Source organism: Leuresthes tenuis, unplaced genomic scaffold (genome assembly GCF_036924035.1).
Source record: "Leuresthes tenuis unplaced genomic scaffold, fLeuTen1.0.hap1 SCAF_18, whole genome shotgun sequence".
Lineage (NCBI taxonomy): Eukaryota > Metazoa > Chordata > Actinopteri > Atheriniformes > Atherinopsidae > Leuresthes > Leuresthes tenuis.
In genome coordinates this window covers 19,330,584-19,473,473 of record NW_027325372.1, presented here as the reverse complement: position 1 = coordinate 19,473,473, position 142,890 = coordinate 19,330,584, and the positions used below count along the sequence as shown (strand labels likewise).

At 40.8% G+C, this 142,890-nt stretch overlaps 8 protein-coding genes across 11 annotated transcripts in view; 5 read left to right on the top strand and 3 right to left on the bottom strand.

Annotated features, from left to right (window-relative positions):
- Nucleotides 1-13,783, bottom strand: part of LOC140275352 (trafficking kinesin-binding protein 1-like) — a 14,001-nt gene extending 218 nt beyond the window's left edge. Inside the window, exons 1-18 of one of the 2 annotated variants that reach the window (XM_072370796.1) lie at nt 13,611-13,783; nt 12,577-12,771; nt 8,732-8,808; nt 8,422-8,538; nt 8,231-8,331; nt 7,968-8,073; nt 7,813-7,891; nt 7,160-7,290; nt 6,985-7,059; nt 6,763-6,900; nt 6,606-6,682; nt 6,275-6,523; nt 5,907-6,187; nt 4,314-4,432; nt 3,770-3,977; nt 2,857-2,962; nt 2,192-2,317; nt 1-1,999 (exon numbers count right to left, since the gene is read on the bottom strand). The exon at nt 1-1,999 is cut by the window's left edge and continues 218 nt beyond it. In XM_072370796.1, coding sequence (XP_072226897.1) covers nt 1,408-1,999; nt 2,192-2,317; nt 2,857-2,962; nt 3,770-3,977; nt 4,314-4,432; nt 5,907-6,187; nt 6,275-6,523; nt 6,606-6,682; nt 6,763-6,900; nt 6,985-7,059; nt 7,160-7,290; nt 7,813-7,891; nt 7,968-8,073; nt 8,231-8,331; nt 8,422-8,538; nt 8,732-8,782 — 2,556 coding nt within the window. In that variant the 5' untranslated portion in view covers nt 8,783-8,808; nt 12,577-12,771; nt 13,611-13,783 and the 3' untranslated portion in view covers nt 1-1,407. Of the gene's footprint in view, nt 2,000-2,191; nt 2,318-2,856; nt 2,963-3,769; nt 3,978-4,313; nt 4,433-5,906; nt 6,188-6,274; nt 6,524-6,605; nt 6,683-6,762; nt 6,901-6,984; nt 7,060-7,159; nt 7,291-7,812; nt 7,892-7,967; nt 8,074-8,230; nt 8,332-8,421; nt 8,539-8,731; nt 8,809-9,541; nt 9,797-12,576; nt 12,772-13,610 lie in introns of those variants that run through there. The other variant, XM_072370797.1, reaches the window with a different exon arrangement.
- A 7,017-nt stretch (nt 13,784-20,800) lies between these two features.
- LOC140274677 (solute carrier family 22 member 13) lies at nt 20,801-31,551 on the top strand. Its single transcript, XM_072370051.1, has 9 exons — nt 20,801-21,520; nt 22,467-22,570; nt 25,025-25,179; nt 27,318-27,486; nt 27,720-27,834; nt 29,360-29,774; nt 29,858-29,966; nt 30,051-30,263; nt 30,579-31,551. Exons 1-9 carry the CDS (start codon nt 21,182-21,184, stop codon nt 30,679-30,681), a joined length of 1,722 nt encoding a protein of 573 aa, XP_072226152.1. The 5' UTR covers nt 20,801-21,181; the 3' UTR covers nt 30,682-31,551.
- A 68-nt stretch (nt 31,552-31,619) lies between these two features.
- LOC140274678 (digestive cysteine proteinase 1) lies at nt 31,620-39,624 on the bottom strand. Its single transcript, XM_072370052.1, has 11 exons — nt 39,408-39,624; nt 38,704-38,763; nt 38,536-38,628; nt 37,495-37,667; nt 36,119-36,380; nt 35,842-36,037; nt 35,521-35,714; nt 35,347-35,438; nt 33,453-33,614; nt 32,913-33,102; nt 31,620-32,832 (listed from the first exon to the last, which is right to left on the bottom strand). The coding sequence occupies exons 1-11, from the start codon at nt 39,451-39,453 to the stop codon at nt 32,645-32,647; spliced, it is 1,656 nt and encodes a 551-aa protein (XP_072226153.1). The 5' UTR covers nt 39,454-39,624; the 3' UTR covers nt 31,620-32,644.
- A 9,841-nt stretch (nt 39,625-49,465) lies between these two features.
- On the bottom strand, nt 49,466-63,249 carry LOC140274943 (SH3 domain-binding protein 5-like). Its single transcript, XM_072370329.1, has 9 exons — nt 62,903-63,249; nt 62,469-62,531; nt 60,458-60,586; nt 54,396-54,560; nt 54,127-54,257; nt 53,826-53,868; nt 52,748-52,964; nt 52,215-52,595; nt 49,466-50,715 (listed from the first exon to the last, which is right to left on the bottom strand). Exons 1-9 carry the CDS (start codon nt 62,978-62,980, stop codon nt 50,543-50,545), a joined length of 1,380 nt encoding a protein of 459 aa, XP_072226430.1. The 5' UTR covers nt 62,981-63,249; the 3' UTR covers nt 49,466-50,542.
- Nucleotides 63,250-64,618: 1,369 nt separating this feature from the next.
- mturn (maturin, neural progenitor differentiation regulator homolog (Xenopus)) lies at nt 64,619-73,451 on the top strand. Its single transcript, XM_072370331.1, has 3 exons — nt 64,619-65,130; nt 70,664-70,786; nt 71,989-73,451. Exons 1-3 carry the CDS (start codon nt 64,972-64,974, stop codon nt 72,094-72,096), a joined length of 390 nt encoding a protein of 129 aa, XP_072226432.1. The 5' UTR covers nt 64,619-64,971; the 3' UTR covers nt 72,097-73,451.
- An 870-nt stretch (nt 73,452-74,321) lies between these two features.
- Nucleotides 74,322-81,024, top strand: LOC140274944 (E3 ubiquitin-protein ligase znrf2-like). The gene is made up of 4 exons (XM_072370330.1): nt 74,322-75,220; nt 76,812-76,907; nt 79,444-79,549; nt 80,132-81,024. The coding sequence occupies exons 1-4, from the start codon at nt 74,902-74,904 to the stop codon at nt 80,187-80,189; spliced, it is 579 nt and encodes a 192-aa protein (XP_072226431.1). The 5' UTR covers nt 74,322-74,901; the 3' UTR covers nt 80,190-81,024.
- Nucleotides 81,025-82,017: 993 nt separating this feature from the next.
- On the top strand, nt 82,018-85,313 carry txnl4a (thioredoxin-like 4A). Its single transcript, XM_072370213.1, has 4 exons — nt 82,018-82,161; nt 82,378-82,557; nt 84,677-84,780; nt 85,135-85,313. The coding sequence occupies exons 2-4, from the start codon at nt 82,405-82,407 to the stop codon at nt 85,304-85,306; spliced, it is 429 nt and encodes a 142-aa protein (XP_072226314.1). The 5' UTR covers nt 82,018-82,161; nt 82,378-82,404; the 3' UTR covers nt 85,307-85,313.
- Nucleotides 85,314-99,622: 14,309 nt separating this feature from the next.
- fam49al (family with sequence similarity 49 member A, like) lies at nt 99,623-133,032 on the top strand. 3 transcript variants are annotated; one of them, XM_072369944.1, is made up of 12 exons: nt 99,623-99,960; nt 115,551-115,644; nt 121,328-121,407; nt 124,621-124,742; nt 125,876-125,981; nt 127,733-127,869; nt 127,988-128,065; nt 128,293-128,409; nt 129,952-130,031; nt 130,357-130,483; nt 132,610-132,680; nt 132,798-133,032. In XM_072369944.1, the coding sequence occupies exons 3-12, from the start codon at nt 121,335-121,337 to the stop codon at nt 132,859-132,861; spliced, it is 975 nt and encodes a 324-aa protein (XP_072226045.1). In that variant the 5' UTR covers nt 99,623-99,960; nt 115,551-115,644; nt 121,328-121,334; the 3' UTR covers nt 132,862-133,032. The 3 variants fall into 3 exon arrangements, with proteins under 3 accessions (XP_072226045.1, XP_072226047.1, XP_072226046.1); XM_072369946.1 differs by lacking the exon at nt 121,328-121,407 and adding an exon at nt 120,372-120,451; XM_072369945.1 differs by lacking the exons at nt 99,623-99,960; nt 115,551-115,644 and adding an exon at nt 116,228-117,148.
- The last annotated feature ends 9,858 nt before the right edge of the window (nt 133,033-142,890 follow it).

Genomic DNA, 142,890 nt, shown 5'->3' with positions numbered 1-142,890 from the left:
CAAGCCCAACTATAGCTGTGAGCTACTTCACACCAACATGAGAAACACAAATTTGTAATGACAAAAAGGCCGAGGCACTATATTGCTTCCTTTCGATTAACATAAACCTTCAGGAAAACGTCCAAAACACACCAACCACAACGATGTTTTAGCCCCCAATCACTTCCCCCATCCTGCTCTTCGCTGTCCTCGTGAGCTGTGGCTTCAGTGCATTGATCTGTCCAGTTCAGTGAAAGCTCCATCCACCCCCATCTAATGGCCAATTAGGAAATGAAGAAAAAGCATCTTTAATACTGCCATAAAATCTATTCAGCAATTTGTTGACAGGGAATTGTCAGACTTATACTTATTTGCCTCAAGAAGGATGATGGTGAGGTCATGATGAGGCGATGAGGTTGACATATTTTATATATTAAACATAAAAGAAATTTGCTTTTCAAAACCTCTGCATCTTAATCCACTAGTGTTGAAGAAGAAAGGCATGGTTTAAGTGCTACAGTGACTACAAATAGCCAAACAGTGCAATGACAGATTAACCAGAGTGCACCTGTGTTTGTCTGGATGGGTGCAGGGCTTTGTGGATGTGTTTCAGAAAAGGCAAGAGTGGGAGTACTACATCTAGCCAGCAGAGTCAGTCTCCAAAGCTGCGGTGGGAGTGGATGTCTCAATAGCTCTATTTTAGTTTAGTCTGTTTTCAAAGGTCAGTTCACCCATTTATGTAAAAGGAAATTACATAAAAACATTTTTGTGTGTCCATAGTTTTAAATAAAAATTTGTTTTAAAAACTGTCTGCCAGAGTCTGCAGCAGCTCTGCGAGCTACCGTTGGGCTAGATCCAAAGGGTTAGAATGCTAACATGCCCAGAATAGCACCTTAGGTTGCACCTTAGCATGCCAAATGTTGCTGATGATCAACGTGCAGTTGAGTTCTAAGAGGATGTTTTAATTTTGGCTAATATTTGGGCTAAAACAAATCCAAAGTAGAGATCAGACCTACGAGTGCATGTTTGTGCCAAAATTGGGATCTGTTGAACAGAATGTGGATGTGATTTCTGAAAGTTTGAACTGAGAAAACCCAAATTCATCTCAGAGATTTCTTAGAATCTGGACACATACAAGCAAAACGTTTGAGTATATGCGTTGTACAGCTAGACATTAGAAGAAATATGTTAGACTATACCCTTTTTTGAGTAAACTAACCATTTATGTTTTTTTTTTCAATTCAAGCATTTGAGTGGATATTGTTCAGGTAGAACTGTAGTAATGATTGGAAGCTAGTAGGGCCATATTAGTGTTGATGAGTACAAACATTGTCAATCCATGTTTGGGCTTCCGGTGACCGCTCAGCAGTCCATCCACTCTGTCCCGCATGTCTCCTTGGCTACCCTCATGGCCAGTGGTAGTCCAGACTACTCCTGGGGCCCTGGGGCTTTCATGGCCATGCTGGCTCCAACAACAGCTGGATAACTCCGGTTCCTCCTCATTCCATCTGGTCCAAAAGGGGAGCCAGCCCTACGCAGCCCACCCAGAGGCCCCAGGATGGGAGCTGGACTCACTGCCCTGCCACCTCGAGCTCCAGCCACACCCAGCCTCTTCACCTTGTCCAGCAGGTTGAGGTTGTGAACAGTCACACTAACGTCCGTTTGGCTTTCACAGTCTCTCCCTCTTTGTCTGCCTCTCATCCCACCTGTCACTTCCTTTAGAATTGAACGTGCTGGTTTGGAGGCCAGGAAGTTGTCATAGGATGGGCTCTTGAAGTCGAAGCCTGCGGAACTTGGCACAGCTGAGGCACCTAGCCTTGTGGGGGAGTTTGGGGGGGTAGATGGGCGCATAGGATCAGAATTGGATGCTCGGTTTTGGGCGATGGAAGTGCTGAGCAGGACTCCTCCGCTGCCCTGGCTCTGCAGGCTCTGGTTCTGGTGATACATGGCTGCTGAGATGCCTCTCTCCTGGAGAAGGCGCACTAACCCAAGGGAGGTGCTGGTGGTGCGTGTGCCATCTCTGCACAGATATTAAAGACATTTACTTCTTATCCTGCAATCTGCATTATTTTGTAATATTGCAAACTAACTTTACTGAATCCAAGTGAATAAATAATTAGTAGCTAATTTAACTAATTCATTCATTTAGCAAGAATAAGATATAACTGGAAATAGATAATCGACAATAATGCTTGCATATGTGGTGCCTTACCTGAGGTTAGTTGAGGACTCAGAGGGCCTGAGGCTGAGCCTGCGGGGTGTGCAGGGAGTTGCAGCCGGAGTACCCAACAGAGTGCTGGTCATCACACAGGAAGACGACGCAGGCACAGGGTTTAGACTGGAAAGAAATTAAAATGAAAGAAATTACAAAACGTTTGGATGATTTCACCAACTTAAATCACAGTTTCATGAGCATCATAAAATAGGTAAATGGCAGTTTAAGTGCCCAGAGGCTGTATGAGCCATGTATTATTTAACAACTTCACTTAGCAGCAAACAGGCTTAATGTTGTTGTCTGGATGTGTTCTTAGTTAGCCCTGTTATGTTATTGACACTGAGTGCTCAATTAGCACACTATAGGCCTATGTAAGTATAACAAATATCAGCTATATAATAACAGTAGGCTGCAGATGTGTTTGTGTTTTTTAATGACTATAATTTAGTAGATTTTTAAAAAGCGTCCACCATTCAATGCAGAAGACAATGACCATTCTCCATATAGGTAAATACTGTGTCATCGTTGTTATTGTTGTAAGAAATACACAGGTTTTAGTAGAAAAGTTTTGCAATAGTTAGATTTGAATTAATTCTAGTGGAAAAGACTCAGAAAAGTGGTTTTCACACCTTATCATGCAGCAGTAAAGGGCAGTGTCTTACCTTGGTGTGACCTGCGTCTGCTCATCTGTTGGGTGGAGGATCCTGCAGGTTGTAAAGGTGTATGTAGAGCTAGTGTGGGCCATGCATTTACCTGGGTAGTATGCAGCTGAAATCCCCACAAAAAGAAGCAGCCAGTCACTGTCAAGCTCCATGACATGCCTCAGGTGTTTAAAACAGTTAAAACGATGTGAAAGTTTCCAACAGTACAGTTACAGCTCAGGAAATATTTGGGAACTAACACAGTTTTTGTACATTGTACATTTACCTGTTTACCAAAACTATATTTGAGTAGCATTTATATAATGACGGTGGGCTTAAAGGCCTTCCAACTTCCAGATTCACATGCAGGAAGAATTGGAGGTCTCAGCAATATGGAGAACCCCTCTTTCATTGGCTTGAATGTGATTTGACAAATTAGCCAACAATAAATCATCCACTTTTTCCTCCTTTACAAAGCTCTGCCAAGTCTTTACTGCTGCTGTGCTTGGCTGCTGTTGGTGGATCTCTGCCTTCAGTTTTGTCGTCATCAAGTGAAACGCTCCACAATGAGGTTGGGATCAGGTAATTGACATGACTAGCTTTATTAGAATATTCCACTTATCTATCTTCAAAAGTTCCTGGGTACTTACATGGTTGTCTTCGGTAGAAATTGTATAAATCCAGGCTATGTTACGTTGCTGAGCTGATGGCCTGTTTCATCTGTACTGATGGATACTTCAACTACGTATATGTAGTATATGTGTATATACAGTATATATATGCATACATATATTCATATGTAGCTTGCAAGTGAATACTTTACACCCATATTTATTATATAACTGTAACTTTTAAATGTTTTGGAATAAAGATCATTAGAAAAAAAACACCAAATATGTCCAAACCTATCTGTAAATGTGCTTTACATCCTTACCCAGTGCATCAGTGTTGCTGAGATGCGGTGATGGGGATGGAGAGGGCGGAGAGGGTAGACCAAGGCTAGTTGGAGGATGACCGAGGTTGGCTTCACCTGTGCTGGAGGTAGAGGGCACGGCTGGTGAGGCAGAAGCCGAGGAGGTGGGCAGGTTCTGGAAGTATTGCTCTCCTGGTTCATCCTCCTCAAAACCACCCCAAGGGTATACCTGCAGGCTCAGCAGCAGAGAGAAGAAGTCAAAATCTGCACTTTTAAAAGGTTAAACTAACAGGTTCTGGAGTTAAGTGTCTACCAGGTAATATCAATCCCTAATCGCTAACTATTTTTAACATACTGTAGATATATGATGTCTATATAAATTAATCAATTTTTCCACTTTGTTCTCCAAACTTTCCTATCCTCCATTAAAATGAACATACTTGATGGACAGCTCTTTTAAAACATCTAAACATTGTGGCATTCACAGCAGTGAAATGTCAATCCCCAACATAGCTGAAAATATGCTGAGCTGCATTTTTTTACAAACTTTTTCTGTCACACAGACCTGCTCCAGCTCTAGTTCAAGGGGCCTGTAGCCCTTTGGCACGACTCCCGGTCTGGCATCCAGAATCACACCGAGGTGAGGCTGTGCTAACTGCTGCCAGTGGTGCAGGGTGGCAGAGCCTTCAAACACACACACAACAAATTGGTGGAATACTTTTCATTCCCCTGAAAACACTTGCAGTGTCCCATGGTCTCAATTAAAAAGCTTTTTTTCTTCACATGGTATCTCTCACCTACAATAAAGGCATACTAAATTGTTTTGCAGTGTTATTGTTGATACAAACTGACAGCTAGTCTAAAGTAATAAAATTCACATACGCACAATGGAAAGCATTTGGCTACTTTAACACTGCAAATGATCTGATGTCAGCATCACAAATGACCAGGAAAGAATATATTTATTTATTGGTTATTTGGTTGTTAAGGAGACATTTTTAATGTCCGCATTGATTTAAAGAAAAAAGAAAAAGAAAATTGGAGAAGATAACGGCGTCAGTCCAAGCGATTGGGACGACCAGCCAAGATAATTAGAGGTAATGACAAGTGATGGAAAGCAGGGGAATAATGTGAAAATGAAATGAAATAGAGAAATAAAGAGTGAATGAGAAAATGTTTTTATTAGTCAGCTACATGTGTTATTAACAGATAATAAACAGAGACAGCAAGAAATGACAGTGACAATGGAAAAATGAAAAAGAATAAGTAACAAAGGAAAACATATAAATAATAATAATAGTGACAGAAAATAATGCCACTATTCATGCATATATATAAGAAGAATGCACCAACAAAACACAACACCAAGGCTGATGTGTGTTATGTGGGTGTTGTTTGTAAGCTTTTAGGTGAAATCTGAGTTATTACCAGCAGAGGGCAGCACAGGCCAAGAGCAGATGCCCTCAAGGGTAAATCATCACTGAACCACGAGGGCAATGATAAAATGCTGCCATGAATCTGTCTGAGGTCAAACTTTACAACATCAACTGTTAAATAAAAACAGCAGCGCAAGAGTAAACCCACATTTAAAGGATAGCTGTAGTGCACGGCTGCTGAACCTTATGCACATTCTACATTTAGTTTAGCTTCTCCTACGTGACTAAATTAGTTAAAGAACAGCAGCAAATGATCTGGCAGCTTTGGCTGAACAGAATGCCATCTCCCCTTTCTTCTTCCTCTGTTTAACTGCACTTGTGTGTGTGTGTGTGTGTTTACAACCACTCTCTGGGCTGTGTGTCTTTGTAATAGCTGGCTGACTTGTGATGGTGCATTAGAGACCAGAAGGAGTTGAAGAGCATCAGCGAAAGAGGCCTCTCCTTTCTTTCCCTTGTGCTCCTCCTCTTCCTGCCACTGGCCCGGTCTCTGGCCCACCTCTTTCCTCTCTCTCTCTCTATCCCAGCTCCAGTCTTCCTGCCCCATCCCCATCCTTTCTCTTTGTCCCCCTCGAGCATTCGCCCGTGCCAGCTCTCCCGCCTCCGCTCCCCCTCAATGCCCCAACCCCACTTGTTCCCTTTCTTTGTCCCGACCCCTCTGTGTCGCTCGCCTTCCCAGCTCCTCCCTGCCTTGCAGCCGGCTCCACACTCTCGCTCTCCCTCACCTTCAAGTGGCTTGACGATCTGGAGTTTGTCAGGAAGATAGGGCCCTCGTGAGGCCCATAGGTGGAGGTTCCCGAGGGACATGATACTGTCGGAGGGAGTTAACAAGCTCTCCTGGCCGAGGGTGTCCTGCAGCCCAGAGTGTCCTCCCCGCCGCCGCTCTCTCTCGTCTTCAAAGAAGCGCCTCTCGCTCAGGTTGTTTTGCCGACGCAGAGACAGGCGGCGCAGGGCCAGCCGCAGGTCCTCGGCCCCACTCACCTTCTTCTCTCCACAGTCTGAGCTGCTGAAGGAATGAAGTGGAGATGAGACCAAATGGTCAACCTCGACTTCTTCTCTAATGAATAACTGACATTAACCAGCTCCTCCTCACCTGTCCTGATTGGATGCCGTCTCCATGAGGATGCTCTGTGTTCGGTTGTCAAGGGCAACACTGCTCCCGCTGATGTCACCTCCGTACATGGATGGATGGGGTGTGGAGAGGCCGCTGGACTGGGGCGAAGTCCGAGCCGACAGGGACTGGTTGGAGCCTGGGATATTGGCGCTGGTTGGAGTCAGTGAGCGCTGACGGACTGTCTGGTTAACATTCTTCACCGTGTCAAACACGCGCTTCCGATGGATCCTGCAAACACAACAGTCTCAGTCTGTACTGTATATACTGTTTGCTGACACTTTGCTACCAACTCACAAAAAAACAAACATACTTCTGTTCTTCGCACTCCGGTTCATCCAGACTCAACTCCTTCCTCATCGTTCCCTCAATCTCAGCTGCCAGAGAATCCTGCAAAACCAAAGCTTATGAAGGAGGGGAAAACTGCAATGTGCACACATCCAGAGACACACACACATGCACTCTCTTACCATTGGGTACAGTCCCAGGGGGTGATAGCGGCGGGGGGTTCCTGCAGGGTAGTTTCTGTTCCTCAGGTTCTTCAGCTCCTCTTGAGCTTCGTGCAGCATCTCAATACACTCTAAGTACTTCTCCTCCAGCTCCTGCAGCTGTTGGATTGTAGACGATGACAGTTACATTTCAGAAACAGCTCTAAAATGAACATACTGTGATTAGCAAGTCTGGAAACTTACCTCTGCTGTTAGCTGCCTTTGGGCATCTTTGGCTGCAATAAGGTGTTGCGAAAGCTCCTCATTTTCTACTGCAAACTGGACACACGTTTACAGCACATTTGACTCAGCAGACTTAGCAGCAATAGATAATGTCACAAATGATGAACCTGAAACATGACTGCTCATGCGCACTTACAGACTTGGCCTTTTTTTGCAGATCTACTATCTGAGAGAGGAGGTGTGTGATCTCCTCTTGCTGCCGGGAGGCATCCTCAGTCTTCCGAGCCAGCTCCTCCGCTATGGTAGAGATCTGCAGACTGGACAACCCTAAAAGAGCCGGTGAAGAAAAAGTTCCACTCAGTAAGAAAAGAGAAGAATGTGAGTATAACATGTTGACCCAGAGCTGTGAAACACACCAACAGAAGACAAATCAAAGTGTCAGATAAAGCAAGAAGGAAACAAAAAAGTATAGAACAGAACGCAACAACAAAGCAAAAACAACCAAAAGAAGTGAAAACACATTATCTCAAGATTTCAGAGAGAACAGCTAAAAGTAAGAGGTCAAAAGTTGTGCTTTCCTAAATGTTGCTGGGATTTTACTTTCACGATTTGGTTTCCTGAAATGTGTTGTTGTGCTTTCTGAAATAATGTTGTGTTTCTGTTTGTGTTGGTGCGTTTTGTGAAATTGAGTTTTTTTTGTTCCACAATGTAAGGTTTTTGTTGTTGTGTTTGCCCCTCAGGGCAAAGCAAATGAAACAAAAATGAGACAAATTCCAATCCAAGTTGAATTCAGAAAAACTGTAAATAAGAGAAAGGTGGCAGTTGTCCATAACATGGAACAAAACTTACTGAGTTCTTTCACACAGTCACTGACGAGCTGCTGCTCCTTTTCTTCATAAGTTTCAGTCTCCGACTTCAGGTGGTTAGCCTGCGCACACAACCACGATTAAACAAAATTTCCTGAGAGTTCGTTAATCACATTTGCATTTGCGCATCTGTTTTACCTCAGAGCGGAGTGACAGGTTCTCCTCTTCCAGCTCTTTGAGTTTCCTCTGGAGTGTGTCACTCACAAAGAATCCTGAAGCTGCTTCTGCTTTACTCTTTTTACCCCTGATAGAAAGATATACACAGAGTGAGCATGAAACTCAGCCTGGGGCCAACTCACTGCACTGATTTAGCTTATTTTATTATCTTACTACCTTAAAATAACTCATATAAGTGTTTATATGTTTGAGAAATAACATTAAAAAGCCAAAAAAAAGCTGACATTGGGGAGCTGGTGGAGTCATCCTCACTCTCCTCAGCTGCGCTGGTGTAAAACTGCAGCAGCTCATCCTTCAGGTTGAGCTCATGGTGAAGCTGGGCCACCTGGAAGAGTAGAATACTTTCATTCTGGCACCACAACACTTGTCACAAGTCAATAACTAATGGTCAAGGTCAATGTGTGAATGTGCAGACCTCCTCTGTGATTTGTCCCACTTGTTCTTCCAAATAGTAATTCTGTTCAGACAGAGTTCGGTTCTTCTTAAGAAGTGATTGGCCGATCTTTGCAGCCAACTCCAGATCTCTCTCTTTCTGTTGGAAAGAAGAGAGAGGTTACACCTTAATACTGTACATGAGACATTGGGTAAATCTACAGCGCTGTGTCCTCTCTGGTGCAGCTTCATGTTGGGGTTTCATTTGATTTATAAAGAAATAAAGAAAAAAACAACTTCTGAGCGCCGCTTTGAATAACGCCGCCTGAACAGACAAAAATAGAGTATCTCACCTCCTCCAACAAACGTGTGACAGCATCAATGTCATTGTAGGTCTTCGTCATCTGGCCCACTCTGTCTGCACATAGCACTGTGGAAATGTGAAACATGCCAACACAGAGTGAACATTTTTGCACACACAGCTGCTTTATGTAACACACAAAGGCTGCATGGGTCATGTATAGCGTCCAACACCTCTATCAGCAGTGATATAATGCCAAAGCTTTGGAGAGCAGTGCAGGGTTAGGGGGAAAGGGTTGTTTTCCATGGTGCACAGCAGTTGACTCTGTTGCCCTAGGGTGGCAGCTGTTATTGACTTCAGAGGCCTGATCGATAACATGGTGTACAAGTTATTGAATGCATTATGGTAAGCCTCTGTAATACTCTCAGTGTTAAATGCAGAGCAAAATCACTAAATGAAAGCACCCAGGAAGGCCATTTAAAAAAAAAAAATAAAGATAAGCTAAAATGTTGATCCATCTCTGTCTCGCAATGAACCATGAGAATAAGAGTATGTTGGTGTGTGTGTTAACTGAGAGCCACAACAAAGCAATTCCAAGGCAATAAGATGAAAAAATTCATCTTAGTAAGAACAAAGCCTGAGACAATCTCCCTTGCTCAACTTTTCGCTTGAAGAACCTACAAAAACATACAACAATCGTTTCAAATGGCCACATTGCATCTCTAAGGAACAATAAACAATAAATGGAATATTATCATAGGAAGCCTGCAGTTATAAAAGTCTGCCTGCATATCAGCTAGCCTGCACAAAAATCAAACCCCAGTATTAGGAAGATACTCCTTCTTTCGGACATGTACCTCACCTTTACTGTCTTCCCCACAGTACCAGTCCTCCAGTTCACATTCATCCCTCACCAGTCCCTCCATCCTGGTCTTGCTGTCCATGTTTTCCTTCTGCTTCACGATGATTGCCATGCACAGATGTCCATCTGCCCGACGCTGATCCATTCACTTTCTATCTCTCTCAGTGCCACTGCTCAACTACAGTATAACAGGCTCAGAGACTGAATTACCCTCCTCCCACATGGACGCAGCTGAGAGTGAACATGGGGGAGGTGAGGACATGGCAGAGAGCGTGTATCTGTTTTAGAAATGCTCTCCAGCTACAGAGGAGAAGCAGAAGTGGAAGTTGCATCATGACTGGAGACGACAGGATGGAGGGTGGAGGAAAGATTCGCTCACAAAAGGTGGGCTGCAGGCTGAACTCCCATCTGACACCTTTTTGCCTTACTCTCATCACCTCACTTGCTCTCTTTTTCACTCTACAAGGCTGCTGTACACAGATCTGCTTCTAGCAGTTGTCACCATGACAACTTCCATTTCCAAACAAAACCCTAATACATGCTAGGCACATAGTCTCACTTTTTACCATTGATGGTGCTGCAAATATACATATTTGGCCTTACCTGTAACATAGAATGTAAACAAATATTATAACTTCCTCCTCCATGAAATAGGTTCCTCGAGTTACTGTAAGTGCAGCGTTTAAGCACAAACTAAACCAGGGCCACCAAGTTTTATAAAACTACAAAAGTTAGGACATGGACATCATGTCAGACTGGAAAAAGAATGGCAACAGTCACAGTGTTTTACCAGTAAAATTTCACACAATTAGTGGATCAAAGCATCAAATGATTAACAGAATCTGTCATGAAAAACTTCTGCATGCAAGGGCTGAAAACTAATATCGACTGGCTTCACGCTCTTAGGCCGCATTGAAAAACAGACACAACGCTGCAGCTGAAATCACTGCACATTCTTTGGAAATGATCTGAGAACCACTGTCAGTGAACACAGTTGTCGCTGTATCCACAAATGCAAGTTAAAATTCCACTATGCAAGAACATTCTTTCTGGAAATCTTTCCTTTTATAAATCATAGAGATAGCATGCTCCAGCCTAAAGAGGAGAGGAACCGTGCAGCTCATCATCAGCCCACAGTTAAAAAAACATCACTAGTGATAGTATGCTGGTGCATTAGTGCACATGAAGTGAGTAAACTACACATCTGTGAAGGCACCACTGATGCATGTTTACCGCTGTGCAGTATTTGTTCTTTTTTATCAACAGTCTTTAAATGTCTGGGGGCACTGAGGAGGCCAGTTGCAGGGATTTTGCCAGAGGAATGTTGCCCATTCTTGTCTGATATGTCATTATTTCTGCTAAATAGTACAGAGTCTTCTTTGTTGTATTTTGTGTTTTATGAAGTGTCAAATGTTTTCAGTTGGTGAAAGGTCTGGACTGCAGGCAGGCCACTCCAGCACGTGGACTCTTCTACTATGAAGGGATACTGTTGTAATGGAAACAATAAGTACTTAAGCATCATCTTGCTAAAATATGTAAGGTTTCCCCTGAAAAGGGCTTTGTCTGGATTGGACATACGTTGCTTTAAAAGCTGTTTACAGTAAAACTTTCAGCATTCATGGTGCCTTTTCAGATGTGCGAGTTGTCGGTTTCATCGGAACTAATGCACCCCCATAACAAGTTGGATGGTACTCATTTATAATACTAATTTTCAGCCGTGACCCGTGCTCAGAGAGACATCTCTGAATTTTCTGAATCTTTTGATGACATTATGTACTATAGATAACGTAGATGTAGAAAATTTAACATTGAGGAATATTGTTCCACAGTTTGCCGACACAGTATTTTGCTGATTAGAGAAGCTCCATCTATCTCGGCTGTAGCTCAAGGGTCCGCTTAGTGTTTGTTTTCTTTTCCTGGTTTTCCATCTACCAGCAGGAGGAAGGATGCCATGCAGCCCTGACACACCAGGTTTCTGTTTTCTCCTAATTACCTTCCATGTATATATACCTGGTCTTCTTTCCTATTCTTTGCCAGATAGTCTGCATTTTCAGTGGTTAATCAGGTATCAAGGTTAAGCCACAGTCTTGTGATTTTGGATTTACTATTATGTGTAAATTTGGATTATCTGTGTTGTGTCTGCTGCCTACCTGCTTCTGTCTGCTCCCCAGGTGATGCTTGTGTGTGCAAGTCCTCAATAAAGTGAACTTTTTGGAATATCATCTACTTCAACTGTTTCTGTGTCTCCACACTTCAACAAATCGTGACACTATCTTCACGTCTGAGAAACTCTGCCTCTCTAAGGTGCTCATTCTATACCCCTGAAGGCATTTAACCTTGTTAGTTACAGCACGTTCCTCCAGATATTTCTTTTTAGTACTATATTTACTTTTCCAGCCTTAAGTTTACTTCCCTCCCAACTTTCTTGAGATGTGTTGCTGCCATCAAATTCAAGATAAACTATAAAATGTTTTCTATATTTTGTTGTGAATAAAATATTGGTTAATAAGGTTTGTAAATCATTGCATTCACTTTGCTTATTTACATTTTACACTGCAACAAAACTTTTTTTGCAACTGGGGTCATAAGTGTGTAAAAGGGCTCGGACTAAGTTATGATCTAAAAGACAAAAATGCACTCAGTTCAAGAAAAAAAAAAGTCATTCCTCTAAATGTAATCACAGGGATTAGGTGACCTTATGTGTTTACTGGACGTTTCTCAAGTTATCCATATAGCAGTTTATTTAACTGAAGATGAAATTTAGCAGTTTAACTTGAAATAGCAGCAATTGCAAAAAAAGTATATTATCAATAAGTCAAGACAACTTCTATGTAGCTCAGTCAGGATTCTTTCCTCCTCTCTAAATGCTCTTTAGAAACACACTGTTTCATTACTGCATTGAATCGTTTTATAATAAAGTCCCAGCGAAGCCAAGGAGAGAAAATATTATCTCCAGTCCCCCCTTCTTCCATATTGCTGCATAGGAAACTACATCAACATACCACTGTGGTCAGGTGTGCATCTGCCAAACTTACAGAAATATTTTAGAGTCTCTTCGATCTGCTCGGTGGTCAGGTCGAGTCTGGCATCCGGTGCGACGAGGGGAGTGTGGAGCCAGTCATCGTTGTCGTAGCCGTAGACGGTATCAGCCCGCAGCCGGTACACCGGCAGCTGCTCCTCCAGAAGACTGATGATCTCAAACTCCGGCAGGTCAGTGCTGTTGCACACATCTGAACGTCACCGAACAGAAGAGAGATGAAAGTGGTAGATAAAAAGAAATAATATGCCAAAATAAATAAAAAATGGATTTAAAACTTACAATTATTTGCTACTTTTTGACATTTACAAATCAAATAAAGCAATATCATATATTTTTGCATGCTTCGCTTTAATGCTCTGGTGTGAACATCTGGGCTTGGTGCTTAAGTTGAGATTCACTTCCCAGTCGGTGGTTCAGACAGTTTCCTTTAGAATATGTTGGTTTAAGTCAGAACTCACTGTACCACTGGGGATGGCAGGCTATATAAAGATAGACAGGCTCAAACCATGATACTACCACCACCATGTTTCGCAGATGTGTAAAGGTTTTTGTGCTGGAATGCAATTCTCATTTAAACCAAAATAATCCACTTCAGTCTCATTAGTCCATAAAACACTTTTCAAAAAAGCCATATGGCTCGTTCTCATGATCTTTAGCAGATGGGCAGAAATATTCTTGACTTTTTTCCTCACAGCCCTGCTGAGCACTCCATTGTTGTCCAATGTTCTTCTGATAGTGAAATCATGACTATTAACACTAGCCAGTGTGAGTAATGGCTTTGGTTGTTTAGTAGCTGCCTCGCAAACCACTCCATGTGCGACTGATGATGGTCTTGAATTTCGACCTTGATAAAAATCTGACTGATGGAGTCAAAACTCTTTCAAGATAGTTTTGCAGCCTTTGCCATACTGATGGTCTAAATCAGCTCTTTTTTTGTACAACAGTACTTTCTACTGTTGTATACTGTGTCAAATGAACTCTGAAACACAAGTTGTGTTTTCCTTTTTCCTTAAACCACCTGTGATTTACCTGTGATTGTCTCGGCGTCCCTGCTGTGGGGTGGCACCGGGTCCGTGTTAAGCTGACTGTACTCGCCCTCGCTCACATACTGCTCCTCGTGGGTAAAACTCTGACTGGGCTCAGGGTCCGGGTCCGGGTCCGGATCCAGGTCTGGGGCCGGGGGCGGGGAGGGGGCTTGGGAAGCCAGCTTGGCTCACCTCTCACTGGTGGAGAGAAGCAGGGGCCATGGGCCACTGGTTAGCAGGTCCACTAAAGAGACAAAAGACAGCAGAAAAGGACACCTGGTGGGGACAGAAAATAAGGGGGATTAGGATCAGTTACTTTGCTGTAACTCAAAGTCCACACCGATCGATATGTCTCTCTTTTTACAGAGTCTTTAACTTCAAGTGGCGCTGCTGACTCTGCAGTGTACTGCCTGCCTGCAAGCTGCGGGAATCATAGCCTGTCTTCAGCAGATAACACTTTGCTTCCGTCTGGAAACTAATATGAAGGCAGGTGGGGGTAAAGTTGAGCGATCCTTGGTGACAACATTGAAATAATTATACTTAATGAAGTAAACTTGTTCATTTAGGTGTACGAGCAGGGCCCAGCATTATACCTGATTCATCCATTCAGTCCCATTCTAAATCCCACCCTTTCTTTTCTTCACTCAATATAGATTTATCTCCTTATCCATTCACCCACTCTTCCCTCTTTCTACTGTCCTCAGCCAAATCTAATGACAATCTAAAACAGTTCCCTTTTTCTCAAGCCACCAACTCCTAGATGAGCCAAGCGGAGGGGCCTTTGCTTCCAATTCTTTAATCTTACACATCCCAGGCATTGTCCTCAGCTAGATACAGGTATGGGATAAACTAAGGGATATGAATAAGAACAAACTTTTTACCTGCTTAAACCCAAACATCCTGACCTCCCCAGTCACCCAACAATGCCTCACACCGTCACAGATTGTACTGAAATGCTCAAGCATGGTGACCATGTATTCTGTCTGTACACTGCAGGAACCAGCGTTTGGCTGCAGATGCACAGAGTGATACAACAAGTGAACACAGTGCAGGTAGAGATCATGACATCAATGGTGGGCCAGATCAAACAGCAAGCGCAGCGGCTTCCAGGGCAGAGGCAGACAAAGGGGCCTGTGCATTTGCGTGAGTGTTTGTAGGAGCTAAATGAATGAAGAGGTGGTTTCCTATGTAGTTCCATAAGAGAGACCGACATGTGGTGAGGAATGAGTGCATGCAGTCTTTTATGTTTCTGTCATAGACAAGCCACTGCAAGAAATGTGCACAGAAACGCTGGCAAATGCTCTGTTTATGGCACATCTCTCCCACTGCAGCAGTTTGAAAGCTGAACACTCTGGTGGGCTTTGTGTCTTTAAATCCCTTTTCTATGGGCATAGACAAAATGTACATCATCTGTGGGGGAGCTGTAAACTGCCATCATGCAAGTGCAGATATATGATTGAAAGCTGTGCATTATAACACATTACACAAATCCAAATAACCTTCACCAACCAAATCAGCCTAACATATGTCAAGTTGCCAGTATTTGATCAGATAAGAATTGGACACTGTATTGTTTAAAGAGGTGGGAACTTAAATAAAATCAAAGTCGTTTGTATTTTCAAAGTATTCAAAAGAAAAGCAGAGATGAAAATCATTTATAAGGAAGCACTTGCACTTGCTTTTTACTGGTTGTCCTTCAATCACGCATTTTACTACTGTCCTGCAGTGAATGCTGGTCGCTGACGGTGCTGCTGGCAGTAAATAGGTCAGGGTTCATTCATGCATACCACATCAACAATGCCATTTGAATGCTGTCTGAGGATGTGGCTTCGTCTACATCAGCAGGTCGAATTACGCATGTGAATCTGGGCTTTCATAAATCGCGTCCTAGCACACACACATAGGACACACACACAAAAAAAGAGCCCGAACGTGATCAGCTGACTGTGTGATGCAAGGCATCGCCATTAAAACCATACAATCATGGCAGCGGCATTCAAACCCAGCCGGCGCAGAGCATCTACTCACATCCACAGAGGCTGATCCAAGCGTGTTGTCTCTGTGAGGTGGAGTCAGGTTGGAATGAAATCTACAGATGCTGGATAATGACGCGAGGATGGGCAAGTAGAGACGGGCTGTTCCGCAGGCCGGGTGGAGCGATGGTACAGCTGAGCGGTGTGGAGTCTGTTTACAGCGCTGCCTGCTCCAGATGATCAAGGGCACCTTAGGCTGATTTCACAACTCGCTCCTGACCCGGGCCACTCTTATGTCCCCTCAGCCATCTCCTTCTGTCTCTCCTCTCTGTCCCCGAATGAAGCGGCCGCACAGCGTCAAACTCCAGGGAGGCAGGAACAGGGTAGTTCCGGGCTTGACCTTCAGAATAAAATCCATTTTCCACGAGAGGATTGTAACAGAAGAACCTAAGTCTGAATATTAAAACAAACAAACAAGCTAACAAAAAAAAACCAACCAAACAAAAAACAATATTCGCTGTCATAATCATCTGAAAAACATTTATATACGTATATGTTGATTGGGTGTTTCCATGCTTTTACTTTTACGGCGGTAGTATATTTTAAACAACTGTCACTTGACTGTTATCTCATTCCCGACATTCAAAGACCCACATCAGGACCAAGGCCGTTCAGGGCAGAGCTTTGCTGACGTCACAGGCACCCAGAACATGAAGAGAATAGGCTGGACGAAAGACACTGTAGTTTATAACTAACATGAGATAGGAAGTTTGTTTCTAAGTCATCCCAGAATGAACAGCAGTAGGATACAGTACCCTGTTATGAGCTACCCCTAATTTTTTTTATAGCTAGATAGCTTTTTTTGAACATCATGGAAATAAAATAAAATAAAATAAATGATTTGTGGTTAATTACAAAATAACTGAACCACTCTAGCTCCAGGTTGGAAAAAGAGTAGGAAAAAATATATAAACATTTCATATCCTACCCCTTCTTCCAGATTTAATGATCATTTTTATGGAGCTTCCGGAGATCAGCAGGGAGACTGTGCCAACGTTTCACCCCACAAATGGAAACACAAAATGTTTTTCCATTGTTTTCCAATGTCTGAGCTTTACTTGCCCTTTTCTTCTGCAGTTTGATATTTAAGAACATCCTTGAATTTGAGCTTGTGTGACTTCAGAAACAGATATTAGTGTATTCCTAAAAACCTACCAGATCAACGATTCTTATTGCACTTCTTTTAAACATGCATAATGGTGACAGAGAGCTTTTATATGTATAAACTCTAACATATATGTGGTAATTAAGTGAACACTAAAGTATATAAAGTGACACATAGTATAGCTTCTACTTTAGATTTTCCAAATATCATAAATGTAGTGAATCTCAGCTGGGGCCTATCTGTGTGGAGTTTCCATGTTCTCCCTGTGTATGCGTGGGTTCTCTCCGGGGAATCTGGCTTTTTCCTGCTGCCCAATAAACATGCATGTTAGGTTAATTGGTGAGATAAAAATAAAGATAAATTGACTCTAGGAGTGAGTGTGGGTGGCTGTGTGTCTCGTTTTTCTCTGTGTGACCCTGTGATGGACCTGTCCAGGGTGTACCCCGCCTCTTGCCCAGTGGCGGCTGGGAAAGGCTCCAGCCCCCACATCTGAGTTAGATTAAGCGGGTATAGAAAATGGATGGAAGGATAAATTCAGTCTTGATTAAATTCAGTAATAATTTTCTTCTATCAAACCATCTTTATCGTTTTGCTCATATCTTCACTACCTGCCTCTAAAGGCTGCTGTAAAGTTTCATCCATAACAAAAAAAGGGGGTATCATCTGCAAATAAAATGTATTTTATTATTATTGATGCTCTATATGCGCCATTATTGTACAGACTGAAAAGATGAGTTTTGGTCTCAGTATTGATGCCTGGGGAACATCACAAGCAGTGTTGTATAACCCCAAGATATCTTTGATCATATAATCAGTGATTTCTTCAGTTAACTGATTTATTGCAATAGATGGTGATCTGTCTGACCTTAATCAATACTGATTTTTTTTTTAACTTATCAATAAATGTATCTAATCCGGCTATAAACAGATTTTTCAGTATCTTGAAAAATTGTGAAAGTAAACATGCCTGGAATTTGTGAAGTGGTGTTTATCTCCAGTTTGTACAGTGGTGTAACTTGGGGTCAGAAATGTTATCAGATTAGGTCCAATGCTAACAAAGAATCCATTAAAACGCTTAACATCCTCACCTATTTTGTCAGCACATTGTTAGTTGCTGATTAATGATTCAGTTGGTTAATGTGCTTCTGGACATTTTTTATTGATGTTAATCATTAATATGTTCCTGATCCTTTTAAATTGAGTTTTTATTTATATCTAATAGTTCACTGTATTCCTTTTTATATGTCATCATAATAGTTTTAAATATTTATCTCCTACCTCAATAGTAAGTATGTTTTTTTTCTTACAGGCATTTTGCTAGCCTTTTGTCCTCCATGGGCTATTTGTGTAATTAGATTATCTATTTCACATCTTTGTTGGACAGTATTTATCTTGGCAAGTTTTAAATATCCTTAAAAAAGTTGAATACATTATCTCACAATCTAGTTTTAGTAATTTGTCTTTAACTTCAATCATGGACTTATCAGTCCTGATCTGTTGCAATTTTGGTGTATTATCCTGTTTGTCCTTCCTATAATTCCAATAATGTTATTTTTGTTCATATCCATCCAACTCAAAAGTCTATTCCTTTCTCTTGGTTAATCCATGTCTCCTTTATAGCTATCACATTGAATGCACATCTGAACTTACTCAAACATACTCTGATGTTGTGGAAATCCACATGCAGAATGCACAGGCAACAATTTATTGAAAGTTATGGAAACATGAATGGAAGTAAAGTATACAAAGCAAAAATAGAGTTTGTCGATTGTAACAGGCTTGAAAGTCATATTTTGGTATGTCTAACTTTATTATTCAACACAGCCTGAACCCTATTCGACAAGCTTTCTGTCATTTCTCTCAGTAGTCTTCAGGAATAGTTCTCCAGGCTTCTTGAAGGACATCCCAAAGCTCTTCTTTGGACGTTGGCTGCCCTTTGTTCCATTCTCTGTCAAGATGATCCCACACTGCTTCAATTATGTTGAGGTCCGGGCTGTGGGGGGATTCATCCCTCCATAAGACCTGTCAAAATGGGTTCCTTGCTAAGTTGTCTGTTATGTGTACCATGGCACTGGTTCATCTCTTGAGTTAGGTGCAAAGGTCAGTGTTAGATAGCTAACCACAAAAATAAAGATAAACAAAGCATATTCATATGAAACTGGTCAGGTAAAAAGACTGCACTGAAAATGAGTGAAAGAGCAGCCAGTATCCAAAGAAAAACTTTGAAAGTCTTTCAGAATATCTGGAAAACTGTTGCTTAAAACCATTTTAAAAGATAACGCGAAAGTTTGGTTTCTTGGTTTTATTTGGCTTTAGAACATAATATGAAATGGATGATTAGAAAATATATAACTAACTCAAATCTTAAGTTGCATTCTTATTCACTAAAAACACAACATTTCCAAAATATGAACAGTTTTTTTAATTATTAAATACAGAATAAACAGAAGAGAGGAGCCTCTGTTTTCCATACAAATCAAAATGACAAAGGTCGAACCACATTTCCTCAACCGCGACCGACATACAGTGACCCTCGTCATGATTTCATCTCCTAAATTATTCTCCCCACTGATTTTGTGCGTTTCAAGTTCATGTATACAAGAAAAACTTTAAAACAAACAGAAGTTACATAAACCAAGATCAACAAAGAAGTAGCATCCCGTAAAAACGCAGAAATAAAAACAATGAAAAGATCAGGCTAAAAGTGTCAGAAAAGCAGTTCAAAATAACACATACAAGGTAACATCAAAGTGTTAAACACTACTTGAGTTAAACACCAATAAGAAGAGGTGAGTCTTAAAGGTTTCTGAGCAGGTTAGGAGCCTCTCCAAAGGCCTGATCACCTCCATTATCTTAGAACATCTAAGAGCATCTGGTTGGCTGATCTCAGTGTTCGAAACGCATTGCGATGACATAAAAGGTCCTATGCCCAGGACCTGGGGCCAGACTATTAAGAGCCTTAAAAACCAACAACAAAAATCTTTCAAATCAATCCTATAACATGCAGGAAGCAAATAGAGTGAAGCAAACACTCACGTTATGTGATGGCCTGTTCTGTATCAAAATCAGCCCATCTGCTCCATGATGCAGATCACCATTTATTACATAATGACGTCAGGTCACTTTGAAGAAGACAAGCCTTTTATCAATACAGTGTTGTCAGAGTTTATATGGTGTGTTGTGTGGATCTGCTTCGTTGTACTGGCCGACATTTCATTGCATTAGTAATGCAAGTTGTTTCATTTAATTTGTAACAGTGTTGTTGTATAATTAAGCATTTTCATCTAAGGGACGACTGTAATCTGTGCATCGTACGACAGCCTCAATCTTCAACCTGTTCATTAATCCAAAGAAATATCAAAGAGTGCACCTACGTAAATCTACCCAAAAATAATCATTTTATTCATATTGTTGTTGTTTATGCTGCATTTAAAATACTGGTTTAGAAATCAGAGAAGGCAAATCAACAGACACTACAGGACCCTGCCTTTTCAGAACCGTTGATTAAGCAAAGCCTCTGACACGAGATTACCTGTTCAACCAGTAGATGGCAGCAGAGGGCCTGTGAGGAAAACAGGCACGTTTTTCATTGTCAATGCATGGGGTTGAGATGCTATAGCCTATATTATGTATTGTACTCCACAAAAGCCTGGCAACTGGCAGCATGTCCAGGAAATGTTCACATTGTTTCCATAATGAACACCGGTCACCGTGGTCGCCTGCATGATCACAGCGCACCGCGGACGCACATCACATTGGAGGATCTTAGTGATTTTGTTATGTTACTATGGCCCTGCCCTGTACAGTAAGTAACACATACGTCACACCATGTACCGCGCCTCCGCTGCCATTCGTGTGTGTATGCCTCCACAATTTACATCGAGTGGAAAACGAGGGTACCAGAAAAAAACAACACCGGATGGGCTGTCAGATGCATGACTTCTCTCACTTTTTTTATTATTATTTTGCTTGAATTATGGATGAAATGTGTACTATTTTGCATTTAGTTCTCCGTCCATCTGATTAATCCACCTTTCTGGCTTCCACGTGATGTTGGGAATCTGCAGAGAGAAACTTTGTTTAAGGTTGTCATTATTTGGCAGAACTGAACCAACCTGTGTGAACTCTATGTTTGGAGGCAGTGGAGCTGCATGTAGGTAGGTGGGAGTGTGCCAGTGGGAAGATGATATCAGTTTGGTTCACGCTTAGACTCAATTCAGATATTTTCAGAAGTTGGTAGAGTTCGCCCGGATGGACCACATGGAGACAGATTTACCTTAATGACCTCGTGAATAACACACCACAGCCTCACCGCCTCTTTGACTCATTGTCTGCCGGGTATAGGCCTAATTACAGTCAGCCTCCCGCCTCCCCTGCACCGGCTGATCCACTTAAAAAGAGCGAGCCATCGATCTTGCTCATACATTTCCAACCAAGATGAATTTCGACCAAATCCTCGCTGCCATCGGAGGCTTTGGCAAATACCAGAAGATTTTGTACATATGGATCTGCTTACCCCAGATCCTCCTCGCCTTCCATATGATGGTGAGCATCTTTACTGGAGCCGTGCCGCCCCATCAGTGCCGGGAGAACTCCAGTTCAGGAGTCGGGAATCAGACCGTTATCCTCGCTACCGTCGCCTTGAACTCCAGCCTCTCGGACACCTCCTGCTTCTCCTCGGATGTGCTGCTGCAGGGCAACCGGACGGAGCGCGTCCCGTGTGGCCACGGATGGGTCTACAGCAAGGAGATATTTCAAAGCACCACTGTCACCGAGGTACAGTTGGAATTATTATCAACAATCAACTGTTACAATGCAAATTTACTCTCTTACTTTACTCTGACACCTGCAACACATAGACGGATCATTGTGTTAAACCTAACATTTACACAGTCTCAGCTCACCTTAGCCCTAAGTTTTGCCTCATTAGAACCAGGCTTTGGTCCCCACAAGATGAGTAATCTTAAACAGTCACAGACCTAATGAGGTTATAAAATCAAGAACACACTCTCACACACACACTCACATGCACACACACTCTTCAACCAAAGACACAGACAAAAATACTTTTAAAAAAAACAACCACACACCCTGCAGATAGGATTTGTGGCTGTTCTGTGTGTCCATAAAGGCATTCTGGAAGTGTTTTGCATCACTTCAGCACTTTGAGGTAATTTTACATCTCTCTCATGGTTTTTAGTTACAATAGGTGTGTCTCATTTTGATCATTTCTCATGTCTGTGGTCCCTATTTAGTCATATTTTGTATGATCTTGGTTGTTTTCTCTCTCCTGGTAGTAATTTTGCAAATATTGCTCTATTTTGCATCCCTTAGTGGTTTTGTAAGTCTCTGTAGTCACATTTGGGTCTTTATCTGTCTTATTTGCTTTGCTTTGCATATCTTGAAGGCCACATTTGTGTCATTTTGCGTTGCATTTAGGAAGTTTTCTAATTCTTTGTCGACTTACTACAGCTGTGTTTCCATCCCGCTGTCATTATGAACATTTTCAAATTGCACACACACACAAATCAAAATGGAAAGTCCTTTATTTAAAAAAGCTGGTGATCCTGTCTTAGTACCATTACATAATGCAAGATCAGTATCACCTCAAATGAAATCTCTTTGGAAAAAAATGAGTGAACTCAGCCGTCTATATCTAAGAAATCAAAGTTTACATGATTCGGTAACAGCACAGAAACTACCTGCTCTTTCCATCTGTCAGTGGGACCTGGTGTGCAGCAAAGCTGGACTAAACAGTCTCGGATCATCTATCTACATGTCTGGGCTCTTGGTGGGATCTGTGGTGTTCGGAGTCATGGCTGACAGGTAGGCTTTGTGGCTTTCTTTCACTGTACCGCCTTAAAACTCTGACTTTCTATAGATACTACACACAGTACAATCCTTTGCATCAAAGCTTAGCCTCAAAAGGCAGATGCAGCTGGAGTTCTTTGGCATGTGGTTGCTGTATGCAAGTAGGGCAGCTGACACACCACCCTCAGTTAGATCAGGGGCCAAAGATACACATGACAGTTTGACTAAAACTGTGAAGTTGGACCGACCTTTCTCACTGGTGATGTTTGTGCCTTGAACATAATGTCTTTAGAGAAATGCTAAAATACCAACCTTTTTCAGGAATTTTTTTTTTTTTAATTCTCGTTTAAGCTGGTGAAAATGCTAACGTTAAAGATAATGACGACACACAAACGCATTTGTAATTTTAGAGCTTTTAATACCGTATCTACGGGTTCTTTGATTAGACTCGTGTAAGGCCAAGCGTACAAGACAAAACTTGAAGAATTCCAATAGAGTGCAACGTCTGGCATTAAAGTGAGTAGAAGTGGAAGGACAGACTTTCTGACTTACAAGGCAGTTTAACAGTTCAGTGAAATCTTAGCGCCTTAGCACCCCTGATTCCCTTGAGATGCATTCTTGGTCATTTAATTTTGGAATTTGACATTTTGTCATAACAGAGATCACACATGGCTCTCGGTAGCAATACAAAGGTTTATATTTGGCACATTCATTACAAGAAACAGGTGTGTTTAAACAGATCCAGCTTAACAGAGCAAACTTCCACACAGTTTTACTTGCAAAGAAACATTTATATGATCATAGATGTTTTTTAGATTGTTAGTAGATTTCTCCAACTGTTTTACTCTTCACATCACAGACTATCTTTCACAACTTGAAACCCAATTTTAAAGTTGCACTCCAGCACTCTTTAATCCCGTGAAAACTCGTTCAACTTCCTCAAAATTGGACATGCAAAAGTATTTCTCGTGTAATAAAACTCGTGCCCTTAAAACGACTACACTTTTTTCCTCATTCAACGATTGGGGATGTATGAATATGCTAATCTGGCTCCGCCCACATCTCAGATTACGAGCAGCTGACACTTCCTGCCTTGTCTCCACAATTCTATACCACAGCCAGATGAAATTTTGGGGGGAATTCAGCTGTTCATGTTTGAAGTAGAGGAGGAAACTAAATCATACAATGTCGCGTGCAAGTGTAAATATCAGAATAGGAGAGGGTTGTCTTTCTAGCATTTGAACTTTATCGCTCTTTGCTTGGCTGGCTGATAGAAGGCAGCTCCCGGTGCAGTAGCAGATTCACCGCTTGAGTGCAGCAATTAGGAATAAGAGTGGGACAGAGACAAAATACATGAAAAACAAACTTGTGCCTGTAGACTCTGAAGCTCACAGAATCTGATTTTGGGTTCTCACATTCTAATAAACAGAACATGTCAGCTCCGCCATCTTCACAACAAGAGCCAAACACACCAAGTAACTCCTCCATCTTGCTTCTTCTGTCATCTCCACCTGCCGTCTTGTGCTAGCTTCTCATTTCTAAGATTTTTCAACAGCGCATGCACATTAGCTGTAAAGCCTGACCGTGCAGGTAGTGGATTGGTTCCTCCAATCTTCTGCGTAGAACATTCAGGCTGTTTCACCTCAGCTTCCTGAGACTGCAGGTCCTGCTCTGTAAAACATCAACCACAGCACCGATAGCCAATTTTCCTCATGATATGTTTTGTAACACATAAAACCATCTTACTAACATGTTACCAATGTTAAAATGGGATTTTATTATTAGGCTGACTTTGAATTAATTCAGTGAACGCTGAACAGCTGCAACTGAACAGTCATGGCTCTATGTATAAGAGTCACAAAGGAGAATTTTAAGACACAGCAAGTCACTATCTGCTATCACCACTCGAAGGAAGAAAGCACAGCACAAAATTACCTTTTGCCCAGTCAAGACTTTAAATTAGAGAGTAAATCATATAATGAGGACTCAATTACACTGATGTTACTAACTTTTTTTCTGAACATGCAAAAAGGTCTGCAGACTTAAAAAGCCTGATGTCCACACCAAAGAAAGCTATTCTCTCTGACATAAAACACTGCTCCTGAACTCCCCGAAGTGCCTCGTTTGTAGTTCGCCTTTTTTTGATCACTCAATGAAATCATCATGAAACATGCCTGTTTTTGTACACTGCCTGCTTAGTGGCTAATTCGCCATGACTCAAACACATATGGAGCAGCTGTCTTCTGCTCCGGCATTTTTGAATGACCAATTGAACAACGGAAGGCAGAAAAGGCCTTTCAGCTTCGAAAAATGTTTTCTTTTTTTTCTTTTGAACATTCGATTGTTTCAAACTTTCAAATAGACCATCCAAACTTAATGATCACGCCGTAAATGTAACCAGTAAGGGCTCCTTAATGCTTTATACATGTTTTCCAGTAGACTCATGCCCATCTCATCTCTCCGTCTAAGGTACGGCCGGCGTTTCATCTTGCTGCTGTCCATCGCTCTCCAGACTGTCTTTGGAGTTGCTGTAGCTTTTGCACCCAATTTTCCTGTCTATGTGATTCTTCGCTTTGCAGTTGGCACCACCATATCTGGAGTCATCATCAATGCTTTTGTACTTGGTACAAACCACACAAACACACTCAAACACTGCTGACATGATAGCATTGCAGGAACAAATGTATTAAATGTGTAGAAAAGTATTCAGTCCTGAAAAGGACTGAGGACATATGATAACATTTAATTTTTGCATTGTAACCTGATAGGTTACAGTTACAATTTCCAAAGATTTTTTTCTCTTCTTAGATCTCATCAAAACCCATCAGATTAAAATTAGATGCATGTGACCAAAGTTTTAGAGTCAACTTAACATTATGCTTTACTTACTTGTAAAGAGTTAGACTTGGAAATCAAAACCATCTTCATGTTTGTGTGGAAAATCTCAAGTTACAGCCAGCTGTTAGTTAACTTTGAAAAGAATGGAAACAGTAGAACAGCCAAAAAAGAAAAAAAAAAGCTGCCTACCAGCCCCTCTAATGCTCTCCGGACATCATACGAGAAGCAGTACACTACTTTACTTTAATTAGATTTTGTGGAGGAATTATCCACAAGTAATTGGATTCTTACTTTTGTGCACTAAAATGAAGTACTATTTAAAAATACAAATGTAAGGATACATGAAAAACGTATATATTTTCAGGTGTTTGTACAATAAGTCATCACTGACATTCACATTCAAGATGTTCCTTCAGCAACTGCTGCATCTTACATACAGCTCTGGTGGGAGATCTCTCCATAATTAGACGAGACGCCACCTCTCCCCGTTCTCCTGCAACTGTCATCATGGAGCACCTAGCTTGGACTTTAAGTATATTTACACTCATATCAGTATCACTGCTGGGGTGCTTATGCTAATTAACAGTTGGTCGTGTGCCTCAAGTTTATGATGAAGTGAGATTCATCAGTTAGCACTCCTGACTTAAAGCATATTTGTACAGACTGAACAGACAGAACACATGGCATCACAGAACTCCAGAGGTACTTGGAAGTAGATTGTGCTGAATTTGGACAGAGCTGGGATTACTGGTTCCCTACGGTTTCAATCTTTATGCTAAGTAAGGATCACGCCTCAGCAAACACACTTGACAGTAGTATAAATTTTCTGACCTGAACCCCTTTGTCCTGTACACATGGAGATGGGTATTTTTGATAACTGCAGATTTTTTTGTGTGCTTATTGTTCACATACAAATGGAGTTTTGGGCACCAAACTTTTTGGAAAATGCTTTCCACAGTGAAGACTTTCACATTCATGAGTGGATTGGAAAACCAGAGGTTTTGGCTCGCAATTTTTAATAGTGTGCCGCTATTTCCTTAGTTTAACATCAAAATATGCACTGATGTCTCCTTTGTTTACAAGGCATCGCCTGACTTAGTCGAGATGACGCTGGTGCTAACCTCACTAATAGGACTTTTTCCATGTTTTCACATAAATGTACAGTTACTCTTTAACTATAATGAGGAATGGAGGGTTCAAAACTTGTGTTAATACGCTGCTCCATAAAACAATACTCCAAGAACACAGAACCAGACATCAACGTCACCGATTTTGGACCAGGCCCAGTCAGAACTCAAGTTGGTGGGGCAACTTTGAGCTTGAGGTGGTTTTCGCTGAAGAATGGTGAGAGAATTTTTGTATGTCCAAGACGAACGACACTGTTTCATTTGTGACTGCGCTGCTTCATCCATGCACCGAAGGGCAGGAAACTGCTGTGAGATAAACCTGTCAATCCCTCTATGAAATTTGCATGTACCCTGTGCATCCAAATATGTCTATACGTTTTCATGTGAAGTGCTATGTGGTTGTGTTTTTTTTTGAAGGGATAGGGGTTGTTTTTAAGAATACCCATGTCCACATGTACATTGTGTCTGTGAGTTAAAAAAAGAAGCCAGTTTTAGGGAAACTAAGAAGATGGAAATACCAATGAAGTTAAATCGATTGTATTGTAATATTAATGAGGATATATTATAATTAAATGAAAATGAAATGTCAGAGGCAAGCACAGCTGCAGCCAATTTATTTTTACTGCCTTCAAACTTTAATGCTGTTTTTTGCAAACCCTTACCACTCTTTCCTCCACCTTAAAGCTCCAGCACCTCAACACCTCACTCAAACCCACTACCCACGATTCCTCCTCTCCCCTCCCCTCCTCTCCTCTGCTCTCCTCTCCTCCAAACCTTGCATTATTTTTCTCCATAAGGTACTGAATGGACGTGCACCAAGAGACGCATGCTGGCGGGTATCATCACAGACTACACCTTTGGCCTGGGTTATATGCTCCTAGCTGGGGTAGCGTACCTCATACGAGACTGGAGAAAATTACAACTAGCTATATCAGCCCCAGGCTTCTTGCTTATCTTCTATATACGGTGGGGAATTAAACTGGCATCTAAACATTAGATCCACTGTGTATTCATGCTATACATGAATGCCCTCTTTGTGGTGCTCACTTCCTCCTCTATCCTTATGTCCATCACTCTGTCACCGCTGTCCACTTTCACTCCCAACCCACCACACCACACCACACCATCTCCCCACTTCCCCACTTCTCCCAACACTTCTTCCTCTCCCTGTCTTTGCTCTGTGATCTGTCCCCTGTTAGGGTCCTTCCCCAGTCTGCCAGGTGGTTGTTGGCAAATGACAGGAGAGAGGAGGCCATTGCACTCCTTCGCAAAGCAGCACTTGTTAACGGACGGGTCTTACCCCCCGCTGTCCAGGTGTGTGTGTGTGAAAGAAGTGTTCTTTTGCCTTAATTCTAATTTTTGCCACCAAATACTATGAAAATATATAAACTCAAAAGTCACTTGGCTTAGCTTAGCTTAGCTTAGCTTAGCTTAGCTTAGCTTGGCTTGGCTTAGCTTTGCTTGGCTTAGCTTGGCTTGGCTTAGCTTTGCTTGGTTTAGCTTAACTTGCCTTAGCTTATTTTTGCTTAATTTACCTTGGGTTGGTTTAGCCTAGCTTAGTTTAGCTCAGCTTAGCCTAAATGACCGTTCTATTTGTTCCTATTACCAACTATTTCTGACACATCTGTTAGTAAATGTCACTCATGCACAGGATTAATTAATGCATTTGCTGGGACTATACGCAGCAGAAATGTGCCCATGTTAATGTGTTGAAGGACAACTTCTGACAGTAACACAATTTTGATATTTTTCCTCTGTACATCACCATAGTGACTAAAATGTAGTTTCAAATGGCTTTAATCATTTAGAAAATCAAACTTTAATTTGTCCCTCCATTTTCATTTTCTCAAAAGTAAATTAATAAGCTAGCACAGTTATAAAACATAGGTTTTTGTTTTTTTGTAGTCTTTGATGCAATTTCTTTGTGGTCAAATGGCTAATTTGAAAAAAGAACCAAGAACGCTCACAGGTTGCTTTTGTGATGCGTTTTGGGTTATAATCCATGTGTAGTTTCAAGAGGCTTCCTTTCAGGTTCCTAAGAGTCACCAGTAGTTTCCATTCAAAGGGAATCCAATGACAGTGGACTTGGACACTTTTCATCTATATCATCAAGAGTGTCTTTGTACTTCACAACATCTTGCCACAGGTTCTAGGGTTTTTTCTTATGGTGACAGATTTCTGCAGTTATCCACTGTGGTTTCCTTCAATGGTCTGCCAGTTCCTTTACTAGACTGAGCATGCTTATGCATCATTCCTCCTAGCCACTCATTAAGTTTATGCTTTGTTCTTTTTAACTGTCCTTTTTAAAAAAAATTTTCCAGCTGTATGATGGCCTTCTGCACTTGCATTCATGCTCTTTGGGGCGCATTGAAGTAGTGATCCATTCATTCGTCCATTTTCTATACTCGCTTAATCCAATTCAGGGTCACCAGGGGATGGGGCGGGGGGGTTGGGGCTGGAGCTTATCCTTGCCGTCATTGGGCGAGAGGCAGGGTACACCATGGACAGGTCCATTCAAGCACCCACCAAATGCAAATTCATCACTTGAGTTGAAATCAACTGAAGACAACTTATTTCCTTTTACCTCACCTATCTATGAAACAGCCAATCAGGTCACTTATTTCATTACTTTTGCGCTTGAGAAAATGAAAAAAATAAAATGAAATCATTTTTCATTTATTTGTCACAAGAGTTGAGTATCTATGGCACAGATAATTTAGGAAAATCAGACTGATTATTTGTGTTGCTCTTAAAAGAGCTCTTCTTACTGTATGAAAAATATAGTATGGCAGCTTATGCCACAGTCTCTGATTTACTTGTGTGTCCACTTGCATTTGAGGTTGAAAAGTGGGAGATATTAGGTGGAGCAAAGCAAAGTCACTCTACAATGGATCTTGTACGGACACCGAAGATGAGAAAGAGAGCGATCATCTTGTTCTACATTTGGCAAGTCTTGACTTTTAAGTGGCATCATAACAGACACAACCATTTATGTTTGCTGCTCCCTTCACCTCCCTATTTCTCCCGCATTTGCAACTCCAGGTTTGTGAATGTGCTGGTGTATTACGGGCTCTCCCTGGGTGTATCCAGATTTGGGACAGACCTCTATCTGACCCAGTTTGTGTTTGGGCTGGTTGAAATCCCAGCTCGCTCTCTGGTCCTCCTTGTTCTGCCCTTTAGCCGGAGACTCAGCCTGAGTGGCTTCCTAGCTGTTGGGGGGCTCGCCTGTTTGCTCATGCTTGCGGTTCCGGCAGGTAGGAGGAATGCAGTACACACTTTTCATCTTCAAGTACTTGCTTCTCAAACGTGAGGACAATTTTCTTCTATTTGTCTGCAGATCATCCAAATGTCCTGACTGCTCTTGCCATGGTAGGGAAGTTTGGCATAACAGCTTCTTTCGCTGTCATCTATGTATATACTGCTGAGATATTCCCCACTGTGGTAAGGTAAGATTTGTAGGTTTTTCCTAATTAGCCCATATTTTCCTCAAGTACACACTCCTTCAACTTTTGGTGCTGGTGTACTCCCAGGCAAACAGGAATAGGTGTGTCCAGCATGTTTGCGAGGATGGGTGGTGTGCTAGCACCCATGATCAACATGCTGCATAACCAGAGCCCAGCTACACCCCTCATCATCTTCGGCACCTCCCCTCTGCTGGGAGCTGTCCTTGCCCTGGCGCTGCCCGAAACTGCTAACAGAGCCCTTCCCGACACACTGGAGGATGCAGAGAGCTGGGATGTTGGGTACTAAAATGATACCTTGCGTTTTAGCGGAATAGGACTTTATCCTTTCTGATTTGGGATAAAAATAAAGTTCAAAGTAAAATTAGAACTATATTGATTCTTTCATTCCTCTTCCTATGGGAAAACTGCCTGCTTTGGAGCATGTTACAGAAAGTTAAGTAGGAAATGGACAAAGCTGAAAATCCAGATTACTTAAGCTTAACCTTTGTCATGCTTTGGCTCAAAGACCCATTTGAACAGGGAAAATGCCAATGGGTTTTTCCCATGTAAATCACAATGCAAACAGTTGTCTGCTTTGTATTTTATGTGCCGCAGGTTTGCTCCCACCAAGGAAAACCCAGAGATGTGTGATGACGTTGGCCAGCTGGCAGGCAGCACGGAGAAGCAGGAGTTACAAATTCTCGCAAGCCAGACCTAACAGTGTGTAAAAGGATGCAGACATTCCATAATTCACACAAGAAACAGCCTCAACTTTGATACTAGATAGACTACGTACCATAACACCCTCTATGCAATTACATGTCAGGATGTGATTCTGAGCTCTATGCAAGAAAGCCACGTTTCACTTGCCAAACTAGCACAAGGTGTTAAAGCACCGGCACACAAAGCAGGCATTCAGTTCTCCTGCCAAGGCCAGTAAGAAGCCTACTGTTTCTGTAGAGGAAGGTAAGAACCAACAGTCAGGAATAGTTTTGTAAATCCTTCATAAATTTGTACCTTTGACCCAGTTTTGTAAAGAGGTACGACACATTTTGGAAGACATTAGAAATAGTCCATCTTGGGACTTTACAGAGGCACAGATTTCATATTTGTGTACGTTCTTTTAAACCAGAAGTGATATGAAAAACAACATTCCACAAGAAGACTGCCAGAGCAGGCTAATGCAGCACTCAGTCTTGATGAAAACTTCATATTTACTAGACAGCGATCTAGTTTTTTATGCATTACTTTAAAAAAAATAAATGAATTTGTTTGTTGCATCTTAATGCGGTTTTGCAAGCATCTGCCTCATATTCTCTTGTGATTTCTAGCAAAAATTAGATTGCATGTATTAGTTACCTTTTTGTACAGAAAACATGAGATGTAACTGATCAGCACGTAACAAGTTACTTGATTCCAGTATCGTTTGTAGACTTTTTTTTTTTTTCTTTAACTGAATTATACTCAAATGTAAATCGACTGTGGCTGTGATGCCATCTTCGACCTCTCAGATAAGAACATGTTACTTGTGTTTAAGGGCTGATATTAAACAAGTGTTGGGTAAACTAAAAAAATTCAAAGCATGCATCACAAGCAAAGGATGTGCAGTAAGCTTCTGTGGAATTCTGATGTTACTCAGACAAAGGATTGTAGACATTTTAAGTTCATCATTTTACTGGCAAGGAAATGAAAGTCCAATACACTTTGAATGAAGAACCTGCAAATGAGGAGTGGTAACCAGTCATTCCACTGCATGGATTTAAGAAAGCATGCCTTACTGCTGGCTACAGCATGTGGTCTTTTCAGAGTTAACCAGAGATGTCACTGCACATTAATGATTTTTGAAGAAAGAAGAAGAAAAAAAAAAAAATCGTGTCACAAAATGTACATTACCTAACTGAAAAGGAGGTGCTGTGCCTCCAGCAATAAACTTGGATGAGAAAGTGGACTTGTTCTGTGTGCAAGTTGTGCAGCATCAAAGCAGCGATATTTAACACAATATTACCAGGCAGTTTATCTCGACGCAGTAACTGCATCTTCACATATTGAAAAGAAGAAGGGGATTTAAAAAAAAAAAAAAAGGGGGTGGAGTTAAGTGGAGATGAGGCTCGGAGTGCTCTTAGTTAGGAGAATCAGAAGCTTTCCTGATGGGTGAGTTAAAGCTAAAAGCTACATCAGAAGAAGATATTTTTCACTATCTAAAACAATAACAAAAAAATTCAAGCAGTCTGAGCAAGAGCTGCATCAGACAGTTTGTTTATGGTCTGTGGTGTGTTCAAAGAGTCTGCTTTGCAACACCGTGCAGCAACATGGACAGGGTTAGGCCGGCCGAGGCAGAACTGATGCAGTGTAAATATCAACAATATAGTGTTCATGCACACCTGTGTGAAATGTTTTAGGTTTGAATTTCTTTAGAGATGGCGAAAAAAAACAAGAAAAAACAAGTGCTTTTCTGGTGGCCCCGTCTGTGTAGCTTTTAGTTTTAGTGCACCTTTCAGGAAACCACCAGGTTCTCCAAACTGAGAGCACGCTGAGGACCCATCTACAGCAGCTAATACTACTCATGAGCACTGTACACAACCCCACCACAAAAATAACATCCCTGATGTGTCAGTTTAGGACCAGGCACTCACAAAGTGGCTTCAAGTGAATATCATTAACATTAGGGACACAAGCAGGATCTATGCCAACGTAACATATGTAGCATCAGTGGTGACACCACAGTTGTTATTCTTCATAGACATGAGGATATATCCGTCATTGCCCCAGTAGGTGGACCAAGAGTTCTTCACCAACCAGTACGGCTCCCCATTCAGGGTGCCGTATCCCACTGCAAGCACAGCGTGGTCCAAGTCATCTGCGGTACTACCTGAAAAACAAGAAGGAGGAGTCAGGTTTATGGAGAGAGGTGGTGTAGCAAGTCTGAGCACCAGTTTGAGGAAAACCCACCACAGGCAGGTTCGTAGTAGACGCCATGGCTGTAGAAAACGAATGACCGATGCGAGGCGTCGATACTGATGGCTGCCGGCCCGTTTTTGAAGAGAGCCAGCTTGAGGGCCTCTGCACTGCCAGATGTGACATTAGTGTAGCTCTGGATACGTGCTGTAAGCTGGGATGAGTTGAAATGGCATAACCCGTTCTGTTCAGGGAGAAAACAAAATAAACTAACTGACTAACAGCGAGTCCAAAGGTAAAAATCACTGTGGCATTGACAGCATTTACAGTTCCGTTTTAACCCGACTGAGCCTGTTGAAAAGCAGTCAGGCAGAGCAAACAGCTGAAATCACATTTCAGTGGAATTTGAAGTCTAGTCGTGGTTTAAACATGTCACACTGAATATTTATGCCCTGGTTAAAATGGCAAATGAGCTGTCAACTTCCTCCAACACCTCAAAAAGGTGTTTCATTTCACCAACCATTATGACACACTTTAACAGCAGCTTGCTTGTTTAAAAAGTTATTTTACTCCATGAAAGCAAAATGATCTCACCATTCCCATGTAGGCTCCATAAGTTTCTGTTGTAGCGATGCCTCCGTGTTTCATAATCCACTCATACGCCCTCCACTCCTCCCCTCCATCACAGCCGTCATTGCCAAAACCCCAGGAACAATCAACCAGCATCTGCTGAGACAGAACCTGCAGGAAGCCCGTCTGAAAGCCAAAAATATAAATCAGACAATTTAGCAACCCGTCCAGTTCTGCAAGAATCAAACTCTGACACTTGGTGCCATAACTGTCACCAGCTCCGACGTTTTATAGCACTAACACAAGCCTCTTATGACCAAAACTAAAGTCAGGGCTCCACAAAACACATCATGCGATAAAGACATGGTTTTTGACGGGTCAGGAGGGAAGAAATGAGAGTTGAGGTCCCATGACACAAAGAAAACATAACAAAACAGACTGAGTTATGTCTACATGGGTTGAGATGGGAACTGCAAAGTTCATAATGAGCATTTCTGCGCCAGCTGTTATCTACGGGTTGCTAGGCAGATGCTGTGAGATCACGAAGAGGTAAATTTAAAACTGACCCCCAGGGAGTGGCTCTGTTTATGAACCTGCCTGTGGGGAAGGAGGGGGTCGCTGATTCGTGCAGGTCGCTTCCTGCTGATGCACCGCCTCCTGGCAAACGTACAAAGACAGACTGCCGGGGGCCTCACAACAGTACTTCCAGCCAAATTAAACTGTTCTTGCAATCACTGCAAAACAATTAGGAGTACTCACAGAACAGGTCACTTCCTGAGCCCTTGATCCGTGGCTCATTGTTTTTGATAAGTCTCTCATTAGAGAGAAGAAAAAAAGAAAAAAAACACTGTCAAAAGGTTTAATATGTTGAGTTACGTTAAACGTGCAAATAATAACAACCTGTTTCAGTTTATACCAACCCAGCTTTCCCACATGCACCACTACAGCAATGTTAAATTAATTGGTCAATCATTAATACGCAGTAATTTAAGAAGATTCTTTGAGGTGAGCACTTTTAATATTCTCAGAAGGCTTGGACTATTTTATTTAAGTAAAGAATGGCTTCTCCCCCCACCCGGACCTGAGCAGGAAAAGCTATCGTGTGTTGTGCTCGTCCCAAGAGTTAAAGAATTTGGTCACTTCAACAGGGTGCCATCGAATCCCATAATAAACCGGTCCTATGTTTGGACCATGTTGCTAGGTAACGGGAGAAGGAATGTCTTTGAGCTATGGCCTCTGTTCGACAGAAGCAGGCTGAGGCCGACATTCACTCAGCTTCATTTATTCACGCTCACTGTCAAGTCTGACCAACGCGTGTTGAAATTTGCACAATGAATCATGTTGTGGACGTCCCCCGGCCCTAAAGGGGGGCATGACTCTTCTCCCCTTCAGGGAATAAGAAAGGCGCCTTTCTTATAATAAGCAGCTACATACAAATGATGTAACTAAGCTGAATAAATACAGACTGATTATAAGAAGGCATGACAAAATATACTTCTGCCACACTGATCCTAATTTCTGCAACAATTTATTTATTTCATACTTTGCTGTGGTAATCTTATCCATTCATTTTATTGGAATAGGCGATTTGTTTTCCATTCTGCGTGCTGTTGACGCTGTGAAGTGTATAACTCCCTTAACTTTAGTAATGTTTTATCAGTCATGCGTCGACTCTTTGGTTTTTGTTAAAGTTGCTGTAATATTCTGCCTTAAAGACAAACTTCTCCATGAGGACTAATGTAGCTGAGCCTTTTTTCTTGACTTAGCATAATTGCAATGACAATAAACCAAAAGATGGACAGATGAGGCACCGTGTGGAACATCTGTGGCTTCAAAGAGAATAAGGAATCAGCCCCATCAGTGGAAAAAAAACTGGAATGGAGCCAGTGACGGCGATGCCAGCCTCTTTTCTTTTCACCTTTAAGAAGAGAGCGCCCTCTACTGCTCCAGTGGTGGCAAAGCTCCAGCAGGAACCACAGATGGCCTGGTCCTTCACGGGTGTCACAGCACCTGGAAGGGCAGAGTTAAGATAAAAACTGGATGTCCTGTCAGACCGATGCAGCTCTGGTAAACGCTTCAGGCTTCCACGCACCGTACAGCCTCCAGTCGAGTGACTCGGGTACTTTCACCCCTTCATAGAGTTTAGAGGGAAAGGGGAGCCCTCTGTTTGGGGTTTTTCCACGTTTTCTTCCCCTCAAAGATGCTAGCTCCGACATGGTGCGATCTGACAGGGAGTTCAGAGCCAGGGTGAAGGACAGCCCAGCTCTGTTCTTGGAGTGGACATAACTGAAGTAACAAGAAAACAGCCACTGGGTCATCAGAGACCTGAATCCATACTGACCTGCCATCAAGAACCTCAATATGAAATATATGTGCTAAAGTAACACAGTTAAGTATGAAACATTCTACTCACCGGAGATTATGAACAAAAGCATGCTCCCTCTTCTCATGCTCCAATTCGTCGCTGTACTGACGCTGAAACTTCTCCTTGAAATGGTTGAACATCCTCTGTGAGTGGCCAGGAGCTGAGGTGTGGATGAGATCTTTCATTGGATTAGCCAGCATGTGGTGCTCCACTCCTGGACCTGGAAAGCTTCCACAGCTCATTCCTGTAGGAAAACAAACAAAAACCTTTATATCCCTTTGATTGTTCTGAAAGGAGCGGTTAAATCTACAGCCAGTATACGAACCCTCAGGCAGCGAGAAGACTTTGGGATCCAAATGAATGCCAAACTCCTTGTAGTCCACGAGGTACTTGTCGTAATGGGAGCCCAGCAGTGTGTTGTATCCCATCATCTCATAATGGAGGGGAGTGGCCATACCTTTTTTGCCATCTGCACCTTTTTCTGAATTGGTCACCCACAGCGTGTAGGTGTTCTTCTTGTAACCCACAGTGGTCACATTCTGCCAAACCTCGCACAGGGAACCCCCAAAATACTCCATTCTCAGGAACTACAGGTGTAAATAATATAGTGACTTATGAGAACATAAAGTGGAAAACGAAAGAGTGTTCAGTACCATGACTGAGAGAAACATGCAACTATAACCAATAATCTTCTATACCAAGTAGATGGCTTGTTTCAAGCTGTGCTAATGGTATGTATGTATGTATGGATAAAAGCAAATGTGGACGATCACTGTATCATTTTACGCATATAATAAAGAAATCTTATCATATATTTTGATTTCATGTTGCCAAGCATTTCTTTTCCAAATCCTGCGAGAGAGTGCTCGTGAGACACAGCTTCGCAGAGATTATTTCCATCTGATTACTTGGTTTAAAATAATTTAGAGTGGAAATGGTCAGAAGACTTGCAGCTTTTGTAAAAGGGGTCCAATCTTTCTCTTTGAGACTGTGGGGAAAAATAAGTGAGCAGAACTTGTGTTCATGTGTCCCATAGGAACTGACAGGTCCCAGACCTCCTGTCGGGCTCCTAATCAGGCGTGTCAAGTGTGGAGGAACCACGTAACACAGATGGAGGAAACCACTGGAGCCGACTGTCTCATTTCTGAACAGGCTCTGCTACAACTCCTTGCTGGAGGCAAGGGCACATTTTCCATTAATATGCAGTCACACTGCAGCCGTTTACAGTAGCAACAGCAGAGTGACATCTGATACCCGCAGGAGCAGCAAATCATTACATTTAGACTATGTTGCCACACTGCAAGTTGTTCACCATCTCTTTTTCTCTAGAGTAAAATATTTTAGAGTCCGACTTGTTACAGTGTGGGGAACAATGCTAAAGGTCACCAACAAGTTGCAGTCTTATTCATTAAGAGGGATGAGACTAATCATAAAGGTCCAGAGTGTGGGATGGGCATATTCATTCAGCTGCAAAGTTGCAGCCTGCAACTTTGTCAGTAAACTCCAGCTCATTCTCCACTTCCAAGCAGAAACTACAGTAGCAACATGCCGAATCAGCTCCCAGCTGTTGGAATTTTCTTGTTATTCTAATCTAACGAAAACATACTTGTGAATATCGTATTGCATCTCTGCCAACAGATCACCCAAAACGGCAAAGAGTGGAAGTTAAAATTATTCAGCCGCAAACACACACACACACACCTGGAAGCCCTGTACATCTGGCAGCGACGCCTGCGGTGCGACTGTTTCATCCTTGGTTCCGTTCACCTGGAAGCACTTCATCACATTTTGCTCCACCTCGGTGGTCTCAGGAGTGATTTTATAAGAAACACCAAACTGCTGCTGCGACCCTAACTGGTAAGTAGAGACCTGACCTGTTGATAGAAAAAAAAAAAAAAAAAAAAAAAAAAAAAAGGATGTTAAAGTCAGGCACCTCTGGCACCTAATAACCTCATATACTTTTACTTCCCAATACCTTGCAACAGTTACAGTTCAACCTGGCCAATAAATTGGGACCACCCTCCTTGTCCAAAATATATGTGCACAGGAGAGGAATACAAAATACAAACTGATGGAACTCTGCAGTATGTATGAAGCACCTTTTTTCTGGTTGAGTGAGTCGGGCCCTAACAGCCTTACGAGGGTGTGTTCATCTGGTTTTGAGAACCTTTTGGGAGATTTTGGTAAATTCAGACTAATGTGTTTAAACACAATTCAAAAGTCAGACTTTGGTCTCACAATAATTCTAGTTCTTTTGAAGTGGCTGTGTGCTACCATTAGTTTACACATAAAATGCACTACAAGGAGGGACACTTTCTGCAGCTCCATTGTTTTAGGGCAGCAGAAACTCTGGAATGTGCATTTTAGATCTGATCAAAACACTACAGATCTAATCATTCTTGCCATTTTGCTTTGCCTGACCCTGGCTCTGCTTTGACTTTCTGTTAAGAGTAGCCTCGTCATTTAATTATTAGGTTTCACAGTACACAATATGTCTGCTGTTGCAAGAGGGAAGCTGTAATCAGGATATTTAATCTACCATAAAGAAAAAAAAAGACCAGATAGACTTCACAAAAAGTGCTTATATCTCCCTTTTAACTTCCTGTTCACATGATGAAGTTGCAGTCTGCCCACTAATCTTTGACACAACAGGACATCAGTTTGGAAACACTTACCTAACCCATTACAGAAATTACAGAGACATGTTCAAGAGAAGTGGCCACGAGGCGACAGTTTTCTCACCATGGTAGTAGTCTATTCGACTGGACTTTGCAGCTTGGTCAAACCAGGCTTCAAATGGCTCCACAATCTCAGCGTAGGGCAGAGAAATGACACCTGCAATGGCAACGAGAGGCATAAATCCAACCACAAAGTGCACATAGCACAACCATCTGCCATTTAACGGCTTACCTTTGACGTGGTAGGTCTTCCCAAAATCAGGAGGGGATGGGAAGGCTTTTCCCTCTGCCCCTGAAGGTGGGAAGGGTTTCAATATTATTTTTCAGAAAATGTACATTTCTTAGCAGTGTAACAGTTAGGTGGCTTAGAATAATACAATTTAACCGTGTTTTAAAACATGTGCATCCGCCTTTCCTCAACACCGACACCGCCCTAACGTAAAAACACATTCGAGCCATTTTCTCTGATGTGTCAACTGTACAGTTTACTTAAGCTAAAAAAAAAAATTAAATTTGGTTAGATATTTTGCTCCCCGGTCCTCACACCTATAGCAGAGGCAGTTTCACTGAACAATGTCGTTCAAAATAAGAGACAATACATTGTTTTACGTTAGTGAGACTATATAAATGAGCTCCAACCCTAGCGAAAACTCAACAAATTTCAGGCTTTGGTCAATACTGTGGAATGCAGCGTCAGCCATATTTTAGGTGGTGTGTGGTTTTCTTGAAAATTAGCTTTTAAATTTAGGTTAACACGGAAAAGCTTGGCTTGGCAGTGAAACCACTTGTGAGGCCACTGTGTAGCTATTTGAACAGTAACGTAGCTATTACCAAACATTTTTTGGTCAACAATAGCTCTAATTGCTAGCTGAGATAACAGCGTGTAACATTCGCTGACTGGATTCAAGCTGTGGAAAAATAAATATTGTCTCTTACCACAGGCAGCCAACAAAAAACCGACTACAGTGTACAAACGCTGCATAATTTCAACAGTGTGCTCTAAATACAAGAGAACGGGAGAGTCAAACTACACTCAATGTACACGACAGGACATGACCACGAATGCTACTCTGCAACCTTCAAAACACTGGTTAAATAAAAAACAACACATGTGAAATTACTGATGTCCTCCGCAGACAAATCACAGTTTGGCGAAGGAGAGTGTCGTCCAATCACAAACAAGAGGCGGGTTCTAGTTGCTCGAATATCATGTGATCCGGGTCATATGACCTAAGATGTGTGTCAGCGTTAGTTGAGCGAATTATTGCTGTTTGCTGCGAATTTGAAAGGATCAAGGTGCGTTTTTGTGTTGTTAAGATAAGCTGCAAGTTTGACATTTCGGATCACGAGAGGTGGTGGGAGGACTGACAAAAACCGGAGCATTAAATTATTTTGAAAATCCTTTTTTGACAATTTTCAGTAACCAGAATAAAAACTTAAATTCAAGCATTCAAAGAAAGCCACATATTTTCTTTGGGTTTGGTTGGATTCGGAGAGTAAGTTTCAAAGTTCCTTTCAACCACTCACCACCACTATAATGCAGGCCTATTTAATATCTTCTCGATATCAAGCAGGTATCCTTGATATGTGATACATGTGTTATCTTTGGGGTTGGGGCTAGGTCGTTATCAAAGTATTCATTTATCCATTCATTCATTTACTGCTGTAATTGATTGAAAATAAATTAAGTTAGAAACACAGATTGATTTTTGCCAGTTCCTGGCACTTCTTCGCTCAACTCCAATGTCCAAAGGTTGTGCAGTTTGGTTCCATAGATTCTGATCTACAAACAGTTCAGATCACACCCATTTATACAAAAACAAAAGCTGGAACCTGGACAAAAAACAACAACAACAACCCTGTAAAAATAAAGCATATTGGCAACAGCTCAAGTGCTGTTACAAAAACAACAACAGCATCTCAGAGGCATCTCCAAATGTTCAGAGGCAAAGTTGGAGAAAGTCAGTAACTAGACTAATATCACTCAACATGACATTGCAAAGCATTAAGGGATTTCATCATTTAATGACACATAATATCATGAGATTCAGGAATTTCAAAAGAATCCTATAAGGGCTGAAAAATACTACATGTTCACGATCTTCTGTTACAGATTGCTTGGAAGTGAACCAGGTTTTAAGCAGGAGGTGAGTTGGATCACTGTTGAACCACTCTGAGAACACTGCCTGAGGAAGTCAGAGAAACAGGAGAGAGAGAGAGAGAGAGAGAGAGAGAGAGAGAGAGAATGAGCAGAGGAAGGAAAACAGAAAACCCCACAAACCCTAACATCTTCAGAATGTTGTGCAGAACTGCATTGAATACAGACGCATTTCTGATATGGAACTGCCTGCATTGGCTCAGGAATACCTCTGAAACCCAGTCAGGAAACACAGTTTATTTCTGCATCCACTAAAGCAAGTTAAAATATATATAAACAACATCTTGAAATGCTGCTGCCATCCCTGGACCTCAGTTAATGTAATATTGACTGAAGTGAAGCAGAAAGCCATCTCTGGCTTAACAAATCTCAGCTCATCTCTAACCTAAACATTTTTAGGAAACATGGAGCCCATGTCCTTTGGACTAAAGAGTCAAGAGGCTGTCTTGACTGTGCATAAAACATGGGTAAATTATACTTCAGTGAAAGCTCCATTAATACTGAAGGATGTACACTGCAGCTGGGGAACATGTGCTTCCATCTTTACCGCATCTTTATCAGGGCAGGGTGTTAATATTGGAGAAATGATGCCCAACCACATTCTGCATATATTACAGCTAATGAGCTTGGGTCATTTTTAGTTGACAAATGTGGCTTGAATGCAAATGATTGCATTCTGCATGTATTCGTAAATATCATAAGGCATTGAAACATTTTTGGAAATGGCATTTTGTGTGTGAGGTTTATGGCATCATCCCAAAACAATATAAATGCATGAAATCTAATTTGTTCCACCAAATCCATGAGAAATGACATTTAGAAAAATACAACATCTTGGTTGTCTGGAAAACTAAGTCATTTAACTGCAGCCAATAAGCATCAATGCATTCAAAATATGAAATTACTAAATTTCTTGTTGTAAATTATTGCACTGATGCAGAGGAGACACATTTGTGCTCACTACAGAGAGCTTGTTGCTGTAAAAAAAATTAAAAAATCTGATGTTCTACACTACATTTCAATGAATATATGTCCTTGATAAAAGAGTTCATGTCTTCTAGCAGACTGCAATATGAAGTGAGAGGTACTGTAAAAATATATTATGTGCCTGTTTTTATACTGCTGTTTTTCTAACTTATGCTTGATGTTGCTGTTTGTGCCATGTTTTGACAGTGGGATATGCACAATGTGAGAAAATTAAGGATGGAAAGAAAGTCCCAGTTAAATCAAACTCATGATAGAATGTCCACATGTAGAATCTAGAATGTTCTCTCATGCCCTCTGATTTACTGTATTCCTTCTGTGAGGTCACAAAGATGAAGTCATGTGTCAGAATGTTGGTCAGTCACTGCTTTCAGTGTCAAAGGAACTCACAGAATAAGATTTACAGCTGGGAGTTCAAATGGTAAGTAAGTGAAAGTTGTTACTATCCTGCAACTTAACACTACAACTCTGCTGTCAATTTTGATGACACTGGTTTAGTGGATTTCAACCAGTGAGGAAAGGCTTGACTACTGGAGTAAACATGAAATATTTCACATTGAGATAAGATGATGACTTCCTGTTTGGAGCTAATCTGCTGTTTCTAAAAACCTACCAGTGTATCAGTGTTTATGTACAGAATGAGATTTTGGACTTCTAAATAGATCATATATTTCAATTTGAATCACTGATTTCAATCTGGAAAGAATGTTTTACTCTTGGATGGTGCTCAAGTGCTGCTACAATAATGCTCTCTCACACATGAAAATCTCTACTTACTGCAGCGAACTGGAACGTAACGTCATAAATTATTCTGTGGGGGGAGTAACAGTTCTCCAATGATGATAATAATACACACACACTTGACAAACTCTGCTCAATGCATAATTTTTAAGAACATTTGTCCCAGTGGTTTATGTACAGAATGAGATTTTGCATTTTAGTCATTCTTATGTGATTAAAGTCTAACAATCACATTGTAGATAAATTCAGTTTCCAGATATTAAACTCTAAGGAGGATCCTTTCAAACTGATGGCAGGAAAACATCACTCTTTCACTTTTAGGCAAGTTGGGGATTTATTCTCATGTCATAGATGTCTTAAGAACAGAATAAAATCCATTTGTTACTGTAGACTGCACAATTGCCACTGTTAAAAACAAAGCAAGCATTTGGTTATACTTTAGGCTTTCAAACATGTGCTTCCTGTTGTTTTTTCGCCACATATAAATGATCGAATAAACGTAGCACTGTTTACAGTGACATGTGCACCAGGAAAAGCAAGGAAGATGGAAAGAAAGTCCCAGTTAAATCAAACTGATGATGGAATGTCCACATGTAGAGTCTAGAATGTTCTGTCATGTCCTCTGATTTACTGTATTCCTTCTGTGAGGTCACAAAGATGGCATGTTCCAGAATGTTGGTCAGTCTCTGCAACTCAACACTTCAACTGTGCTGTTGCGATGACACACTTAAACTCATAATGATCTGTACACACTGCAGCGTATTTTCAACACCATACTTCTGTCAAATTGTGAACTAAATGCCAGCTTTGATTACACTGGTTTTGTGGATTTCAATCAGTGAGAAAAACCTTTTCTACTGGAGTAAACATGAAAATATTTCACACTGAGGTAAGTTAATGATTTTCTGTTTGGAGCTAATCTGCAGGTTTCTACAGGCAGTGTGTTTCTACAATAACACACGCACATACACACCTGACAATCTCTGATCATTTAAAAAATGACTAAATCTGTCAAAGTGGTTCATTTTCAGGATGAGATCTTCAACTTGATTTGGTTCTCAGGTAAGATGTTGACTTTCCATTAAATTCCAAACAAAAAACATCTATTCATAAAGTATATCTGATTCTATCCAGGAGTGATAGTTCTCCACTTCTGACAACAAGCATCACAGTCGGAGGGCATTAATGGCAACACTCTTCAGTTTTAAAGGTAAACTGATGACTACATCAATAATCAAAGAAATGTTGCACGTTTGCAACATAAGTTTGTCAAAACGGTTTATTTCCTAAATGAGATCTTCAACTTCAATCTTTGAACTTTTCAAAGGAATTCAACTTTGTATTACAGATTCTTAAATTGTAAAAACACTTTCATAAATCGACTGGAAACATTGAGAGGATTTGATTCCAGGTAAGATGTTGATTTCCATTAAATTCCACCTAGAAAATCAACTATTTACAGAGATGACTTGATTCAATCCAGGGGGAGTAACAGTTCTCCAGTGATGATAAAAATGATGACTGACAAAGGAAAACAGTGGAAACATGTCACTCTTCACGATATTACAGGTAAACTTTGGATTATTTTGTTAATGAAAGAAATGTACGCGTTGTTTTTTAAGACATCTCAAGTCTGCTGCTCCCATCATACACTCACATGTTTGACTTTCTTCACTTACTGCACCATAATGCACCATAAATCTGTCAAAGTGGTTCATTTTCAGGATGAGATCTTCAACTTGATTTGGTTCTCAGGTAAGATGTTGACTTTCCATTAAATTCCAAACAAAAAAACATCTATTCATAAAGTATATCTGATTCTATCCAGGAGTGATAGTTCTCCACTTCTGACAACAAGCATCACAGTTGGAGGGCATTAATGGCAACACTCTTCAGTTTTAAAGGTAAACTGATGACTACATCAATAATCAAAGAAATGTTGCACGTTTGCAACATAAGTTTGTCAAAACGGTTTAGTTCCTGAACGAGATCTTCAACTTCAGTCTTTGAACTTTTCAAAGGAATTCAACTTTGTATTACAGATTCTTAAATTGTAAAAACACTTTCATAAATCGACTGGAAACATTGAAAGGATTTGATTCCAGGTAAGATGTTGATTTCCATTAAATTCCACCTAGAAAATCAACTATTTACAGAGATGACTTGATTCAATCCAGGGGGAGTAACAGTTCTCCAGTGATGATAAAAATGATGACTGACAAAGGAAAACATGTCACTCTTCACGATATTACAGGTAAACTTTGGATTATTTTGTTAATGAAAGAAATGTACGCGTTGTTTTTTAAGACATCTCAAGTCTGCTGCTCCCATCATACACTCACATGTTTGACTTTCTTCACTTACTGCACCATAATGCACCATAAATCTGTCAAAGTGGTTCATTTTCAGGATGAGATCTTCAACTTGATTTGGTTCTCAGGTAAGATGTTGACTTTCCATTAAATTCCAAACAAAAAAACATCTATTCATAAAGTATATCTGATTCTATCCAGGAGTGATAGTTCTCCACTTCTGACAACAAGCATCACAGTTGGAGGGCATTAATGGCAACACTCTTCAGTTTTAAAGGTAAACTGATGACTACATCAATAATCAAAGAAATGTTGCACGTTTGCAACATAAGTTTGTCAAAACGGTTTATTTCCTGAACGAGATCTTCAACTTCAATCTTTGAACTTTTCAAAGGAATTCAACTTTGTATTACAGATTCTTAAATTGTAAAAACACTTTCATAAATCGACTGGAAACATGGAAAGGATTTGATTCCAGGTAAGATGTTGATTTCCATTAAATTCCACCTAGAAAATCAACTATTTACAGAGATGACTTGATTCAATCCAGGGGGAGTAAAAGTTCTCCAGTGATGATAAAAATGATGACTGACAAAGGAAAACATGTCACTCTTCACGATATTACAGGTAAACTTTGGATTATTTTGTTAATGAAAGAAATGTACGCGTTGTTTTTTAAGACATCTCAAGTCTGCTGCTCCCATCATACACTCACATGTTTGACTTTCTTCACTTACTGCACCATAATGCACCATAAATCTGTCAAAGTGGTTCATTTTCAGGATGAGATCTTCAACTTGATTTGGTTCTCAGGTAAGATGTTGACTTTCCATTAAATTCCAAACAAAAAGCATCTATTCATAAAGTATATCTGATTCTATCCAGGAGTGATAGTTCTCCACTTCTGACAACAAGCATCACAGTTGGAGGGCATTAATGGCAACACTCTTCAGTTTTAAAGGTAAACTGATGACTACATCAATAATCAAAGAAATGTTGCACGTTTGCAACATAAGTTTGTCAAAACGGTTTATTTCCTGAATGAGATCTTCAACTTCAGTCTTTGAACTTTTCAAAGGAATTCAACTTTGTATTACAGATTCTTAAATTGTAAAAACACTTTCATAAATCGACTGGAAACATTGAAAGGATTTGATTCCAGGTAAGATGTTGATTTCCATTAAATTCCACCTAGAAAATCAACTATTTACAGAGATGACTTGATTCAATCCAGGGGGAGTAACAGTTCTCCAGTGAGGATAAAAATGATGACTGACAAAGGAAAACATGTCACTCTTCACGATATTACAGGTAAACTTTGGATTATTTTGTTAATGAAAGAAATGTACACGTTGTTTTTTAAGACATCTCAAGTCTGCTGCTCCCATCATACACTCACATGTTTGACTTTCTTCACTTACTGCACCATAATGCACCATAAATCTGTCAAAGTGGTTCATTTTCAGGATGAGATCTTCAACTTGATTTGGTTCTCAGGTAAGACGTTGACTTTCCATTAAATTCCAAACAAAAAACATCTATTCATAAAGTATATCTGATTCTATCCAGGAGTGATAGTTCTCCACTTCTGACAACAAGCATCACAGTTGGAGGGCATTAATGGCAACACTCTTCAGTTTTAAAGGTAAACTGATGACTACATCAATAATCAAAGAAATGTTGCACGTTTTCAACATAAGTTTGTCAAAACGGTTTATTTCCTGAATGAGATCTTCAACTTCAGTCTTTGAACTTTTCAAAGGAATTCAACTTTGTATTACAGATTCTTAAATTGTAAAAACACTTTCATAAATCGACTGGAAACATTGAAAGGATTTGATTCGATATTACAACAAGCATCACAGTTGGCAGTTGATGGAAACATGCCACTCTTCAAAATATTACAGATATATACATCAGAGCTTGCATCCCTATCTTTTTGTAAGTACTAACAGTTCCATATTACTTTAAAAAATAGGAACATGCACATTTTATTATTCAAGTCTAGTTTTCGATCGGCTCATAAAACTTCTGCTCTTCAATGAGATGCAAAGAAGTGTTGCTTCACTTCTTGTGAAATAGTAACGCAGCTATCAGTGAACTCTCAGTCTTCCAACACATCTGGGTCAGTCCGGTTGTGTTGCTTCTTTTGATAATCTGCTCAATGACATCAGAGTTGTTCCATCTGATGACCTCTAATTTCAGCTCTCATGCCTCAGCAGTCGTCTTTCAGCCGGCAACTGCTCTTTTTTCTTCTTCACATGATTAGGCTACAGAAAGTTTCATGTGAAAATCTCTCCCTAAAAACAATTCATCGTTTATTTAATTATTTAATATCATGACAACTATAAAGAATTTACCAACATAATACTTGGAAACAACCATTCTGATCCCTCTTTTTTACTTTTTCTAGGACATGATTGACTTCTTTCTCAGCTCGTCTTTGTCCTCCTGGAATCCCAACCAGCTTTCATTTTCTTTTTTTTTCTATCTGTCATGCCTGTTTTATGATTTCTCCTCCTTTGTAGATTTTCCTCATACATATTTACGTTGCAAAACTGGCATGTTCTCATGGAAAGAAAATGAAAATAAAACTGAAATCAATTTACATATTTTTTTTTAATTGTGTAAAACTTAAAGGTATTCAAGAAAAATAAAGGGGGATAAACAAAAGTGTTGTCAGTTAAAAACATGCCCATGTGGTGAGAAACAATATAACAGGTTAATTAGAAGCAAAGATATGAGGAAAGTCTGATCAATCAAAAAAACATTTTTCATGTTCTTAAACTGAACAAGATACTCTCTATTTTATTTAGGGTATAGAATAAACATATAGGGTATAACATTTTATCCCGAAATAAATAGGGAAAAAAACAGCATACAATAAATGGGGTGAATCTAAAAAGCTGGAGTTTTACAGAAATTCTGTCGAGTATTTCTAAAAACATAGACAGAAGAATATTTAAATATGTCATTTGCATAGTTATACAGCCTTTATATCCTAAAATGTATGATTCTTTTTCAGATCAGACATTCTATAAGTTGATCTAGCTTGTAAGTATTTGTCTTGATGTAACATTTCCAATCACTTAAAAAAATTAAATCTAATAAATTCCAACTCTCACATCCAACTAGTTTTATTTTGTCAAATAAGCACACAGCTCTGAGTGGGACTTATTTTTTCCATTACAAACTATACACACTTACAGTAGCACTATATGCTTTCTGGTAAAGTAAAACCGTCAGTGAATTTCCATACGATGAGAGTTTGTTTTCTAGATTGTCTCGGAAGTTTTTCAAAAGCTGAAGAATGAAAACAGTATCCAACCTCGCCAGTAGATGGCAGTATCTGGCAGAAGATGGCGGTATTATGGCTCAGCATTACAAAGCTGCTCTATAAAGCCTGAGTCCAAACTCATCTGGCACAGATATTGAAATCATAGGATACAACATAATTGAAAAATAGCATGTTATCAGGAAAATGTGTGGTTGGGCAGAAAGAAAACCCAGGACTGATTGTGCTTTGCTGAACTTTGTCAGGTGAGAGTCTCAGAGCACTAACTGAAGTCATGAGATAACAATACAACAGCTGAGCAGCCAGTGGAACGTAAAACAGTCAGCGTGTGTACAATGCAAACTAACAGCTGAATGGCAGAGGAACAGTCAGCAGGAGAAGGTGCAGGGGGACATTATTTCACGGGCACTCAAGCTAATAGCTAATGACTGAAAGAGAAACAAGACTGAAGATGAAAAAAACTCAAGAGTCTGGAAAAGGGTCAGCCTAATATGACTGCTTCAAAAATCTAGCTGGAAAAAGTGTGACAGTTACTGGGTCATAAACAGAGAATGACACTATGGCAGAACAAGACAGCTGTAAGTATGTCATCCGATGACTCAAGCTCAGTGCTCTTATGCAAGAGTTTCCCCCCGAGGAGCCAAACCCCAAAGACAAGCAGGAACATGTACTTTGCCTCCGAACATAATGTCATTTTTGTTTTTTAAATATGACTTTAAACGTCTTCAGATTTGAATTACACACTTAACCAAACTGAACAACTATTCTAGCTCTTTTTTGATCAAGGAAAATTAGCCATTTTAACATGTTCTTCAGAAGCAAAAGTATCTGAATCTCTAGGATAAGCAGTTTATTAGAGGGTGGAATTAGAATCAGGTGTTTTCAGTCAGAGTGTGAATGGATGCTCTGTGTTACTCAGCAAACGAACTTCTATCAATATCATAGTCAAACGTCTCAGAAAAAGAGTTATGTAGGTCAAATTCTCAGCTATTGTTACCCTCCTGAAGTGTGTCCCCCAGCAACGATTGGTCCAAGAGCAAGCTGTGTCACAGAGACCCAGTGAAATATCTACTGTCCACAGTCAAATATAATGGGAACCAGTTAAAAGATCACTGGAAAAATGTTCAACAAAGAAATCAGATCAAAATGGAATGTTCTGGGTTGAATGAAAAGTGTCTTATTTGGAAGAAGGAAGACATTGTCTTCTAGTTTATTAACCCTATCTTTGCCGTAAAACGTGGCGGGGGTACTGTCATGGTTTGAGGCCATTTTACAGCAGCTGGGCAAGGAAGGCTCACATTGATGGAACAATAAATTCTGAGTTACACCTGTCAATTCCAAAAGGAAATGTAAGGCTAAATCAATCTCACGAGAAAGCAAATGATGCAGTCACGCAACGACACTAGAAGTCAACACGTCACACACAGGACATGAAATCAATGTCTTGGAGTTAAAGTGTGGAGCTCAATGCAAAAGAGATGTTGTGAGAGGAGAACTTTCCATATTTAAAAGTTACATGAAACACATGTTTATTGCTTATAAACACAACAGTCACCACAAAACAGTTAATATACAAGAATACATGAGTATAAATATAGAGTATTTCTACTACATGGTAATATTTAAACATCTGTCAAAAAACACAACACACATTCACAAAAAAGATTCACTCAGCCACACAAACAAACTACCTCAAAATGGAGTTTGAACTTTGCACTCAGTTATACATTCACTCAGTCTTTCACGAATCCAAATGGAAGACCATCTATGTCTAAAAGGTGTTAGGTCAAATTTTAAGTCAGCGTTTAGTGCTCAGAGTACTGCTTGCACTCGACTTTCTTCCTTCACATATCTCCGAAATTGACTCCACATGCTTTTCAAAGTGATAGAAGTCAAAAAGGGTGGGACTCAAAAAATAAAGGCAGAAGAAGAACAAGTTTTTGTCCCATTTTGATCCTCACGTGGGATCAAAGTAAATAGGCCCAAATGTCCTTTAGTGGTGCAAACTGTAGCAGGTTAACGGGAATTAAAGATTACTACATTAACTTGGACACATCACTGCATAGCTAAAGACAAGTTACACCATTGCTGAAATGACTAACAGCCTCTAGAGTGTGAACAGAAGATTTGTCTTAGTTTTATGGCACGTAAGATGAGGAGTATGGCCTCTTATGGCCTCTTAGCAAATACACAGCAAGGAAAAGCCTATCCATTTGCAAACAGCTCTTTGTCGTGGAAAACAAGAGGTGTTTGGGGAAATGTTTTCACGACCCTTCAATAACACTAGTGCTAATACTGCAGATGTGAAATAGAGAACACATGTAGTCCTCTAATTTGTTTACAATATCCACATGGTTTCACAATTTGTTCAACAAGGGTATACTGACATTAAATACACTACATTTAGCACCTTTCATGTGATAATACTGATGTTTACACAATATTGAGACTGAGTCACGAGGGAGGGCAGCTTACTGTCCTGTTGCTCTCAGTGGCACTTTATCCTGCTGTGGCAGTGAGTCCATGTTGAAGCTTGAAGCTGAGCACAGTCAATGTTTCAGGTGCGACAGTGTCTAACGATTTAGACACTGTTGAGTAGCAGAATGGTAGTGGCGGAGCTGGGAGAGGAGTCCTCAGGGTCAGTGTAGTGGGGGTCTTGCTCATTCTCTGAGTCCTCTTGTTTTTGTGTTACTGTCAAGGTTAGCTTGCTCAGACCGGCTTCTAATGTGGCCTCCGCTCCTTCTGCTCTGTCACCTGGAACACAACAAAATAAGAGAAGGAGCACTACTTGATCAATCTGCAAAGTAAACCAGGGCCAACTGTCTGTACAATAAAGCTAAAGAGGATTGAGAACGGGGACTTTAGCCATGCTTGAAAATCCTAATATGAAAATTGCAGAATATACGTTTAAGATGTGAGACTCTGTGTGCTCCAAGGGTGTACAAGGGCTCCTTTTGTAATGCGAAAAATCTGAACTAAAAAACAGTTTGAGGTCTTATCAGTAAGAAAGTAGAAAGGCAAAGTAGTCAAACCACTTCCTATAATGCTTAACCCTTGTTGCACACAACTATCACAGTGAACACAGGCTCGCCAGTCTTGTGGCGTTTGGCACAGGCCAAGTCATTTTTGTGATTTTTGATCATTTGCATACCTATATGTAGGGTTGTGCATTGAGTCAAAAATGTTTGAGAACCACCAAAATAGACTAGCTAGCTAACTAGCTAAAGTGTCTCTCCATCCTGGGCTTATGGATGAAGTTGTGACGCTCAAATCCTGACTTATTTGTTCTTCCACCTTCTCTTCTTGCAACAGCTGTGACTCACTAGTTTTCAAGTTTTTTGTTAATGAATAAGCTACTTAGCAACCAGATGCCAACAACAACAAGCCATGACACTGATGCACAGCCCAGGCATACCCACTGCTATACAGAGTCATGTTCTTCAGCAAATATTTCAGCTACCTGTGCTTAACCAGAGTATTTTTACGTCTACATTACAAGTTAGATTAAAAGAAAAAAAAAATAGTAGTCCCATTTTTGTTCTTCAACAGAAACACTTCTACAGTTTCATACTGTTTCTGGATGGGAGTAATGCTGCTTTCACTGAGGAGAATATGAATACCCCACCACCCAATTTATTGTATGTTTTCTGTTTAAAGTAATATTCTACATAAGTCTTAATATTTGCCAATTAATTAAATCAACTCTAGATGTGATATGCATGGCTTTGTTTGCAAATTACAACACATTTTTACTTTATCAATCCCACTCTGGGTCATTTAAGAAAACATCTCCACTTCATGCTCCAGAAAGGATTTGGTAGCTACAGGTAAACTAAAACAGGCCTCTAGATAACAGTCAGGAACTAAGGATAAAAGATTTACAGATCTTTCTATCTTCCAAAGGCAAAATTTCGCCAAGCAGGGCAACTCAGGCCTTACCTTCACACACTTTGAAGTTCTGACAGTGTGTTGTTCAAACATATCTGTTTGTGAATGGGAAGACGTGGCAGCTTAATTCCTCTTCTCTAGTTTTACAGCGGCGTGCTCATCAGTGTGTGTGTGTGGGATAGTGAAAAGGTGCAGCTTGCATAGAATAGGAAGTGCTGTATGAATGTGCATGTGAATGCGAATTTCTCTATAAAGTGCTTTATAGAAATATCCCGAGATTACAAAACATTTATTGTACTATTTCCCCCAAAAAATGTAATTACTTCTTCAAACATTTGTCAACCAGCTGTCATTTTGACACACACCTCTCTCCTGATCGCAGTCTGGAGAGGAAGCTCCACTGCACTGGCTGCGAGGGCCCAGGAGAGGTGAGGCGTGCCCAGAACCGCACACTGAGTCTGGGTCGTGAGAGCTGCCGGGGCTCACTAAGCCCAGACCACCAGGACACAGGGAGGAGAGGATGGAGGAGGAGGAGGAGGGAGAGGAGGAGATGTAGGAGCAGGGAGTGTAGAGTGAAGGGGAGGGGAAAGGGCAAGGCACGTTGAGAGGGGTGGAGGCAGAGGTTGGAGGATGGGAGCAAGAAGAGTTAGGCGAGGAGGGCATTGCTTGGTGTGAGGAGGTGGTGTGAGTGTCGGCCTCCTCCTCTGAGCTGTGACTGCCCTCTTCGTCAATTGATACTGACACCACTGAAACACATACACACACACAGATATGTACTGTAAACATGCAGGCACACAGGTGCACCAACTAAATAAACAAAGAAAAGACAAAACAAAGAAATTTAATGTGGATTGATGAAGGGGGTGACTACTAATCTGTGAGTACCAATCATACTCACTTGACAGACCGTCTGACTCCATCTTGAAGTTGGCGATGTCCTCGTTGTCTTCGTCTCCCTCAGCACCAACGCCTTGCTCCCTGGTTCCCATGGCGAGGGAGCGTCGCTGGGCATGGATCTCCTCTGAGATGCTTTCCAGGTTGCGCAACGCTGTGCGGTACTCGGCTTTGGCGACAACAACTTTGGCCTGGCGCTCATCCACCTGACGCTTGAGTTGCTAGGGCAGAAAAAAATCAACAAACATAAATAAAACTGTGCAAATTAATGATATACTTCAAGAAATACAGGAAAGTTTTCTAAATGTATACAAGCAGGACATTTAGACGATCAAGCTTGTCTCCTATGAGTAAAAGGCCATTTTAACAGTGGAGCTTTGAGCTAAAATGGCAAAGTCAAGCAGATCTTTAGCAGCTACTCAGTCATGTGAAAAGGAAAACACACCCTCTCTGTCAAAGAGTTTATAAAAAAAAGTGCAGCTCTGCTAAGGTCCCAACAGGTTGAAGTGTGGATTTAAACTGGATCATTTCAAAACCTTGATTCTTTTCTTTTTTTCTGTTGCATGAGCCACTTTCAGCCAAGCTTCAGCTGTCAGATGGCCTCACATTGGACTAGAATACTTTGGTGTACAGAGGAGTTCATGGCTGACTCAATAACTGTAAGGTGACCAGGTCATGTGGCTATGAAACAAGCCCAAATCATCAGCCATGCACCACTTTTTTTTGACAGTTTGTTAGAGAGATGGAAGTGTGTCACTCTACTGTACAGATGAATAGAATAGAATAGCCTTTATTGTCATTATATATATATATATATATATATATATACAGTGCATACATCAATTAATGGGGCTAAAGGCATTGCAATTATTTTGAAAGCCCTTAACTGAAAGTCATAAACTGAAATTCTAGACATTAAAATGTTGACCTCAGCATAAGATGGAAGGTAAACTGTCCACCTGGACATGAGTTACTGAATGTGAGACATTTCAGTGTGGTGGGTGGAGAACCCACAAAGTCACCCTTAATCATAAGCATGCCAAAGATTTGTAAAAAGCCAGTTGCTTATCTAATATACATACCTCAAGCTGTAGATAATATTTGGCTTTCAGTTCAAAATAGGGTCTGCAGGGGGAGAAAGAGAAGTTAAACTGAGAGAGGAGAAACTGTGAGAAAAACAGTCCTCTGTGAGCACTCACATTCCTTGGCTCTTACAAAGGAAGCACACCCCAACACTGCACAACCACCACATGAAACATCTGGACAGCATTAGATTACTTAAATGGAGCCCCTATTTCTCTCACACAAACCCGCTCACATGGTAGTAGGCCCAAGCAGGGCGAAGTCATTTCCACTATCATAATGGAAGCACAAAACACAGACCTTGATTTGTTGATGGAGCGCTTCAGTTTCTTCTCCAGCTGTCTCATGTGGCTGATGCAGGAATTGTAGTTAGCTGCTGTTTTTCTGTGTTCGGCTTCGCTCTGGGTTCTCGCCTGCTCTGCCTCCATCACCTGGAATAGTCAGGACGGACGGTTTATTTTAGCTCAGGAAGAAAGAAGGCTTTCTTCAGTGTCGGTACTGCAACTGGCCACCTCCTGTTAGGACAGAACATTTGTGTAATTTTTGGTTTTGTTGCACAATGTACTTACTCTCTGTGTGGCATGGTTGAGCATTTCCTGCCAAGCAGAGTCAAATTGGCGGGTGTCCTCCTCCAGAAGCCTCTCCTCAGCCAGGGCGATGGTCTCCTTGGCTGCCCTCAGGATCTCCACTGCCCGCTGGAATTCCTGAGTGGCTTTTTGGGCCTCAACCTGAGCCTGCAGTTCAGAGAGAAAATAGCCCACAGTTATAGCTCCTTCTACGCAGACTGGAAACTAAGAATCCAACTTAAAGATACCGTTCAACTTTCAAGGAGTAGAGTTTAGGGCAAGGAACTCCATCACAGAGACAGATGATTCACTTAAAGAGCCAATATTATGCTCATTTTGCTACATTGGCATTTAATTAGAATATGATTACTTGCATTAATATTCAGAAAAACACATTATTTCTTTCATACAGTACATTAATGTAGCATCCCTTGTCAGCCTCTGTCTGAGATGCTCTGTTTTAGTGACTGTCTCTTAGAGGCACAACTTCCCATTTGCTCTGATTGATCAGAAATGGTGAAGATGAAGGTAGGTGTTCCCTCAGCAGGGGTTACACAAATTTGTTAGATTTAAACAAGTGACAAAAGAAAAGTCTGGACTGCAAACAAGGCAGTTCAGGTCGGTGACTTTTAATTACCCTTGTTAATTACCCTTGTAGTGGATTTGGGCTGTGTGACTTCACAGATCCTTTACATGCGCAAAAAGCTACATGATACATCGAGGAGAAGGCAAAAGCCGCAAAAGAATATATCCTCTTTAGGGTGTCATTAAAACTGAAAAAGTGACAGTTGGCCTAATCCATAACATGTTGCAAGCCTGAAACCAATTAAAATCTTCTTTTTGGTTGTAAATCTAAAGCAAGTTGCACAAATGTTACGTCTTAAATAGTCTCCATGCAGCCGAAGCCCTTAGACTGCTGTCGCTGTTTCTGTGCCTGTGTGCATGTTTGACCTACATTTCCTCTGCAGGAACCATGGTTGATTTTTTATGACAGCCTAAGAGGGACTAAGGAGATTTGCTATTGCATACACACTCATAGAGAGCGAGACAGCCATGACTTGATCCAATAGACAAACAGAGGATTTGTATCGAAGGAAATCTGACATGTTGTCAGTGGGCTCATCCTGCCCACAGTCGCAGTCAATAGGGGAACTATTGTCATCACCATGGACATATTTGGACCCACTTGCTCTGCTCCAACAGGCGTGAGTTAAAGGTCAGGCTATTGGCTGAATGCCAACAGTAAGCAGTTACTGTAACTGATCAGATTTCCAAGTATGAGATCAAAATCATTTGGAAAGTTTGGTTTGCCATGTAGTTCTTGTATTTGTAAATCAAATATAGACCTTTATCTTAGAAGATGAAATCCATTAGTTTAAGAAAAATAAAAAGATAAAAGAAAGAAAAATGATAGGGAACAATAATGAGAGGTGAGCACATCCCAGAAATGTTCTGTAATGCAAACGGAACCATTAGGTTTAGGTAGGGATCAATGTGAAACCCTGTGATACCCATCATAAAACAACACCATTGTTCAGATTTCCAAGTTAGAAAACAAGGATTGTTGATAGTAGTTATTTGAACTACTATTCATTTCTTTTTCACAAGTTATTTTTCATGGCTTAACAGTTCAATGTTGAAGTTAAGCTCTCACTCTGTCTGTTTTTTTTTTTGTCTTTTTTATAAATAGTGTCTGTCACAGTGGTTATTGCTCTGTTTTAACTATAGGCTACTGCTTATTTGTTTTGACTGTATATAAGAATGGAAAAAAACTTGCTTATCTACTTTTTGTTTCTACCCTTGGCTGTTTTGAATATATTATTGTTGCAGCTTTTACTATGAACTTAAGCCAGTCATTCTGTTTCAACCACCTATTGTTTGAAGGAAAGTTTTCCTATAGTAAAAGCAAAACCAAGATGCAATTTCTTCCAATTTTGCTTCCAAGGAGCAAGACTTTGCTTAAAACAATAATACATAAAACAATAATAATCACTTTACACTGATCGATGAATCATACAAGCATAGAAAAGCACCTAACGCAAGGAATGAACTAGTACTGTCTACACACAACAGACAACTTATCAAAGAACCGAGTTTAAATTTCATCTTTAAGCACTTTGTTACTAGTAGCCTGTTCTAACAATTTGTTCCCATTTCTTTAGTTGCATCTTTGGAAAATACAGTTTAAGCAGAAGCAACAGATGAGTCGTTTTACTTTTCAAGCCAGAAGCAACGCACATTGCATGATAACAGGTCTAATAAAGACGCTCGTACCAAAAATTGACTTTCAGCATTGTTACAATGGTGTTAACAAAACTCTGTTTTTGCCTTGTATACTGTATCTTCATTCATGTTTGCACATGTTTCAATAAAACCATTTTCTCTTTATATATATATATATATATATATATATATATATAAAGCTCATAGCATAAGTATATGCTATAGCATATATGCTATGCTCATAGCATAAGTATATATTATGAGCTTTGGCTAAAGACATTTGCACAGAATCGTTTTTATAATTAATTATTTATCATTAAAGATTCATCTCCCAAGAAGGGCTCCACACAAAAATTCCTTCTGTATACTGTAGACACTGGAATGTTTAAGTAAATTAGCATATAGTTATTGAAATCTGCATTTCAGTTCCAGTGTGTAACATTCGAGTTATTGGCAGAACTGCAGTATAATTTATAACTATGTTGTTATTCTTAGTGTAGAATAGAGTAAAAACGGAACCACTGCATGTTCACTATCATAGAAATGATCAGTTTATATCCAAACACATTGTGACTCGTCCTCCTCGTCCTCACCCTCCACCATTTTGCACTGCTTCTGACAGTAGCCCAGAAAGGACAAACCAAACAATAACTCTAGAGCTCATCTTGTCCCTTTTTGTAGTTGGACAGTAGGTAGGAGTACTACATTGTTGCAGTTTGTAAATTATGCCACTAGTCGCTGCTGTCAATACATTCTGCACACTATTGCTTTAAAATATTCTGACGTATTTCTAGTCTGCTTTTTCCTCTATAATGGTTTGTATCAACTGCAGAGGAAAACATTTGGCTGCGAATTGACGCTTAAGGTAGCTAGTGGCTGACGGTCTATCTCAATGCTGTATGCCAGAGAGGTAGATCATGTGTGCTTATAAAAGCTTTTTAGTTAGATAAGACAACATGTTGCAACTGTCATTCAACTGAAAGATGTAAGTAATTTTGTTCACACCCTTCGTCATGGCTCACAACAGTGTAAAATATTGCTAGTATGAGTGTTTCCAAGCCTTTAGTTTAGGAAACAATAAAGTCCTTATAAGGAGGAGAGGCGTGGAGTGGGTGGAGCAGCTGAGGAAAATAATTAATAAACCTAAAGGAAGAAATACACACACACACAGACATATATATACACATAGAAGCAAAATACACTACAATGTTGCTACACCATTATTTATTTAGTTTGCATACCTGAAAAGGAATGGGAAGAAGTGCACACTTGTTTGAGTTTAAATACATTATTTTTACAATGCTACTGTCTGCCACATGGACGACACTCTGCTGTTTGCCTTGATAACATGTAGAGAAACACATTGTAATAAAACCCTGTCATCTTTATTGAGCGTATCTGCCCGCAGGAACAAACGCTGTGTGGTTATGTTTGGGCACAAGAGTGGTGACAGTAAGCTGAGAGCTGTGGGCCACAATATCAAACAAATTAGCAGAAAGAGCTGCAGAAAATCCAGCCTGGGAACCAGACAATTCTCAGAGCAGCTTCATATGCTCTGGTAGAATGACAGATGGTAGAATTGACACTGGCCTCGCCTGTGCCAGGCAGATGACAACTATAGGAATTACATGCGGCCGGTTTGATATGAAAACTGAGGAGAGGCCGCAAAGACCCATTTTTGTAGTCAATCAAGCTGCTTCTGTTCTGGAAGGGTAATTTTTATAGGTTAACCTGTCAGTATATTGGCGTCATATTAACCTGTGTAGAACCCCATGTTTAAGATAAAGCCTCCAACAATGATGTGAGCAATCAGAGACAAATTATAGAAAACAAAAAAACTGGAATCTCCTGAGCCTTTTTTCTCCTCTTTTTTTCTAGCACAATCCGACAGCGGTTAGAAATAATATCCATGGTTGCTGAGGCCTCTGGAAGGGTGAAAAGATTGAGAAGAGGGAATATAACCACTTGAGAAACTGGCAAAGATGAATCCCTCGTTTTTGTACCGCATCGTGACCCATTTCCCAGACTCTATGAGGAGAAGGGTAAGAAGGAAAACAGACGGGGACGATGGATATTTGATGAGAAAACAGGCAGAAAGAGGAAAGGAAGCGAAACTCTTTAAAGCAACATCCATCATTGTTGTTTTTATGTCAGAATGGAGAGCTGCACTAAAATTCTCTGATTTCCTAAACAGAGCAGCCTTTCTCATACAGGTTCAGTGTGTTTTCATGACGTTTCAGTTACAGTTGACGTTTCAACTGTTGACCAGACGAGGTGGATATGGGTTTCTCAATAAAAAATGAGACAACAAATCTTTGCAAGTAACACCCAACAAAGCTGGAGGGCACAATTTCCCATTGTGTTTATGACACAAAGCTTACTGAGCTACAGACAACATGCACGTGATAGGCTTTGTTACAAGTTAATCATGATATTATGGAGCCCACATTTTGTGTTACTAAGAATATGTAATAGGATCATTTTCTCTAAAAAAAAAAAGAAAAGCATGAGACACCGTCACCTCGTGATATTCCCTGTGACTCCTCATATCACCCAACTAAAGGATGTTTCTGATGTGTGTGTGTGTGTGTGTGTCACCATGCAATAGACTCATTTCAATTCATGTCTCAGACACAGTTACAGTCTGGCACTTTGTCTCTAGAAATTCACTCTGTTTACAGTTTCTGCACATGCGAGATGGAGGGCAAAAGTGTAGAGAGAAGTGGCTGGAACACAGGCTGAAGGTGGGGGCGGGTGGGGTGAGGAGTGTGGGGACAGACAGACAGGCAGCGAGGTGTAAGAGACTGCTGGGTGAAAAGGACAAAAAGATAGGACAGGACAGGCGAATTCCTACACACTATCCTCCCCTAAGTCTGTCGGAATGTGGGGGGAAAAAAGGGGGGGGGCAGCGGGTGATGAGACTGGCTAATGGGTGGGGGTAGGTAGACTTTGGTCAATGCTTGTGTTTGTGCTGGAGGGTCAACCAGGGCAACTCTGAATCCTTTTAAAATGGGTCATGTTTTAAATATTAAACATTCATCCATAAATCATAACCACACAATTCGCCAGTTTAACTTGAGGCCAGTATCAGCTTTGGTTTATCGAAACACATACACTAACACCCCTACACGCACGCACAAATCCAAAGACTTTTGATCATGTCACATGAACACAGGGTCGATCAACAATCAAAACCTCCCTGTAACCCAAAGCCCACCACCTGTGACCATCAGCAGTGATGCCGGTAGCTGCTAGCCTGTCATATTGCAACAAGAAGTAAGCAAGAACACAGACAAGCGCATGCACACTGACACAAACATAAATACTCTTATAATCTATATATAATAATCTATTTCAGCTCTGCTCTGACACACAAATGTCAGCCTATTGAAATAGGGGGGCTGGACGTCTACATTTTTGTTGATATCCAATCAGATCAAACCTTTGACAAGCTGAAATATCTAGACCAAAAAGTACACAACTCACTGCAGGGGGAACTGCACAGTTTGGAGTTCAACCCAAGTTGAACTGGGAAGTTGCTCTACTTGGTAACAACCTGCACTTGCCTAGAAGCATTGAAAAAAATGAAATGCAGCAAAAATGAAATGAAATATGCTACAAGTCTGTCAACTTTCCTCTCAACGACACTAGCTTGGGAATCAGAGGTGAGACTGAGTTTAAAAATAGACACCACGTGACTGCTCCCTTTAAGTAGATATAAGCGGAGCTCTTTAAACTTCTCATCGCTAATCCTCAGTAAGCCTGCACTCACAATCTCTGTTTGCCAACCTCAGAGTCCCTCCAGCAAGCTCATGTGTGAACGTGTGCGAGTGTGTATGTACCTGTCTTGCCACTTTGCGGGCTTCCCAGTAGGGTTTGGAGTCATCCACAGCTCGCCCGATTCTCTTCACCAGCTCATCTAACTTCACCGTTGCTTCCACCAGCACCGCGCGAAACCTCTGACGGCAGTCCTGCACACATGCAAACATGCAGAAATAAGCATACAAACATCTTATGTCATACACAGTCAACTGAGCACGCTGCTGGTTGCTCACTGTGAGCACATTATCTTGCTGGCGTTTGCATTTGGCTGAAAGCACCCTTGTGTCTGAGTGCAGCCTCACAAAGTCACTTGTGAGGCTGTATTATCTCTAGTGTGTAATAATTTAATCATAAGCCACAGCCTTCCTCGAGCTGGCCCTGATAAATTTGGCACCGGAAAGAAACTCCTCCAATTCAAGTCTTCACTGAACTATTACTCAAACATACGTGCATGTGTTTCCATACACGGCTGGACAGTTTCTCATCCATTTTTCTTGTTCCTTTGGGTGTTACTGCACTCAGGGTGGTTGAGCAACCTTTTATAAATTCTTTGGTAATGAAGAACTCCTGCTTGTAAGAAATAGCACAGTACTAAAGGAAGTGGCAACGTGACATTATACTTGTTATTCATAGATCTCTTCTGATCAGATTTACCGAATCAGGCCTCTTTTCATGGGCTTGTCAACGTGTGTATATCTGCATTGGGGAAGTTGCGTCTATTTGGGCTGCAATTTGCAGAACAGGGGTTTGAAAGGTAGCACCTGCATCCTGTTCGCAGAACTGACGGAGAAGTAAATGAGAGGTTAACGAGGGAAAAGGGAGATTGTGCTGCAGGAAGCCCACTTCCTGTGACATCATAGCATTTCCTGACCTCCCACTCCTGCATTGAGATTGTGACGGGGCACTGAATCCAGGAGGCAAATCCTGTAAGTTGCACGCAGATACACGCTGTTGGATTTTTATGCTTCTGCCTGAGGCACACACGCAGTCTTATATCTGTGTCAAAGAACACATGAGGTTTAGGGTTGTGTTTCCAACACAGAGTCACAGAGTATGAGCATGGATTTAACCTCACTGCTGGACCTTTTCCTGAATACTCTGAATCTACAGTACACCAACCTTAATTCATTTCAGACTGGAAAACTTGCCAGCAACTCTTCCAACATTCTTAAGACCATTACATACATTTTTCTTCCCAAATAATTGCTTTCTATATTCATATTAGTCATCTTATTGTTGAAAGTTTCACAAAAAAATGACAAAGGTCCAATATTCGACTAGAAAACAGGAATAATATAAATGTTACACAATTCATCTGTCTCACTCTGGGGTGTTGTGCTTATTCCAGCTGTGGTTTCAGGAGTTTGGATGTGAATGTAGATCTAATGAGAAACAGACGAGGCCAACTTTTAGGATAAGTAAAACTGCGGCCTGGCTCTGGAATGTTTGAGCTTTGTCGAACACTATCCCAGCCAGCACACATCTGAATGCAAGCAAAGTGCAATAAAAGCCCACTTTATTAAACATCAATCTCTCTCTGGTTCTTCGCTTGATTTTACAGCCTTCTTCCTCTGTAAAAGTGTTTGATTTGTGTCTTTAAAAGAAGGTGGGGGCTGTTACAGGGCACTTAGGATTCAGAATGCTCCAAATGTGCCACTGAAAAATCAAATCTATAATTCGTGTAGAGGTTTGGGTTTATACAGTGCAGGAACTAGATTCTCCACTTCACTTTTTCCTCATTTTCCTTTTATCACATGGATGGAAAATGTCCATATTCCTGAGTCATTCCATGTGAACTGTTTCAAAGCAGTGACGCTGTTGCTAGGTGAGCCTGGAAAAAACACGCAAACTCACACTGGAAACAAGAGGAGCCTAAAAGATTTTGCACTTATTTAGAGTAAAACATTGGATTTAAAGAGTGAAAACTCTGACTTAAAGGTTCCCCCTCGCTCAGGCAAGGCTGCAAACATTTACCCACAACAAGGGAGACACAGTAATGATAACGACCACAGTGTTGGTTCTTTGTCTTACCTCCAGTTCACTCTCCCAGCGGTTGATGTCATCTGTAGACTGGTTCAACTTCTCCAGTTCTCCCTGTTTACAGAAAACAGGCATGCATGGGAACACACAGAGACCAGAAGGACTGTTAAATCAGATTGTATATAGAGAGGCTAAACTGTGGGACTTCTGTTTACCAAATTACTGAGCAGACAGCCTGCTGCACTGAGCATCTACTCACACTGGAGCATTTAACCACATTCAGCTGACAATTACTTATTTTAAATTGGCGGATACGGTGTACTACAGTGATCATATGATAATCTAATGTTCTATCACATTTCACTGGCACGGCACGGCACGGCAAATTGTATGTATAAACAACAATACAGACATCTGGGTAGTTTTATTCACTGGACAATCGTTATCCCAGTCGTACCACATCTGGAGCCGCTTTTCTGTCTCACCTGGATTCTGGGGTCCACCTCTTCTTCCTCCTCAGCACACTGCGAGTCGTCCTCACAGTTATTACCATTTAGTTCCATCTTCGTAATATTTTTTTTGGCAAAGAAGCGGGGGTCTTCGGTGCAGACAAAGCTCGGTCCCAGCTGGGTGCTGAATGGCAGAGTGATCCGCCCTGTCTAACCTTTCCGCAGAGCGCACTGCATGCTTCAAGCTGTTAGAGGATAAAGTGTGTAAGAAGAAGCGGAGGTGACAGAGAGTCTGCAGAGCTGCAGGGTGATCCAAAACATACAGCAAAAGACCAGAACCTCAAGGACCGACAGCGGACTGCGCGTATAAAAAAAAAAGCATTAAACTAGCTTTAATGATCAATGGGACTACTTCTGGTTCGTACTTTCACAGTAAATGTCAGGTTTTGCGTCACCTCTGTCAGGTTTAAGAAGGTCAGTCGCTGCAAACAGAGCGCTCGGAAATCAAATGTTCCCTAAAGAGTCTAAGGTATGACTTGTCAAGCTTTAATGATGAGACCATGGCCTGTTTTGAGGTCAGTTCAAGTCCAACACACAGAATAAAACTGAAGCAGAGAGCTTCATGCATTCACATATGCATGCTATTGGCAAGGTCTGAAGTTATTCAAATGTAAAACAAATCTATGCAGGACCAGAGTTTAGACATAACAAGCAACAAATATTAGCCAGAGATTCGAAAAACATAAAGATAGCCCTACAAAACACACCCAAGAGGCATAGTAATCCAACCATTCAAATGCACACATGCATTCATATCTCATGTTTTTAATCTATGAAATAGATAAATAAGATAACATTACTTTATTGAACCTTAATAATACTAATTCTACCAATAATTTCCCAAATCACTCTTATTTTGAAGAGAACCTTTTCTGGTGCATTGGGATCTTCTTCTTCCCAGCTTGCTGGAGCGCCAACGCGGGGCCTCACAGCGGTTCCACTCGCCCTCTGGTGGCACTGGCTCAGACTCCAGGGAGCAGGGAGGGTCAGGCTGGATAATGGCAGCAAGCTGGCTTTATGTAAACACTGCAGACAGTGTTTTTGTTCAGAAGTGGTTCCCACAAGAGAAGATGTCTAAAATTGTGTGTGTGAGTGTGTGAGTGTATGTGTCCAAGAAACTAAAAGACTGTAGTTTGATGCCAGCAGATAGTAGATAGGCACTATCTTTTATACTTTTCATTACCGGAAGTACTTAGTTTACTAGTCAATGTGTAGGCTATTTCTATTCTTTCCCATCACTCATTGGGATAGAATTACGAGTTATTATTAGAGAAGTAGGGGTTTTCTTTCTTATCATAAAATAAGGATGTTATACTAGAAAATATTAAAATTAGGTCCATTAACTGGCCAATGACCAAAAGGTCTGATAAACTTTTAGTTTCGCACAACTTTCCATCTGTATTCTAAGCAGATTCAAAGGCAGTTTAAACACACGCCTCGACAAATAGCTAAAACACTGCTCCTATAAACACAAGTAGAAAAACTGGGTGCATCATTTTCTGTGATTATGTGCGCAGATGCTTGTGTGACTTTTTTTTTTTTTTGGTCGACTTGGTCATGGCGTACTATTTTGAGGTTTAGTATATATGTTGTATCGGCATTTATATCAATTTCGTGGCTTCGCAGATGATTTCACCAGGTTAAAATGTTACAGTATTCTATCTGACAGAAACTTGGAGATTGGCCCGTAAGCACCCCGGAGATGGACGGCTGCCCGGCTTCGCTGTTCGTCATCGCGTTTTTTCCAGCGTCCTCCTGCGTATGCATGCATGCGACCGACGGGCTGATTTCATAACGTGGGGAGGAAGAGAGGAATGGGGCTTTGAGATCGGATGAACACCAGTCCCCGGTAGGATCCGTGCACAAGCAGCGTTATCTTTATTCCCAGGCCATGCAGAGGGTGCAGTAGAGGAGATGCTGTAGGAGGCTGCTGATGCTGCCGTTCGATCAGCTGTTATTTGTGTCTTGAGCATCATCGCCGCGACGGCTAGAGAGATAGAAATCAATCTCCGGAGCCAGGGACACCGTAGACCGGATAACAGAGGATGGAGTTCAAGCATCTGGTGGAGGCGGCGGAGAAGTGGTGCTCCGGGAACCCGTTCGACCTCATATTCGCCGAGGAGAACGACGAGAGGCGGCTGGACTTTTACGCAGAGCCCGGGGTCTCCTTCTACGTGTTGTGTCCCGGAGGTACCGACAGCTTTGTAAGTGAGCTGCTGCAGGGCCTCAAGCTCTATGTATGTGTGTGTGTGTTCTTGAAGGTGTGTCGAAGCTGGGTTGGAGGTGGGGTTGTCTCGGTTAGTCCCGGTTTTTCAGTTTATGGGCGTGTGAGAAAAGACGAGGGGGGCTTAAGGGCGAAGAGGGGAGGGTATGATGTCATTTCTGTTTGTGGGCAAAGCCTCTTTTCGAATTATCAGCAGTAACTGCATGTGATGGCAACACCATCAAGCTGACCGGGTTAAAAACAGCAGGCCGAAAATTTTAAATTTAAAACAAAAAAGGGGCCTCGGAAATTAAATTAAATATATATTTTAGAGAGGAAGATTGATGTCTACCTCTTCCCAACAGCAGATCCACTACGTGAAGACATAGACCAAAAATACTAGATAAGGAAAATCCCACAGTGCTAAAGAAAACATCCTCTTTGCTAAATATCAAAATTCGTGCCTAAAGATTTTGATTTTAGAATGTCTGACGTGCAATCTTAAAATTCTGAGCTACTATCCTTAAACATGACATTTCCCTTTCCTTTTATCTCTGAATTCTGATTTAGTACTTGAAAGATTTGAGGTTAACTTTTCCGATTTACTTATTCTCACTTAGCATCTGAAACATCTGAGGTTAGAATTTCTAACATAATATCTCTGAATTATGACTTTGCATTTCATAATGCAGGCAGCTCACAGTTTTGACATGAACCTTTCTGGATGAATTTATCAATATTCCAATTTACATACTATCTCTCAATTCTCGCTCAGTATCTCAGAGTTCTGACTTCTCGTGTGAAAATTTAGGATTTGTTCTTTATTTAACAGTGACGATTAATCTTTCAGAATTATTATTGAGTTTTCTTGCACAAACTGTCCAAACTTAACCTGCCCCTCATTAGAAATGTTTGCCTGTAGACCAAGACATGGTTTTTGTTGATGTTTCATTACATTGAGTTGGTAGATATTTTTATTAAAAAGCAAATTATTATTTAGAAAAAGTGGGGGTCAAACATCTTGCCCATCTTGTGAGTCGCAATATATAGACCATATATAGGCCAGTTAAAGATCAAACCAGCAATCTTGAGGTTAGAATCCAACCAGTCCACCTCCTGAGCTACATGAAACTGTTTAACAACAATATTATTTGATTAATCCAATCTATCAACATGATAGGCTTTTACTGTGGTCAAATATCAGATCCCTTCATTGTATTTATTTCCCATTAAGTAAAAGCCACATGTTCAGGCTTTGGACAACATCAGAATCAGCCTCAGAAAGCACAGTTCTTATACTGCCTGTGTTGGTAAATGTAACCTCTGTAGGCCATTAAAATTCACACATCTCCACCAGATATTAGAGCTCGATCTCTCAATGCTAGTCGCAGTATAGCTTTGATTGTTATTCACAAGCCATTTTGTAATAGCTCGCTATATCCTATAGAGTGTGGTGCAGTGGTGGCGTTATGAGTCCTGAAGCCCCAAGAGAAAAGGCCCGCCCTCATTGCTCCTCCCTCCTCCCTCCTCCCTCCTCCCTCCCCCCTCCTCCCTCCTCCCTCCCTCCTCCGGTGATACGGCCAACAGGGTGGGAGCAGATGGAGATGACCCAGGAGTCAGGGCGTCTGTTCAGTCAATAACATATTATGTCACACAGACCGTGCCTATGGTGTCTTTGCACGCTTTATCTGGACTGTCCCACAAACAACAGAGCAGCAACGCAGCAGTTTGTTTTGTTTTTTTCAAGCCTGCTGAAAAATAGCAAAACATTTCATCTGCACAATGAAGCCCTCCTAATGAGGATGTCGTCAAAGAAAAATGTGGCAGAGCTTTATCTAACGAACACACATGAAGCAAGTACTTTGATATATATATGCCATATGCTGTGTCTTAGCACCAACTTCTTTTTCCATCTTCCTCCTTCTTCTTTCTCATTATCTACCTCTCAACTCAAAGCTTTCCGCTGCTCCGTAATCTAATCCTTGTCAATTGTTACAGCCCTTTCACTCATGAGTGCACAGATACACACACTGCCCATACGGCCACAGTTCTCTGTCAGCTGTGCACTCTCAAACAAAGTAGAATAACTACCTGTCACTCTGCAGGACTCTTAAAATCTAGTTATTCTCTCTCCATTAATACTGCTATCAGCAGGGCATCTCACGTACCTTTTCTCATTCACAACTCCAAGTGCCTAACCACAGCTCTTAGTTTAAATCTACTTAAAACCAAGTTCTAAACTTAACTCTGAAACCATGTTTAAATGTTAGACTGTGCATAAATGATGGATGTAGCCTCTGGGTCTGAAGCATCTGCAGAGGAGTGCCATAAGCCTGCATTTTCACTGCTTCTCCCTTGAATTATTACCTCAATACATTTTCCTCCATGATTCTCAATCTCAGGTTTCAAGCTTTGCTTTAACTCTTATTCTATATGACAGGATACTTAGAGTGTAGATTATGGCCCTTTTAAGTATTGTTGATTATGCTTCAGGGCATGGCTACACTGATGAAAAAGTCCCGACTTTAAGGGCATCCTCTTGTTTTCAAGTCAGATTAAATCCAAATTCTGAGTACAATCTCTTAAAACCAACATGGCGATGGCCAAGTGCCAAGCTCAGTGCCTCAAAACTGTAGTCCATAAAGCAGTGACTGTGACTCTGTCTTTACATAGTTTATGATGTGAACTCTCAAACAGCTCTTTTAGGTGTGTGAGAAAGGGACTACAGAGGACATCACCTTCACTACCTCTAAACTTAAGGAATTTATATGTGAAGGGTGACATGAAAAAACAATGTAACTGTGCAAAAAGTACAGTAACAAACATATCAATATTTACATTAATATGCGTAATAGAACTGCACTGAACATTAAAGGAATACATTTTTCCTTCCTCGCAGATATAAAAAAAAATTTAATTACGACAAGTGAATATGAGTTGGTTGCCACAACCCATTAAAATTTATACTGTTGGAAAGGAACAAACTTGTCAGGTAGGTCATTTGTTCGTACCCATAAATATGACACCATAATGGCGTCCTGTACAGTAACGTCCTAACAAGTTGCACAACAGAGATATGACACATATTAGCATTTCCACATCAGAGCTGACGTCTTCCTTCAAAAAGCCACAGAATCCTCATAAGGACGGGGGGTTCATGCATTCATGCTTTGTTGATGCATGTTCACATGCACACGTAACACTCCCTTCAGTTTGAGTGTAGAGACAATACCCTGAAGTTAGAATTCACCGCCCATACAAATAAAAGACACCATCACAGGAAGTGAATGCATGACTGCAATATGGCATCTAAACAAACCAATGCATGATGCCAACATATTCTGTATTTGCAGAACAGTTAACAGTTCTGACCATTACCAACAACTACAATGGAAAATGAGCTGACCTGCAGACACTCTACATAAAGAAGACCACAGACAACACACCTGTTGTTTTACTTTTCTTTTTTCTTTTTTAGAACCTAAAAATATAACCTGAAAACATGTCTTTGCCTTAATAGTGAAGGACTGAGGACTTTCTTTTTGTTTCCGTGAAATGAATGCATGCTGGTTTTTCCACCTTTTTTAAATTCCCCGTCAGGCTATTGCAGTAGTTTGAAGCCATGTGAAACAGTGTTTAGCTGCTGAAAAAGCACAACAATTATGACATTTGGCTTTTCAGCTGTTTCTCTGCTCGTAATTTGATGGCCACTGAGGTTAGCTTGTGATGTGAAAACACGTACTCGTGTGACAGTCGGTCCATCAGTGGCAAAACTGGAGCAACAACCCCTGAACAGTCAGACAGAGAGATTGCCAGTAACTCCATCTGCGGAACTGTAGTAATATGTTTATAGACTGCAGTTAGTTTTATTTTATTTTCATGTCACTATCAGGACTTCCTCATGTAGGTGTGTCTCCATACATAGATTGGCACCCTTGCATATTAAGGAGGGGGTTTCAGGCAGTTGACCCTCCTCTCAGATAAAGTTTGGGAAGGTATTTTTCTGCTTAGCTTTACTCAATTCCTGGATTACAATTAGGCTGTTTATTCTCACAAACACCAGAGAGTCAGGTGGGCAAAATAGCAACATGTTGCTGTTTGACATATGCCTACTGCACTACATACTTAAATTGTCTGTCATAAGGTATTTATTTTGTTTGGGACTTTGGGAAAAACAGTGAAATTCTCACAGAAATGTGTCTGAGCGCATTAACACCACAGAAGTTGAAGCTAATCATTTGATACCCAAATGTAATATTTCCTTAATTCTATACCTGAGCCTGAAACAGTTTGAAAGCCTCCTGAAGAGGACTGCCTCACAATTTGAAAACCTCTGTATTAGGCATTTTACTGTTATGACTTATGTGCACAGAGTATTTTAGGATAAAAAGCTTTTGAAAGAATTATTTGATTCCCGTGATGTATAAAAATCTCTTGAAATTTTCTTAAATTTCACATGACAACAATTTCAGACCTTCCACTTAACCAAAATCCAAAACAAGATTCTCATGTACAACATCAGAAATCATGAGTTTCAGAGCTGGGTTACACCTGCCTGTTGTTCTACACGCTTGGCTGGGCACCCCTAATAGCTAATACATAACCAAACAGTGTGGCCTTTAGACTCCAATTAAACAACACTAAAGTAAGCAAAGTAACATCACTCCAGTGGCCTATCACACACAGCTTTATTTATCTAACAGTTCCTGTAAAAAGCTTTGAGTGAGTCGCACACACTTGTCGTAATTGAGGAAGTTGAATTTAATCTGATCAGAACTCTTGGATTTGATAGAAACTGACCCTTACTCGGTGCTGTTTTATTGACTGATAGTACACTTGTTTCCTTTTCTGATTCTCGTCTGAGCTTTGAAGTTAAAACTTCTCATCACAAGTAACAGACAAGCAGACTGGGTTACAAGTTAAAGTTTGAGATAAATGACTGTGTCGTGTACTTGCATGTGTAAGGACACATTTTACTGTTTGTTTTCAAAGATAATAATGTAGGTAATATAGAACATCAAGTCCTGCACAAAAAGTAAAAAGATAAAAATGAAATACATGAAGTAATCATGTATTCTTTGACTCAGTATGACACATCGCTTCCCTACAGGAAATGTTAATTCATGCTATGCACTACTGTTTAAAGGTCTAGAAATCTATCAAATGATTGATTTCTGATTCAGTCATCACATTTAGAATTTTTTCTTTAGGTCGTAGTTTGCTCTCACCCTTTCATGTCACTTGGACTTCTCTGTCCACTATATGTCTAAATGACTTTCATGAAAATATCTTTGGTTTATCAGGTTTCATTTTTGTTCTTTTTTTCACGCTGCATCAGCCCGGTTTCAGCTTTACTTATCAGATCATTATATGTCAGTGTGGCCCACTTATCTGCACCCATTTCATCACATGAAATGCTGTGTTTAAACCAAGTAAAATCAATTCTTGTCATAGTAATTGCTTGCATTGTTTCTTTTCTCCACGGTTGTTGAGAAAGATGTTAATCGCGTGTGTGTATGTATTTCTGCGTGTAGCATGTGTGGAGTGAGAGCGAGGACTGCCTTCCTTTTCTCCAGCTGGCCCAGGATTACATCTCTTCCTGTGGGAAGAAGACTCTGCTGGAGGTGTTGGAGAAGGTTTTCACGTCCTTCAGGCCTGTAAGGAAACAAAAGGCGCTCCGAGAACCACAGTTTACATTTTAACACACTGCTTCAGCCACAACCAGCAAACTTTAACTCTTTAACAGCCCCTACAACATTCTGCTCTCCCTGCTACTGAAAAATGTCATGTTGAAATCCACCCAGACATCTGATATTTCAGTACCGCCTTGCTTATCTCATAGCACATGAAAGTTACAGGAAGCCATGATTCAAGGCTGTATATTAACTTTAAGAATGTCCCTACTGTTTGGTGTTTTCAAAGGTTTTGAAGGGATTTTTATTTTACCTTTACAGTTGCTAACCAGTAGTTACAAAAATCTACCAGCTCAAAGCTCACCAATTAACACCTTATGTAATGGGGACATGAACTTTATAGTCTTATCTGGTTGTCTGGCAACTTTATGGTAACAAGATGAGTGGCTGTACCCAGTCAGCACATAACTTTCCATGAAAACAACTTTTCAGTTGGTTAAGCAAACATGTATAAGATTTCAAAGTTTTTTTTTTTTTATCCACTAGGTAAAGAGACCAGCTAGCTTGTTTACAGTATAATGCTAAGCTAACTCTCAATTAGATTTAGCTTAATATTTGTTGTACAAACGTGAAAGAGACATCAAGTTTCTCAATTAAATTTCTTTACTGAAGTAGATTTACAGTCATTTCAGTCTGATGACGAATATGCTATCAGTGTTAGCCAAGAAACAAGGCATCAATTCATATATGATCATAAAACTGTAGTGGAGATATTTAAAGGAGATCTTATTTTCTGCCATGCATTGTTTAACAAAGACACCTATGGACAAGCTCTACAAAGTTTCAAATGTGTCATTTTCTACCTTCTTGTCAAACTGTACATGCTCACAATAGATTTTGTGATAGCATAAAAGTCAAACTGCTCTCCTTTTGGAAAAATAAATGATGTATTAACAATAGTATATATCGGAAACAAGTGTGTACAGTTTCTGATTAAACTCCGGCAGTAATTAATCTTTAAGTTTGAAATGACTAAATCCAATATATTTCACATAGTTGGGTTACAGTTGTTGCTTGAGGCTGCAAAAGGCAAATTATAAGAGAACTTGAACTGTAAAGCTACTCCCACTTTGAAAATGAAGGGCTGGACATGAGCAACTTAAGTTCCCTTAAAACAAAGACATGTGGCTCTAATATAGTGTTCTTCCTCTTTCTCCTTCTATTAGCTGCTAGGTCTTCCAGACATTGAAGATGATAGTTTTGAGCACTACCACGCTGACATGGAGGGGGAACCTGGGCCCGACCACCAGCAGATGGGGGTTAGCCAGCAGTGATGATCCCCTAAGAAGAGGCATGAGCCTGGGCAGAGCTGTCCTGAAACTCAACACTTTTGCCCATTTGAACAACACCTTTCACACATACTTGCATTCAGTTTGCTGAAAATGCACCACCATGTTCTTGAATGTCTCAGTGGCTTTGCTTCCCAAAGAGTGCACTTTGTTGACCCCCCCCCACCCATCTCTCTTTTTCACACACACACATGCACACACACACACACACTTTGGAGCTACATGAGCAGTAGCCATGTACAATGCAAATATCATAATCCTTCACTGTCTGGTTAGTTAAAGTTCCACAGTACAGCAATATTGCATCAGCTTTGTTATGCAGAAAGACAGACAGATGTTACGGCAATATACAATTCCCCCTGTGGAGATGAATGTGGCAGATAGCTTACTTTCTCTGTTTGTCTCACACAAAGGATGCATGTGAGAAAGATGAAAAGGTAAAAACTGACAGTTTGCGGCTACATGAGGCAACTGGAGTGACAAGAGTTTGAGGAAGGAGAGAGTTCTAGCAGGTGTATTCTTCCACTACGTGGAGGAATCAAGGAGGGAGCCATGTAAGGATGTACAGTTGCTTCTGACACAGATTCAGGTGGGGAAACTCTCAATGTGTGGGAATTCAAACACACTTTACATCCTCGTGCAGGTTACAGTAACAAGCCCTCATCACAATTGCTCCCTGTGAGTGCAGCTCTTCAGTAGCATTCATTATATTTTGAAGTGTGTTTGTGTTTGCAAAGCAGTCCACCTGAAATAGTTTAAAGTCACCTTTTGGCATTCTAATTAGTGTTGCTCTCTTATGACTGTCACAGAGGCCCATGCTGCAGCTTAACCCGCCCCTGGGTCTGCGTGTTTCATAGTCACCTGACACCTTGTGTCTTGTATCCTGTTGTCTTCCTGGTTATTGGTGGTTTAAGGTTTGATCTCATTTCTTTGCACAATTAGAGGATATTCCCTCCTAAAGATTGCCAAATCTCTTTTGGGTGTGTTATTTTAAAGCTATCTCATTTAGAGGTTTCTCCAAGTCGTAAGTTTAACAAGGGCACACCCACACCCCAGGGCGATGTCACAGAGAGGGGGTGGGGGGAATAGTTGTTGTTGTTGACCACCCCCTGCCCTCACTTTTCGTTCAGCTCGGTGTCCCATCCAGTGCACTGCAACGCTTCAGGCCCCATGTCGCTTTCAACCACCAGATCCATATGCAAGACTCTGTTAGAGCTTCTCCCCATTTATTTGTTCATTTGTCTTTCTAATTTGCCTACTTGAATGTTTTGTCATGCTGCGTATCTTCTGTTTGTCCTCTGATGTGTGTGTGACATTGGTCAATAAAATGTGTGAACTGACACTTCCTTAATGGCCTCAAGTTAATGCAACACGAACACCAAACATGGAGGGATTTTGATATCTCAGAGTGCACTGGTGACCTACTGCGGCGCTCACAGCCTGCTGGTGTTACTTAAGCTGACGTCACGTGCAGCTGCGTCAAGCTGGAGTTTTGGGTTACACACAGGAAGCCAATGATTCAAAGTAAAAGCATGAAAGCTGTTTTTTTTTTTTTAAATAAATGTTGAATAACACTTTACATACATAACATGTTGAGCTCTTACAAAGTTTCAGTTTAACCAGCTACAACACTCAAGTGATAATTAAGTAATAATCAAATACATACAACATGTGTAAGTCTTGACTCTTTTTTGTTTGTATAATGTCAGAAAAACATGAGCAAAAATGAATGGAAATACAGTGTGAAAGGCAAAAACGGCACCCTGAACCCTCTTAGTAGTCTTCAGGAATAGTTCTCCAGGGGTCTTGGGGGACATTCCAAAGCTCTTCTTTGGATGTTAGTTGTTCCTTAGCTTTTGCTCCTTTTTCTACCAAGTTGACCCCACACTGCTCCAATGATACTGAAGGAATCATTCCTCTATGAGACCCACTGATTTTCAGTCAACTTCTTGTGTCATTTTTGTGGCTGGTGTAAAGACCAAGTCTCATCTGAAAGTGTGATTGCTAATTTTATTTAGTTTCCTTTTTCATTAATCGCCTTTGAAATCCAGGCATTTGTAGCATGCTTTTTAATGACCCAAATTAAGCTCTTGTGCTAATATGGAAAAGCAGAATGATTCAGTGTAGGTTTCAGGCTTGTTGCATTTAAAACTCATACAATGAATAAAGCTCAAAGAGCCTTTGCACTTGTCAATAAATTAAACTGACAGATTATTGTAGAAACGTTTAATATAGTTCCACTGGGCATTGACTTCTCAGTCAACGCCTCCGTTTTCCCCAACAATGGAATACGTTTAATTTGAAAGGACAAACCCATCATCATCCCGTGTACTTTGGTTCGTTTGACCTAGCCGCCCCGCCACAGGAGGAGGGCAATCCCTGCTTTTATTTTTCTTTCCAGACGGCCACAGTTCAGCACAAAAACAAACTTGGACCAGACGAGCTTTAGGCCAACACTTGCGCTTATGTTTTCATCTGAAGCGAGGCAGCTAAGGGCGTTTAATTGAACAGATCTAACTCGTTTTATTTTTTCCACTGTTGACACAAAAGGGAAGGTCTGTGCGAAGAAGAAAAAGAACAATTGAAACAAATCAAGTTTGGCGTCAGCGAGTGCGCACTTTACGCACGGGGCGCACCGTGAAACTGTGATGCTGGATCACCTCCCTGCACACGACTTAGGCTTCATTTCCTTTGTTGGTGTCATCTGTTCTGGACTCGCTGTAATTATGTGTCGTGGCTAAAAACTTTAAAGTGCTCACAAAAACCTAGTAGAGGAAAGCCCGGAAGAGCATGGGGGGCAAACAGAGCAGCCCAGTGTTTGACGGCAGAACTCGGGCTTATTCCAGCTCCGATCTCCCATCTGTAAACACCAGCGGAGGGGAAAGGATTGGGGGGTTCAGGTACACAAATGGTCCCGATGGCCCCCGGATCCGATACACGAATGGAGTGCCAGCCCACTCCGGGATGAGTATCCCAGGAGGCGGCAGATCGGGGTCACACAATCAGAGCCTCGATGCCACAGATGGTGATGAGGGCGAGCTGCCCCCTGAAGGCCACAGGCTCCTTATAGGGTCCTTACCGGCTCACCTGTCCCCTCGCCTGCTGGGAGGTAAGATTGTTACAAAATCCTAACGGTTAACCAACAAAAGGTTTTGAAAGACCAGTTACATGTGGGTAAATGTTATTGCGCAGTTCACTAATTAGAATTTTTTCATCTCCTGATCTCCTAATCTTTCCTTTGTCGATGTTACTCAGCAGTGATTATTGATCTAACAGTGTTTAATGCTGTTTATTTGATCTTTTGCTATATTTGTAGTTTATTCGTTGCTCTTAGCTGTAGCATCTGTAACATCCTTATCTCTTAATACTGCCCTTTTTAATCTCACTGAGAATAACTGTAACATACTGGCTCTTTATGACTCCAAACCCAACACGTTGCTTCATGTCGGATTTATTTAATTTTTGACAGTCATAAACTGTTACAGTCGTTGTCAGAGCTGCTGAGTATTTTTCCATTTGACATGTGATACCTGGGATATGTTAATAGCTGTCTGATGACTGAGCCCTTTGTTTAGCACTTCTGCACATTTATTGTAGCCACAGGTGGCTCTGCTGCGCTGCGCTGCCCTTTGTCTTCCTTCTTCTGCTTCTCCTCTGTTTTGTAAAACGGGCCTGTTTTTCACTCTGGCTGAGAGGGAAGAGTGCACTATGTAGGTCAACAGATAAGAGCTTCCTGCTGGTTACACATTGCATGACAGGCACATACGCAACCACGTACACACACACGCACACACACATACGCGCACAAACTTCCTGAATCTGCATGTCTAGCTGTTTCTAAACGAGGGGGTTGTCTCCAGATCAGACCACAACAAAACAGAAGTCAAACTAGCACAACAGGAGCGTTAAAACCGTTTAAGATCCATATCACTGAGAAACGAATGTTGCTAAATGAGCCCAGCTTTCCTGTTAGAACCCTTAGAATTGCCCTATTTTTTGTTTGTTTGTTTTATAAAGGGATCCATAAAAGTCCCCAGCAGAATTTTGGTCCGCCCTTTATCTAATCACTGGCATAGGTAATGAGGAAGTTTTATCACTGATGACCTGATCAATAAACTTTGTTCATGGCAGCCACGGGACTGTGACTCCGCAGGCTTAGCAACGCGTTCACAGACTTCACAAACCACCTTAACAAACACATGACATAAGCATGAGGTACACAGCTGGAGCAGTGATAATTGCCAGCTGTGCATATGATACTTTTTTTTTGTCCATCCTTTCTTTGTGGAAGTGCTACAATGTTTAACAGGAGGTCAGCTTATCTAAGGTCAAGTAGCTCTTGACCTAAAAATCTTTTTGCAGCATAGAAGATATGCAGGGAGGCTTTGTGTATGCGGGTCAATTATGAGTTAATAACTGGATTTATCAATAAAAGTGCAATCTATTGCCTCTGCTTAACTATGTGTCTGCTATTTGAATTGGGCGAGGACATCCAAAGCTTGTATTAGGTAAGCAGATGGTTACATATTATAGGAGAGGGAGCGTTGTGAGTTGCATGCAGGTGTTGGGTCACAAAGTGCTGCTTCAGAGAAAAGCACAAATAACAGTCCCACATCCTCTCTTGTGTACATGTCAATAAAAGGCTATGAGAGAGCTACATCAGGGTCCTCATGATTTTTGTCTTGATGTTTTCTTTCCAGGGTTCCACTGTCCTGTTTGCTCCAAGTTCATGGCAGGGGATGAAATAGAGAAGCACCTGCTCATGTGTTTCAGCAAAACACGTCTCACCTACAACAGTAAGGCTGTGGGAGCGGGGGATTCTGAAAAGTCTTTGATACTATTCATTGAATGATGCTTAACTGATCCCCAGGGGAAATAAGATTATTCTAGTACATATTAATGAAAATATAGAATCTAAAGTAAAATGTCACTGTATAGAGTCGTTACGCTGAAGAAGCCTCTGACTGAAGACACTATTTTGACAATATTTTGTGTAGATGGTGCGCAGCGTTTTTAAGTATGTTGAGATGCTTTTTCCACAATCTGTTCTAGGGACTCCAGAATTCACAAGTCTTGTGTAAAAGTTAAGCAGCAAACTATTACATCATAAACTTGACTTACTTTTTTTTTTGCTTAAAAGAAACACAAACAATGAAAAAGGCAAATGTAGGTGTCTCAGGACATGCACATCTGCAACTGCAGACACTACATATGAGCAGTTCTTCTTACTGATGCCTTATCAAACTTGTTGGGGTAAAAAATAAAAAAGTAATACTTATTCAGCAAACTCAGAATCACCCATGTTTGCATTTTATGGTGAAACAACAAGAAAATATCTAACAAAGGAAAATATCATTGAAAGTACTTTGTTTTTGTTTTCCACACTCAAAGTAACACAGTTTGATTTGCTCAGGGTTCACAGGAACCCTTACAGACTTTGGCAGATAGTAGAATTTACATAACATGGACCCACGTGGATCCTTAAGGACACAAGAAATATGAATCGGCCCTTAAATGTCAGTTATATTTAGTTGCAAATGTGACGGCAGAAACCTTTGGCCACCGGCTGAGAACGTACTTGTTCGCATTTTAGTTTCTGCACAGAGGACCTGATTTCAGGAGGTCGGCATCTACAGAAGGAGGCATGCTGCACATGCAGGCAACAATTCTTGTGAATGTAATTACAAGAAGTTTCTGGGACACAGTTGCCCACAGAGAGCCACATACAGACCCTCTGATGAAGCTATTTCCACACATACACGGCACTGAATCTTCACACACTTACAGATGCATGAAGTATGACAGCTGTGATAAAGTAACTTCCAGAAGTCCGTATGGAGGACTTTGTTGCGTATGTGCAGCGGAGGTATTCCGTACATGTACACAACGAATCAACTCAACAACATTTGTACAGAACTCCAAATGGAAACTCTGCGCCTCAGCAGATGTTATGAGTTTACGTGACTTGATATCACATTTCTGTTTTTTTGACCCCTTCAACAGCCCCCACCTTTGTAACCACGAAAATATGACCTGTGAATATTATTTTTTAATGATTACATTACTTTAGAAGTACAAGTCATTAAATTGGACCTGTTTCCAATCTCTTTATAACAATGTATCACATCTTAGATGATTATCATTGGTCTTTTGATCTTTTCAAAAAGTTACAGGTATAAGAAGGATTTTAGAGAAGGATTCCCTTGTACTAAATTGTGACAGCGCAGCAGGAAAATATCAAAACCTAACACAAACAGGCGATGCAGCTGCACGTCTGTGCTGCAGTCTGTATGCATGCATTTAGTTTATTAGCACCTGTAAAGAGTACACACACACACACACACACCTATTTGTGCACACGCAGGAAAGACTAACAGATACTGTCTTTTGAAACCGTCAGATACAATCACGACACACGCATTGTGGTAAAGACTTCCCAGGTTTGAGATTGCAGAATGTGTACAATGTGTTTTTTTTTTTTAAATTTACGCACATACACACCCACACAGCTGCCAGACCGCACACACTCACAGCAACATGCATGTTTCTGATAAACGTACAAATGCAGCTTGTATACTAGTCAGTGACACTTTACTTATCATAAATGTACAGGTTTAACACATGCACGCCATGTGTTAAACCTGTATAGACATTGCTCTATACCTCATCTAACTCAGGCTTGTTGCATTTAAAACTCAGACAATGAATAAAGCTCAAAGAGCCTTTGCACTTGTCAATAAATTAAACTGACAGATTATTGTAGAAACGTTTAATATAGTTCCACTGGGCATTGACTTCTCAGTCAACGCCTCCGTTTTCCCCAGCAATGGAATACGTTTAATTTGAAAGGACAAACCCATCATCATCCCGTGTAGTTTGGTATAAATACTTTATATGTACATTTGACTGGGTCTGCCTTTTGTTAAGTTTTCATAAAAACACTGCAGTGCACTAAAAGCAATAGTTACTCATTTACCTCTGATACTGACACAAAGGCTTATCACATCTTGTTTTGTGCGTAAATATAGTACGTAAGACAAAATCATCACCTGATAATGTGTCTGTCTGATCTGAGACTCTTTTTTTTCTCGGCTGTTAAATCACATTTTCACATAAAGAACAGAATGATTAATAGTGAAACCACTTTCCATACCGACCACCGTCTATTCCACTTGGAGACTGCTTCCCCCACTCTTATCTGTGCTTAGATGAGAACAGGTATTCTGGTATCAAAGGTTAAACAGATGATTGTGCAGGACTCAGTTGACTGAACATTTGGTGTGCGAGGCAGCTCTTTGCTCATTTCTTTTCTGTCCGTTTTGTCTTTCTCAGAGGACATCCTATCCAAAGACTCTGGGGAGTGTACCATCTGTTTAGAAAATCTGGAACAAGGAGACACCATTGCCAGGCTGCCTTGCCTCTGTGTCTACCACAAAGGGTAAATGATAGTTGTGACTTGGTGGAGATTTACTTTGTGTATATATAAAGTAAACAGACACACCTTCTTGCTCTTATGAATGTTTTAAAGGAATGGTTTGACATTAAGGGAAAGTCACACCTTTTTTACAGAGTTCAATAGTCAGATTGACACAACTCAAAGGCCTAGTCTACCCTGATTAGTCAGCTAACTGGTCAAATATGTCAGTGTATGAATAAGCTGATCATGTTTTCAGGCATGCTGAATCTGTGGTGCAGTAAAAGGGAGATTCCCAAGCTGCATATAGTAAGCAGAGGTCACAGGCCTTGGTGGTAAAATTCTTACAAGATGGGAGGTCATGTGTCACATCAAGCCTCTTGCCACACCATCAACTGCCACTGCTGTGCATTAGCATGCAAACGCTAGCAACCCACCGGAGTAGCTTGTACTGTTAGCAAGGCATTTTAGGTGTAGATTCAGACTTTAAGAGAAATTCCTTTATCATCAGATTTTAGTGTGGTCAGGGACTCAGTATTTGTACCTCAGTATTTGTACCTCTCAGTACCGCTAAACTTACATGTTTCCTCCTTGTTCCTTTTTCAGGTGCATAGATGAATGGTTTGAGGTGAATCGCTCATGTCCAGAGCATCCTGCCGACTAAGAGCTGCAAAAGTGCAGTTTCAGTCTGCAGTACATCACTGAGGCTGACTGTGTGCCCTGACCAAATCCCAACACTGCCTGTTCCAGCTGAGCATCAAAGTTCCTCAGGGATTAAGACATTATGATGCACAGAATCTTTCATATTGCCTCACGGAACCACGATGGACTTTGGATATGTTTCTCAATGTGATGCGACATTCAAAGAACCACTGGTGGAGCCATTTGGATGTCAGAATACATGTATAAATATTCCTTATGCCAAGTGTTGGCCTAAAGTAGGAGCATGTAACCTGGAGTCTGATCCAAACAGTTATGATGAACTGAGTGTGGTCTCACAGCAGAGGACTTGTCCAACATGTTGAAAAGAGATTTAGACTAATTGGCTGCTTTGAGTCACTTAGCCTAAATTAGAAGGCTGATGTTGTGCAATATGAGAGACAGTCAAATAGAATTAAAAAAACCAAGCCTATATCAGCTTTAAGGGATTACTGCAGTGTTGATGGTAGTCAGGAAATGGATCTCAATTTTATTCCAAGTTGGCTATCAATATTGTTTGTGAAACAATCATGTGTCCTTAACTAAATTGTCTAACATAAGATGGTCAGACTTTGTTAATCACTTGGCCACTTAGTACCACAGTAATATGATTGTGTAGCATAGTGGTGAAATTAAAGAAAGGCCTATTTTATGATGATTGATAGTCTCTCTAAGGAGTGCCATAATGTGCTGCTATGTCATAGACTGGAAAGTTTTCCTATAACCTTTGAACCTTATTGTTCATCATTCTCTCTGTTTGTACTGTAATGAATTGCACAACAATAAATGTTTTATCTTTGTCTTTTTTCTGCATAAGAACTGTTCTGTGCTTCTTTATACCTACATGTAGAGGAAAGAAATCACCTCACCCAACTTGGAAAGGAGTAGGGGGTGTATGACATGTGCTTTGATTTAATCTTATAAGGACAGATACGAGCAATATTATAAGTACTTGTATGTACTTGTATGATAAATGTAATTTTTAATTTTTTTTTTAAAGTATTTACAATGATAGTATACCTTCTACAATATGACTAAAGTTATCTTGAAAATTGTTCTTAAAATGCTTCAATTAGCTGAAACAGAAATCACTGAGCTATTCCTTGCAGGCATTCTTTTTAAGACTTACTCACGTTTTCATATTTTTTGTTTTAGTAGGACAAGAATCAGTAGGACAAGAATCAGAAAGATGAAGAAATTACAGATACAAGCATAAGTGGAGGCAAGTAATGGTCACTTTTAGAGATAGTAAGTCAGATTTACAAATAAAATGTTTGATACGGGAGCTCTTTGTGGAAACATTTTGCATATGGAGACGAACATAATCTTGCCCAAAATTATTCATCATTATTGATTATAACATGACAAGCACAATTTTTGATGAAACTATGGCATAACTGTCATGGAGTGTCAGTGATAGGTTTTTGGTTTATAACACAATGAGGAAATGTAATCTTTCTTTCCCCTTATATTGATGAAATACTTTCACATCATACAGTTAATAAGAAAATTTAAAAATTAAGTTTTTATGTCTGTATCAAAAGTAAAACCTAAAAATCTACCTTTAATTATTTTTATTTTTATTTTATTTGATTGTATTCGCATATTCATCCACTTACTTATCCAGGCGACTTTTTATTCTGTTTTTAAAAATTATCATAAATGCACACAATAATAGCTGAATCATCCATTAACTCCCAAATGAAACCGCAGATTGTGAACACTTAGTTGGAAAAAGTAAAAACAACGTTAAAGTTAGCGTGACGCAACTACAGCGCGTCTCTTGTGTCGCGGGTTAGATGACGTTGTGCTCCCTGAGACGTTTGTTTAGCGTAAGGGTACACAGAAGGCAAAAACAAACGTTCAATAAAGTTTTATTTGACTTTGAATCGCGAGTAATATATCACCACACTGAGTAGTTATTTTTCCATAATAAGGTAAGAGTTTGAATTTTTTTGGACGATTTCCTTGCTCAAAGGTTCAGTTAATCTCCCTTCCAGAATTTTCCTTAGATAACGTTAGCTAGCATCAACTCAAATCCCTTAGATACATAGCTAGCGTTAGCTTGCCAACCATGTTCGAGTACTCACACAGTGCTTCCCTGGTTCTGAGTCATATTAATCCACCCCATCTTTTAATCTGTTGGTTTTCAGATTAGGAATCGCTAACTCTGGGGCAAGATGTCGTATATGCTACCACATCTCCACAATGGCTGGCAGGTAGATCAAGCCATCCTATCTGAGGAGGATCGAGTCCTTGTTATCCGCTTCGGACACGACTGGGACCCAACTTGTATGAAAATGGACGAAGTTCTATACAGCATCGCTGAAAAGGTTTGATTAGTTTATTTTCTGTGTCATAAACCAGCCTTTTAGGAGTCTTTATCAGCCAGTTTACAGCATCATGTGTGCTCAGTCATACAATCTGCGGGTCTGATGTTGTTTCTGTACCTTATTGGGGTTGTGAGCCGTGTTGTGTGGACAGCCACTGACCCAAAAAACACGTCTGTATCTGAAAGGCTTAAACGGTGGCTGTCTGAACCTGGTTCTTATGCACTGTAGGAAAATTAAACGCCTGACGAGGTCACTGTTTCTGAGGTTTAGTTAAAACTCGCTGAAGACAACGAGGTACAGCATAGGGACATATACTGTATATATACAGCTAAAATGATTTTCTCAATCTCAAAAGTTGGGGCTTTCTTTAAAGTTTTAATGACAGACTTATTTGGAAGTTTTGCTTGGCCCAATAGAGATGTATCGCTTACGGTAAGAAATAATTCTACATATGACATTGAACCCATATCTAATTGTAGTGATGTCTGTAGACGGTCACATAGGAAAAATACACATGCTGTGACAAAGATTAGGTTATCAAACAGGGGAAAATTTCAGGTAGAACAAAAACAGTTTAGTAATTGAGGAATCAGATGAGGAAATCACTCACAGTTTAATCATTCACACATGGTGATGAATTCTACACTAATACAAACATGGGACCAACAGTGGATGCAAAATATCAAAATAAGCCTGTAGGGACACAGATAAATCATATCAATGAAGAATACGTTGCCCCGTATATATGCTGTTCCGCCAACAGACACTATTGGGATATTCAGGGGCATCATGATTTAGTTTGACTTTGATTTGTTTGAGTTTCTTTGTCAGAGTACATCAGATGAGGCCTGTTTCCAGGAGACAGTAGTGCTTTTGTTTTTTTTTTCCTTTTTTCCTCCCCAAGTGTGGATTGTATGCTGGGAAGGGTCATTGCTGTTTTCATTACTCTCTGAGGTTTATCATTGATGTCACAACCAAAAATCTCATGATAGTGTGAGATGTTGGAGGATTTTTTTTTCCCTTCAAACAACACTTTAGACGACATTTTCAGAGTGTCTGCTCAAAGCTATTAAGTAGTAATAAGCATCTCCTCTGTGTAAAACCATCCACTGCATATGTAGCTACACGGCCTGTGATGCAATTCATGGACGTCACATCTTTGTGCAGAATATTTTGATGTAAATTGATGCAATCTGATGCATTACTTAACATTCGTTTAATGGATACTTAAATTTTTTTTAAAGTCTGAATTTAACCAAGTTATTTTTGCAAATGTGGGAGTGGTTAGCTAGTTTCAGATAGACCCACATGATACAAGAGACCCGCGAACCACAAGTGTTTTGGTACATTATTGTACATAAAAAATGGTTGAAGAAGTTATCTTTCCAAAGAAATAACATATCTCTGTATTTATAACTTTAGAACAGACAAAATTAGAAAAACTCTTATTGTGTGAACAAACATGATATGCAGACTTTAGTATACATACTATTTTTATTTTTGGTGTTGTTTTTGCTTATGCTAGCTGTACTGGCACCCACCAGTTCCACATAGGTTTCACCTGATGAGTGTCTTACTGCTGTGCTCATTTGATCCACTCACGTCAGTTTTCACCTCACAGCTCACACGAGGCTCGCAGCTCATTTAGTAATAAACCCCGACTGATGCTCACCTGTGACATCCAGTGTTGGGGCGATTTCATTTTCTTCAGTGTCAACAGTTTTTGCTCATATGCTTGATTGCCAGTTGCATCATTCAGAGCGTTCAGACAAAGGCTCTGATTGGTCCATTGTCTGTAGGCAGCTGCAGTCATCCTCTCCTCGTTGGGAATGATTGAAAATAAAAGCAGACATCTAAAAGAATACTACACAAGTCCTTCCTTTTAGCAGGCCATTGATTGGTTTATGGTATGTTTAGACATGATTTAGGGGCCTGTTTATTGATTTGATGATATCTTTAATGTTAAATTAGGGTTCAGATGCAGGTTTCTTTGTGTGAAACGTATTTTAGCAGGAAGCTGTTGCTTTCAAAAGGAGGTTATCCGTTAGCAGGTTATGTGTCATGTTTTAAGGGAATTGTGTTGTTTACTTGTTGTCGTGCCTCTACTACGTCCTTACAGGTGAAGAATTTCGCCGTCATCTACCTCGTGGACATCACAGAAGTGCCCGATTTCAACAAGATGTACGAGTTATACGACCCCTGCACTGTCATGTTCTTCTTCAGGTAAGTCTCTGTAATAGCTTATATGCTGTATGTACAACCTCTGGCAAAAAAATGATGGAATCACAACTCTCAGAGGATGTTAATTCACTCAATTTTGTATTATGTTCTGTATGAAATGAAACGACTGCATGAACATCTGCCAAAATTGGGATTCCATCCTTTTTGCTGTTTGTTGTAATAAGCACATTTAAAAACACTTAACCCAAAGTGGTTTCTATTCAGGATGATGAACGAAATCAAATAGTGAATATAAGTCAATTTAAATGGTGTTATGGATCCTTAAACCCATGTTAGCGAGAGGGAGACCTGCTGTGGAGCAACGTAAGACGTGTTTCTGTGTGTGTGTCTTTCCAGGAACAAGCACATCATGATTGATTTGGGAACTGGTAACAACAATAAGATCAACTGGCCAATGGAGGATAAGCAAGAGATGATAGACATTGTTGAAACAGTGTATCGAGGAGCGAGAAAAGGAAGAGGTCTCGTGGTGTCTCCCAAGGATTATTCTACAAAATACAGATATTGATTTTTTTGTTGTTGTTGTTTTTCTCCACTTTTTGTTGTTTTGTATTTTTTTTCTGTTCCCTGATATTTTGACACAACACAGAGACTACAAACATCAGAAGAATATCTTTCACTGTTTTGGCTTTGCCGGTGAAAGCGGACATTATTCCTAATAATGGCTTTGACTGTATTACTTTGTGCCATGTATTTTTTGTGCGTGCAAATGTTTTATTTGGTTTCATAAACATCAGGTTGTTTGTGTTCTTCAAAGACGTATTTCTGTGAAACAAGTGCGAAAAAGGTCAGACATGTTGAACAAAGCCTCAGAAGTAACTTTTAAAATAAAAATGTTTTTTTTCTACATACAAAGTTTTCGGTCCCAGTAGAGTGCCTGTGTAGAAATCCCTCCGTTAGCTCTCCTATAGCCGCAAGTAGCCACATAACAGCAGCTATGTGCTAACAGAGCTATAGTACACGTTAGTTCATTCATTCTTCTTAAAGTATTGGTGAAATAAAGACAGATAATGCCTTATTTAGAGGCTGCATTGTCCCTGCCCCATTCACTCTGTTATATGGATATATGCCGAATGAGTTTTCTAAATAGCTTTCGAAGGACGCAGAATTTCGCCTAACTGTTCTCGGTGAGTAGATAAACGTATTTCATGCCAGAAATAAGGTCTAGGTTTAAAAAATACCGGAGTTCCCCTTTAACTGACGTTTTTGCCATGCTCAACCTCGGGGTGAATTGTTACAAAGTCTCCAGTAGATGGAGCCAGAGTACTCGGCAGCGAGCCCCGCAGGCCGCTGATTGCATCATTGAAAGACTTGGGCTATATGATGAATTCAAATTAAATGTATTAGCTAAGTACGCTAGTGTATTATGTAAGTTAAAAAGAAAGAAAAAAAAAATGCAGAAAGATGAACAGTGTATGCTTTCAAACGGCAAGGAATGTTCTATTTATAGAAATAGAGTTATGTCTGAAAACTGAGAATAATATTTCCTGCACATAGGCAGCATTTTTTAAATCCATTAAATGTACACAGCAGTAACTAAAGTAATATCGTGGTAACTGCAGAGTTTTATGTCCACACTGCTGAGATATGCTCGCATACCTGAGCCGAGTGTTCGTGAGTGTGATGTCCTGTGGGACGAAGCTGCACTCGTGTTTGCTTGTTTTGGCGCCCAGAGCTGTGGGCGCCTGCCAAATGGGAAAAATACACATACATTTTACACGCAGTGTGTCTAGGACGGGCTGTGAAGTGTGTGATGAACAGGAGATCTCACCTGAGGGAGCTTTATTTTTTCCCCACGGGACTTGACCTTCCTCGCAAGAGTGTCAAATTGTGGGCAGTGAGGATGTTAAAAAAAAATTTAAATTTTTTTCCTCATTAATGCAAGAAAAGAAATCTGCATCCACAGTAAACCCTTAATTCTAATCCTTCCTTGGGAATTGTTAAAGCCTGTTTTTACAGTATTTACACATGATGAAAACAATAAACGTTCTTTGTTAAACTGTCTGAAGATCACAAGGAAGTCCAGTCAACACAAGAGCTGCATCTTTCAACAGTGAGACTGACTCAAATATTGAGACGAAACAAAATACTTCAGTAATTAAAAAAGTAAAACAGGAATGTGCGGATTAGAGAAGCACGACTGTTAGCTCTCTTTTTCACCTCCCTATAATCAGACACCACACATTGCATGGGAGCCGGTCCAGCCTGTTGAGCGATCGATGAGGTGAACAGACGTATTCAGTATCACTGTCTGTTTCACTTTATGTGTGCAACTGTTTGGAAAGTGTAGCCTGACACCTTCCCCTCCCCTGACTGAGACAAGCTGGGAGTCACTTGGGCAAAGAACCCCCAGTATCAGAGCAAGAGTGTGCATCTTCTGTAAGGTGCAGTTCCCAGCTCTCCACTGCCAAGTATTTGACTAACTGCCCCTTTGTGCTGGCCAGAGGGCTGGATGGAGGAGAATATGGGGATGGCTGAACACCAGCTGGCCATTAAAAGGTGCTGAGGAAGAGGAGGAGAGGCACATAGCTGCTGTGGCTGCTGCAACAACCAAACACTTTGACCACACTTGGCTGCTCATGAGTGAAAACCACTCGGCCAACAAAAAAATACTTTTCAGGAACCAGAAAAGCAGCCTTTCTAGGTTGAGGCCTGTTGAATTTTTTTAGGTTAACAATTGAAAGTTGTAGCCTGATCATGACCCAGTTGCTCTAATCTCTGTACACTAGCAGTCATAAACATATTTGCAGTTGAAAATAAACTACTTTCCTCATGTTTAACTGTGTAGACCGTGCTGAAAGCCGACATAAGCCCCCTCCAGGCGTACCATGTCCTTTCCACTTGTATTAACAAAGAGTCTGGCATGGCTTTGTCTTTGTTTGGCCTGCCCCTGCAGGGTCCATGTACGCCATTATTGTGTCACTCTCTTCATATGGAGCACGGGGCCAGAGGTCGCTGCCGATGGTCCATTATAATTCGCATTATCATGCATTGTTGTTTCCTATTACTGTTAATCAGATCAGCCTCTAGGGAAAGGAGGAGGTCTGGACAACTAAGGGATAGTGGGAAACTCCAGTCTAGACATGAGCAGATACTTGGCAGAATGAACAGTGCAGCACTGAGGGTTTCTGTGTGAAGTTGGACAGAAAGAGGAGGAGTGATCGTTTTACCTAAAGACTTTATAGGGGATATACACAAACACCTCGAAAGCTTTATTAATCCAGGATCTGTTTTCAGCTGATAGCGTTTGAAGGGAGGGTCCAGCAGGCAGACCACTAGGATGATCTGGGTGCCAGGGGGAAGACATGCTGGCATCCCGCCAGCCTCTCTGTCTTTCTTTCCTCCCTCCCTCTTGCCTCTCTGGTCTGTCACTATCCATGTGGATACCCAGCACGAGGGCAGCGTGAGGGGCAATTGCCAGTTTTTTGGGATGCCCTACCCCCACCCCTGCAGGCTCTCCCATTGGCGCAGATACAAATGCACACACAGATACTGTCTTCCACCCCCTTACCTTCTCTCTGTGTCTTTTAGATCTTTATCCCATCTAAAAATGCATCACATGAGTCACTGACTAGCATGTGTCATGCCACTTTAAATTCTGCTCTTTACAACCCACTTGCAGATATAAAGCGATACCCACTTTTCCTGAGGCAGGGTGCACAGAGATAATTGTAACAGCAGAGGTTATAAAAGTTTTGAACTTGTGATGATTTATCATTCATTACGTATGAGTCATAATCTTTTCAAACAAGGATTTATACTTTTGTTCCCAATTGCCCAAACTCAAATTATAACTCTTTGCCAATATTACAGTGTTGTTTTTCTTTGGCGGAAAAAGTGCGATCAACAAGACAGATGCAGTTACAACAATTTGGCAGTGTGGGGATTTCGAAGTACAGCACTTTCCCTATATATGTTCTTTCACAATAGCAATGACCTGTAAATTGTGCACACACTTAAGTTAGGGCCAATCCCACTTCATCTCTTGCCCCTGCCCTATCCCCACAAATATTCTTTTTTCATTTCAACTTCTTTCTTAGCTCACAGATTCATTATGTGTCCATGACTATAAAACTGTTAAAGCAGCTCCACCTCCAGCAGCTCACACACTGATACTTTGTAATTAGCAATCTGATGATGTTATAATGGCTGTAATGATATATCTGGCAGAGGGACTGAGTAAGTCATTTTTACTTTATTTATATCGGCTTAAAGGGAACTCCGGAATTTTTAAACCTAGAACCTATTTCTGGCATGAAATATGTTTATCTACTCACCGAGAACAGTTTGGCGAAAGTCGGTATACTTCGGAAGCTATTTAGATAACTCGTGATCCATATAACAGAGTGAATGGGGCACAGATGATGCAGCCTCTAAATAAGGCATTATCTGTCTTTATTTCACCAATACTTTAAGACGAATGAATGAACGAACGTGTACTATAGCTCTGTTAGCTCAGAGGTGCTGTTATGTGGCTACTTGCAGCTATAGGAGAGCTAACGGAGGGATTTCTACACAGGCACTCTATTGGGACCACTTAATTTTGACTTTCGTCAAACTGTTCTGGGTGAGTAGATAAACATATTTCATGCCAAAAATAAGGTCTAAGTTTAAAAATACCGGAGTTCCCCTTTAATTTAGCTATGAATGCTAATGTCCTTTTATGTACCCAGAATTTTTTTTATTCAGGTATTTTAAACGAGCTGGAATAACACAGCAAACATTGTTGTGTTTGGTGTTTCCCTTAAATTCTTTTCCTTAAGTGTTCGGTCCAGGTTCGGCTTATTACGATTTATGGATTCTCACATGGAGTGACATGAGCGTTAGAAAATCCTGATCCATACATCACTACTTTCTAACTTTTCATGTCCTCACCTTTTCAATGTATAGCCTGAAGAAAGTCAATCCTGAGGTTAACTGATTCCATTCTTAAATGCGTTTGACCAAAACACATTTCAGAAATGAGAACCTGCATCACCAGCAGCTTCATGGCGCTCCACCAACCAACAAACTGCCATGGTCAAATACAGCAAATACAGAATTATTTCATCCTCAGTCCACTTTACATGATCTGTCTATCGTAAAATGCATCTTGCTGCATCAGAAATAATGATGCACCACACATGATAGCATTAGACATGCTGACCAACATATGTTAGACCCTACAGAACAATTTGGCCCTGGTTTGAGATTAATAGAAACATGTTGATCTTCAGATGGGGCTTCCTTTTTGGTAAATATTTCAATATTACTTTCACATCCCATCAGAGAGACTAAAGAAAAGATTTACTCTGTGGATCTTAATCTAAATTCTTACACAATTCTCATTAGAAAAGATAAATGTGTCAGTTAGTGATGTGTGAGTTGGATTTTTTTTTTTAATATCTGCATTTAACAGCCAATCCATCTGACCTTCTAGAGTATCAGTTCGTCAACAACCCAATCCTCAGCCAAGTGCAACACCTGTTTCAGTTTGCATATACCATAACTGTGATGTCTATATTTCTATCAAGTATTCTTTTTTTCTGGCCCTAATCCATTTTTTGTTTTTTAATAGACTATATGAAAGTAGACTGCTTTGTAGTTTGTAATGCAGATTATTGTCAGCAGCCAGGACAGAGAAAGTGGAAGGAGTTCTGGCAACTGAATGCAGTTCCAGCTAGTTATTATTAACGTAGATGGAATGCTGAAGGATTCCTCGGGTTATGGGTCAACCGGCACATCTTATAGAGGCCATTTGAGTACAGTGAAATCACTCATGTTTAAAAGAAGGAAAATACTCTGACATGGCATGTTTCCTGCTGTATGTCTCCATCAGATATTTCACTGCTGTGATCATAAAGGCGAAAATGGACTTGAAATGTCCAAAAACAAACATTTTCCACCCCATTACACAACCACCACCAGCATGTTTTCTGTCGAGGCTCATCAGACCACGCAGTGCTGCTGCAACCTTCCATTGTCAGATTTTAGTAAACTCAAGCACACTGTATCCTTAGTTTCCTGTTGTTAGCTGGCAGGTGCGGCAAGTGGCCAGCGAGGGTATTTTTAAGCACGCTTCATGCATTGGAACAGTCTACATATGATGTCAAACTGCTGCCACTCTCACATCAATGCGGTATTCAGTGTTCATGCACATGTAGTCATTTTGTCAAGTAGAAAAGGTTAAGAAGAAACAGTGAACGCAGGCTTGTCTCCAGATATCTTCCGAATCAAGATGCTATTTATTCATATGATCTGTTACCTTCATTTAAGACTGACTCAGTTGTGTGGGCTGAAACATCACTTTAGGTTTTGCCCAGTGGGGTAAATATTCAGAGTAGATGAAACATTGCCTACAGGTTGCCAAAAGATTAGCCAGCTTGGATGTTTCATCGTAATAACATGTCAGAACAAACACATACACAAACACTACACTCTTACTCCTTGTCGGCCTTGATTAATAGATGCTGACACACTTAGCAGTGTGTGTTACTACGTTAGTTAAAGCCCCCCCACCCCCCTCTCTTTTTTGCGTCTGCCTTTTATTCCACTCACGGTTATGTGTCTAAATGAATTTGCATCTATTCTCCCACTTAATTCCCGAAACAGTGTCATCCCTCCGTTTGCTAAAAAGCGAGGTGTCCACTGAGACAGATACCAGTACACAGAGGGGAGGTGTGTTTACGCAGTCCATGGCAATGCTGACTCGCTGGTGCGCTGTACTCACTCTGAGCAAACACACATGGATCGCATGAGGCCCCTAGCTCTCCAAATCTCACCTCCATTCATGGCAGCCACCTCCATTCAGAAGCTTAGACCCAATTAGCACCTGCTCGGTTCTCACAGGCAGACCAGGCTTCCTGCTACAAGAGAAGTGTGACGCTGACAAATGCTCCAGCTGAACCAACAGAGCGATCACACAAACACACACACACTCAAGCTTGAGATGGAAGAACTCCATTTTGTCTTTTCCTAATTTCAAGAGGTGCATAATCCATCATCGTACATCTAGTTTTGATCTTTTGAGAAAAGGTGCATTCTACTTTGATTTCCTTTCTGCTGAGTGATCATGCTTTATATTTGGACCTCTGCTTTTCTCACTGTTGCCCCCTTATTGGGTTATGATACATTGAAGGGGGAATGATACTGCTGGACTTATCACAGCTTGTGAATGGAGGAAAATCTACAGGACATCAAAAGAAGAGATTATTTTACAAATCTTCAAAACTGTCAGTGGAGTACGAAACACTGATTATCTACATTTGTAATATTGACCAGACAACGATTTTTGCTGGGTTTTCTAAGTTTGATTGATACTTCACTGTTACTATCACATTTAATTGCTCGGACAAGAAGAGCATGAGTGTACTTTGACATCCATTGTCAAACCAAAAGAAATATATTGTTTTAACCCATTACTAGTAAACATACTATGTGTTTACTGTTTAAAAGTAATTCCAAATTTCATTCAGTTGCATAGCACCTTGATTAGTTTGAGACTAAATTGTGATCACACTTGGTTGTATGATCAGATCTGTTCCACTGAAGAGGGCCTTCCTGCCATCAAAGAAGGGAACATCTAAAGCCTGAACAAGTCACGTTGCACCACAGACGTCCATACTGAAGCCCACGCTCTCTCTTCATGACTCTCACCAGCTAAATGTTAGGCTTCTATATTGATGAGTATGTGGGCTGCTGGTAAGCTGGCATCGTGCGCACACCACTCAGAGCATCACCACTAACACAATGAGACCGTAAATGTGTATCATGACCATAGACCGACTTTTGGACTTTAAATAAAATGTTACTCGGAAGTGTTTTGTCTCTTAATGAAACACATGAGTATCCCCAAAACCAGATACCCTCACCTACTTCTTCTTGTCATCCTCTAGCCTTCAGCCTTTTTTCTCTTTAACCCCACCTCCTCTTTCCCTCTGCCTATTTCTGTTACCTTTCTGGGGAGTCATTGACAGAATAGATGCCCCACACCCCACCTCATTCTCCTCCATCTTTTCTTCTCTATCCTCCCGCCTCACCCCACTGTTGCCGTCTCCCTGCCCCTGCAACACCCCCGCGGAGCTCACACGGTTAGTACAGTCTGCCTGTGCTCACTCCTTATAAGGGCAAAATACATTGACAGAGGCAGAGAGAGGAGGCTGTACCAGTGCAGGCAGGCAGGTAGGGGGGACAGTGGCTCAAGCAGGAGGAAAAGAAACATGTGATGTTGAGGAAGAGGAGCACAGATCACAGGAAACGGAGGACAAGTGGAGGGAGTGATGAAGATGACCAAGGAGAGTGATGGGCGATTGTGTTATTAGAAAAAGAGTCGTGCCATTGCTTCTGGTTATCTGAAAGCAAATAAGGAGGCAAGAGCAGTTTTTTATACTGTTTATTTTGTAATAACAGCATGTCTTTGTAGAAAACATGGGCAAAATAATTTAGACAGAGTAAACTCATTGTATTTGTACTGGATAAGATGTTATCGGAATTTTTTGGAATGTTTCTTATCTCTACATTTCTATTCATCCATCGATCCATTTTCTATACCCGCTTAATCCAGTTCAGGGTCACCCAGGGGCTGAAACCTATCCTGGCTGCTATTTGACAAGAGGTGGGGAACACCCCGGACAGGTCACCAGTCCATCACTGGAGCACATAGAGACAAACAACCATGCACTCTCCCACTCACTCCTAGGGTCAATTTAGAATCACCAATTAACCTGACATACATGTTTTTGGATGGTTTGAGAAAGTACGCAGAGAGAACCCACACATGCTGCTGGTTCTTCACGACAGTTTGGTTTGTATGAGCCCTAACATCACTAAAATACCCTTAGATTAGCAACCTTTGCACCAATTTCTAAACTCAGGGAAGGCACAATAAAGCAAACAGGGCAACCCTCCCAGCCAGCCCTTTCTGCTCTTTTTTGTTTCTATTGTGGTGTAGCACAAACACTAGAGGTGACACAATCACTTCAGACAGCTTTGACAATGATATTAACTCTGAATACCTCACGACATGTTGGTTACATACAAATGTAACCATGGCTCTACGGTAAGTATGCTTCTCAAATGCTTTTTCCAAGTATAGCTAATCAGACTTAGGTTTTTTTTTTCCTCCCCTGAAAATGACTCTGAAAGAAGTTGTACATAGGCTGTACCTGGAATTAGAACATGCACAAAGAGTGTAAATGTTTCCCATTATAAAAATTTAATAGAGACTGTGGAAAAGGGCAAGTACTTTCAAGAGAAAAGAAAGAATGAAAAACTTTGAAATACTAACAGGTGGTTGGATGAATCACTTGCCTATCTATGGGGAATAGATGCTACCATTATTGACAACTGATACCGTGGTTGGTCTGTTACTTTGCATTTTGGCCTTGAACAGCTTAAAGCATGGCAAGATGGGCTCTCTATTGGTTGTGATCTGGTGAATTTAAAAAATCTCCTTACAGACACCTCACAGAGTAATTCTGCAGAGGCTTTAACTTAAAACTTGCGCCTCACACTTTCAGCATTTTCATCACTGGCTGTGATGTTTCTATAGACTGATGGAGACATTTTCCTAGGCTCAAACAAAAGGCATAATTTGCCTGTCGCCTGAAATCTGCATAATTCACAGTAACTTGTCTACATCAAAAGCATTTAATCATCTTCATCCTTTTCTTCTTGCTTTGATCATCTTATGATATTGTCAAGCAGATGATGGCATGTTCTCATAAATATACATTTCCACAAGCTTGTGTATTGTTCAATTACACCACTTCATAGTCATCTGACACCGAAAGTACTCAATGGAATTTTCTTCTGCACATGCAGAAGTTAAAGTATCTTTACAATATACATGTGTTTACATATTAGTACCCCTAATTCATCCTTGAGCTGTAACAAACATGTTGGGTGCATTTACTTTCTCATAAAACCAGCAGAATTGATTATCGCAGCACCTACCTGTGTGTGTCCCTGTCAGTGCACGAGATTAATAAAAAACAGGAACCAGTTTATAGAAAAACTAGTTTCTATCACCACTATTACAGCTAACAATTTGTTAAAAATTTCTTTTAATAAAAAAGTTAAAGTGCAATTTTTTAAATAAAAGATTAATTCATTTTATCTGGATGGAGTTGCTGGGATTTCAGTTTGGATGCTGTCCTGTGCTATTTTCACTGTTAAGCCTGAATTAATTTCATTTCCCCAGCATATGGACTTTAAAGAAATTATATTTCAACTGCCTTTGCCAGGCACTGCTACAGTCATCCAGTAACCAACCTGCATAATGATGCGCTGGATGTTTTTGGCTTGTACCAGGACTTCAGTCCTCTGTGCTGCCTGGTGCCGGTGGCAGGGAGAGGGGATGTACAGCACTGCATTTTCTTAGCAGGCAGAAGTGTCCTGCTCTCTAATGGCTGCTTGTCAAGAGCTTCAGCTATCTTTGCTTTTACTGTTTCATTATATCAATTTACTATCTGTCCTTCATCACGACTGACAAGTTGATTTGCACGAAGTGTCCTTTTATCTCAATGTCTTGCTGGACCGGCAACTCAAGTTTAAATGCTCACAGCCAACACTTTCTGTTGTAACTTATGATTAGAGGACATACTCCTTAAGTGGAAGTCAGAGGGGACGTAAAGTCATAAATCTTACAATAATGACACAAGAATTGAAGACCAGAACATTTAGTTTGCTTTCAGCTTCAACCACTGTTTACTGACATCAGTAATACTTGGTTGGGTTTAGGGAACATGGCCCACTGGTTAGGTTGCTAAAACTAGTAGGTCAGGTTTAGACATCAAAACTACTTGTTTAGGTTTAGGAAACGTTTCTATTTATGGTTGTGGTTTGGTATAAATCTCATTGCTTTGCAAAGGTGATCTGGCACACAGGATAATGAAACACACTGTCTAACTGTACGTACTTCTTCACTGCACTGAAGAAATGTCAGTATATGTTTTGCCATACTACTGCGCACGTTTACATTACACTAGAAAAAAACTAAATATTGTATAAGTCAGACCAAAACCAGACTTTAAAATGTCTGTAAACATGTGAGTCTGACCAAAATGGTACAAAATGAAGCTTGTCAAAACCAAGCTAAAGCATCCACACTATGTGGCTGAGGTTCAAACGACTTAAAGATTGCCACCGTGCAGTGAATTCCTCTACGCTTATGTGTGCGATGATCTCCCACAGAGAAATCTATAAGCAGCAATATTTCTTGAACGTTTACTTACACATTCCACAGCGTCGGTGGAGTTGGACATACTTCAATAAGTTGATTTTCTTCCTATGTATTGATACAAGGACAAGGTCACTGGTCGTGTTAAGTGGTTAAGTCAAGCTGTAATTGTGACTCGACTCAACTGTGCTTGTAATCATGCTAACCAATAAAAAAAGCTCTATTATATATAGCGGACAGTCTTTTCCAGAATACTTATGATGTCTCAAATTAGCAAGTGATTTAAATAGTAAGGAAAGAAGAACTGTTATCTTATTTTTTGTTGAATTCTGTAGTTTCCATTAACTGTGCATTGCAACATCTCTGTTAAAATAAAAAAAAAAAGCTGCCCAACTTTGATAACTTTATACCCCTATCTTTTCAGTGTTTCACTTTAACGACAGACGAGCACTTTACTTATTCTTTTATTTCATAGAACAAGACTTTATTGAGACTAAACTCATCTGAGGACAGACTTGAACACTTCAGACAGTCTTTGCCATTCATGCAATGGAAAGTATGCAGAGGAAATTGACTTAAAAGTAATGAACACTTTGAATAATCCAAGGTGTTCCACCTCACGGTTGTTAGCGATAATACTCAGGTATTAATGTTTCAGATAAATAGACCTCTTGAACCTTTCCACATTACAAGCTGGGTTTAAAAAATTAAAACATCTTGTGCCACAATTATTTTGGGAAAAAAAACTGAAAATGCTCTTAGTTTAACAGCAGATGTGAATTTAATGGAGTTTAAAACTGTGAATATTAGTTACAGAGCCCCTGTGCAATTAAGCAGGCTAAGAAATCATTACTTCAGCTTTATCTAAAAAAAAAAAAAAACTGTATACAGTAGCAAACTTTCCCCAGAAGCGTATGCATTACTCATCATCCTTCCTCAGTATCCTTGGATACGTGTTATTCACTCATTTGTTCATTTTAAAAAGCAATGTACCCACATCAGGTGATGATCATGTGTCTTGGATAAAGTCTGCAGTATCTGCTGCTTCATCTACCACACAGACACAAACACACACACACGCACACACGCACTCACACACACACACAGACACACACAAAGAGGTGTGAGCGTAGTCTTGACACCATTCAGAATTGGATTTCACAGGGAGATGAGATGTGAGTAATTTAACAGTTTGTCAAAGTTCAGTTGGTCAGGAGGAACCCCCCATCCCAGCCCCATCAAAGACAATGTTTATTAACAGACAACAGGCAAAACTGTCCCCCACCCTCTCTTGTCTCAAGGAGAACATCTGGTTCTCTGAATATTTGAGTCGGGGGTGGTCCTGCTCGGTGTAATTGTGAACCTGGAGTATTTCAGTATTTGAAAACCTTCCAGATTCTGAATCATAAATGATCTCAGTCTTTGTTGGAGTGATACATGCAATGATATGACATGCACCAACAGATTTAAGTGTCTGAAACCTCAAGTGTATGCCCAGAAGCTGCAGTAATACCTACTCTTGAGGCGTATGCGAGCCCATTGTTTTTGCTCAGCAGTTAGATTTAGCATTTTTTTCACCAGAATGATACAGGATATGATTTCATTTTTTGAATGAACCACTGATGTTGGGTAACAGGAACTCAAACATGACTGACGTGGTATTTTTACTGAGTTTAACACCTGCTCTACAAACCTGTGAAAATCTCTGCTAGTTTTTTTCTTTTACCCACTCCTTACAGAAGACTTTTTAATCACCACAGCACCATGTTTTTGTGTGTTTCTTCCTCTGTAATAGAGAGAGCACAGCTGATTTCAAGTATGTGGCGCTCTACTAACTATTAACTTTTTTTTAATACTTGCCAGAGTGCAATGTATTTTTTCCCCTGGCATAACATTGCGTGAGTTATATTTGATTAATTCTGGTTATGTTTTCTTCTGATATCACATGTCTAAAGTGTAAAGTAATGATATTGTAGCCTACTATCACAGGGAAGATGAGGTAAGACAGAAACTCAGTTAAATGCTTGCATGTGATTAAGAATAGCCTATGTGATGCCTGTTAAGCAATGTTGGACATTGTTTGGTGATGTGAAAGTAGCAGTCAGAAGATCCACTTCTCAGACACAACCACAGAAACAGGAAGATCCATATTCGTTGTTTGACATTTAACCATCTCTCTGCTTCTTATTAAGCTTTAGAAGACAGCACAGAACTAGCTGTCAAGGGTGCTATCAACGATAGGTAATACAGAGCCAGCTGTTGTTATTTTGTTTAATCTCTTTTTGATTGATCCACGGTGACTTCCTATTACATAACAAAAAAGTAGATACATTAGTGGGTTGTTACTGGTTAACTTGTAAATACGTAGCTATGCTAATTTGTGGTATCATTTGCCATAGGTTCTGCACCTAATGTTTAGCTAAACAGGGAGATTCCTCAAAAAGTGTCTAAAGCTAAATTGTGGCTAAATGAGCTAATTTCACAATCTGACTGTTGCCAATTTTGAATGCCATTTTGTGTCATGTCAAAGTTTAACTTAGATGAATTCAAGCTTTAACTATTTTGCCTTAAAGGATAAGAGGTAGCTGAGCAGAAATTTCAGGGGAAAGCACTTTAAGATTGCAAGATTATAAGTGTCCTCTCTGACCCATCAGCTTGTTCAAATATTAACAATGGCCACAGTGGGAAGAGTTCATCAATTGGACTTTTCTATCTGCCCCTAAAGTCACTCCCATGACCCTTTTATAAAAGGGCACCAAGTCTTTGTGACCTCCTTATGGGCCTAACTGTGGCACCATAATAAACTGTGATGAAGTATTGCTCAGCAGCATTTGTTCTTCGGCTCTTCCACTCTGCTCCAGTCCCACGGGTGGGCTGCCACAAGCGCTGGTCTGGGTACAAGACCACTAGACAATGGACATTCTGTTCTTCCATACACACACATACCCACGCACATACACACATATAGTGAGTGACACTTTAGCCATGGCTGATTTAATGTCGCCCTTTTGTGTACACTTAGACTCTGATAGGGTCCCTAATGGGCAATTTTAACAGCCCAAAATCTTAGTGAAAGACAAGAGCAGAGGAGGGAGACACGCATACACATACACATACACAAACTAGTTTTTATACACATACACACTCACACACACACACAAAAGAACATCATGTGCAAACTTTTACAAATACCTGCTCATTTTTTCTCACACTCTTTCTTTACAGTTTGGTGTGACATTAAATACACATACACTCATTTCAGATAACCACAAATAATGTGAATTTCCTTCCCCTCTGCAGCGCACTTGCAAATGATGCTCAGCAGTCACCCACACAATTTGCAAAAATACCCTGATGCACATCCCTACTCACCATGATTCATTTTAACACAATGTGGACAGAAAAAGTCACTGCTGTTGAGACAGTGTCAAACACAGTACAACTCTGCACACATCCACACAAACATACATGCAGTTGTGCCCCCTCCTCTTATTGCCAGTAGGCTAGTGGGAGATGTTAGTCAAAGGGGGAGGGGGTGTTGTGAGGACATGCTGAATGTGTGTGCGTGTGTGATGGGGGTCTTTGTGAGCAAGAGAGGTAGGAGGAGAAGGGGAGAGGGAGGGGGGGACATAGCGTTCTATTTCTCATAGACCAACAGCTGCTGTCTTTAGTGCAGAGATAGAGAGAGGAAGAGGGAGGGCTGTGTGGCGTGAGGCAGTGCGTGTGCTCAGTGTTTAGGTGAATCCACAGCCCTCTGGCTCACAAGGATAAAGGATCCTCATTGAGGAACATAGAATAAAAAAGCAACACAGGGACTTTTTTTTGCCCTTTTTTAGTTATCTTCTCTTCTCTCTCCTCTTGCTTCATTTGGCTGCCGGTGTCTGCATTTTGTTTTGTTTCCTTCCTTTTGTTCCCTGCATCCATCTCTGTTTCGCCTCGCTCCAGAAAGAAGGAAGGAAGAGCAGAGTCCGAGGCATCATCCTCCCATCCTGCATGCCCAGCCGGTAAGCTGATATGTTTTCTCTTTTTTGATAGCACTGATAGCAGAAAGAAGAGGGATAGTCCCACCCTGCACCAACAGAAAAGGAGAGGATGATGAGCAGGTGAAGGAGGCTGAAGAGGATGGATGTGGGTCAGACTCTTGTTGGAGGCTGGCAGGTGACTGGTTAGTTTCAGCAGGTTTTAGCTGGATGGGGCGTACAGTGAATATGGCTATATTGGCTGAGTGTGGAAGGGTAGGTCAGGATCCCAGGGGTGGGCAGAGAGGGTGTGCTGACTTGAACCCTGTGGGGCTGGTCAGCTGGGTCTTGTCCTCTTTCACTGCAGTGCCTGGCCAAAGCGGCATGGTCCCTGCCACAGTCACTAGCACACACATCTCACCTCAGGAAGGATCTATCGTCGGAATCAATGAGGAGAACATGGAGTCCGTTGATGTTGATGCGTGACGATGTGTGTGCATTTTCAGTGATGGATGATGGTTTGGTCACAGGACATGATGTGACCTAGAACCATCACAGCACATGCATCATATATCACATTGATACACACTGATAAAATGCATGTCAAGCGTGCCTCGTCGCCTTTTCTGATCCATTATTACACATATCTTGTATCCGGAATTGTTGACATGAGCACAAAAGGCGCTCAGTTTTATACAGTGACAAGGATGTTTGAGATGTGCGCTGCTGCAAGTTGTTTCTGCAAACAGGCTGCTGAAAACAAAAGTCCCAGATTGCAATGCCGATCAGAAGGGGTGGGTGCACGCGACGGGGGTGGGGGGGGTGGTCAAGAGGAAAGCGGGGAGGGAGGGGGGAAAAAATGAATGGAGGGACAAATGAATGAGCGATTAGGCTTTTCTGTAGAGTTCAGTTCTTTCGAATGTGTTTAAAAAAAAAAAGTCTGGTGGGAGGAGGGAGGTGGGGGTGCTGCTATGTGACTCTGCAGGTCTTCTTTGTGTGTTGGGGGCAGAGAGAATCAGACGGAGGGAGATGCTGTGGATAGAGAGATGGCTAAATAGGAAGGCATAAAGAGAAAGCAATGATGGAGTGTGGAAGAGTGTGTGTGTGGGGGGGGGCATAAACTGACAGGAAAGGTGTTGAAAGTTCAGATCTACTGATTCTGGTTATAATTCATGTTGCTAGATTAGTGGATGATTTTATCGCCATGTTGACCCTCACAACACACACATGTTACGGTAATTTAATTTCAATTTGTTTCATACACTGCAAGTCACACAGTGCACTGTGCATATGTTTGCCCATGAATAAAAAATATATGTGCACACACACGTATACCTAGCCATGTCCATATATGGTCAATTGAACCAGCTGTGACACAATGTGAATGTAAATACACATGTTGGTCATATATGTTTAAGATGAAATATGAAAGTGAACATTCACTCAATATTGCATCTATACATCTATATCAATCAAAACTGTATTAATCAGAATGGGTATATGTGCACATATATACACATTCTGGAATTTTTTTTCTTATGAGATGGAAGAGTCGCTGCCATGGTATTTACTCCGCTGTTGCTAGGACACTCCCTTTGAACATTTCAACTGAGCCTTTTCATTGGCTCGTCGTGATGATGCAAGATTCCCTCACCCCAAATCTTTCCTGAGCACCCATGGAAACATGCCCGTCTGCATTTCCTCCACTCTCCTCACTCCTTTGCTGTCACTCTTTGTCTCACGCACCCCACCTCTTCTTCCTCTCCTTTTTATTTAATTCCTTTTACGAGATCACCCTGTCTAATTCTTCGTATTCGCCTCAGCTCTTGGTCATTACTTCATTGTACAATTAATTCTTGTTTTTGAATAATCCTTTCCTTGCATCGGTCTTGATCATGACACTTCTCTCCTCCTCATAAGGTCTAATTGCTCGCTGCAAAATGGTGTTGACAGCATGTGGCGCTGCACATTCATTCTCTCCTACTGTCTTGAGGGGCCTTAGTTTTTTGTGCTTCCCACTTCCTATATCAATTTGAGATGAGCATCGTATTAGGTTGTTTGACCATGTTTTAGGATGATCAAGTTTGACATGGCGGAAATCAGAGATGGGGGATGGGTTGTCACATTGGAGGAGGCTCTCTTTAATTTCTGTAAAAGCACATCACCCCAGGTTATTTTTCTTTTCTCCTCACTTGCAGTAAACAGCAGTTACCTCAAGTTCACAGCTTCTTGTAAAAATGGGTATTTCACACTGTGGAGGTGTGCAACCTTAGAGCTCCGGCATGTTGGGTAATGCACATTGACGGAGTGGGAATAAGATGGGACTATGTAAGATTAGCATCACGGGCACTCAGGGCAAAAAGAAGACAAGGAAAGGGGGTTTTGTCTTGTTTTCGGCTTCTTTCACTGTTTGTCACATTCGAAGAAGCACTGTCAATACAGTCCATGATGTAATGGTGTGTAGTCATCTCCAGCCAAAGGTCGTCGAGTCGAAAACCTCAACTCACAGTGACACGCATAATGATGTGAAAATGGGTGCAGCTATGCTAAACTGTCATGAACCAAAGTCATGAGTCAAAATATTTTTTGATACGGCTAAAAGGAGAAGCTGAGAGAATATTTAAAAACGGTCAATATGATGTGGACACATCTGCTCCTGCATGTATACTTCTGAGAAGCCACGATTAAAAACGTCTTTCAGACGCAGTTTTAGAGATACAGTTCTTCTACTTGCATCTTTGTCAGTACCTCATTTTGTTCAAAATATTTCTAAATGAACCCTAAACCATATTTGAACATCCTGTTCTTGACTCATTGATTTATATGAAAAAGAGAAACTGAGGTTTAAAAATTAATTATTGCTCTTTCCTTTAAAAAGGGAGAATCTAATCTGACAGACAGATGGTGGCGTGTAATATTCTAAATAAAGTACTGCATCATCCATATGTTTGTCCATGTGGCTCAACTGTTTTCCTTAAAATGCCTGGCAATCCATCAATTATCCATTCACTTCTAATCTTTTCATCCTAAATTTATCCAGCAGCAACATATGTCATTCAAACATCTCTCTCTCGAGCTCTTATGAGAGCTGTGAGGGTTCCACCTGAGTTGAGGTTGGATTGGCGTAGCATTGTTACCAGGGCTGAGATAATTCAGGAATTTGAAATATGATCCGTCTCTGCCTGGTATTCTTGCGGTTTTTAATCCATTGTTGTCAAGAATTAGGGATTACTTCCTTAGAGCTGACATGATCCTGTTAAAAGGGCACTGGGAGGGGCAGCAGAGGGCACAGAGTGAGGGCGGGTCCAGAAACAGGATTCCTGAGGCTTTATCTACTGTAGAATAGGATAGGAGACTATTTACTACTTGGGGCTTCAGTCAGAGGACTCACAAGGGATAAAAGAGAAATGGAGAAACTGCCTATGTTGATTCAGATAAAGTACTTTTAGACGATAGCTTTTATAATTACTCCTATATTTACTCTCCTTACTCATTAATCATTTCAGTTATTAGAGGAGATTGATGCAAATATCCGTTTTCTACTTAGTGCTTGTTAATTATTAGCTATTCCTGTACAAATTCTTTACAAATCTGTAAATGTAAAAATATCTTGTCCTATGTCTAAAATGATCATGCACAAACCCACAACTAACCATTATTACACGCTTACAATAAATCTACTAATTAAATGCAACTTGATATCCCAGTCTTACAGCAATCAAAGAAATAATAAAACTCTTTGAATCTATCGTTGAAATTGCAATCTTTTGATCAATCAAATTTGAAATATCCCATGATCATATGCTGCAAATTCAACCTCATCAGAAATTTGAAACATTTACAGAGCAAAACACAGCAGGTTCACAATCAGCCACAAGAATTATACAGTGAAGTTTTCCTTGCGCTGCTCTCTATACAGATGCTACTTAAGTTTTGATTTGTCTGCACGTCATATTCCTACATTTCTGTATATTTTTCTGTGAAGGTGTTGCTTCTGTTATAGCCACAAACGCTCATGTGGAGGTTGGAGGGGATGGCACAAGGTGCTAATCCATGGACCCTCAGCTACTTCTTGAAGTGGTTTGGGTCTCATCCTGCACATCTTATTTCATCTCATTTTTCTACTCCCCCCCCACATGCAAATTCTTACATTTATACTTTCCTCTCGGCCACGAATGATTTGGGTTGAGCGTTAAAATAGCATGGTTAGAATAAGAATTATTGTACATGGCTACGTCTACATATCACATGATACATGGTTAGACAGTTACAGAAATCTAAATGGTAACAGTTCACACATTTTACATCAATGTAAATCATCAATACATCAATAACGATTCCCATCATATCACATTGAAACTTCCTAAAAGAAAACCAAGGGGGGCTTGGGGTAATACATCATGATCTCAAGGTTTTTCATGGATTGTGACACTGCCATGTTTTGGACAAGTGGACAAATGTACGTAATACCCAATTTATGAATAAATTTGGCTGGTAGATTCATGATAAAGTAAATGGAGTTCATCTTTTGTCCAGCAAACGGTTAAGAAATACAAAGTGCTAGTGTAGCAGTTGTTGCAGCAGTTACTTGTACAGAGGCAGCTATAGCTGGTAAATTACCATCTTACCTGCTCTGACCCTCAACTTGAAATCAACACAATCTGCAAGGGTTCGTGTGACACGTGTGTAATCAAAGGGTGCTTGGGGGGCTCTGTGTGGACTTCCATGTCACTGTCAATCTGTTGTTACGCGCATACTTGTCATACTTGTTGAATCCTGCTGCACATGAGTGGAATGCTTCTTTTTAGATGCTTGGCATGTTTGGAACACACCCTCCAAACAAACCCCAGACTGGACCTAATAACAATTCAAGTACTCATTGGTTGGCCCCACTTGTGTGCGTCTACAATATTGAGACTCTGGAATTTTACATAACAGTAGAAAAAGACAAATTATTGTGTTAGTCCAACTAAAACTAGGCATTTCAAATATATGTAGACACGCAAGGCCGACTGAAATCATACAAAATCGAGCTAGTGCACCCAGATAATGCGGTCAAATTGATCTAGGCGCTCCACACGTGCTCCAAAGTTCTATCTTTCTGCATCGTTTTGTAAAAACAGAAGTGTTAATATATATTAATACAGCCAAATTCCCAATAAAGCTGCGCTCATTCACAAATTTCCCTGTTCGTTTTGTCAAATGGCTAAATACACCAGAAATAGTGAATGAAAATCAGCTCATTTAAGAATATACAGCAACTTTAAGTATCTTAAAGCTTTTCGGACTGTCGCTCTGGTCTAATAAAATCCGGATCTTATAACTGCAGCATCATCTGACAAAATGTATCTCTAAGACAATGTCTGTGCAGGAAATTCAGCTGTACGTACATGTACGATGATCCGCCAAAGAGAAAGTCTGAAGTGGCAAAATCTCATGAAGGGCTTTCTCACACAATCTAGTTTTGGCATCCGACACACTTCGGTCAATAACTCGATTCATGAATGTATACTGGAATGAGGAGGGTGGTTCAATTGAATGACCAGGTCCAGCTGAAACCGAAGTACATCTCATGTAACCAAGCCGACTGGAGTTTAAACTGAAGCGCAGGTTTTCGAGTAGATGTAGTAAACCCACTTGCCTTAGCTATGATTTTGTCAAATGATAAAAACTGTACTAACTTTATACTAATTTTATAGTCAGTCATTGCATATCATCAGTTTCATGTATAAGAGCTTGTAGGCTGATTAAACACAAGCACAAAATCCTCCAAATCCCAATCTTACTAGTTTAATAAGAAAATAGAGTCACAGCTGAAATGAAGGATTCTTGATTACAACAGATATCTCTGGAGCGCCTTACTAATATAAGTGAGGAAATAAATTGAGGAGACAAGGGAGCCAAGATCTAATAACTCTTGGATCATATTGCCTAACTGGACCGAAACTACTGAAAAGACTTATTAAACTCTGTTATCGTCCTTGTTAAGGGTGCCCTGCTGAAGCTATCAAAATGTGTGCCATTACATCCAGTGAGTTGCAGAAATGGGCCATAGTGAATCATCTCCTGCTTCTAATCAGACTTGACTTGAACTTTCAGATTCTCTCTTTGGCGGTGAAAAAAAGGAGGGTGAATTTCTGGATGTAATCAGATTACCTAAGATCTGCTCCCCGAGGACTTCCGACAGTATGATGGCCTGTTGTCTGTCGATGAGATCAATCGCTGTCCATTAATATTGACAGATAGCCCAAATGCCTACCCTCTGGTCATATTAAAGATCAATATCCCCAATTTAAGAGAAGGTGAAATAGACGAGAGCTATTGGGAGGATGAAGAGAGGAAGAGATTCTGTGCAACAATTAGCGTTCAATAAGTAAGGAGACAAATGATCCACATAACGACCGCTCCAACTATCTTATGTGTTTGGTTACTGAGGCTCATTGTAAATACATTGTGTCGCTGGCAAGAAAATTTTCATAAACAATCTATGGTACATTCAGGGGCTGCAGATTTAGGTGGGAAAAGCCAGATCATCATGGGACCTCATCATAGAACAACATCCACAGCTCTGTATCTTAACTGAATTTTGGGGAAGTTTCCCCTCCAGGAGTATGACTGACACTGTCAAAATCCGAAATAAATACAAAAATATATAAATGCCGAAATAATTAACTTTATTATAATTGCTACTGAAAAAAAATTCATGCAAAGATAATTGAATAGAATGTGAAATAAATATTTTTTTCTGCTTTAATTTAAAACTGCATTCATTTCAGCTTGTTTCAATGTTGCCATTGATTGACTTTGCTTCTCAGTTTTCAATTTTATTCGTTATTTTAATAGGAATATATTTAATTACCTTCTGAAAGACCGCCCCCGTAATTTAACATGATATGGGGGAAATGGATACAGGGATGTAAAATCGGAGACAGGGAAAAGTAAAAAAGAAAACTTGGAAATGAATGAGTGAGGGGAAATAAATGGGGGCAGAAAATGTTAAAGGGAAATGACAGAGGGGTAAAAACAACTAGAAAGGTGTATATGTATGGTGAAATCAAATATAAAATGATATAAATAATAATGAAACTATATGAAATAATGAAATGAATCATTTTGAGGGAATAAATAGATCAACACTATGTAAAGGAAAATAATATAGAAACAAATACAGGGATAACAAATGAACAAAGAATAAAAGTCAAACAGATTCCAATTAAAATAATATATAAGATTGAAAGCTAAGTGGCAAAAGAAATAAATAGCAACACTAAAACAAACTTACAAGAATGCAGTTTCAAATCAAAGCTGAAAAATGTATCTATTTCACATTCTATTCAGTTATTCTTGCATGAATTATTTTGTTGCTTAGTTTTAGTAGAGTTTATTAACACCCAATTATATATTTTTGTATTTATTTCAGGTTATGACAGTTTCAGTCCTCCAAACAGCAGCCCCCTTATAGATCATTCATAACAATGCTTTCTGTCCACGTACTCAACATGGTTAATCAACCTGATCTAAAGTATTTGGTCATTTTGATATCCTTCTGTCATGCTTGTGATGCTCTGAAACCTCTGTTATAGTTAAAAACCTCACCAGTGACATTGAAAGCCAAGAAAAAAAAGCATTAACAAAATGAGGGCAGAGCCCAGTAAAAATTGTTTCTCATTTACGTTACTGTGTGTTTGCAGTCCGGTCTTTCTATGTTCAAAAACCAGCATGCCACTATTATTGTGGATCCCATGTGTTCATGGGTCATTTTGAGGGTCATATCCTGGTTTTATGGTTATGGTTGGAATTAGGTTGCAGTGAGAGTTAGGGTGGTGGAACCCTACAAAGAGAAAAATGTGTGCGTGTCAGGATTCTTGCAACTATGCATTTATGTTGTGTTTGATAAAGCTTGTGAGACTTTTTTTTTTCCTGCATACATATGCTTATCAATTAACTCACCTGGAATTGGCGTTGACTTTATCTGCTGTACACTCTCTTGTTTTTTGCATCAAACAACATAGAAACAAAACTCAAAAATAGCTCTCCAGGCAGAAAAAAAACTGAAAAACAGCCAAGAACTCAAACGTCCACACCAGGGGTCCACCACCATACTTCAAATCTACTTTCTTTTTGGTCCATCCTCATCTTGTTCCATCATTTCTTTTTTTTTTTTTTTTTTGTGTCAGCTTAGGCCCGTACTTTACACAGAAGCCAATTTCCTATTTGAGAGGAGCTGCTGCTGCTTTCCTGCCCCTCCCAGGGGAACAGGGAATAGTGTAACACTGCATCCTCGGCCATGTCAGACACACTGCAGCACAGTGTGATGAAGCGTCGCCTCCGTCAAGGACACACCAGTCCTCCATGGCAGACCTCTATCCACAGTGCTAAATATAGACTTCAAGTTATACTGGGGTCAGAGGTCATCCCTTTCATTAAAACTCTGATTTGCCTCAATTCCATATTACATAGCAATATTATAACTCTGTGTATGTTTATATATTTTACCTACAGTATATATCATCACATACAAGCTGATATGCAAAAAATATGCAATATGCAAAAAATATAACTGTGAGCAGAAAATTTGTCTCAGTAGCTTTAGCTCAGTGATGTTTACACTGGTGAGTGATGCATCTGCCACGCCAACTTCATTTTCACTCCGCAGAGAAGCTGAAATATTTCCTGCTTGGAGCAGTTAAAGTTCTTCCCATCAAAGAACTTTACTAATTTAAGATAATTTATCTTCACAAGATGGAGCTCGGCTGCACTGCGGCTCTATCCACCATCTTCATGCATGTTGACATTTGGTGCAATTTTTCTGGTTCCAGAAAACGATTAGCTCAATCTCCAAAATTCAGTCTGGCTCAGTTCCTTTAACAGCAGTAAAACAGCTACTACTGAGTACCAGATCTATAGAGACTGGTGCAAAACTGACCTGTGGACATGGATCCAGAAGTCAGGGAAAAGACTAATTTACTACCTTTTGAGTTCCAGGGACATTAGGCAATTTTTTTTCATCCATAGAAATGATTGAAACTGTGACTTTGTACTAGTTAGCGCAAATTAAGGTTCAAATATCTAAAAAACTCTTCTTGATGCCGCATTTTAAACTAATGAGCAACAACTTCAGAAGTATTTTATTTAGCATATTCATTTCTTTGATTGTGTCGTTTCCCCAGTATGTATACTTTACAAATGTGTGTGAACATTTGTCAGTATAGGCATTATGGCCATGCTTTCTGATTGTAACCTGGACAATCAATAGCCCATAAATAAAAATGGACAAAGTCGCCATGATGTTAGCCATTGCCATTTTGAAGCCTTATGTTTTACATTTGGCCATGCCATCGTGGTCTCGTGGTTTCTAGAGCTGGAAGTGGTCATATTTGAATCTAAAGAGTGATTGACCAACAGCACACTGATCAGAACAAGATAATTTTAAAGGGACACCATAATAATTTTATGATAGTAGCTGATGCTTTGAATGGGAGTCAGTTGGAGCCAGATATGTTTTGAAGCTAGCAGATAGCATCAGTCTATGATATTGTACTTCAAGATGCTGTCACATCATCTTTTTGTCATACTTTAGAGGACTATGTCCATTTATTCTGGCTACATCCATCCAATATCAGCTGCAGCCTGATAAGAGTGCAAAAGAAAACAGATGCGTACCACACAGATGAAACGCAGCTATCAAGAGTCACTGGAGGATATAATGATATAGCCAATGTGGCAAAAGATAAAGAGGAGCGTAAGAGACACGTACAGTGAACAAAAAAGAGTGGAGCAAAAGGAGAATATAGCAATGTAGCAAGAAGAAATGGGCTTGAGGTGAGAAGTTCTGTAGTCTCCTCATTGACACTCTTTTTATATACACAAAAACAAACACCCTGATAAATTTAAATCAAATGCATTCGGTTCACTATCAGGTGAACATGCGCACAAGAGAATTGGTGAAAGCACCTGTCCAATCAAAACCCACTCCTTTCAAATCCACTCAACATGAGTGATATTTTATTTCCATCCCATTTTGCGAAATGAAATATGTAAATGTGCACACATGCGCACATTTCCCCTGACCCATATTAAAGACAATGCAAGCAGGCCATCAAGGACAAAGAGCAGCTGCCTGTAGAGACATGTATCTCATCTGTCTTTGTTTACAGATAGCAGGGGTTATGGGAAAAGGGGGCTCTATGATATTCACAACATGCACAACCCTAAAAGCTAGTTGTGTTCTCTTTCATAGCAGCTAATTAGCAGCATCCCACTTATCAAATAAAGACAGCAGGAGCTTACAGTGTATCCAGCTATCCTCTGATAGCTGAAGTACTTTAAAAACTGGAATATAAAGCAGTGATTTTTTTCAGCACTGCTTTCATAAGGTTCTAAATGCCCCTTAGCCAAACCTTTGTCTTAAAATATTAATGGCTATGTTAACTATAAGGAATATATTAATGTTAGTGGTGCAAAAAAAAAAAGAAAGAAAAGAGAGCACTAAAGCTTCATTACATTCCCAAACTTATCTTATGCTGGACACTTTTACAAACAAGATGCTCTAGCAAATGTAAATATGAACATTTAAGAGCTTAATGCAGAGACCCAAGAGCTCTGTTTTCATCTGTTTCTGAGTAAATAAGCCATGAAATCCCACTGGTTGCTTCCCCATATCTTTATTTCACTGGAGAAACAACCACAATGAAGCCTGTTAATGGATTCAAGTGCAGTTTAAACATCCTATAACACCTCTCTGTCTGTCGCACCAGATTCCTCTTTTCTTTGTCATCTTTGCAGCGCAGTCTCACAATGCTCATTTGCAATCGCCCTTTCACGAGGCACCATGCTCTGCTCTTGGACTGGTGAGTGTGTGTGGCACAGAGGGGAAGGGGGAGGGGCAGCAGAGGAGAATCGTTGCCTCCTTCTTCGATTTTCATCTCGATTTTCCTATCCGCTACTCAATCTTTTTCTTTATTTATTCTTCGTTCATCCTCAACTCAGCGCAGGACAGGATTGTCTATGTTTGTTAGTGATTGTGTGTATGAGGCCTGAGGCAAATTGGCAGTAGGATTCCATCAATGGTCAGTCCTAAGTAATGTTGAGTCTGATACCGCCACCTTCCATTTTACTCCTGAAACTGACTCTTTGTCACATTCCCTCTTATTTTCCTTTTCTCTTGTCCTCTCTTCTCCTAACAATGTAAATAATAACATTTTACATTATGTGGCATAGATCAGCCTAAAAAAAGTGTTAAAAAATATTTGCTTGCAAACAAAAAGGTAGATAATATGAGATATGGTGGATTCTGTCAATTAAGTTTGGTTCATTGCTCCTCTTGTCACTCCCTCCCTGTCTCTCATATGCCTCCAGTGCTGGTCTCTATTTTCAGGTCAAATATGTTGCGAACAAAAACGCTAATGGTACAATTGATTATGAAAGACACACGCGAAGAGGTAGGGGTTAAACGGGCGTGCGGTGAGATGATGAGTAAATGAACGGCTGCATGAAGGAGGAGATCGGAGGGACAGGGAGGCGGAGATAGGGGTGTGTTGAGAGACTGGAAAAAGGTTGGGAAAAAGTGAATCAGATAGAGGGTACATAGAAATCATCATCAGTGTCTGATGTTATTTAACAGAAAGACCTGTTTAGAGAGCAGAACTAACACAAGCTGAGCGTCTCAACAGACTCACAACAAAAACAGAGACAGATGTCCGCATGCAATGAGTTTGTGACCTTTGACTTTTTCTTTCTTCTTCCACCTCAGTCCCTCAGACTGTCCCTCCATCTTGAGATACATATCCGAACTCACGTCACTGAAAAGGCAGCTGCTGTGCATTTAAAGATTCCTTTCAGTTGGCCAGACTTCTCTGACAGTGTCTGCTCTCTGGAGACTGCAGAGTACTCTAATATTTGATTAACATGACACTGATTCATGATGGGGCACATAAGTGCACTGTTGATATCAAAGTCTTCCTGGAATCTGATTGATTAGTTTTGACTACTTCAAAAGTATATATTAACACTATACATGAGGTGCTCCACTAAATAGACTGTGACAAGGATGTGAAATGCACCAAGGCACCAGTACTTAGCTAAATTTTGAGAGATTTTGGAGAAACATCTTATCCTCTGTCTGTTTTTTCTTCTTTTATTTATGTGTCTGTGGTGAGGTTTCACCTTAACAGTGTTTAAGCAGGCAGGTTTATTGAACATTTTGTACAAGAGAGAGCAAGACTTCAACACAGAGCATCTGTGTCAGTGTAGCTCTGACTTACAGTTTCAGTGAATGTCGTATTATATCCGAACACAGGAGAAGAAAAAAATTTCTACGTATCAGACGATGCAAGCTAACTTCCTCTTATCTCTTGATGAGCTGGACGGCCTTGTGGAGTGCACAAAACAAAACTGAACAATGAAATACAGAAATGTTTGATTGGAAACATCTTATCTCTCTAGTGCCTCAGAAAGAAGATTAAGTCTTATAAGTGATGTCTGGGAAAAGAAGACCAAATTTCACAAGTAACAAAATAAATATTGTACTCTAACATCTGGTCCATCTAATGCCTGGGAAAAAATATCAAGTCTTATAAGTTATTTAAGCATGATGAGACACAAGGCTAAATAAAATTTCCCATTACAGTGTCCCTAAACTCAGTACAGTAAAGTGCATTTGCCATAAAGTCCATTTTCATGCCTCCCCCTACACAGCATGCACAAATATTGGGAAAATAGCTTTTATCGTGACTAATTTTACTGTTAAACAAATACACAGGGGATTATGTAAGAGGAAATGGTTAATGGCCAACTATTAGTGGGCAGAATTATAAAGTAAATTAATTGCAGCAAGTCATTTGCCTTACTCAATTGTTTATTCCCAATGTCAGAGAAAATGCAAACAATATACAACACAAAAAAGGCAATTAAATAAGTATCCCCCTTCTTTTCAGTTAACATAAGTCTTCCATCCATGGAGTCAGACTTCACGAAACCAGCAACCGCAGCCTCCCAAATGTGGCTCAAAGAGCTGTATTGTTCCGCCAAGTAAATCTCATATTATCTCATGAGAAGGGCCCACAAATTCTTAGGACTGAAGTCAGAGGAGAAAAGGAGCAGGTTCAAGTAGAAGTGTTCTGAGTAAGATAAATCAGCTGTAAGTTGGATTTGCAACTTTGAGACCACACAAGTTCCAACCTAAAATCCAACATTGCTCCCTGTGCTGAGAAGGTGGAAATATCAGCAGGGGTTAACTGTTAATCAATAGTTCTGTCATATTGGGTTTCATTAAGTCAGTTCTATACACAGTACCTTCCAACATCTTTTTAATGTGCAAAACAAATGTAGTGCGTTTTCATCCACTTGTATGGCTAAGAATAGCTAATCATGTCTGAGAGCAGATCCTACCGGTTCAGACTTGCACTGGAAAGGCTGTCAACTTCGGTGTGACATCATTAACCAGCTTAGAGCATCGATTTCCAAAGCAAACAGAACACTCCAAATATCACCGTTGAGGCCTGGTTGGCCAGTTGAGTTGTGGAATACATTTGGATCAAAACCTTTCTGAATGCTGCAAATATCTTCCACTGTGTGAAGTAAATATTTTCCAGAAACTGGCGGCATGCTTGGAGTTGATTTTTTTCGTCCATCCTTGGCTAAAAAGGTGTAATTAGCTCATCTTTATTGACAGCACACCCTAACCAGTACCCCTCCTCCATCCATCTGGGGCCAGGCTGAAAGTGGTGCCCCATATCCATTAGTGATTCACTCACAGACCCATCCATGTGCTCCATTAAGAGTCACTCTTGTTTCAGTTGTTGTTGATAAAAGCTTTAATATTTGTCTTTACAAATTTCTTTGTCCAGCCTTGTTAACTCTGAGTTCTTGACACCCCATACTTACCCTATAAGTATAGTTTACAAATCTGGAATATTGTTGCACTAGAGAATAATGAGTTACCGGTGATTTCATGTTGATTTTTTTAAGGTCTAATTGGAAAATATGAAAAGTTTGACTATTTTGATTGCAGTGTATCCATCTGAAGGGCATTTCTTTACCACAGTAAAACCTTTTCTTTAGCCCATTTTACCTGAAAAAAATTAAGCTGTCTGTAAGTCCTGCAGTCAGATATATTCAGTTTATTGCTTTAGGCCACACCTTCCTACCTTTATAGTACAAATACATGTCAGCTTAAAATAAAATGCTCAAATAAGCCTTCAAATTTCCATGGTTTGGAGTTGGAAATATGCGTGCAGTTGCGTCTCATATCCACATTAAGAATATGATTATATATATGGAAAGGGCAGAGATGTATACTCAAGTTTGCTATTTTTTAAAAAGCACTAAGAAAGCAAACAGGTAACATGGAGCTCAAATGGCAAACGGAAGCTCTCAACTAATTAGCAGAGCTGAAAATAGTAATCCATCAGCACAGTAAGGGCTCCGAGGCTGGGGTAAAATTAGATACTTGCTCTCAATTTGATCTGTTAAATGCTTTAATAGCCGTAATAACAACTGCAAAAAGCTTTGTGTAGTGAGATGAGAGATGATTAAAGAAAATGTGTTGATGGAAAATTCAAGCTTATTCAAACAATGATATTCACTTCAGCTCTGTCCACAAGTAGTAAGCTGCTGGATCTTTGTGTCTTAGATCAAGTCTACTCTTCCCTTGGCTTCAGTAAGAGCCCCACACTGCGCGGACAGATCAATAATCACTGAGTGATTAACCTGAATCAGTCATAGCAAAACTTCTTGTATGAGACAGAGGAAATGGAATTCCAGGAGTTTATAGTAGTTTGCTGCCCTCACAAGATAACAAGTACAATTATTTGTCTCCCTATTCATTCAAAAATATTGAGGGAAGTATAGCTATTCAATACATCTGACTGATAACAGTAAACTGTACCCGGCTGTACTTTGCATGCAAATAAGAGACTGTGTTTCCCTAGCAACTATTCTGCAAATATCCCGCCTTCCTCCTGTCTGCACTCTCCCCCGATGAGAGCCGATGATGCAAGGACAGCAGAGGCAGTGTTAATAGTTACACCAGTGGGTGGGTAAGAAGGCGTCGGGCTGTGTGTGGTGCACAATAAATGAGATAGGCTTAAAAAGCATAAATGTTAAAGTGAAAATGGAAGAGGTGCATTTTAGGTTTTAAGACTGGTGGGCTTAGCTTTTTAATTGTTTTAACACATATATAGCTTTGAATTAAAGCTACACGTCTTGTGTTATTTAGAACTTTACACATTATGTCTCCAATGGAATTATTCCCTCAAGAAAACTACTTGATACTTAAAGCAACATATATTTACAAGTAGTAATTTAGGTTGTTTAAGCTAGCTACTGGCAAAGGGTAAATAGCAAAAACCTAAATTGCAGCTGGGCTTAGTTGTGTAGTTTGTGCTTGCTTTATTTTAATTGATAATCTGATGTTGTGTTCACATCTTCTTTCTGCTGTCTATAAATGAGCTAAATATTTGCTATATCAAGTTTAAACACAAGGGAATCAAGTTTTGCTTTAGTGCTAGCTCTCTGTTGCTCTTGCTCCAGCATTGCCATTTAAAAAAATAAATAAAATCATGACACTACATTTCCGTTGAACGTGCTGTTGATTCCCTGTTCTCGGGTTTTCTGTCTGTCTTTGCCCATGCCAGGTGTCGGGTGCTGATGCTGTAACCACTGTGAGGAGCTGACAAGCCCTGGTTGATGCAGTGAAGTGTTCCAGTGAGATAAACACAAGTGAAGAAGGTAAGAATTAAAACTGAGCTATGAAAAAATTTAGAGAAAGAAAGAAAACATGAATATGTCAAAAATGAGGCCATCACACAGAGCCACCATATGGGAGCGTTGTGAAGAGTAGAGGCTGTTCGACGGCACCAAATGGCAGACATAAAGTTGAGTTGATTTGAAAAGAGATGAGAGCTGAGAGAATGGAATTGCTGCATTCCTTGTAAACACTACAACTGCAGAATGGGTTTGATTCAGAAGCCACTAAATGTTCAGGCTCTTACAAGCAGATTGTGGTTAGACAGCAAGACACACGAAGGCGAGAGGGAGTTTGAACAGGATTATTAGTGAGCTAATAGAGGTTAGACTTGGCAAAGATGATCAGTGCTGTTTCTGTGCTGAGAATATCCACACTGACGAAGCTCCCGGGCTGTAACAGGAGGAATCTTTCATCGAAAGCTGAAAGGAGGCTGAGAAGCATAGCTCCGCTGCTTGGCTACCAGTCTGGACCAGGTTTTCCTTTCAGGCCCATGCCGACGCTAAGATGTGTCTTTATTAAGGCTCGAGGAGCCCCTCGCTTTGGTTTCTCTTGCCGGACTACAGATGAGAGCTGTGTGTCCTGTGCAGTTGCATAAGAGAAGCTCTTTGCTCCACTTTCACACTGACTGACTGCAGACATTGTCTGTTTGCATGTACGAGAAACTGTAACCTGTGGCCACCAAACACACTTCCTAATTCACAGAATTCCATCCCTTAATGCTCAAACTGTGTGCCTGTCATGTATCCAATGGCTTTTGTGGAATGCACATTATGGACGCAAACGCCTGTTTGCGTGGCCCTATCATGATTTCCATTCTCCCTCTTAGATTTCTTTGCACCTAAGGGCCACCAGAGAGATTGAATGGCACCATGACAGATATGTGGTGTGACAAGACAAGGCCAGAGGAGCCGGGAGAGTGCTGCTGAGTGGTAAAATAGAGAAGTGAGGCAGAAAGGGGGGCTGCTGGGGACATTTTTGAGGAACCCATTCTGACGTCAGAAACTAAAAGAGAGAAGGAGTTTTCTCTATACGGGAACAAAGTGAGACGCAACAATCACATTAGAAGAAGGCAGAAAAAATTATCATAGCCTCAGCTCTGTGTGTCAGCAACCTCTCCCGCAGAAGACTAGCATCCTCTACATACACAGCTAGAAAAAGAAAAAAAACAGAAAAAGAATTGCATCTACCGCGCAGAGCAAATAGAGAAAACCACAGGCCTTTAAATAGATGGCAGAAAAAGAGAAGTGTGAAGTACAGAAACATACAACAAGACAGAGGGAGACAGAGCGAGCGCAGAAGTTTACATCAGTCTTTCAGAGAGTGGCAACTGGTGCCTCCGTGGGACTCTGAAACAGGCTAATCTGGGATTTACCCACAGCAACAATTTCAGGAAACAGATAGGAGGAAGACAGGGGGAAAGGACGAGGGAGAAGAAACCGGGAGCTTCAGGTGGAGGGAGAGACACTGCACTCAGAGGACAAGAGGGTAAGGGAAGAGAGGTGTGAGAGCCTGCCGACTCGTTTCTTCATTTCCTTGTTTTAAAGCTTGACATGTTGTGGGTTTGTGTTTGCCACAAGGGACATGCCATCAATTCAAGCACACATATCACAAGCGCTAACAACTGATGCATCAGATCGCTGTTGTTTAACTGACCCAGTGTCTGCGCAAGCAAGAGGCATTTTTTCCTCCATCTTCAGCTGAGAAGAGCAGACAATATTACCAGGCCAACTGTATCCTGGCAACCATCAGCCAAGTGCTGCTCTGTGGATGGACCGCATGCTGCTCCTGACTCAGTTTATGTGCGTTAATATGTGTGTGGATGTGGCTGGTGCGAGGCCTCCTCTAACACACACCGACTCTGGGCTTTTTTCGCACATCAGAAATCTTTCATTGGGTTGTACAAGGCTGCGATCTGGACCTCAGCTTGACTTCTCCTTTGCAATCACCTTGTCAGGCTGAAGAATGAGACTCTCTTATTCATATATTCACAGCCAAGGCTCAGTTAGAGTCTTGGAGCAGGTGGTCTAAAAGTCAAGGGTGACGGGGTGTGTTTTACATGTTTGGACTGATGCTTGCGGGTTAAAGCAGTGACTCAGCATCCAGCTGTGTTTCTTGACCTCTGAACAGATTTAGATGTGGATAGATATAGAACACAGAAGATGCATTTTTCATCTGAAACTATGGAGAATGTCAGGAAGCTGCCTCAGCGATTGGGCAGCGTAACTCCATCTGTCTGTACCTCAGTGCTGCATTGCAACACCCGTTCTTGCTGAGTAACAACGAAAAGACTGGGCCTTTTTTGTGCGGGATGGTGCCATCTCATAAACATGCTAATGCTGGCTATAAATCACTCCTGCAGGGTGACGCTGATAGGTCCCCGCTGTGTGCTAACATAGCACATAAAGAGGAAGTAAAACTTGGCAGCTGCTGAGCCTCTGCAACCGAAGTCCTCCTATGATCAATAAGAGAGGAGATAATTAAAAAAAAGAAAGAAGGTTTCATACTCGCACGGCTGTGAGTCATTTTTAAATATTAGATTCTGCTTCTGTCTTGTGTATTTTATATATTTTTTACACTCATGGGAATACAAAGTCCTCATAGGATTGCTCAGCCTACTCAGCCATCTCATGGGTTCTTCCCTAAATTTCATCATCTTATACCAAACTTTATGTCAGTGCCACATATAGTCTGTATCTTTATGAGGAGGAAGATGAATCCAATGAACTCAGTCAAAAAAAACACGCAATCTATATTTTTTATTCCCATTACAGTTTCAGATTATCTTCTGTGATTAGTTGAATACATTAAAAACACTATTGATGCTGTTAAGTTCTCTTTTCAGTATAGAGTATAAACTATTAGTTTTGGTAGGCCAATAAAGTAAAAAAAAAAAGAAAAAAGAAGAAGATCCAGCTCATGAATAGATCACATTACGTTATGACTCTTTATTGCTTGTGCCCGTGTGAATCCATTAAAACTTTAGTTCAGAGAGTTTACACACTAAATCATAACTTTTAGTTAAACCTGCCAGGGATTAATAATGAGAGAAAAATGGCAAATCATCTGGTGGGAATGGAAATGTATCCAGAAGTAGCCTATTAATAATACACTGACCTCGCAAATCACAACAGCTAATTAATCACAAATGGTAGAACAAACGCAATCTTTCATAACAGGAAGTGTTTTTTTGGAAATGGTACAACTTGTTCCACTTTGAAAAGTATTCGGTTTGCACCGCCTTCTGGTTCTGAGGAGGATTGAAACTGGGACTGGTGTCATGATCTGAAATACAAATATATTCTCGGATGGACCTAAACCTCCTCAAACGAGATTAAATAACACTGAGGTCATAGTGCCTGGACATCCAAAATTAATCTTTGTGTCCCTCTAGCTTCTTACGATCACCCTTATGTGTGAAGTCTTGGGGCTTATTTCGAGAGCCTTTTAGACAAGTTTTCCTCAGCTATTTGGGCAAGCTTCTCTAATGTCAAACATTGTTAAGGTAAAGGCCTTATTTCTCCATAAAGATTTAGAAAAGGGTATCCATGCTTTCATAGCACCTAATGGTGAGTACAGTTAAAACACCACACATCGCCTGCAGCTCGATCTCCTGACAGACCACACTAGTCCTGTGCTGTCCTTCCCGTTCTTTGCAGGTTTGATTTCCAGATTTTATTGCTGAATGTAAAATTCCTAAATGGACTAATGCTATGTTACATTGCTGAACTCTTTCATTGGTCATCTGGCCAGTTGCTCCTGGAGGTACCTAAAACTAGGTTTAAACTAGAATCGATGGAGGATGGCTGCCTCCAATGTGTGGATAAGTCAGTCACCCCCAAATTAGAGCTGTCCCACCCTGCAACACTTTAAATCCCTTTGATAGATCCATTTCTTCTATTTGGCCTTCAATTTGTGCAAAAGAAATCTTCCCATCCCTGCAGCTACTGTGTAATATATTTTACTATTCTTAGTATTTATCGTTTCATGTTTTTGTAATTCTTATATATAGCTGTTATAATTTATCATTGAATTATTATTTATTATTGTTATGTATTTTCTGTTCTGCTCTATTCTATTATTATACACTTTTGCTCAGCACTTTGGTCAAGTTTGTGCTGTTTAAAATGTGCTATACAAATGAACACGACTTGGTTCCTGTATGCACATGTGAGCGCGCAGACCTGCACATCCTGCCTGTCTGAGCCACAGTATCATCTATGAAGGGGGTTTCATAAAGTTCTGGCATCTGGCCTTTGGGTAGAAGGTATGAAAAGCTTGTCATGGAGAAACTATAGACCGCTGCACATAAAAAAGCATTAGAAGGGAGCGGTCTGTCCATGGCAGGATTTTATTGGGTTACTACAGTAGCGTAAATGGTTGAGAACCACTGCTCAGCTGTAGTGACTCCCAGCGAGTGAGCTAAATGATTCAGCACTGGATTTGGGCCTTCCTGTAATTGAATACGGCATTGGATGCAAACTGTGATCAGTGTCACTTATGATTGGAATGTCTGCCTTCGCTCTGGACAAATCGCTAAAACAGAAGGATCAGGGAGACAAGGAAGACAGGATAATTAGAGAAAAGCAGATGGGTAAAAAAAATGAAAAGAGTCCCAACGTGCTGTGTTCTCCGTGTGCCTGTTGTGTGTTGTCAAGCGGGCTGCCAGGTTCTGCGTACTGTATGCATTTTGTTGTTTCCTCCCGTCCAGGTCGCCAGCCATGGGGAACCTCATTAAGGTCCTTGGCAAGGATTTAGAGAACTGTCCGCATTTTTTCCTGGACTTTGAAAGTAAGTGAGCGCCAGGGTGTGTGCACGTGTCTGTGTGCTTGAGTTGTGCGTGTGGAGCAGAGGTGTGTCAGCGGGGGGCGTGTGCAGATGCGAGCTGCTGAGTTGTTGATGGTGTGGTGGAGTGTCGTTGAGGGTGTGGTTTGTCATTATCAGACGCTCTTCAGTCCCACTCTCTGGTTATTAATGGTATATATACATATATATATATATATATATATATATGTATATATATGCATACATATGTGTGGTGCATTTGCAATTACACTGAGACAAACAAGCATTAGTATGAATCATAACAGTAATATCTGCAGCAGAGATTCACATTAGTTGCTCATCATATGAAAGTAGATTCTTTCAATTAATTCGAAAAAAAATTATTCTAAGATTAAGTTAATAGAAGGAAACTAAACTATTATAAGAAAATAAGGACCTCAGAGGTATTTCCAACAATAATATATGAATGCAAGAAGGACTAATTGGAAAGATGACTCGTATCTGGGGTTTATAGCCTCATGCATTCTGCTTTCTCTGTTGCTGTTGTGCAGAATTGTCATTTAAGTCCATCCGTAACATTGTACCACTGACCTAGAATACTGCTACCATCAGACGAGGGTTGTTTTTACCCAAAGACAGCTCTAAATAAATGAGAATACATGAGAGTGGGATTAAAGATGCTGCGTGTTCATGTTGCCATGCTTCACCCAGGACATACTCCCGGCATCCCATTCCAATAATTCCCGCTCATCTGGTGCCCCAGCTCAGCACCTTCGCCTCTCACACACCAAACACACACACACATATGCATATATCCACGTGCGCACAACCCGACATCCATCCCCCCATCACCCACAGACTTCTCCCCTCTCTCTGTTCCAGGGGGCTCATGGGAAACCTCCTGAAAGTGCTGGCTTGCGCCGAACTTGAGCATGGCCCAATAGTTTTCCTTGACTTTGAACGTGAGACCATCCGCTTCTTATTTTTGTTTAGTTACCCCTTTCTCTTTGTTGCCTTTTTTTGTTATTCCATCCATCTTGGCTGACCATTGTGCCATCTTTATGTTCTTATTTACTCGTTTTCCTTCCCCTCACCTCTTCCCCCTCTCACCCTTCTTCATTGTCGTTTGGTTTTCTGCTCCGGGGACTGACATTTGAAAGTCATTTGGCTTCTTTCTAGAGAATCCTATTCACAAACACCACATCTTATTAGGTGCAGACAGATGCACAAAAGCACACTGACACTTTTGCAGAAATGACAACAATAAGCTTTTATCTTCACAGCCACAAAATGTGAGGAGAAATAAACAGTGAATGTCAGTCCTGTGTGGGTTTCTGCTGCTCTGGAATGACTATGTCAGACAAAAAGTCCATCGTCATCTCTTCATCCCCTCTTTTGTGTCTAACCTCCTTGTGTGTGTGTGTGTGTGTGTGTGTGCTTTCCTCTAAACAGTATGGATGTAAGAGAGTAAGACTGAAAGAGAAGCTAAATATTTACACCTTCCTCTCCCATTTTCCCAGTCACTGAATTCTAAACTTTGCAGTGTGAAAACATCCATCCTAACAAGTCTTCTTGTTGTAGTCATCAGGGTTAAAATCTCACAGTGCCACAGCTAACATATCACCCTACCCAGTCATACTGCTACCAGGACTGAAGATCTAAACTAATCCTAAATGTTTAAGGGTTTTCCTCTGTCGTTTCATCTCTTCAGACCAATTTTCACTTTTGTTTGCCTATTATAAGAAAATAGTCAACAATGAAGATTTAAAGACTGATTGGAAGACTAAATGCACTGTTAAGATGCAGATATTTTTGCACTGTCTCCCCACATATTCTGCCCCTCCCCTGCCACTTCCCCCCTTTAACAGCTGGCTTCCTTCTCCTTACCGGCTGTATGTTACAGTGGGAGTGGGAGCGCTCACTTCTGGCGAGAGACGTCAGCTGTCAAATAGGTTGCATTTCCCCCTTCTTTTATTATGCATGTGATTGACTCTACTTCAAAAGCAAGTGGAGTGAGTCAGACTAGGGACTGGCAGCTTTAGACCTCCCCTCCTCTCCCACCCACCTCTGCGCCATCTGTGAGCTCTCCCTCTCAAGCTGGGGACACACTCACCTCTGTCACACAGATCTAAGTTTGGTTTAAACCGCAGTAGGAGGAAACCTGGCGACAAACAAAAATATAGCCCAATTAATAATCAGGCCATTATGTTCAACCAGTAATCACAGTCAAAACGAAGTAAAACAATCCTGATCCTTCCAAGAAACGGCTTGAAATTTTAGGAAAAAGTACTGTTAGATGAGAAGATTGATACCACTCTCTGTGTCTGTGCTAAAAATGTGCAGCTCTAGCGTTGTATTTTGGTCCGAATCACCAAATGCCCACTGTTCTTCCAAGCCCTGCAACTGGCTGCTCATCCATATCAAGCAGGACCCTTTGGCCCCTCTGCTGTCTGCATGCTTTCAGATTCTGCAACACTGCAGGAAACAGCAGCAAGCCGGCAACAGATCAGCTGAAACGGGGATGTCGTGTTGAAGATTAGAGTCCTGAAAGGTTCAAAAGTAGGCGTGATCCAATATGCCAGTGTTGACAAAAACCATGATATTAGAAGGATAGAATATCGGTACTGTGATGTTAATACGCATAGGATAACAATGTGATAATATCGTATTGATCTTGGCCAATAAAAATCAAAATATTACTGAATGGAGATTATTTTTGTACAGGTTCCTTGCTTCTTACTTTGAGTGTAACTATAAAAAAGAGACAAAAAACAATGAGATGAGAAGAGTCTGACAGAATTGTATTTATCTTTAAGTCTTTTTAAGATTGTAATAATATCGTGACAGTGACTGCGAAAGTCTATCGATAAAACCTTTCACGCATAAATGACTAATCTTTGGACAGAGTCTGGCTACCTGTTGCTTCCAGTTGTTAAGCTAACCATCTCTTGGTTCCAGGTCCATATTTAGCATTAATGTAAGGGTGGTAATGATCTTCTCATCTCGGTCTTAGACAGAAAATGAGATTAGGTTGTACTTGTTCAATTAGCACTTATTAAACCTGTTGTTTACAAGAAGAGTAGAGGAGGCATTAGTGAGAAGTTACAAAAATAGCAAAATAGCTGTGCGTAATAGGGCAGGCGGTGTGCACGTAGGGTAGAAAATATCCCAAGATTACTACTCCTCTGCGGGGCTGCAGCTCCTCGGGGTGCAAAAATAATCAGCATGTGGAGAGCTGCCTGGGCGCTCTGACGCTCTCTTTTTACACCTGAATCACAGACGGACAAAAGACAAGAGACAAGAGAAGCAAACACAATCATGACTCAAGAGGACACATCCTAAATTGTGTTGCTCAAACACTGAGTCCCTCGTGTACGAACGCAAAGCGCCATATGGGCAAACAAAGCAGAAGTGGGACTGGGAAGAGCCCTGCAGCGAAAACATTAAGTTTACAGGATGGAGACAGAGAGAAAGGAAATGACTGGACATGCCCAAAGCTCCTGCTGAACGTTTGCAGTAGGAGGCAAAAGGCGAAATAGAAAAGTGAGATAAGGGGTGATTAAGACTGTTACATCAATCTGATGAGGCGGTAACACCCATCCAGGCCTGAATAGATCTCTGCTGAATGGACAATAGACCATTACAGTTCAAGAGTCAAACACATTACCCGAGTGATGCAGTCCTGAAAACTATTGTGTTAAACTACCAGTCGTCGCCTCCAAATTGTTCCCTGAAGTGAAATTGACTTGCCATCTTCTTGGCGGTACCGCCATGTAATCAAACCTCGCTGTGTGACAGAGAAAGTTTCTTGATATAATTCTGAGGGTAAATTGGATCATCAGTTCACTGGCCAGATTAGACCTCAGATATTTACAGATGGAGTGCTTATTTGAGTGTACTATCTTGGATTAAATGCAGTCATCTTAACTTGTGAAGGCTATGATCTCAGGTTTTTATCTGGCCTTTTAGGATATCATCATTTAAGCTCTTCCTCCCTTATTAATCTCCTCCTCTCCGCAAATCTCTCCTTTTCCCCCTCTCATTTTCTCTCTGCTCTCTGTATTACTTCCCCCCTCCCCTGAACATTCTCATCTCTTCCTGCACCTTGCATCCCACTTTCACTTCTCGCTCCGTCTCTTCCTCTTTGTTTCCCTCACCTCCCTCCCCTCTGGCAGATGCCCAGCCCACGGAGGCAGAGACAGCCGTGTGGAACCAGGTCAGCGCCGTGCTGGAGGAGGCTCATGGGATCCTGGCCGAGCTGCAGTCCTATAACGGCGCAGGGCAGGAGATACGAGAAGTGAGCGCGAAGCAGTCGATAAGTGCTGGAATAAAATCAACACCAATAAACCGGCGAGGCATAGTCCGGGGTGGAAACACGACACTTATGTGTGATTCATCATGCCAGCCAGGGTCACATTCTCATATGAAATGTGCAAGATTTAGTATAGACTGACACAGAAATGTGTAAAAATATTTCTTGAATAAATATTTCCTGGTATGGCAGAGGCATAAAGATCATCTGTGTCCACATTGAGCTTTACCTCGCTGACACATATCTGCAGACCTGTTTCCTCTGCAGCATGAAAAGGGAGCTTAGCTGCCTGCATACCTACATTTAGAAGTGCTGAATCATTTCCTCTCCTTGTTTGCTAACTCTGAGATCTTGGAAGCATTTTAAGGCACCATACATGTAAGCCTGTCTATGTTTCACATGGCTTGATGCTATTTTCTTTTAGATTGCACCTGCACTCAGTCAAACCTTAGCAGCTGCCACCCGCAGTGATATTTTTTTGCTTGTTTTATTGTACTACAGGGAAAAAATTCTGATAATAGATTTTAACTAAAAACCTAATTTGTCACTATGAATGTGATAGTCTCATCATCACCTTCCTGCCTTGAATACTAAGTATCAGTCGAGCATCATTTGCGTGTTAATTTGTCATCGAAAGTGGCTCCTGAACAAATGCACAGTTTACTTTTGTCTGATTCATGCTTTAAGGGACGTGTCGCCCTCATTTTAAATAGATATTTTTGTGCTGTTTTTAAACATTTACATCTCAAATTGCTCCAACTTGGCTCGAGGCAAGCCTCGGATAGAGCAGGGAAGTGAACATATTTTTGTTTTAGGCTTTTTTGATGCATTTGGTGACAGTACACGAAGAAAATAAAATAAGTTAGCTCCCTCGTTAAGGACTAATGTTTTCATTTGTGTCTGTATGGGACAGTTTAGCAAACGGAGTCTGAATCTCATTAGATTTAGATTCCTGAATGGCGCGTCTGTGTAAAATCGCTGCAGTTTGAAAGTACCACAAAGGCTGAAAATGTCTCTAATGTCATAGACGGCTTTAAGGTAGAGAGAGGAAGAGACGTGGGAGTCGTTTTTGATTCTGTTTGCAAAACTAACATCTGTCCATATTACTCGCCCCGCAGGCCATCCAGAACCCAGGCGACCTCGCACTTCAGGAGAAGGCCTGGAACGCAGTCTGCCCCCTGGTGGCCAAGCTGAAGAGGTTCTACGAGTTTTCCCTTCGATTGGGTGAGCGTGACCAGTTATGTTCAGTCTTAAAGTTAAACCTAAATCTAAATAGGAGCTATCTGCTATATTTAGATCTACAGTTAGGCTTAACTGTAGCAGTGAAAATTGCCTGCATATCATTAGGTGAAAGTGTTTTCTAGGTAAAGAGTCAGTAGAGTGTAGAGGAAGGAGAGTAGGAGGTAAAGAGTGCACACAGGAAGTGGTGCACCAACCGAGCTACTGTGGGCTTTTCTTACACTATGAAAAAGACGTGACCTCCTTCTCTGTTTATCACATTTCGTGACAGAAAGCTGTATGAGATAACCGTTTGGTGGAGTAATTTGCTCCATGCCAACAGTAGCTATTCTACTGTTTTTGGGCACCTATTCAATATACTCAGTATACTGAGTACAGTTAACGCCTACAAAATACAGTCAAATCACAGCTTGGAGGACAACATTAAAATATTAATTTAAAATCTGTGAAAATGGGTAGCAATGCCAAAAAGTCAATGTCGTTTTACATGCATTTTCAGTCTGATAGCATTCCTTTACACACGCACACACACACGCACACAGACTCATAAGCTGCAATGTCCTCTCAACCATCTCTGCAGCATCCTGACCCAGCAGCTAGACAGCCGTTGCTACGGAAACAGCGGTACAAGGTTGTACAGAACTGAGAGAGACAGATAGAGTGAAACAGAGTTCAGCTGCCGCCTCTGCTCTGCCTTCCAATAATACCTCCATCTCAGGGACATTGTGTTCTCAGCTTTCCATAATGTAACAGGGAAGCTGACTAATAATTGATGATGATGCGTCTGCGCTAATGTATCTATCAGAAACATCACAATGTCCGCCATGTTGGAGAGAATAATGATTCAGAGAGTTTAATCTACAACATCCCTCCTCTTTCTGAACCAACTTTGTTATGTTTTCTTATCTGATTAAAGGCAGCAGTAAATACTCAAGAGACACAATATACTATAAAAAAGAAATAGAGCTGGAGTTTCTCTCCATTCCAGTCGATCATTTTCAACCCTCAGGACAGTGGAGAGGGTTGGAGATTGTGCCGAGATGCTCTCTCTGCTAACAGCAGCAGGGAGGCTGGGGTATCTGCCCAGGCCCTTTAGATTAAACACTTCACTGCTGTATTTATAGAAGGCCCTTATGCATTTTTAATGCAGAGGAAGGGATGGGGCCTCAGGAGGCTTCTGAGGCACCACTACAACATGCAGCCTTTGAGGTCAGGTGTCTGATTTGTTACAGGCAGCAAAGCAGCAAAAAAGCCTGAGTTCAATGCCCTTGTGTGACACAGAGGGAAATGTATGGTCACTGATACAGTAGCCACAGGGACGCTCATGCTGTATGATCAGCCACAGTGTGATCGCTGGGCACCACATCGTATGCTCCTTTCATTTGGGATGTAGAGAGAAGTTTACTGTTGGTGCCAGCGGTCACATTTAGACTTTCCCCGCTGGCTGATCTGACCTCTCTGCTAAGAAGGGATCTGAAGGCCTCCTGTTTTGCCTGATGTCAGATCCAACTGTACAAAAAGTGCAACAGGCATGCTGTTATGCAGCACAGAGATGACTAAACCTGAGGAAAGAGATTGTATCTGCTTACACCAGTTAACATCCTACTACAACAGCATTTAGTTTTTAAGCTAGTGGCACAGAAGTCTTTAGATGAGATGAAAGTGTGAACAGTGTGACGAGCAGCTTCGAGTGAGTTTGAGTAAGCTGAATTTCTGAGGTGTGCATATCCTTGCAGAGAATGCCCTGCGCAGCCTGCTGGAAGCACTGACGAGCCCGCCCTATGCTCCCATGCAGCACCTGGAGCGAGAGCAGGCCCTGGCCAAACAGTTTGCAGAGATCCTTCATTTTACCCTCAGCTTTGATGAACTGAAGGTGAAAGGAATCATTTTTCTTGTGATTAACCTCAAAACCTGATCCTAACTATACAGAAATCAATGGAACCGATTAACCTTGTGAAACCATTTACATACAGTTTTCTCTCCCTGTGCAGATGACAAATCCAGCAATTCAGAATGACTTCAGCTACTACAGGAGGACTATAAGCAGGAACAGGCTGAACAACCAGCAGGTGAGACTGTGAAGGAGAGCTCTGGCTTACACGATGAAATGTGCCAAAGCAGTGCGGCTTTACTTTGTCTCTTTGATCGTTAAAGACTGAAGTGGGGGTGTTTCCCTCCTCCTAACAGCACAGAAAGGTGCACAATCAATATTTCATTTGGCATTCGAGTTGTACAAATTGCTGGCAATGATCCTTTTGTTTTTAAAATGTGACATCTGTTTCGTATGGGTGCACAGCTGGAAGCAGAGAACGAGGTCAACAACGAGATGGCCAATCGGATGTCCCTGTTCTACGCCGAAGCCACACCGATGCTGAAGACTCTGAGTAACGCCACCACCAAGTTTGTTTCAGAGGTACTGTTCTCAGAAATCAGCTCCCTGCAGTTTCTGTGTCAAGGCTCAGTTACAGAGCTGGGCTTCCAGCTTTACCTGTCGTTGCTTTGATTACTGTCACTGAGAAAGTGAGAGTCAAAAACTGAAGCTGAAGAGTATTTATAGTTTTTTCTTTCTTTGTTATAAGTCAGTGGTAGTGGAAGCTTTCAGATAATCAGTAAAAATAGCCATATGAAAATACAAAATATGCTACAGTGAGGAAGAGGAAACTATGGGAGTTGTAGCAAAATTTAGAAAGATGGTTTCTGTTATTGTTACACAGTTATCTTCTATATCAGCAGGCTTCTAATGAGAATCAAGAAAAGTGAGGACATGTTAGTTGTAGGACAGATTTTAAGATTTCACTCATTACTTTTAAAGTAACGGATCGGCCCTCAGAATATAAATCAGAACACCCCTCCAAGTGTCGACCAGAGACTCAACCTGAGATTTTCAAGATGTTAGAGCTCCTCTCCTCTGCCCACATGAGGAACTCAGGATATGCTTAGTCAGTATATTTTCAAAGTTTCTTTTGAAAACTATATCACAAGGCTTTAAATAAAAAAAAAACATGTTTAGTTTATTGTTAACAGATTCAGAGGCATCATTTTAATGTTTCTCTCTTCTTATTCTCGCAGTCTCAAAATCAAGCGTTGTATCTCGTATGTCCATCCAATACGTCAGGGCTTGAGAGATAAAACATTAGCACGTAAAGCTGCAGCACAAAGCAGAAGCACAGGAACAAATCGGCATGGAAATGAAAGCATGAAGTACCCCCAGACTTGTATTTTTGATTGGATGTACTTCGTTTAATTAGAAGAATAATCTAAAAATATCAGGCAAAGAATGACTACATTTAAGGTGCGATTTACTAGACCTGGGAGAGTTTTTGCTGGATAGAAATCTGAATAACAACAAATCATAGAGCGATTAACAGCAAAGCACCTCTGCTGATCACTACTTGCACAGATGCGGTTTGTGTCAACCACCTGACCGGTAAGTGAAGGTAGACTAGAATCATCTGTCAGAGAGCGCAGAATACCACCATGTGGTTGATATGGCAGAAGTGGAAAGAAGAATTCAACAATAAAAATAATTCTATTTTAAACATATTCTAATGAAATAGATGCTATGTTGTGACTGCGCTGGGGCTGAATGAATTTATTCTGGTTTTTACTTCATGCTACATTTGATTCTTCAGCACAGGTGCTCCTGGTGTGAAAACCCCCCCTTTCTCCTTTTCTTTGCTGTCAAAACACAGTTTTACTGTAGTGGCAGCAGTCTTTTGCTAACTTTCCACCTCACTGCATCCTGATGGGAAATCTGAGGAAAACAGTCGAGACTCATGCAAAATGTAGAGAATGTGCAGCTGAGGACAGCCACTTAGCATTTCACTCTGCTGATGTACTTTGTCTCCATCGTGTGGTACAACATTTTGTCCCTTCAGAGCTCAAACTGCACAAGAAGTTGCCACATGGAGGCAAGTCTCACATGTTCTCCGATTTCTCTTTTGTCTTCCTTCAGAATAAGACCCTGCCCATAGAGGACACCACAGACTGTCTGAGCACCATGGCCTGCGTGTGTCGCGTCATGCTGGAGACTCCGTGAGTGCTTGCAACACTTCCCCTTCTCTTCATCGTCGTCCCAGCATTTCTTCCTCGCTTTGTTTTTCACTCTGAATGTCAGAAACTTAAATTCCTACAGACCGGTTCATAGGAAAGAGGGACGAAGGGAGGCTCATTCAATAGCCTCGCCCACTGAGGCGTTCATTCTATATTTAAAGTTTTTCTCTCTGTTTCTCTTTTGCTCTCTTGTCATCTGGTGGTCATGTTGACTCTTTGTCCCATCATGCTCCTTGGTCCGACTGTAAGAAGAAAAAACAAACAAAGGAAAGATAACCACTTTCCTCTGTGACTGTTTGCCCCTCAGGGAGTACCGCTGCCGGTTCACCAACACAGACACCATGCTGTTCTGCATGAGAGTGATGGTTGGGGTCATCATCCTTTACGACCACGTTCACCCAGTCGGGGCTTTCGCCAAGACCTCCAAAATTGATGTGAGTGCTCTGTTGAATCATTTTCTCTCTTAAAAGTTACACGTGGCTTCATTATGAAAATATAAAAAAGGCTATCAGTCTCTACTGTGCTGCATGTGTGCTGTAAATCAGGGACGTGGTGGTTGATCTAATTTGGAGAGTGGGGTAAAATCAGCCATTTTTTTTACTCATGTAGTCCTCAAGATAAAATATGGCAGAAATACAGTTAATGCAGTTAATCATATCTCAGGATGTTTCCTGTCAATTTAAATGATCAGAATGCATCTGTGACAAAGGGTTCTCAAAATATAAATTAAAAATTTCATTAAAAGAAAAAAAAACTGGGATCCTATGGCTTAATTTGCTTCAGGTTCGGGATGAGATATTCCACCTTGGTGGGTAATTTGCACCATCTGGGGGTGAACCGACCATCTAATACACATTGAATTAAACCCATGAGAAATTTTAAAGATAATTTACCTCTTAGAAACACATCTCCATCGCCCATTTCCCACATTAGTCATGTTTATGTCCTTAAAACTAACATAAAACCAAACAAATGAACATTAAATGTCACCATCACAAATTATTTTGCATCTCTGAAACAAATGTGTTGAACACCCGCAAACAGACTAACCATGCGTGTTGAATAAAACTAGAAAAATAAGAAATACATTAAAGCTAAAAATCTAAACAGCATGGATAAATGCCACAGAAACTAATAGGCATTTTAGTCTAAAGACAAAAAACAAAAACTTGGTAACAACCCAACTGCTACAGCTTGAAGACTGAATAATCGGGTGAATAGTGTGAAAAAGTCATTCACACCAGAGTTGCAGGTATATGTGAATTCTTTCTCCCTTATCACTAAAACCTAAACTAAAACTAAAACCTCACCAATTCAGGAAAATGTTTAGCTAAATGATTTACATGATATTAGCAAATTATTCTTCAGTCTTTTAAGCCACTATCTCTGACCTGATAAAACGTTTAGTAAATTAAAAAATATAAATTTAAAGAAAATTGTTGCTCATCACTCCACCCATGTCCTTTTGCTCCTTACTGTCTGGCAGATACGATGGGTTCTTCCAAAATTAATAGTCAAGTGACAATGAAGGTCCACAGTTGCTAAGATACAAGGGTTGGGTCATCTAAAATCTTGCTAAAGTGACATCTTTCTGTCAAAAAATAATCACCACTGTGTTGCATCAGGTTATTCTACTTTGCAGACCTGCAGTAAAAGCTGCATAATGCTGCCTTCACATGTGTCTAGCAAACCAATTTTATCTTCTCAGTCGGAGTTTCAGTGGAGAGCTTCAGATGATGCCGAGATGAAAAGTCAAAATAACAACCACAAGAGGACACAAAGTTACCACATAGATGCTAAATGCCTTCACACGTGACCTACAGCTTTTAGTGGCCATAATTTTAGTAACAACCTCTGAAAGAGGCCACATACCAGAACAGAAATGTCGGCAACATTCACTGCTGTGGACACGTTCGAACATGGGGAACTGAAACCGGTAGAAAAACCATTAAGGAGCCTCCTCTGCTATTCTCAAAATGCTGTAAATTAAACATAGGGATTTCCAGAGTCTTTCTGCACCGTGTCCTGCATGCTCTGTGGTCCACCCAGACGCCTCTCTGGTGTATTTCATGTTATGAGAATATCTCCAGCAGAGAATGTCCCAAATGTGAAGTAGTTGTGCGAAAAGCAACAGCGCAAAGAGTCTGGATCCAATTCTCAGCACATTCTCCAAAAACATTCTCCAGTGTTCATGTGTGAAAATAGTTTAAGAGGCAGAGGCATTAAATACCCACAGATGTGTCAATTTGCCGCAAAGCATTACACAGTGTCCACAAACAGATGCACAATGACAACAGAGAGACAAAAAAATTTAAGCAAACAGGTGCTGATTTACTACGAAGAGAAACAAAATGGCTACTAAGAGATATGAACTGACCACAAAAGCTGTCTCTGAATCCGTCTGTGGTGATGCGTTTTCAACACCAACCTGTTCTAAAATGTGTTTATTTAATCGTGTTTGGCTGCAGCAGCACCAGCAGCAGGAGGTGAGGTTGATCTGTGGATGCTGACCTTTGTCCTATTGTGCTCTAATGCCCTGTGTTGTCTCTGTGGCTGGCAGATGAAGGGCTGCATCAAAGTGCTGAAAGAGCAACCGTCCAACAGCGTGGAGGGACTCCTGAACGCACTGAGGTGTGTGTGTGTGTGTGTGTGTGTGTGGCCATGCAGAAAAGCTGATGTGCAGACACATTGCAGAAAAGAAAGGGTGAAAGCGTTCTCATCGTGTTTTTTTTCCCCCGCTGCCCTCAGGTATACGACACGGCATCTAAACGATGACAGCACCTCCAAACAAATCAGAGCCCTCCTGCAATGAACGAAAGAAAGGAGAGGCAGAAAAAAGAAGGAGGGGGAAGTCAAAGACGAGTAGAGAAATGCCAGTGTCTGGGAAACCTGTTTGTTTACAACGAACAAAGAAAATCATCTCCAGGTTAAGCGCAACCTGATGATAATAAGAGGAATTTAATTATATATATTGTCAGCTGTCCATCATTCTGTCTCTCATTTTGTAAAGTAAGAAAAGAGGGAAAAAAAAGCCAGAAAAGAAGATATAGATATATATTAAAAGAAGCTTAACTCAAGCAGCAGATAAGAGTAGGTAGGATAAAAGATGATGCTATATTGGAAAATTTAAGGTCAGAACCAAAATGTACAAAAAAAGAAAAAAAAATGTTCCAGCAGTAGTCTGACAAGTATTTTTGCACACACTTTGAAAACAATGCCATCTTCTCTTCTCTGAAATCTGACCCCAAACCGGTTCCCTGATTCTTTCCGCTCCCCCCCCGCCCGCCTCACACACACTCAGCCGAAGCTGTCGAGGCCTCTCCGTCTCCCTCAGCTACACTGATCTCTGCATGCAGGTGAGTCATGAAGCAATGTGATGGATGCACTCCGGAGATTTGCTTCAGCCTGCGTCACTACTTTTCTACATCAGCGCAGCTGGGGGACGGGATAAAAGAACAGGAACCGCCTGTTTTTTTTTTGTTGTTGTTTTTTAACAAACAAACAAAAAGCCTCCGTTTTGACCCTGATTTCTTCCTCACCGTTCATCTTCCCACTCATACATGCACCTGCTGGATTTGGGTTTTGTTTTTTTTCCCTTGGCACAAGAAAATAAAGATCCACCCATGTAGTGTGCCCTGACGCTGTACACGTTCCAGAATAAAACCTTTGTCTGGCTTTACTTGAAAATGCCCTTCACTCTGCATCTTTCTCTCCATGGTGCTAATGTGGTTTAGATATCACAGTGCTAGCTTCTTAGATATCATTTGGCCTTGACCAGCTTGAGACATAAGACGAAAAAAAAAAAAAAGGATCCATCTTCTTTTTTTTTTCTCTGCATCAATACTTCCAATTTCAAATTCTGAGAGGAGCAGATCTGCTCGCACCTTTTTTCTGCTTTCAGATTCGTGCAAAAGCATGGACAAAGATCCAAGGGGAGCATTGTGGAAAACCACAGCACACATTACTTCTTCACCTAGTGCCAAAGCTGACTGGTTTACATCATCAGACCAGGCTACAAGGGAGTCTCATAGTCCTGTGACACACCACTCACCATCCTTTTAAGTACACATAGGAGGGGAAGGAATTTTATGAGATGGCAGACGAGTCGGGAAGTGGTCAGGCTTAGACGCACAGGCATTTTCAGAGAGATCCGAGAGCTCCAGTGTAAATATGTGAGGCTCGTCTCGGGTGACATCAACATGGTCCATGTGGGTCGTCTAGGAAAAAACACAACCGTCATCAACACCTGCATACATCTAGACTTCTTTCTTTTGGTACAAGGCTGAATTATTCATTCAGTGAGTGGGAAATGAAACTGAAACTTAAAAAAATTCTTAAGGAGATTTAAAAGAAGTGCTGTACTTTGGATGTCTATAGACCTTAGCCTAATTTAATTTGATCTTATAATATATTTTCTATACAGGGGTATGTGGACAAGCATATTCTGTATCAATACATAGATGGCATGTTGTAAAAGTTCTGACAGAAATGTGTAAATAAGGTGTTTTTATTCATTTTTAATTGTTCAGTGACGCTGAAATTGGGTATGTGTTGTCTCTCAGAATTACCATGCGTTTGGCTTGGACCATCGGACTTGCCGTAGTCATAGGTTTCCGAAATTCAGCTTCATTACTGCGAATGAACCAGATGGAGGGGAGGGGACACTGAGGGGGGTGGGAGGGGCAGGGGCAGTCCATTTGCTTGTTATTTTGTATATTTTGTGCAACAATAAACTTGTCATTTATTACATTCAACCCACGATGTCCCGTGTGTGTTCATGAGTCCTGGGACAGAAAGCAGTACAGCTCAGTGGTGCCATGATCAACCCATCTTTTACTTATCGAAATGAGTTCCCCCTCTGCTCCTCAAAATTAAATTCTGAATCAATCAATTCAGATGTGATTAACGCGAACACACCAGACTTTAATTTAAAGTCATTTTCATTCATTTCAGTTCCAGCATGTAGAAATTACAACCCTTTTTATACACACTCCTCCTCATTTCAGGGCACCATAATGTTCGGGACAGTTGGCTTCCCAGATGTTTGTGATTACTCTGCTGCGTTTCATTGCTTCATTAGCGCAGGGATAAAATATCTTGGCTTGCTTTTGTCGTTACCATTGTTCAACATGAGGAGAGAAGCTGTGCCAGTGAAAGCCAAGGAAGCCATTATGAGGCTAAAAAAAATAAAAAGAACATTAGAGACATTGGTCCAACCTTAGGATTACCAAAATCAACCGTCTGGAAGATCATTAAGAAGTAAGAATGCACTGGTGAGTTCTGTAATCACAAAGGGAGTGATAAGCCAAGGAAGACCTCCATGCTGAGGACAGAAGAATCCTCACTATAGTAAAGAAAATGATGAATGATCAGAAGCAAATTCAAGGAGGCAGGTTTGCCTTTGTCAGATACTTCTATCTGCAGAAGACTTTTTGAACAGAAATACAGAGGCTACACTGCAACAAAAACAGGATGGCCTGATTATACGTATCAGAGTGATAGCAAGAAGAAAGTGTGGAGACAAAAAGGCATAGCTCTCATAGATCCAAAGCACAGCAGCTCATCTGTTACACATGGCGGTGGGGCTGTTATGGGTTGGGCATGTGTGACTGCCAAAAGTACTGACACACTTGTCTTTATTGATGATGGGACAGCTGATAGCAACTGCACAATGAATTTCTGAGGTGGATAGAAACATGATCTGCTCAAGTTCCAGTAAACGCCTCCAAAGTCATTGGACGGGGCTTCGTCCTGCAACAAGATAATGATCCCAAACATCCTGCTGAGGCAACACGAGGGTTTCTCAAAACTTAAAAAAAAAAGGAAAATACTTGAAGGGCTGAACAAGTCCCCTGATTTAAATTCAACTGAACATGTCTTAAACATATGCTGAGGAAAAAACTTAAAGGAACAAGCCCCAAGAACAAGCAGGAGATGAAGATTCTCACCACTTGGTGATGTCATCAATGGCCGACTTCAAGCAGTTATTGTGTGTAAGGGATATGCAACAAAGGACTAAACATGACTGTGTCAATGTACCTACCATTACTTTTCCCCAAACATTGTGGTCTCCTGAACTGAGGGAGACACTGCATAAAAGGTTTTGTAATTTCTACATAGTGGAACTGAAATGTATGAAAATGACTTTAAATTAAAGTCAGAAACGTGCACTTTAATCATGTCTGAATAGTTTGATTTAGAATTAGAACAATGAGAAGCAGAGGGTAGCTCAAATAATAATTATGGAGAGCACTGTATTTTTAGCTAGTTATTACCTAATTTACATATTCAAACATATATATAAAAAAGAGCATTACATAGACTTCACCTGCAGCGTCTACCTGAGCTCAGGTAATGTTTTTAATGAGAGATTCCAGCATTGACTACTCACAAAATGGTGTCTGATCTTCAATTAGGACACAAGTATACAATAACACACAAACATTTGTACTTTCCATGCCTTCATTGAATGCACTGATAACTTCTTCAGATGCTTCCTTTAAATTTTTATGAGACTTGGATGACAATGCGGGGAAACTTTGGACCAGTGCCCCCCTAAAGGAACAGTTCGAGTTCATCAATATTTCTGGGACGTCTTGACAGAGCAGCCATCTTTAAGTTATGTCATTTGATCCCAACCGGCTTCATTCCTGGGTCATTTTGCTACACAACCTCTCCCAAACTGGTACAAATTTGTACTGCACGGTGGTGTGGTAGTTAGCACCATCACCTCACAGCAAGAGGGTTCCAGGTTCGATCCCTGCCTTTCTGTGTGGAGTTTGCATGTTCTCCCCGTGTATGCGTGGGTTCTTCTCTGGGTACTCCGGCTTCCTCCCACCGTCCAAAAACATGCATGTTAGGTTAATTGGTGTCTCTAAATTGTCCGTAGGAGTGAGTGTGCATGGTTGTTTGTCTCTATGTGGCCCTGTGATGGACTGGCGACCTGTCCAGGGTGTACCCCGCCTCTCGCCCGATGACTGCTGGGATAGGCTCCAGCCCACCCGCTACCCGACTGACAATTGACAGTATAGGAAATGGATGGAATTTGGAATTTTGAGATCAGACACTTTGAGCAAACGACACAACTTCAAACCATGACACTCCCTCCACCACGCTTCATGGTTGGAGGTTTTTGGGGTTGTGTACTTTGCCATTTTTCGTCCAAAAATTGCAGAGAATTAAAAATTAAAAGAAAAATTTTAGTCCCGCATTCTTATTTTGTGTTTTTCTTTTTGTGTTCAGATTTAAACAAACTGTACAAGTTGCTGATCAATCCTGCTGGTCCCAAAGTGCTTACAAAGTCTTTCGTACCCGTTGTTTTTCTGTAGGATGCAACGTCATCTTCTACTGCAGCATGCACAGTATCTCACCACAAGGAGGCAGCAAAAGATCATTCTAAGAAAGCCAGCAAAATAAAGCAGTTACACTATATAAAAGCATAAACTAGTCACCGGCTCAATCTGGATCAAAGGAAAGATTAAGATCAGTCACTTATAGAAAATTAAAACAAATCAAATAGGCTGTAATGCTAAACAATGAAGCAAATCACAAAGATTTCATCTTTAATCATAAAGTCTGTAATAAGTCTTAAAGTTGATCTAAGGGAGGTCTTATGGCTGTAGGGTCTATCTGATTGTGCCGTAGTGTGTGCACGCTGAGAGGTGTGAAGTAGGGCAGGGGGACACAGGAGAGCCTGTCAGGAGTTATATATGGAAAGCAGAGCAGCAGTAACATATCAGCGGGGGAAAAAAAATGCAGCCACTGCTTCAAGTGTAAAACAGCAAATGTGATAAAAACATATAACACGTATATGGTATTTGGAGGGTTAGAGTTTCTGTGTCTGTGACTTTGACCAGTATCTACGGGCCTGGCTTTGTGCCCTAACGGTCATGTATCGAATAAGGAACCAGTGTCTCAAATTACTTCCCTAATGGCAAGCATTCAAATTCAAAGTAGTTAAAATCCTGACGGTTATGTGGTCTGTTTCTTTAGACAATGTGTAGTGCAAAATATAACAGAAAGTTATGTAAGATAGGTGTTTCACAGCAGCTTGATGGACAGAGTGGCCGCACCTTTTTAACCAAACCTCAGTTTTAACTGTCTCAGACCAACAGGGTCTTGAAAAAGAGGAGCTAAGATATGCAAATTGTTTTACATAGCGACTGTACGTTTTAGAGTGAAACTTCATCGCTGCAAATGAGCCAATATTTGTTTTAGGCATCTCAAGTGGTGATCATACAAAAACTAACCCCAGCATGTCATTGATATGCAAATGTTCTTTTCTGTTTTTCCAACCGTCAAAAAGGATCTCAGAGAACTCTAAAGTTCCCCTGAAACATGAAGCAAATTCCCCTCTCGCTTCTCTGCCTTCCCTTCCCAACACTGCAGCAGGGCCCGGCCCAAACGGATCAAGTATTAACCGTTAACTGCTCCGAGGAGGGAACACTTTATCAGCCAAACCGAGTGCGATACACATTCAGTGGTTTCCCTCTGCTGGTTTCCTTGAGCAGCAGTGCACACACACACACACACACACGCTCACGGTTTCTCCTTCCTCATCATCCTCTCACAAAATCAACAGAGAAGCACCACTCCTGACATCCTTCATATCAGCCACAGTCGTTGCTCTATGTAAATCAGCCTGAGCGTTATTAAGGCCGGCCACCAACTGTTGAGCTGCTTAAAAGTGCTGAGCAACACATTTGTGCATTTGAACAAGCTCTTGTGCGTCTGTGTGTGAGCTTGTTTAAGGACACCCTTATTTGATAAGATTCCAGATTCAATGCCAACTAACTCAACATACAAATACTTTCTTTTCCTTGATTTTTTTGCCTGTTTTGCAGAAGAATTCAGTACAGCAATAACTTTAAAGGTTAACTTTACAGTAGGACGAACGCTTCTGGCCACCATCTGGGTTATGCATAATGAATGTGTACGGGACTTTTGATGTCTTCAGAATTTTCGTTTCTTCATTTATCTTTAAGTAGGCAAACAGAAACTCCTGCAGGGCATATGTAGAAACTCAGCAGCTTGCCTACAAACAGATGATGAAACAAGCTGGTCTTCTGCGTCGCGTTGCATAAGTCTTCATCATCTTCATTTCGAGATGCTTAAAACACAACTGAGTCATTCACGTACCCAACTGAGACAAATAGGTGCAAGAAAACAACACTACGCGGTCTTAAAAAGTGTTCCTCTTGCCATCTCTGCTAATTTTTACTCTGGTTTCGCTCTCGGCGAGTGTTCAGCTGCATGAGGACGATGTTTTCCCAGGAATCAAGATGACACACCAAAAGCTGCAGATTTGACATGACATTAGTCCTCCATCCTGCTGAGTACGTTGAAGCGTCATATAATAAGGCCCTTGACATGAAGAGTGTGAGAGTCTGGATGTGTGTTAAACAGTTGCTACCGGTCCTTCCATCTTATGTTACGTTGGGTTGCATAACACCTTTAAAACATGAGTGAGCCATGTGCTGCTCACACATGAAGCCACATCTGTTTTGAATACCAGCAAAAAAAAGAAAAAAAAAAAAAGAAGAAATACGTATCTAAAATACGAGAAGCATGGTGGAACTGAGGAGGTAAAAAGCTTGGATTTAGCCAAATGTCACCCGCTCACAAAACTACAGATGAGAAGCAAGTAGTGAGTGACAGTTCAAAGAACTGCGGTTTGAGCTACAAAGTTTAACTCGCTATTCAGCCTCAGTGCTACTTTGTGTCAGTGGGTTCACCCACCAGTGTACGTGATCTCACTGTTTTCACTTTCCTGGTACGCTGACAGGTGTGACAGTCTATGAAGCTGCAGCCGTGCCCGTCAATGCCGTCCTGCATATGAAGGCTTAGGTGCAAATTAATTCAAACAAGAGAAATTAAGCAGCCGGAAAAAAAACAAACAAACAACAAAAAAAATAAAAACATAAAAGGAACTTCCCCAATCAAATAAAATATTCTTTATTCAAAAAATAAATAAATGAAAAATCTTTAAACAAATCTAAAAGCAGTCATTTCAAGAGCTGAGCCTTTTCTGGCATGAATGGAATAAAAGTCACAGAGCCCCCGGGCACAGAGCTGGAACAGGCCCCTCAATCGTCTTACGGAGGACCAACAGTGGTAGAATGTATTAGAAACCTGCACGCTTGGTGACACACGCATCATTAGAGGTCTGGTTTTTGCTTCTTTTTTTTTTTCTCCATCTCTGTGCTCATTCTCAATCTTTTCGGTCCCATTTAGACATTTTGTGTCAGATTTTTGTTCCATTTTGGTGTCAAATCTTAGTTTTTATGTCTCAGTTCCCTCATTGCTTTTGGTGCAATGATATTTTTCTTTGAACATTTGCTTCACTTTGTAGCCCGTCTATCAGTCTTTGGTCATTTTGAGTCCCATTTTACATCTCTTTAATCACGTCTATTTTGCAGTTACAGGTCTACTGGGCTTCTGCCATCAGTCTGCATCAAAATCTAACCTCCTCTTTTATTTCATATTTGATTAAATAGTCAAATTGAAAATACGAGGGTGGATAATACTCAAGAAATACAGCACACAAGAAGCTTATTAGCTGTCGAAACAGTAAAGTCTTTTTTTTTTCCCTCCACTTAGTATTCTTTGAACATTTAGAGTCATGTAGACGTTTGCGCTCTGCTTGTGCTCTTTGTTTAGTTTGCCTTTCCTTATCAAACCCCAGTCCTTTATCTGAGCTTTAGCCTTTAGGAGTGTTTTTACTTTGCAAACTAGTAATGACACCCAGCCTGCCTGCTGCCTGCGCTTTGTTGGTTTCCAACCTGGCAGCGACAGCGTTAAGTGCTGCTGCAGGGGAGGTTCCCAGCACCACCCACTCTCACCCTATTTACATATCGGGCGGGAAGCTGTGGTGCTTTGTTGCTGCTGAGCCCAGCTACAACCCCACCCACAAAACACCGCACTGGCGGGAAAAAGCCGGCTCCACACTCTGACAGTGAGCTGTTTTGATTGCTCTTTTATGAGCCAGCACATCAGTTTCCCGCCTGAGGAGAAAAGTGAAAACAAGTGGACAGAGACAGACATGAGAGAAGTGATGGACGGGATATCACTTTAATCGTGTGAAGGCAGCTGAAAGAGATGGACAAAACCAAAGTGTGTGAGGAATGACACATTTATGTAAGGCTTCCGACACAATACACAAAGGATAAGCAGCTTTGTCTGAATTAATCACACAACATACAATACGTGACAAGTGAGTGTGTGGCTGAGTGTTAGCGCTCCTAACTGCTGCCCCGGGAAAGAGTTCACTGGGTTGTTGGAAAAACAGGAAGGCATGTCATGCTCTGGATTGTAGAGGGTAGAAGAAGAAGGGGAAAAAAAAAAAGTACCGGGCAGCCCCCGCATTACATAACCCGGGAGGAAATACGCAGCAGAGGGAGAGAGAGGCAGACTATAGGAAGCCATGCACACTCTGCACCTATGACAGTGTCCCACAGGCTGCTCACATCTCATCACTCATCTTCTCCTTTTCCTTAGGCCGCTTCTATCTGTTCATCAGTGTGACAGAGAGAGTGAGAAGGAGCCGCATGAACTCATTGAACCCCGTTCGTCCTTTAAGACACACACACACACATGAATGAGTGATGATCTGCTTGGCTCTGGATGCAGACATTACACTGAAATGTTACTAAGCACAATCTCAGGATTGGGATGAATCAGGCTGCGACGCACTCCTCTTTCACTGTGCACCTCTGGCTGTGTGTGTGTGTGTGTGTGTGTGTGTAATCCATAATGCATAGAGGTACAAACACAGCTATAGTGATTGTTCTAAGGAGGCCGCAAACACAAAAGCACCAGAGTGGTGTGGAGCGGTTTGGGTGTGTTTCTAATTAAATCATTGATAAGAACCCCCCCCACACACACACACAAAAGAAACAAGACATCACAAACACCTAACATAAGCACACACACTGAATACAATTGCTCTTATCTTATCAAGTCACACCTGACAGTGTTAAGCTTCTCATTTAGATGTGCAACGCCAAAGTTCTGAACCATCTTAGTCAACTGATTCTTCTTTGGACAGCAAAAAGCACTGACCCTGAATAGAGGAAGCAGGCAAACTGAGATCTTTCCAAACAAAAACTCTGATCTTTAAAGAAGGAAAAAGATGTCAAAGGGCACAAATATGAGCCCTCGTGTGCACTCAGGATGAGGCTGGCATAAACACACAACAGCTGGCAGCCTGATACTTGACCTTTTGTCGCGCTTAATTGTTTTCTTCTTGTGGCAACAAAAGAGATACACGTTCTGAACAAAGTCCTTCGCATTCCACATACTGAGATTATATGACTGTGTGGTGTCTAGCTCTTTTTTTTTTTTTTTCGCCACTCACAAATATTTCACCTCCTGCATCATAAACATGCACTCCGACCAACACTTCTCAAGAACTGGTCGTCAACAAGGACTTCGCCTGCAGCTGCGTCCCCGTCTGATTATCTGCACGCACGTCTGTCTGCGTGTAGGTGCGTGAGTGTTTTTTGTCTAGCCAGGGCCAGATGGCAGAGAATGTTTAGTCAAATGGGATTAGAGATTAGGATTAAGCGGACTTCAAATTACCTAGACGCACAGTCACTGGATGACACACTACTACAGTGGAGCTCTAAGGGGGGGAGGCTCTGGGGGTTTAAAGACAGATGAGATTGTTCAACTCTGTTGGCAAACAAAAGAGAGAAAACTCGCATATAAAAAGGTCTTAACTGGGGTGTAATTCAAATGTAAAAGACAACCAGTGTAGTATTAGTTTTATATTCCCATAGGAACTGACGAATATGCAGACCTACAGCACTGCCTTAACTGTAAATATTAAGCACCCTGCAAA

What these genes read in the sequence shown, in the direction of transcription:
- fam49al (XM_072369944.1), top strand. Translation starts at nt 121,335, where the DNA reads ATGGGAAACCTCCTGAAAGTGCTGGCTTGCGCCGAACTTGAGCATGGC. An exon ending in CGAGTTTTCCCTTCGATTGG is followed by an intron (nt 125,982 to 127,732) that starts GTGAGCGTGACC and finishes ATATCCTTGCAG; the next exon opens with AGAATGCCCTGCGCAGCCTG. An exon ending in GGACTCCTGAACGCACTGAG is followed by an intron (nt 132,681 to 132,797) that starts GTGTGTGTGTGT and finishes CGCTGCCCTCAG; the next exon opens with GTATACGACACGGCATCTAA.
- LOC140274677 (XM_072370051.1), top strand. Translation starts at nt 21,182, where the DNA reads ATGAATTTCGACCAAATCCTCGCTGCCATCGGAGGCTTTGGCAAATAC. An exon ending in TTGCTTATCTTCTATATACG is followed by an intron (nt 27,487 to 27,719) that starts GTGGGGAATTAA and finishes GTCCCCTGTTAG; the next exon opens with GGTCCTTCCCCAGTCTGCCA. An exon ending in GCAGAGAGCTGGGATGTTGG is followed by an intron (nt 30,264 to 30,578) that starts GTACTAAAATGA and finishes TATGTGCCGCAG; the next exon opens with GTTTGCTCCCACCAAGGAAA.
- txnl4a (XM_072370213.1), top strand. Translation starts at nt 82,405, where the DNA reads ATGTCGTATATGCTACCACATCTCCACAATGGCTGGCAGGTAGATCAA. An exon ending in TATACAGCATCGCTGAAAAG is followed by an intron (nt 82,558 to 84,676) that starts GTTTGATTAGTT and finishes ACGTCCTTACAG; the next exon opens with GTGAAGAATTTCGCCGTCAT. An exon ending in ACTGTCATGTTCTTCTTCAG is followed by an intron (nt 84,781 to 85,134) that starts GTAAGTCTCTGT and finishes GTGTCTTTCCAG; the next exon opens with GAACAAGCACATCATGATTG.
- LOC140274943 (XM_072370329.1), bottom strand. Translation starts at nt 62,980, where the DNA reads ATGGAACTAAATGGTAATAACTGTGAGGACGACTCGCAGTGTGCTGAG. An exon ending in CCCGCAAAGTGGCAAGACAG is followed by an intron (nt 54,561 to 60,457) that starts GTACATACACAC and finishes TCTGAACTGCAG; the next exon opens with GCTCAGGTTGAGGCCCAAAA. An exon ending in TCAACCATGCCACACAGAGA is followed by an intron (nt 54,258 to 54,395) that starts GTAAGTACATTG and finishes TGACTATTCCAG; the next exon opens with GTGATGGAGGCAGAGCAGGC.
- LOC140274678 (XM_072370052.1), bottom strand. Translation starts at nt 39,453, where the DNA reads ATGCAGCGTTTGTACACTGTAGTCGGTTTTTTGTTGGCTGCCTGTG. An exon ending in TTTTTTGTTGGCTGCCTGTG is followed by an intron (nt 38,764 to 39,407) that starts GTAAGAGACAAT and finishes TCCCACCTTCAG; the next exon opens with GGGCAGAGGGAAAAGCCTTC. An exon ending in CTACTACGAACCTGCCTGTG is followed by an intron (nt 32,833 to 32,912) that starts GTGGGTTTTCCT and finishes CTTGTTTTTCAG; the next exon opens with GTAGTACCGCAGATGACTTG.
- LOC140274944 (XM_072370330.1), top strand. Translation starts at nt 74,902, where the DNA reads ATGGGGGGCAAACAGAGCAGCCCAGTGTTTGACGGCAGAACTCGGGCT. An exon ending in AACACGTCTCACCTACAACA is followed by an intron (nt 76,908 to 79,443) that starts GTAAGGCTGTGG and finishes TGTCTTTCTCAG; the next exon opens with AGGACATCCTATCCAAAGAC. An exon ending in CTCTGTGTCTACCACAAAGG is followed by an intron (nt 79,550 to 80,131) that starts GTAAATGATAGT and finishes TTCCTTTTTCAG; the next exon opens with GTGCATAGATGAATGGTTTG.
- mturn (XM_072370331.1), top strand. Translation starts at nt 64,972, where the DNA reads ATGGAGTTCAAGCATCTGGTGGAGGCGGCGGAGAAGTGGTGCTCCGGG. An exon ending in CCGGAGGTACCGACAGCTTT is followed by an intron (nt 65,131 to 70,663) that starts GTAAGTGAGCTG and finishes TTCTGCGTGTAG; the next exon opens with CATGTGTGGAGTGAGAGCGA. An exon ending in TTTTCACGTCCTTCAGGCCT is followed by an intron (nt 70,787 to 71,988) that starts GTAAGGAAACAA and finishes TCCTTCTATTAG; the next exon opens with CTGCTAGGTCTTCCAGACAT.